The sequence below is a fragment of the Squalius cephalus genome (assembly GCF_949319135.1).
Source record: "Squalius cephalus genome assembly, chromosome: 23".
NCBI lineage: Eukaryota > Metazoa > Chordata > Actinopteri > Cypriniformes > Leuciscidae > Squalius > Squalius cephalus.
In genome coordinates this window covers 10,319,625-10,463,803 of record NC_137144.1, presented here as the reverse complement: position 1 = coordinate 10,463,803, position 144,179 = coordinate 10,319,625, and the positions used below count along the sequence as shown (strand labels likewise).

At 38.8% G+C, this 144,179-nt stretch overlaps 4 protein-coding genes and 1 long non-coding RNA gene across 7 annotated transcripts in view; 3 read left to right on the top strand and 2 right to left on the bottom strand.

Annotated features, from left to right (window-relative positions):
• LOC307151796 (uncharacterized protein) overlaps positions 1-2,721 on the top strand; it is a 4,408-nt gene extending 1,687 nt beyond the window's left edge. Inside the window, exons 5-7 of the mRNA XM_079859964.1 lie at positions 68-525; positions 627-832; positions 933-2,721. Of these exons, the coding sequence (XP_079716090.1) occupies positions 68-525; positions 627-832; positions 933-1,148 (880 nt within the window). The 3' untranslated portion in view covers positions 1,149-2,721. The remainder of the gene's footprint in view (positions 1-67; positions 526-626; positions 833-932) is intronic.
• Positions 2,722-29,517: 26,796 nt separating this feature from the next.
• Positions 29,518-67,510, top strand: LOC307151795 (uncharacterized protein). The gene is made up of 8 exons (XM_079859963.1): positions 29,518-29,549; positions 29,620-29,689; positions 29,845-30,029; positions 65,271-65,425; positions 65,545-65,975; positions 66,067-66,272; positions 66,370-66,529; positions 67,018-67,510. Exons 2-8 carry the CDS (start codon positions 29,656-29,658, stop codon positions 67,107-67,109), a joined length of 1,263 nt encoding a protein of 420 aa, XP_079716089.1. The 5' UTR covers positions 29,518-29,549; positions 29,620-29,655; the 3' UTR covers positions 67,110-67,510.
• LOC307151275 (uncharacterized protein) lies at positions 39,533-49,042 on the bottom strand. The gene is made up of 11 exons (XM_079859229.1): positions 49,014-49,042; positions 48,899-48,946; positions 48,584-48,768; positions 47,597-47,751; positions 46,987-47,444; positions 46,686-46,891; positions 46,354-46,580; positions 42,469-42,884; positions 40,950-41,155; positions 40,682-40,843; positions 39,533-39,657 (listed from the first exon to the last, which is right to left on the bottom strand). Exons 2-11 carry the CDS (start codon positions 48,912-48,914, stop codon positions 39,613-39,615), a joined length of 2,076 nt encoding a protein of 691 aa, XP_079715355.1. The 5' UTR covers positions 48,915-48,946; positions 49,014-49,042; the 3' UTR covers positions 39,533-39,612.
• Positions 67,511-70,575: 3,065 nt separating the features above from the next.
• Positions 70,576-143,825, top strand: abcc8 (ATP-binding cassette, sub-family C (CFTR/MRP), member 8). 3 transcript variants are annotated; one of them, XM_079859955.1, is made up of 40 exons: positions 70,576-71,035; positions 74,586-74,748; positions 77,018-77,159; positions 78,237-78,358; positions 79,302-79,468; positions 80,488-80,730; positions 88,111-88,299; positions 89,822-89,986; positions 90,088-90,243; positions 92,970-93,104; positions 93,279-93,441; positions 102,788-102,828; positions 102,910-103,055; positions 104,886-104,991; positions 105,693-105,809; positions 105,916-105,988; positions 106,446-106,551; positions 111,108-111,140; positions 114,039-114,071; positions 116,193-116,291; positions 119,756-119,840; positions 120,277-120,357; positions 120,434-120,571; positions 122,187-122,312; positions 123,006-123,099; positions 127,871-128,118; positions 130,561-130,727; positions 132,980-133,049; positions 133,168-133,325; positions 134,527-134,619; positions 134,752-134,854; positions 135,779-135,892; positions 135,981-136,101; positions 136,473-136,603; positions 139,171-139,249; positions 139,340-139,448; positions 139,787-139,890; positions 141,749-141,882; positions 143,334-143,396; positions 143,562-143,825. In XM_079859955.1, the coding sequence occupies exons 1-40, from the start codon at positions 71,012-71,014 to the stop codon at positions 143,697-143,699; spliced, it is 4,779 nt and encodes a 1,592-aa protein (XP_079716081.1). In that variant the 5' UTR covers positions 70,576-71,011; the 3' UTR covers positions 143,700-143,825. The 3 variants fall into 3 exon arrangements, with proteins under 3 accessions (XP_079716081.1, XP_079716080.1, XP_079716082.1); XM_079859954.1 differs by having other exon boundaries at positions 70,577-71,035; positions 123,003-123,099; XM_079859956.1 differs by lacking the exon at positions 70,576-71,035 and having other exon boundaries at positions 74,137-74,765; positions 123,003-123,099.
• On the bottom strand, positions 100,790-112,804 carry LOC307151807. Its single transcript, XR_013819932.1, has 3 exons — positions 112,576-112,804; positions 105,683-105,799; positions 100,790-103,067 (listed from the first exon to the last, which is right to left on the bottom strand). It is a non-coding gene; the product is annotated as an uncharacterized lncRNA (long non-coding RNA).
• Positions 143,826-144,179: the final 354 nt, after the last annotated feature.

The window sequence follows — 144,179 nt, the reverse complement described above, 5'->3', positions numbered from 1 at the left end:
ACAAGTGTATATCAAGAATATTTACTGTGCTGTAGCTCACGATTAATCTGAAATCTGTTATCGCCAGATATGAGAAACACAACCACAGTGTGGCTTCCTGCACCAGTGATGTAATTCTTGAAAAGTCTGAGACAGAGAAAAAAAAAGAACAAGGTTCTGTGGAGATGGCTGCCCATGAAAAGGTGGTGAGAGATCTGGAACAGGAACTGAAGAAAAACCTTGAGAAATTTGGAGAAACTGAGGAAATGATTAAACAGAAAAAAAATGAGATGTATAATCATGTCAGAGCGACTTCTAAAAAACCCAAAAGAGTGGGTTTCTTTGAAGCCTTAGCATCAATATTCACTGGAGTCGTTGAAACATACGGAGATGATGACCCTGCAGCAGCTGCGAAAACCCAGGTTCTGTCCAGCGAATTGTCTCAACTCTCCATTGACAAGTCAAGTCTAATGAGCAAGGAGTGGAGCATCCATGTCAAGCTGACGGATATGCAACTGAAGTTGGCAAGCATGAAAATAGAAAATGGTAAGATTCTTTCACTTAAGGAGTTTCCAATGTGCTGGAAACAGTCCCTGATTTACACCATCATAATTAATGTCTGCTTCATATTATTTCTATAATATAAGGTTCAATACCCGACCCTGTCCATCTGAAGGACGTCCAAAAATGCCTTTCTCGAATCCAAGACATTCTGATTCAGCTTCAGAAGTTCTGGGAAACAGTGGGTGTAATGCTGGAGGCTCTCAAAGACGAGACTTTTGCTAATGAACACTTCATCGAGGAGATTGAATTGAAGCAGACCTTCCTGGACTCTATTACTTCAGCACAAGAGGTAACTTAGACATTGAGAAAATGTGCAGGATTACAGAAATTGTTTTCACCTTGATTGTATTCTTTTTTCTGTGATTGATTTTGTACCTCAAATCTTCCAGCAATGGAAGGCCTTCGGTGAATGCTGTCTGAGTGCAAAGAGCATCTTTAGCATGCAGACTAAAGATGCGTATAAGTTCCTGGAGACCAGCCCATCTGCACTGACACCAGAGCAATGGAAAACAGAGTATGAAACTGTCATAGTTGATCTGAACAAAATAAGTCCTGATCCCTTTAATTCCATAGCACCAGCTCCCATTGCTCCCATAGCTCCGTAATGTACAAACTTAAGAAGTCTTTACAGTATAAACAGAGTACATGCCTATAATGATTCAGGCTTACTGCTTTGAATAACACATTTGTTATTTATGCTGTTTTAATAAAACATTTTTAAGTGAGCTAATTTGTAATGGCTTTTCATTGCTCTCATGTCATTTCTCTGTTCCCTCTGTGATGAAATTGATTTTGACTTCAAAAATATAAATGTACACACCTAGGCAAAGTAATGAGAGGAAACAAGAACAAGGGAAACCAGAAATAAATAACCAGTGTCCCACATTACAATCCACATTATTTTGCAACGCTAAAGTAAGCTATTTTCTGTGAATGTGCGAGAGTTACAAATCATTAGCCACAATATATAAATAAATAGAAGAACAACAAAGTACATTTATTTGCACTACAAACTAGTGTATTTTATTATTATGACCATACATTAAATGATGTTTTATTACCAAAGTTCGGGAGGAGCAGGTTCAGATAATTAACCAAATTATGCACAGCTGGAGATTAATCAGTAATCAACTCAATGACAGAGTATAAATTCACAGCAGACCTATCTCTGTTCATTGAAAGTTTGTCAGCATTTGGCTGCGCCCTATCTTCCCGAACCAAGCTCTCCCATCCGATGAAGGAATTTTCCGTCCTTTTGGAATATTTGCCAGAATCCTCGGGTGTTATATTGCGGGCGTCAAGCCAAATAAACGGGTCCTTGCCACCAGGCGAGATACCAGCGATCTTCTTCCGCATTTTTTTCTAAACCAGATCAATTAAGTAACGTTTTTTCCTGCCATGGAGAATGGTCATAAGGCCTGCAAAGCACCACGCTCGCGTTTCGGGCTATGCCGCCCTCTTCACGCGAAAGAACGGGCTTCTCCAGCAGCTCTAGGCCGAAGCCGCAGGCCCTCAAAGAGCAGCGCCGCAGATTCAGTACCGGTCGGCCAGCCTACGCTCTCAACCCCGTTAGCTGAACTCCGCGAGCGCTCCGCTCCGTGGTTAAATTTCGCATCGCATTCAGTTGTTCAGTTATAACGAGGGGAACACGTTTTAAATGGTGTCGGTCCAAATTATTTTCTGTCATTAACGCGCTGCTTTCTTGTGGCTAAAACTCACAAGTACAGCTCGCGGCCTCGTGCATTACGTGCTGAACGCATGCGCTCAGAATCTTTAACCTAACTTATATCGTTAACTATGTCCTGCAATTCATCTGCATAAATCGCGTAGAAACTTAGTTATAGCATAATTTTTTTTATACATGGTTACAAGCAATAGTTTAGTGATCCTTAAATTAAACAAAATTAAACAAACACAAGTGCCTAAACTAAATTCATGCAAAGCGTCGTCTTTGACGTAAGCTGTCTCCTTAGAAACCAGCAACAGATAAACGAACAATTGTTATCTAAATCAGAGTGTACTTTGATGTTGTTAATCATCAAACGTTCAATAATTGATCTTTCAGCCCTGCACAGTTTGGCTCAGCTCTGGATTCCAAACGCAGGCTAAAACCATGGGTTCAGCCTCATCGAATCCTGGCCATTAATTTAAACACAGTTGATCTCCAGTCCTCATGGCAAAAAAAATAAAAAAATAAATAGGACTTTCGGATCTCGTCCACCTCTCAGACAGTCAATATCGTTCTAAGCAAACTGATATCTGTGCTCGGCCACTTAAACAACAGAAATGCATTTCATCTCTAACCTCCTCTTCATCACGTCTTAGATTAACGCACAAAAAGATGACCATCGGCTCTCCAAGCCCCACTCTCCTCCTCCCTTTGCTCATCCACACACTGTAGGAGCTCATTTCCTGGTTTCATGTGAGTCTGGCTATTTTTTCCTCTGCCACAGCAGTGATGTTTCCTCTGCCCTCACAGGTTTTATCTTACTTCGGCTTTTTCTCCATTGCCGCAACAGTGATGTCTCCTCTGCTCCCGCAGGAGCTCTGTTCCCTTAGCTAATCTTGTTTACTGCCACTGCAGTGTCTCCTCTGCTCCCACAGGATTTCTGTTTCTCTTGCTATTTTTCTCCCCTGCCATAGCTGTGATGTCTCCTCTGCTCCTGCAGGAACTGTTTCTCCGGCTAATTCTCCACTGCTTCAGCAGTGATGTCTCCTCTGCTCCCGCAGGATTTCTGTTACTCCGGCTATTTTCTCCACTGCCACAGCAGTGATGTCTCCTCTGCTCCCGCAGGATTTCTGTTACTCCGGCTATTTTCTCCACTGTCACTGCAGTGATGTCTCCTCTGGTCCCACAAGTTTTCTGTTACTCCGGCTATTTTCTCCACTGTTACAGCAGTGATGTCTCCTCTGCTCCCGCAGGTTTTCTGTTACTCCGGCTATTTTCTCCACTGCCACCGCACTGTCTCCTCTGCTCCTGCAGGTTTTCTGTTACTCCGGCTATTTTCTCCACTGCCACAGCAGCGATGTCTCCTCTGCTCCCACAGGAACTCTATTTCTCTGGCTAATTTTCTATACTGCTGTCTCCTCTGCTCCTGCAGGAGCCCTGTTTCTTTAGCTAATCTTGTTTACTGCCACTGCCCTGATGTCTCCTCTGCTCCCGCAGGTACTATTTCTGACTAATTTTCTATACTGCTGTAACAAGGCTGTCTCCTGCTCCCACAAGAGCTCTGTTTCTCTGGCTAATTCTCTACTGCCACAGCAGTAAGGTTTTCCTTCACTCTCATGGGTTTTCTGTTACTGGCTATTTTCTCCCCTGCCGCAGCAGCAATGTCTCCTCTGCTCCTGCAGGAACTGTTTCTCCGGCTAATTCTCTACTGCCACAGCAATGAGGTTCCTTTGCTCCCTCAGGATTTCTGTTACTCTAGCTACTTTCTCCCCTGCCGCAGTAGTGATGTCTCCTATGCTCCCGCAAGCTCTGTTTCTCTGGCTAATTCTCTACTGCCACGGCAGTGAGGTTTCCTTTGCTCCCACAGGATTTGTTACTCCAGTTCATTTTCTCTACTGCTAGCAGGGATGTGTCTGCTCCAGCAGGAGAACTGTTTCTCCGGCTAATCTCATCTTCTGCTACAGCCTTTCTCCATCCAGCGAGCTTCGGTCTCCTAGAGGATGTGCTGTAACATGCATCTAAGTCTTCTCTTCTGTCCAGCGAGCATTGGTCTCCCAGCGGACACTGCATGCATCCATTTCTCTCTTCTCTGTCCAGCGAGCATTGGTCTCCCAGCGGACACTGCATGCATCTATGTTTTCTCTTCTCTGCAAGCATCGGTCTCACAGAGGAGGCAGTCCTTCCGTCCAACCTCATAGACTGCCCAAATAATTCCAAACACGAATTCTTCTCGCCGCTCGGCCACCTAAACCATGCTATACACATAATTCCGCAAGGTCGCCCTTTCATCACGCACCTCCTCGCCCTGAGTTTATGGATAACTTGCTCTAATCAGTGGAATGGCTTAACCTTTTTCTTCGATTACATCTCCTTCCCCCTTGATTTAAGCCATTGACAGCTCCTTCTAATCGACGTCATGGCTTTCTCAGGGGGGAAAGTGGTCAACTAACAGAATCCTGGTCCATCGCGACAAACTAAACTATGCACTGCATCAACAAAGGTCGTTCTTACTCACCCGTGTTAATTGCCACTCCTCAGATGCCTCATCTGGAACTCCGCTTGATTAGTTTGTAATAACTGCCAAACACGTTCCAGGAGCACAATCAAATCGCTGACTCTCTCCCATTACTCTTTCCAGAAATTCGGGACGTTGGTGCCAGAAGCATAAAAAGCTTAATAGAGCTACCTAACCAGCATTCAGTTTTCAATAAATTAGTCTACGGTAAGCCTGCCCCCGCCATAAATCTCAAACATCCCTGCTCATTAAAGGATTCAAGAACTTATCCCACTCGTCCGGATACCAGTCAATCTATTGCAATTGACATACTCACCAAATGTATTCCAACACTCTGTCTCGCATACCATTCCACCAACTCCGTCTGCACACTGGAAGCACGTCTGTCCTAGCTGTCTTCGGTTTTCTCCACCGCTCCAAATTGACTATCACATCTAACGTCGACTCAAATACCTATCCTTCAATCTCAGATTTACAGATTGTAGATATCGAAACCATATTTTCTTCATTAAACAAGTAGTAAACTGATCGAGCAAAAAGGTCACTTCGTTATATTTTCAATCCGCCAACCCCCATCCTACTGTACCACTCTCGTTTGATTTACTGCAGTATAAACGTTCAATGTTCAAATCCCTACTCGGCCCACATCAGAAGCGTTCAAAACCTACATCAGATCCAACCGCTTCCACATCAAAACGCTCACCAAGCCATAATTAAATCATTCATTTCCATCACCTGCTGCGCTCCATCCATTGTCACTCTCAGTACCAGTACCACGTTCCAACCCACTTCCAGTATCATTTGGTTCGCTGCGTTCTAGCTCGATACCATAAACATCTACAATACAGCGTATTTTTTACAAACAATGGCAGGCTCCCCCGTTCGCACACGTAATGGCTCCTCGTTCAAAGGCCGGGCTCTGCCTCCCTTCCGAAGCGCTGATCGAGCCCTCCCGTTCGAATCGCAGTGAGAGTCTGCCCGTCTTAGTCGTCGTGGGGCGGCCGCACTTGTGTCGCTGTGTTGGCTCCCCATTCGTCGGGCCGCGAGGGTTCTGTTCCCGTGTCCCAGCCCCCTTCGAAGCGCCGGTCGAGCCCCCCGACAGAGTCCAGCGGGCGCCCTCCCTTCCGCTGGCGAGGCCTACCCATCCGATGCCGTGAGCATCCAAGTTCCCGTCGGACGCTGTGAGGGCCCTCCCAGTTGAATGGCTAAACTCTTTATCAAATCACGCTCGTAAAAATCTTGCGTCATCGAGTTGACAGTTCAACTGCCGAATGGGCTTATCCGTCCGATGCCGTGAGCATCCAAGTTCCCGTCGGATGTCGCGAGAGCCCTCCCGGTCGAACAGTCAAGCTCATTTTTAGTAAATACCTTCTCATGCCCTGCACTTTTGGGGGGATTAATTCCACATCATTTTACGATTGCTGTCCTGCGCTACCTGGCTTTTATGGGGGGAGTACTCTGGGTTCGGGCCTAACTCCGAGCTCGGAGCCCTCCCCCCGGACAGCACGCCAAATACGCATAAACTTATTGTACTAATTATATGTAGATGTGAACTCGTGAAATTATGTTTTATTAACAAAGTTCGGGAGGAGCAGGTTCAGATAATTAACCAAATTATGCACAGCTGGAGATTAATCAGTAATCAACTCAATGACAGAGTATAAATTCACAGCAGACCTATCTCTGTTCATTGAAAGTTTGTCAGCATCCCTCCTCCACCCCATCTCCTCACTTACAGTTCCATCTACACTTACCAACTGGGGGGAGTACTCTGGGTTCGGGCCTAACTCCGAGCTCGGAGCCCTCCCCCCGGACAGCACGCCAAATACGCATAAACTTATTGTACTAATTATATGTAGATGTGAACTCGTGAAAATAATGTTGTTAGAAATACCAGTTTGGAATTACAAGCAGTGAAAAAAGCTAAAAATAACTGGTATTTTTTAATATTAAAAAATTAATTTAATATTAATATACCAATACAGGTGACACTTTATAATAATGGTCCGTCATTAATAAGTAACTATGCAGTAAGTAATGAAGGACTAATGAGTAGTTCTACATTAACACTTCAGCTACTACTATTAACTAATAAAGAAACAAGCTTAACTAATCAGTAAGTAATATACAATTTAGGAGATTATTCCATATTAGGTAATCAATAATTACTTAAAGGTACAGTATGTAGTTTTTTTGCTTTAAAAATAGCAAAAATCACTATGGGCCCTATTTTAACGATCTGAAACGCAAGTGTCAAAGTGCAAAGTGCAAGTAACTTTGTGGGCGGGTCTTGGCGCAGTTGCTATTTTCCCGGCGGGATAAATGACTCTTGCGCCCGGCGCAAATCTAAAATGGGTTGGCCTGACGTAGCTTCATTATTCATAGGTGTGGTTTGGGCGTAACGTGAAATAAACCAATCAGAGCGTCATCTCACATTCCCTTTAAGAGGAATGAGCGGCCAGGAGCGGTTCACAGCCGAGGAGACCGACATTCTCGTCAGGGACGTTGGGGATGGAGAAACACACCCAAATTAACTTCGGTTAAAAAGGCGTATGATAATTTGGGTAAATGTGTAAGCTAGATGTATGCTTTTATAATAAATTGTCTATCTATCTATCTATCCATCTATCTATCTATCTATCTATCTATCTATCATAATAATGTATGATTTGCAAAAATGAAAACTGCTGCTTCTGTGTAGATGAGAGAATCAAAGTGCGCGTTGTGCACACGCTACATTGATTATGGCCAAGCATGCACCCTTAATATAGCATATGAATAACATGCGCAATGCGCCACTGACTTTAAACTATTTTTTCCTGGTTAGTGGCGCAATTGTTTTCTAAACCTGCAAAATAGCATGAAGGAACGTTTGCGCCGGAACACACCTCCTTTTTTGCGCTGAACCGCCCAGGGAGCGCAAGTTCATTCCCTAGTTTAGCGACGTGCTTCTGTGGAGGGAAAAGCGCGCTTTGCGCGGGTGCAAAATAGGAATGATACATGCGTCGGTGTACAAAGTCAATTGCGCTGGGTGCAAGATAGGGCCCTATATCTATGTTATATATTTTTTTAGTTGTGTACTTACATTATCCCAACTGTTTCCAACAACTTTCAAACCAGGAGAAATTTGTAATTTAATTCGAAGACACGGACCGTTTCTTTATTTCCATTTTGTCGCCATCAATGGCGTCATATCCGCATTCTCCCTGGTTTCCGCTCGTACTGCCATAGTAACCAGAGCCCTCTGGTAGTAACCAAGGCGACAGACGTGGACAACTGTGTAGTTCGTAATGTCTGTCTGCACGCTGTTGTTGTTTCGTTCAAACATTATGGACCATGGCAAGCAGACTTTGGATAAAAAAGGAGAACTAAAACGAGAATCAATATCAGCGCGGTGTTTTGAGATGCCGAGAGCTCCATGTCCGAGACTTCGACTGGTCCTACATGTACTTTATTAAACAGGTGAGCACATTTACATAAAACTAATCAATGTTATATAGTTCAACAATGATAAAATGTTAGAATATGATCTGTATGTTATTCTAATGTTGATCTAGCTTACTGCTAGTCTCATACAGACAAACTAACACATAGAATAACATAAATTTCAACACATTCAAATGCAGTTTAGTGTGATAGTGTAATGTTAGACCAAGTGAAACAGCGCTGCGTTACCTCACAAGTTTAATTTGTCTAATAAACTGACCTGTGAGTAGTAATTCTGCACTTGCGTGTAGTTCGGTAGAATAAAATGTCCATATTCCTTTTATATCCGCGGGACTCGCATTGCGTGTGGAGCTGATAACTGTCACTCATCCATAAACATTATTAGATCGGTCGGCTTGACGTTGACGACAAGATCCATAATTCTTAGCAAATGTTGCTTCATCAAACTACACCTTTGTTATTGTAAGAGGTTAGTGACCCCTAGCGGCGAAAACATATTGTACGTTTAATGAGATTAGCTTCATTAATAACTATTAACTAACTGACAAATTATAAAGAACATTATCGTGTGTCTGAAACGTAATCAGTCATCATTTTTACTATGAAAATAGTCATAAAATACATCACTATTTACTCAAGTGTTACCCAGTCACTATGCAGGAACTACTAGTGATCTGGACCATTATTTTAAAGTGAAAAACATCTTTTTCACTTTAAAATAATGGTCCAGATCACAAGTAGTCCTTGAAGAGTGACTAGGTAACACTTGAGTAAATAGTGATGAATTTTATGACCACGTTGAAGGTAAAAAAAAGATAATTGCTAACGTCTCAGACACGATAATGTTGTGATTAGTAATTAATTAGTAATTCTTTATAAGTTGTCATAGTTACTTATAAGTTCTTAATGATGCCAATCTCATTAAGTAACTATTAATTACCTAATAAGGAACTATCTTAGTCCTAAATTCGATATTACTTACTGATTAGTTAATATTGTTTCCATATTAGTTAATAGTAGTAGCTGAGGTGTTAATGTAGAACTACTCATAAATCCTTCATTACTTCCTGCATAGTTACTTATTAATGACGGACCATTATTCTAAAGTGTTACCCCAATACAATGTTGATATCCACCATAATACATGTGGTAAATGTAGAAAGCCACATGATGGATTCAAGTTCATCACAAGTGTTTTTAATTAGAGACAAATACTAATAAATACTGTCATACACACATATTCAAAGCTTACATTTGTAGCATGCACAAATCTGTTGTATATTCTTTGTGACAGTGTGTATTGTGGCAGGGCACACACAGAAACATTTTTGCAAAAGCAACATCGAAATCAGTTCAGTCTAGAACAGTCTAGCAAAATAAATAATTATAAAACAAATATATACAGCGGGGGAAATAAGTATTGAACACGTCATCATTTTTCTCAGTAAATATATTTCCAAAGGTGCTATTGACATGAAATTTTCAACAGATGTTGGTAACAACCCAAGTAAGCCATACATACAAAGAAACAAACAAAAATAAGTTCAGAAATTAAGTTATGTGTAATAATGTGAAATGACACAGGGAAAAAGTATTGAACACATGAAGAAAGGGAGGCGCAAAAAGGCATGGAAAGCCAAGACAACTGCTGAAAACTTACAGTAATTAAAAAGCAATCCAGCCCCCTGTCAGTGGAAATTAATAACAGCTGGTTCAGTCCCAAATGATGGCCTACAAAAAGGTCTCATTGCCAAGGTGTCACACAAGACACATCTCATGATGGGTAAAAGCAAAGAGCTGTCTCAAGACCTTCGCAACCTAATTGTTGCAAAACATAACGATGGCATTGGTTATAGGCACCATTCTAAGCTTCTGAATTTTCTGAATCACTTTTGGGGCCATAATACGGAAGTGGAAAGACAATAATTTCACCATAAATTTGCCTCGACCAGTGCTCCTCACAAGATTTCTGATAGAGGAGTGAAACAGAACAACATTGACAGATACTCTCTGTGTAAGCCCTCTCCTATCGGCCTTCCAGGCAAGAAGTTGTGGAGGCTTACACAGGGTGCTGGATGGGGTGCAGCAGCTGTGGCGCTTTGGTAGGGAAAGTAATGAAGGATTTACTGGATAGTACTGTCACTAATTTCGTCAGTGACATCCGCGACTTCGGGAAGATCCGTAAATGCGTTGGCTCCCTTAAGTAACTGATCAGTGTGTCTCCTCCACGAAAAATTCCCAGCAGTTTTGACTTTATACGAGACTGGACCCGTCTGAGCCTCCACAGTAGCCGGAACCCATTTCGGACCACCACCATAGTTCCGGGCCAGCACTGGTGAGCCTATCGAAAAGGTTCTGTCCTTGGCTCGCAGGTTCCGTCGCTGTACCTGATTCTTTTGCTGTCGTAAGACAGTTTCTTTGAGTGTTGCAGATTTAAGCATCTCAAAACTTGTCCTGAGCTCTCTATTGAACAACAAAGACGCTGGTGACACTTTGGTAGTTGTGTACGGAGTACTGCGATAGCACAGCAAGAAGCTATGAAGGCGTTGATGAAATGTCCCCTGCCCGAGTGAAGCTTTCAAGGCATGTTTCATGGTTTGGACAAACCTTTCTGCTAACCCATTTGTTGCAGGATGGTAAGGTGATGACATGATATGCTGCACCCCTTTTGCTTGTAGAAATGTGGCCATCTCGTGAGATGTAAATTGGGGGCCATTATCTGAGACAAGCTGCACTGGAGGTCCAAATCTACTGAAAATTTCTCCCAGTTTCTCAATTGTCTTTTCAGCTGTGGTAGATTTCATGTTAGCCACCTCAGGCCACTTACTGTGTGCATCCACGACAACCAGCAGCATTTTGTCCTCGACTGGGCCTGCAAAATCAACATGAATGTGATGCCATGGTTTTTCTGGATATTCCCATGGGTGCAGCAGTGCCAGTTGTGGTATATTACATATGCGCTGGCATGACGTACATGTTCTTGCCTTTTCCTCAATTTGGCCGTCCACTCCTGGCCACCAGAAGTAACGTCTCGGTTACATATGGTAACCCTTGTTTCCTGAGGGAGGGAACGGAGACGTACGTCGTGGTGATCAACGAATAGGAATCTCGCTAGAGAGGCCAATCTACTTCGAGTGAAACTAAACGAGCCAATGCATATTGGCGTGTAATCGTTTGCATCAGCTGTGCAGCCTCGCAGCGCGGGTATTTAACGAGCAGCTGGTGTGATTGCACTTCAGTTTTTTGGTGAGGAGCCGAGCCGGTGAGCTGGCTGCCCTGGCGGGTCACAGCAGATGTGGCGACGGGATGTACGTCTCCGTTCCCTCCCTCAGGGTACGAGGGTTACCATATGTAACCGAGACGTTCCCCATCATCCAGTCACTACGACGTACTTCGTGGTGATCGACGAATAGGAATCCCTACCAAAGCGCCACAGCTGCTGCACCCCATCCAGCGCCCTGTGTAAGCCTCCACAACTTCTTGCCTGGAAGGACGATAGGAGAGGGCTTACACAGAGAGTATCTGTCAATGTTGTTCTGTGATAACCCATACAGTGAGATTATTGGATAACACTGGGAAAGCGTGCCCGATCTGAGGGAGGGGAACCCTGCGGGAGCCACATTCTTAACCTGTTAAGCTTCACCAGTGCGTCGGCGCACTGAAGCGTTTTTTTTTTTATTTAGTTAAAAATTACTATCAGATTTAATGTTATACATTGACAAACTATACATCATTAAAAAGATATAAGACTCAAGTTTCAGTATTTGACCACTATTGTATTCTGAAAAACTTATAGTGACAGTTATGTCTTAATTTGTGTCAGGAGTTATGAAATGAAAAAATGAGTCGATACCTTTAATATGAATTATGACCGTCAGCCGCTTTCATTCATAAAAAACTCCCGTGCTGTCGTCATGACAGCGATACACAAAACAACGTCCCTCAGGGCTTTAGCTCAAAAATGTGCAGATTTGGAGAAATATTGATATATTTTCATAGGTTTTCATCAGATTTCTATAGACAGGAATAATATTTATTGAATTTATGCCCAAATGCGTCGATGTAATCATTATGAGCGCAGGATACTGTGATGTATTGTGTTTTCAATCCATACCAACAGCCTGAGGGCGCTATTATGCACAATAATAGTCCATATATAGAACATGAAGAAGAGGCATGATCATGTGACATTCCAGGAAGTCTCGAACACATTCAAAGCTATCAGAGATCGCTGTAACATGTTTTGAAGACAATAAACATGATTGAAATGATATTTGGTTTACCTGTGTTCTTCGAGTAATGTCAGGTATTTCCATAATAATAGATTATATTTATAATGTAATGCTAATCGATATAGACTTTATCATTGTGCAGAATAAAATATATATATATATTTTATGTCTGATTTTTTTATCTGAAGCGAAATTATATCACAGAAGATTATTTAAAACACTCGACTTGCGTTATAAATTAAGTTTGGAGCACAAACATGGTTTTAATCTCATAAATTGTCGTGTATTGATGGTGTGCTAAGCTAACATGCTAGCTAGCCCTAGGTGCACCTGCCACATATAGCAGTTATCCTTTTATGTTTTTTTTCTAAATATGCTTACTGAAATTCAAGCAGGGCATTTGATCCAGTTTTTAAATGTTAAGTGAGAACTTTGATAAAAGAAATTAGGGATTGAAACCCTATGAATAGCTTGTGAATAGCCAGTCGTTAGTAACTATAATGCAGACAAAAGAAATGCATATTTCGAGCCATAACCAGGCTGGAGAGGTGTGAATGTGTGCAGGGGGAGACTGAGACTGAATGGGGCTCGTTTGCACCACAAAACAATAGAGACAATATACTGAATTGATGTTTAGAAGATGGCAATAAACATCAGTAGCATTTTAAAGTAGCAAATCAAAATAAAGTCATTGACATGGTCTTGAAAAACATTTAACTAAATACAGAGTTTTGGACTTATTATCTTCAGATTTTAAATATAAAATGTTTAGACATGTGGCCTTAGCTGTAGTGCATTTCTAGATTGCTCCAGTGCCAACTTCAATTTTATTTTCATGAGGATGTTTCATAAAAATTAATTTCTAATAACTTTACAAAACTTTGAAGCTATTTATAACAATTTTTTTCATTATGACAATAATTAATTCTACATTTACAATAAACTGCCAGGTGTCAGCTTTCAAATGAGATCATACTTGTGCTTTTAGTACAAAGGGTTCATGAACTGTATCTGTTTAAGTTTGGGTATGTCATTTCTGGGGATTTTTCAAAAGTGGCGTTGCAGCTTAACAGGTTAAGGAGAGTTATGTGGGAATACACATATGGACTAACCCGAGGGTTTACTGCATATGAATAGTGGGTGACTTAGCCCAAGGGAAAGACACGAGCTTCCATTTAGGAGCAGCCATGGAGAATATACACACATGGGATCCCCGTAGGGTCAATCATGTGGGACCCAACCTAGACCCAGTTCTCAAGGATTCAGCGGATAAAGGCCTGGCACCGGACACTCCGCCATGTCCGGGCAGAGGATGTTAACCCTCTGGGGTCTAAACTGTTTTCTGGGCCCTGGAGGTGTTCTGACATGCTCTGACATTTGTGCTTATTTCTGTTACTTGTGACATTTTCATGGCTAAAGTCTAATTACACTGTATTCAGCACAAACTCTGCTACAATAATATATCAGCAGCATGTATGTAAAAGTTTGTAGTTTTGAGATAATGACATTTATGCATGGTTTGTGAAAATACAAAAAAAAAAAATCTCACTGAAATAAGGTCATGAAACCCATACCCATTGAAAATTGTATGACGTAGCCTAGAATATTTGCTCTAAAACTATGTGAAAATCACCCTGACTGCTCATTCAGATAAGACAATATATTGATTTAAAAAATGTACGACGTGTTTTGTGTGAAAAAGCTTTATGCGGGAGCTCATTAATATGTAAGCACCAGCTCTGGTGAGAAATTTTCACACCTGAGAAAGACAAAGACCCTCCCCTAACGGCCCTATTAGGAGCTATCAGGCCCTATCATTCTGAGCAACCTTGCACAAAGAATGAGGAGATTTAAAAAAGAATGGCTTTTAGATTGTTTGATTTATTTACAACACAACATAATCCAAAGATACACAACAAATGACAAAAAAGCACTCATTGAAAACAATGATCCAAAGACAGAGACCTTTGTGCCATTCCTAAAAACATTGTACATACCTTTCATTTCCAAGGTGTTTGATTTTCACCATGTTCATGTACAGAGACTCATGTGCATGTTGAAGTCAGCAGGACTCAGTGGCATCTGGGCCCTGAAAAAAAAAAAAAGTGAACATACTGATATCAAGAGAAAGGCCTGCACAATTTTGGGAATACATTTTAGATTTTTCTGGTTAAAATTGCTTTTTAAAATTCACAGAATACACACACACACACACACACACACACACACACACACACACACAAATGTTTCCAATAATATATAATATAATGAACACCAGGTTTGTTGTGCCTTGTAAGCATAGGCTATGCGCAGTGCTGCATAAAATAATAATAACAATAACCATAGCAGCCTATAAATCTTCCAAAATATTTCAGTAACAACTAAGCTAGAGAAAAATATATTGATTATCATGTTACTTCAAATGTTTCCATTCATTATGATGATATGAAATGAGATAATAGTAAAAACATGAAGCTGTTTGGTGCGTTTTGCTTTTCGAATGTATCAAATATGATGCATTCAAACGCGATTGCGCTCAAATATAAAACATTATGGTTACCATATACATATCTACGTTTGAGCAGATATCCACAAACACAGTAACAGTAAACACGGGTCTAAATATTATAATATTCACCATGTATCTAGCAACAGTTCAACTGCAATGTGAAATTTATGCAACAATAACAAACTAATATGTAAGGATTTCTTACCTTACATCTTTCTTGTCTTCAAATCGTGTTCTTCTTCTTCTGAGGTAATGCCAATGTAAGCTCACTGCGCGTCTTTCAAACTCGACGAAAAGCAGAGACTTGTTAAGTGTTTTGTTGTTTTGACGGAGAGGCAGAACGCACACCCTGTTTATTTTCTTTATTTTACAAAAGCACAATGTTTTGATTTGATTGTAAGTGGACACATACAAAAGTAAAAATATCACAGATTCTTTTTTTATATTTCTTTTTTCTGTATGACCATAAATGACAGAGTATTAAGTTTATAGTGCTACAATGTGAAGAAAATCCAGCAAAACGCGCCTGCGCATTTGCCGACCTCAGAGGGTTAACAGGTTTGACTCTGGAGCAATAAGGATGCACAGTAGGGTGCAGCAAGCCGACAGAGCCGGTACTCACAGTGCTTCTGCCCGTTTAGGGTGAGAACATGGGAGGACACGGGCTCTACACGTAGGCTATAATATCTAGCGAACGTGTTAGGTGTCGCCCAACCCGCAGCTCTACAGATATCTGTTAGCGAGGAGCCACGTGCCAGCGCCCAGGAGGATGCAACGCCTCTCGTGGAGTGTGCATGCAACCTGAGCAGGCAGGGCACACCTTGAGCTTTGTAAGCCAAGGCGATGGCATCCACTATCCAGTGGGCCATCCTCTGCTTGGATACAGCCTTTCAGACAGAGCTGGTCTGAGGTCCTGACGCTTTGAGTTCTGTCCACGTACATATGCAGAGCGCGAACGGGACAGAGCAAAGCCAGGACTGGGTCTGCCTCCTCCAGGGGCAGCACTTGCAGGTTCACTACATGATCTCTAAAGGGAGTGGTAGGAACCTTAGGCACATAGCCAGACCAGGGTCTCAGTACAACATGGTTATCACCCGACCCGAACTCTAGGCATGATTCGTCAACCGAAAATGCTTGCAGGTCCCCTACCCTCTTGATCGAGGCCAGTGCAATCAGCAGCAAAGTCTTCAAGGAGAGAAGTTTTAAGTCTGCTGACTGCAAAGGTTCAAAGGGAGCATCCTGATGTGCTCGAAGCACCAGGGAAAGGTCCCAATAGGGTATGGAGGGGGGGCGAGGAGGATTTAAATGTCTCGCCGCCCTAAGGAACCTGACGACCAGGTCATGCTTTCCAACTGTTTTGCCATCTATGTGGTCATGATATGCTGAAATAGCGGCAGCATGTACTTTGAGGGTGGAGGGAGACAGCCTTCGCTCCAACCCTTGCTGCAAGAAAGAAAGCACTGACCCTATCGAACATCTTCGGGGGTCCTCTCTGCGAGAGGAATACCATTCGATAAACAGGTTCCACTTCAAGGTGTACGCACGTCTCGTAGATGGTGCTCACGCAGAAGTGATGGTGTGAAGTACCTCTGGGGGTAAGTCACCTAGAACCTCCGTGTCCCGGGAACCAGACATGGAGTTTCCAGCGTTCTGGTTGCGGGTTCCATAAGGTGCACCGTCTCTGAGTCAGAAGGTCCTTCCTCAGAGGAATGGGCCAGGGAGGGACTGTCACGAGGAGCATAAGTTCTGGGAACCAGGTCCTGGTGGGCCAATAGGGAGCCACCAGAAGGACCTACTCCTCATCCTCCCTGACTTTGCACAGTGTCTGTGCAAGTGGGCTCACTGGGGGAAAGCACCGGGGCAAGCTGTGTGCCAGTGCGTCCGTGCCGAGTATTCCCTCAGTCAGGGAGTAAAACAGCTGGCAGTGGGCGGTCTCTGAGGAGGCAAACAGGTCTACCTGAGCCTACACGAACTCTCTCCAAATCAGCTGAAGCACCTGGGGGTGGAGTCGCCATTCTCCCGGAAGCACAGCTCGTGATAGCTCGTCGGCCACATGGTTGAGCACACCGGGGACATACATGGCTCGAAGCGACCTCAGATGCTTCTAACTCCAGAGGAGGAGATGGCGGGCAAATTGCGGCATGCGACTGGAGCGTAGACCACCTCGTTGGTTGATGTACGCAGATTTAAGCGGCTCAGAGTGAGACGTACTGCAAGCAAGCCCGTCCGCACCCCTGACACTGCATGCCCGTTGTATGTGACACCCCAGCCGGTGGCAGAGGCATCTGTAAATACCACAGCATGCCTGGACACCTGTTCCAAGGGGACTCCTGCCCGAAGGAACGAGGGGTCTGACCACGGGCTGAAGGTCTGGCGGCACGCCGGTGTTATTGTCACCCGGTGAGTGCCATGATGCCACGCCCATCTTGGGACTCGGCCGTGAAGCCAGTGCTGAAGCGGTCTCATATGGAGCACCCCGATCGGAGTTACCACTGCTGCCGCTGCCATATACCCCAGGAGCCTCTGAAAGAATTTCAGTGGGACCGCCGTCCTGCCTTTGAACGTGTTCAAGCAGTTCAGCACCGACTGAGCGCATTGCTCTGTGAGGCGCGCCGTCTGAACGACCGAATCCAACTCCATACCGAGAAAAGAGATCCTCTGCACGGGGGCGAGTTTGCTCTTTTCCCAGTTGACTTGAAGGCCTGGCTGGCTGAGGTGCCTGAGCATGAGGTCCCTGTGTTCGCATAAATGATCTTGAGAGTGTGCCAGTATGAGCCAGTCGTCGAGATAGTTGAGGATGCGAACGCCCTGTTCTCTCATGGGAACAAGGGCCCCCTCTGTGACTTTCGTGAAGACACGGGGAGACAGGGACAGCTCGAAGGGCAGGACCTTGTATTGATATGCTCGACCCTCGAACGCAAAGCGCAGAAACGGTCTGTGTTGAGGAAGAATCGAGACATGAAAGTACGCGTCCATCAGGTCGATCACTGCAACCAATCTCAGGGACGGATGCATTCGAAAATGCGTCTCTGCGTGAACATTTTGAATGGTAGCTTGTGAAGGCTCCAATTCAAAACTTGCAGATCCAAGATAGGTCGTAACCCACAACCTTTCTTGGGTACAATGAAGTAGGGACTGTAGTGTCCTGACCTCATATCGGCTGGAGGGACCGGCTCTATCACGTCCTTCGCCAGTAGGACCACGATCTCCGCGCGCAAAACATGGGCATCGGTTGCTCTCATTGTAGTGGAGTGGATGGCCCGAAACTTGGGGGGATACTGGGCGAACTGAATCGCAGAGCTGAGCCTGATGGTCCGAATGAGCCAGCGAGACAGACTGGGGAGCACTAACCAGGCTCGCAGAGACTGTACAAGCAGGACCAAAGGGACCGTAGGCATACCCGGAGTGGGGCAGCGAGGTGGAACACAGGGGCTCGGCTCGGGAGGCTCTCTCTGTGAGGCGGCCCGTAGCGGAGTCTGAGTGTGCTGAGCAACACTTACCTGGTTCCACAGGGCAGAGGTGCAGGAGGCAGCTTGGTTGCGTTCTCAAACCGCACACTGTTGCCTGCTGGCGATAGAAGAGGCGGATGAGTGGTGAGGATTCTCTCCTCCCACTGCTCTCCTGGCCCTCTTCAGACCCAGGGATAGAGGAACTGCTCTTTTTTTTTGAGAGAGAGAATTTAGGTATCACTGTGACTCCAGTGGTGGAACACTCAAAAGATTCGTTCCCCAGCCCTCCACCGGGAGAGAGCAGCTCCACCCATCTCTGGGTCACCCATCTCAGGGGTCATTGTTTCACCGACCACTTAAACATCGGCTGAGACGGGCGGTGTCATCCTCCTGCAGCGAACACAGTAGAGCAGGCTGTGCCGGAGTGTTTCTTTTTTTTTTTTGCAGGGGATGACACCCTTGGCGACGAGTAGACTGAGGGGCGGCCCACGAGGCGCTCTGGTGGTACGTCGGGGGAAGCGCTTCAGTCTGCTGCTGACTGCGGAGAACTGCTGGACCAATTCTCAACAGTGTCACCGAAAAGGCCACCTTGTGAGATGGGAGCATCGAGAAAGCGTACTTTGACGACCTCTCGCACCTCTGCAAGGACAGCCAGAGGTGCTTCTGGATCACCAAGGTGGACATCGTCTGGCCAAGGGCCTGCGCTGTGACTTGAACACGCTCAGTTGACAAGCGCAGCTCAAGTTTCAAGTTTGTATTTATTTATATAGCATATTTAAAAACAGCAAACAGGGCTGACCAAAGTGCTGAACAATACACAAGATACAAAACATAACCACATATTCATGACAAAAGCTCACAATGTATTAAAAGCTAAAGAAAAAAAGTAGGTTTTAAGAGAGGATTTAAAAACAGTAAGAGATTGAGCCGCTCTGATGTAAAATGGAAGGCTGTTCCACAGCCTAGGGCCAGCAATCGCAAAGGCTCTGTCTCCTCTATTCTTTAACCGTGATCTGGGGACAGACAAAAGTTTCTGATCACCAGACCTCAGGTTTCGTGTGGGATTATGTGGACAGAGAAGCTCGGACAAATAGCTCGGTGCCAGATTATTTACGGATTTAAAAACAAAGAGAAGAATTTTAAATTCAATTCTAAAATGCACAGGTAGCCAGTGCAGTGATTTTAAAATAGGTGAAACATGATCAAATTTGCGTTTTCTTTTGAGAAACTTTGCAGCAGCATTCTGTACTAATTGGAGACGAGCAATAGAGTGTTTGAGTATGCCATAGTAGAGGGAGTTGCAATAATCCAACCGCGATGTAATGAGCGCATGGACAGCAATCTCTAAGGTTTTCTCAGAAAGAGAGGATCTGATCTTAGAGAGAAGACGTAACTGGAAAATACAAGAACTAATCACCGCATTAATTTGTTTTTCGAATTTGAAGTTCTGATCCCAGAAAACACCTAAGTTTTTAATGCAAGATGAAGTTGGAGAGAGGTGATCCAGATCAATGTTACTGCTATTAAAGTTGTCATGGGGGCCAAAGACTATAACCTCGGTTTTGGATTCATTCAGAAATAAGAAATTTTGAGAAAACCACATTTTTACTTCTTCTAGGCATGCAAAAAGGGATTTCAGAGCAGTATCTTTGTTGCGTTTCAGAGGCAAAAAAGCTCAACTTCGGAGCTCAACTCCGGCTCAGAACTACCCTCGTGCAATAAGAGTACCATGGCCTCGCATGCAGGGCAGAGGTGGCTCGCCAGAGGCACAGCCACCCCACCATCGAGGGTAACGAGAGAGGTGAAAACTTTGGCGTTCCATATTTTGGCACCAAAATAGCTCCATACTGCTAAGTTTTCAATGCACATCCGAGAAAGACCCGGGAAAGCATGGCTGTCAGTTCTGAATCTGATTCAGCATAAGCACACACACTATTACAGTGGGAACTCAGCATCACCCTCATTTCTAGAATGAAACAGGCCCTCTCTCCGATGCAGCAATCGACATCTGCCCTCAGCTGGAGCCCTGAATGAAACGCTAGGTTCCTCCAATTTTGAAGGACCAGCAATCCCATCCAGAAGCTGCACAACTTGTGATGCGCTAGAGAGGGAGTAGCCCTAAGGGGTTGGTTCCCCGAAGGAGAAGCCCTCAGCCCTCAGATCACCCAAGCCATTCTACTGAAGTAGACCTCTCCTGGTGGCCACCAGGGAGGGCACTACAATGGAGAATAGACAAGGAGACCGTGCACCTAGAGCGCCGAGCGAACGCTGGGTTGCCGTGACAATCCGCGCTGTAGCCCGGCAGCTCGACGGCACACGACACGCTGAGGAGCGAGAGACCCGTCGGGTTTTGCCCTTCGGAAGCTCTCGCTGATCTCCACGGTCTCCCAGAGTGTCGAGCAGACCTGCAGCAGTGCTTTTACACACAAGCAGGGGCTGGCCAACAACAGAGGGGACTCAAGCTTTCCGGAGAAAGAAGAGTTGACCGGCGGGCCGACGTGGTCATGTTTCCATGCGAAAACATGAACCACCCACGAACACAGTCTCACATGTTTCTCAGGCATGCGAAACAGTGATTGTGGCCGTCAGTGAGGACAGGAAACGAGCGCAACCAAAAAAACACATGGGTGGAATGTCGCAACTCACACCCATGTAAGCTCTTTCAGGGGAATACTCTCCTTGGTACTGAAGCACGCAGGGGAACGGTCACAGCGGACACAGACAGGAAATATGCAACCTGTCGCGCGCTGTCTCTCTAAATGGCTATTCAGCGCTCTTGGCGCATCGTTACCAGCTGTGAAAACAGCTTTATTGTTTTGCTCAGTAACACAAAAACAAAAGAGAGAGAAAAAGAAAGTCGACCCGCTGCTGTGCTGTATCACCCGCACCAGACACGAGAGATCATCTTAAAGAGCTTGCTCGTTGTTTGATCACTCAGTAGATTAAACAGCATCGAAACGCTCGGCTCCGAAGCAAAAAGCTGAAGTGGAATCGCACCATCTGCTCGTTAAATACCCGCACTGCGAGGCTGCACAGCTGATGCAAATGATTGCACGCCAATATCCATTGGCTCGTTTAGTTTCATTCGAAGTAGATTGGCCTCTCTAGCGAGATTCCTATTCGTCGATCACCACGACGTACCTTTTCCTGTCATGACGATATCCATGACCTTGGACAGGACAGGGTCATTGCATGTGCTCTTACGTACTTGCACAGCTGTTACTGGGGCCCTTTACACCTGGCTAAAGGAGAAAATTTCCGCAACGTGTGCCTCTTTTATCCTGTCAGCGAGAGGCAATCTGGATAGACCGTCCGCATTTCCATGCAATTCCGACTTCCGATATTTGATGTAATAGGTGTGAGCGGATAACAACAAAGCCCATCTTTGCATCCTACTGGCAGCAAGAGAGGGAATGCCATGGTGTGGGCCAAAAATTGCAGTGAGTGGGCGATGATCGGTCAGCAACGTGAACTTCCTTCCAAAGATGTACTTATCAGTACTTTATCAAACTTGCAAACTCCAAACACAATGCTCAACGCTTCTCGCTCGATCTGAGCATAGTTTGCTTCTGCTTTACTCAGACTCCTGGAAGTTAATGCGATCGGCCTCTCTTGACCATTTGGCTTGATGTGGGACAAGACAGCTCCCACACCATATGGAGAAGCGTCACAGGCCAGTTGGATGGGAAGAGCAGGGTCAAAATAAGTGAGGGCATTTGACCTTAAAAGTGCCTCCTTTGCTCTTTTGAATGCCTCCTGGCATTCAGAGGTCCACCTCCAATTTTTCTCATGACAACAATTTGTGCAGAGGTTTCAGCAGCGTAGTGATGTTTGGAATGAAACACCCATAATAATTTAGTAAACCGAGGAAAGACCGCAGCTGGCTTACATTTTCGGGCACTGGAACACAATGGCCTTAACCTTGGATGGAGATGTATGCAAACCAGAGGCATCAATGACATGGCCTAAGTACTCGACTGAAGATATATGGTTGCTGTATATGAACGTTGCAGGTTTTTTTCATATGGGCCATATCCTTTCTCGATGAAGAATGAGACAACACAATGAGCCCAACGAGCAGTTGAAATTTAAAAGGCTGATTTTCGTGCTTCAGGGCAGTGACGAGTACACATGTAGTCCAGTGGTTGTCAAGACACCATAGGCACAACCTTAAGCAATGGCCCTGAACAATGGTTTAATGTCAACGCTGAAATAACCTTCACCACACAACGTAGTTATAGCAACTTTTTGGCAATGTTGTCAAAACGTTGTTTGAAGGTTGGGTATGTTGTGCCAACATTCTGTTTTTGCTGGATTTTATACCCGTATCTACGGGGCGTGGCCAGACATGCAAATTCCACATGCCAGTTTCACTGGCCTTTTCTGAATATGTCAGAGGTGTTTGGGTATCCCAAGAGTGACCCCCTAGTGTCAGTTTCGACACACTGTCTCTGTTCCCTCCATTGGGAAACAAGGGTTACACAAGTAAACGACACATTTTGCTAAACTATATGATGTTTTATTAACAAAGTTTGGGAGGAGCACGTTCAGATAATTAAACCTAATTAAACACCAGTGGAGCTCCTGATAATTTAAATATTTTAAAATGTGTTTATTAGCCACAAAGATTAGTATGTCCGAATTCTTAGCATTCAAGAAACATTACTGAGAAATACCCGGATGGCTTACTATTTCGGCCGAGAACCTTGAGTGTGTCTTCATCTCAAAAGGCCACAGGAGTGAATGGTTTGCAATTCTCATAATACTTCAGCAGTGTGGACAAATTTATTTGGTTTTGCTGGGGCTGCAGATGGGGTTCTGTTGGGTGAACATACTGTGGCTGTGAATGAAAAGAATCTGACAGATGGACAGACCTCCGTGGCTCATGCCTGGACCAGTAGAGGGCCTTATTACAGCCTTTAATTGCAACATCCATAGGTGTTGTTTATAGGTTGAACACTTTGCCTAAAGCAAGGCAGGTGCAATTGTGAAATTCTAAGGTTTGTTGAGATAGATCAACTGTCATCAACAGGCTTGTACAGGCAGTGGCGTGCACAGACCTCCTCCGGGGCAGGGGCGGAAGGACCAAAAAGGGCACTTTTTTTAAAAAACATTTATTTTTAAAATAAATCACCTGTATTTAAAGCAGTACCCGTCTGTCTGTTGTGTTTTGTATATTTTAATGACTTCCTCACAATTATTTGGAATATCTCACTCGATGGAGAGCAGCAGTAGGTCAGAGAGCCTCTCTCGGAAATGATGATAATATAACTAATTATTATTTACTTTACCAAACAAAACAGAGAATCAAGTCTGTAATTATGAGAAATTCATGTTTAGTTATGTTGATGTTATAAATTGTAGGCCTATGTATTCAATAAAGTGTTAGCTATCATGAAATCAGTAACACTTTACAATAAGGTTTCATTAGTTAAATTTATTAACATGAACTAATAATGAACTACACTTCTACACAATTTATTAATCTTAGTTAATATTAATTTCAGCATTTACTAAAACATTATTAAAATCAAAAGTTGTATTTGTTAACATTAGTTAATGCACTGAATGTGACATAACATGAACAAACAATTAAAAGTTGTATTATTATTAACTAAGATTAACAAATACAGTAGCCTAACAAATGTTTAGTTTAGTTTCAGACACAGTAGAGCTAACAAACAACAGCACAGTCTGAAACAGGTGTAGGCTGAAGCTCTTGCTTATAATGCCTACCTTTTTAAAACATCTCATATTTTAATAAAAAATAAAAATAATTATTGTCTTACATCATTATAATGTTGACAAACAAATATAAACAGAATACAAAAACATTAGTATTTCCTATGCAATACCATTGCACAATCCAAATACAACAAAAGCAGCTTGTTCATTTAACATTCTTTAAATGGTTTCATATAGTTTCAGTGCATTATTTTTTAAATAGTTTCTTTAACTTATTAAGTGCCCCACATATTTTTAGTTCCTCGTGACAGCTATTCCATAGATTTACACCTTTAACTGAAATGCAATGATATTTTGCATTGGTCCTATGTTCTTTTTGAATTGTACAAGTTCCCCTTAAGTCATGTTGGCATTCTCTTTCTGTGAACAACCCTTGGATACTTTCTGACAATTGATGATTTTTTACTTTGTACATGATCTGTAATGTTTTTAGTTGTTTTGCATGATTAGTTAATGTTAGTTAATATGAATAATAAACAAATAAACCTCATTGTAAAGTGTACTATGAAATCAAAGATATAAATTCCTTACAATTTAGAGCTGGACATGGACTTTCCCTTGGACATGAAATTTCCTTTCACTAGATGTATTTCCCCAAGCTAATTACACTTGCTATGGCCTGGACAAAAACGAATGACATTGTCAGACTCAGAATGCGGCTGAAATTGAGTTATACTCTTATGATTGTTAAGCATAACGCACATGCTGCCGCGACTTTTACAGTAGCATGGTAGGATAAATGTAACTTTTCCGTATTAGCTTAATGTTACCTGCTGCCCATGCAGTTTGAAGACTCGCGGCGAACTGCTGCGTACATAGCGCTGAAAAAAACTCCGCCTACTGCCACTTCACCTCCGCCAAATACTTCCGCCAAAAAAATAATATTTAATATTTGTTTGTATTATTATTGTTCGTGGCAATGGTGTATAAGTGTATTGTTATTTATTATAATATTTATTTTAATAATAATTATTATTTACATTTATCAGAGAGGGGCACAATACTTTTTGAGACAAAAGGGGCAGGGGCTTGAGAGATTACACTTGAAATATTGTTAAAATTGTAATTGTTGTCGATTTACATGTGAAAACAAAAGACAAACAAACATAGGTTTAGTTTTTAGGTTAATTAAACCCCCCTCCCCTCCCCTCCCCTCCCCTCCCCTCCCCTCCCCTCCCCTCATCCTGTCTACTCATTCACATAAAACAATACTTTGATTTAAGTTTTGTAAGACACTTTTTGTTTAGAAAGACAATATGCGTGGGGGCGTGAATGATCATGAATAATGCTCTGATTCACACCTGAGAAGACAATGACCCGCATAATGAGCCACATAATGAGCCTTTCAGTCAGGTATGTCACTAAGGGCGCTTTCACACGAGCACTTTTGGTACGCACCCGGGTTCGAATGACGCCAGAGTTCGGTTTGTTTGGATGATGTGAACGCTGTCTTCCGAACTCAGGTGCGCACCCGCGAACCGTACTCGAGTCCGCTTAAAAAGGGTGGTCTGGGGTACGGTTCATGTGAACTCCAGTACAGTTCGCTGCTGATATGAACACAATCGATGACGTATAATGTGGTGCGTGCGTGTGTGTGTATGTGTGTATACACTTACCTTGAAGAGAAGCGGGATTGACACACTGCAAGCAGGGAGATGATTTCTGCTACTCTGCCTACTTTTGCAGCAGACAGATGCAAGTGTGCTTCTGTATCTTTTCTTTGAAAACAAAACCAAAGGTTCAAAAAAATAAGAACAAATGTGAAGAGAGCAATTCAGTCCATTTTGACGCCTTTTCATTCATAGCGGTTACCAAGCAACACAATTACGTGCCAGCTGCAGCTTGATGACGCATACGTACTGTGGTTCGGATACAAATAATATAATGTGAACACAGTCCATCGGGGGCAGGGGGAGGGGGGAGCAATTGAACTCAGGTTCGGACAAGGCAATCGAACCGAAGTGTGAAAGCGCCCTAAGTTCAACTTCTAGAAAGAATGTGAGGACAAAAGAAAAAAAATTGTGCAGTTAATTCTCATACTGTATTTTCAGAAAGTTTTGGAATATTTATGCCTTCCCCAAATTTGTCACTAATAAAACACAATAATAAAAAAAATTAATGAGAAGGCTTATATTGCCCTATTATGGTTTTGTTTACATCTACCTTGTAAATATTTTTTTTTGCTATTTTATAAAATAGTTTTCACATGTAAATCGACAACAATTACAATTTTAACAATATTTCAAGTGTAATCTTTCTTTGTAAAAAGCATACATTTTATCATACGTATTTCAAAGTTAAGGATTCATTAGTTTGAATTGGAACACACACTCAAACATCTTAGTTGATAATTGTAACGACGAGGCTGAGGCGGTATTAGAATCCATTTGCGGATGTTTATTAGCAGCAGGTTTTAGAGACAGAAACGTTAAGCCAGGCAATAGGTCAAAATCACAATAGCAGTCCAATCTAGCGACATACACAAGGGTAATCCAAAAGGCAGAGATGAGTAAACAGGCAAGAGGTCCAAAAACAGTCATCAGTCCAAAACAAGCTACCAGAACAGAGGGGTCATCTAACAGGCATAAATCAGAAAATCAGGCAGAATCATACACGAGATAATCAGGCAGAAAACAATGGAAACACTCAGTAAGGCAGATGAACTGGCAATACTTCACAAAGTGCAAACACACAATCTCTTCTTAAATACTGTTCAAACAGGAAATGAAAGTAGAAGCAGAGGGAGCAGTACACAGTCAATACTCCGAAGAGGGCTCCCTCTGCTGACATGGCGTTACAATAATTCAATATACCTACTTTATTTTTGACAAAACATCCCATACTATATATTTAACATATGAGCAGAAATTAGAGAACAAAAGCTTATTTGTAGTCTATTTTACTGTAAAAACGTTATAATCTATCCAAAACTAGTCAAAAAAACCTTTTCGCTGAGTTTTGTTTAGAGTGTGTTTAGACTCTATGTTTAGAGACATGCTCCAGAAAAAACGTTCACAGAGACGGAGAAGCAGAAAGCACACCCTGTTAATTTTCTTTATTTTACAAAAGCACAGTGTTTTGTTTCGATTGTAAGTAGACACATAAAAAAGTAGACATTTAACAGTTTATTTTTTTCACATTTCTTAAGTCTGTATGACCATGAATGCCGGAGTATTTTAAGTCTATTTTGCAGCTATGTGAAAAAAAATCCAGCAAAACGCGGCGGCACATTTGTTGACCCCAGAGGGTTAAGGATGCCTGCTCTCATTACCCTCGACGGTGGGGCGGCGGCGCAGTTGTGCCCGCAAAACGCCGGCACCTGGAGGAATTGTCTAAAGCTCCCTTCCAGGACATGCAAGTTGACTTCATCCCTCATGGCGAGGGCTTAAAGTGTCACTGGCCAGGCTGCCTCCACCCTACACGCAATGGTCATCTTGCAAGTCTATCTGGCCAAAGCATTAAAGATCTGCACGATGGTAGTCCTGACCCAAAGGTAATGCAGGAACTACGTCCGGCAACCGACTATGCCCTTCGAGCTACGAAGGTTATGACGCAGACCTTTGGTCAGGCGATGTCTGATCTGTTGCTAAACCTTGCGTAGATGCAGAGAAAATATGCTTTCTCAATGCCCCCATTGCCCAAGACTGCCTCTACAGTGGTACTGTCGAGAACTCTACATAGCAGTTCTCGGCAGTGAAAAAGCAGACGGATGCCATCAAACAAATCCTGCCTCCGTGAGGGTTCACTTCCAAGGAAGCCAAGGTATCATCGTCGAGGACAGGCTCCTGCGAAGGCTGCACCGAACCCATCACAACCTGAACCAGCAAACAGGGTTCCTAGCAGTCCTATTGCAAACAGGTGGCGCCGTCTGTTCGTCGGCAGACAGTCAAGAACCCTTCTAAGGCTTTGAAGCGGCCCTGAGACGGGCGATCCAGGAAAGGAGAAACAGCAGAACTGTTCGCTCCAGGACTTGGGGTGGGCCTCACTCCCTTTGGAGAGGGGAGTGAATTTTAGGTCAAAAAAAGAGCAATTTCCTTTTGCCCAAATACCTGAAGTTAAGGGCCCTTGTCACTGCGACACCCATACAACCAATGAATGTGAATGTGAATACTTTGCCTCCCCACATTCTGTTGCACCAGGCCTGCACAGAGGTACGAGTTGTGAGTGACGAGTGTGAGTGAGAGTGACGAGTTGCAAAGCAGCACAGCTCCTTTCACCTTCACTGACTTCTGCTGCTGTGTGCCTCCAAACTAAGGAAGGTTCTTTAGTACGCTGTCCTTCACAGCTTTCAAGCCCTGTCGATTTGGGGGTAACAGAATCTGCATTTCTTGCCTGAAAATGAATGCAGGGGTGCAGCCGACCCCCTGGGAGGAATGGGAAGGGACTATTATGCTGGTGGTGGGGAGGATGGAGGTGAGTGTTGACGTCAGCATCTGCGAACACAGACATGTGTAAGTACTGATCTTTTATACTATGAGTATTAGAACACGATTGGTTAGATGAGAAGGTAATAAGTGATTTAACATTTGAGTCTTTCTGGCAGAACTTACGCTAAAGCTTTCATTTATTTGCAAGGTAACGCAAAAAAAATTTTTGCAAAGGAATGCAATTTTTTTCCTCCCATCTAAATTTTTTTCCACCACCACCTCCCTTTAGAGGCTCTTAAGGCATCTTTTCACCCAGATGTATGTAACAATGCAGAGAGGAATATCTGTCACTACTTCTATGTTATTACGACTTTAGACACCTTTGTTTGTCCAATCAATGATTTTGACACCAAATAAGAATGTAAACCCAGGGTTTATGAATGTAAGTTTGTTTGTTTGTTTGTTTGTTTGTTATCTCACATGGGCTTGTTTTGGGTGAAGATATAGTGGCTGTGAATGAAAAGAATTTGACAGATGAGGCTGATGGACAGACCTCAGTGGCTTATGCCTGGACCAGTAGATGGCCTCAATACAGCCTTTAATTGCAAATAAAAAAAACATAGGTTATGGGTTAAACCACTATCCTGCCAACTTTTACTATGGCTGTTTATGTACTCTTGACTTAGCCTAAAGCAAGGCATGTTTGTGCAATTGTGAAATTTTGAGGTTAAATCAAGTCTCATCAACAGGCTTGTACAGGAACCACTGGCAGATAGCAATCAAATTATTTCTAAACAACACCCACTTCTGAATTTTCTCACAGACAGTTAGATCCAACAGTTAGAAATATCAAATGTCCTTTGTTAGTAAATCAAAAAAAAAAAAAAAAAAAAAAAAAAATGTGTCAACTATCCCTTTAAGGATACCTGCTAATCCCCCAAAGATACTCCCTCTGTTATTTGATCAGTTTGTTCCATCTTTGTTCCAAACATGTTTAAGGAGGTGCCATAGAGTATAAATTCCCTATGCTGATATCAACAACTGCATTGCTTAGAGGTTCATTCCTCTTACAGGTATCGTTTACTGACATGCTCCATCCATCATTGTTGTAGTGATTCTTGTCTCATTTATTTATTTTTTCAGGCACTGCAATTTCTTTACAGACTAAGAAGAGTGAAGATGTCTTCCAGAAGAGCAATGCCCGTTAAGAAAGGTGAGTATGAACCTTTTAAGGTCTATGAATTGTTTTTGACCAATACAGTGCAATAAAAATCTCTGTCTTAAAGTATTTACATGCTTAATGTTGTGGTATTTGACAAGCCTGTGCAAAACCATCATGTAGTGAGTATTACATTTGTAATTCTACAGAAGTGATGGAAGAAAATCAACTCAGCTTCTTTCAGGAGCTTCTTCCATCGGCTGAGCGTACGGCTTTGCTCTACCATATCTCCTATCTCTGTTTGGCTAAGTTCCCCAAGTTGGAGAGGGTTCTCAGAGAGTGTGCTCTTGAAACCCAGAATCTCTTTGCCTCCTCTGAGGCTCTTCTGCAGAAGGTAAAGTCAATGTTCTTCTGACTTCTCTCTTATTGAAGTCAAACTAAAGAGTTTTTAAAACTCTCAAAATAAGCTAATATAACCAACAGAAGGAATCGAGGCTATATTTGTAATAAATTTGAATTCAGATACAAAACAAGAATTTTAAGGAGTAGAATTAAATTGCATTGAAATTAATAGAAATGTCAGTGTAGCTTTTAATAATGCATTTAATAAATGTATATATTTCACTGTAATAACTTCAATTTCAGTTCATGCACAATTGAAGAAGAATATTTAATTTCAAGGTCACACAGGCTTTTATGGTTTTTATAGATTTTTGTATTTTTAGGATAAGTAAGGCTGGGTTTCCCGATAACGTTGTCTCTTAGCGCGCTACGAAGACTCTTAAGGTATAACTTAACTGAAGGTATATACCATTTCTATGTGTGTTCCCCGAACCATACCTTAGGAAGCTGCTTAAGAAATACCTTCTTATGTGCGACGTTACCGGGTGCTGTCCGTGGCGATGGTGCTGAATTGGTTGATATTGATGGCTCGAGAATCAATTATTCTCTCGTGCAGGGGCTGTTTATGTGAGAAAGCGGTGTTCTTTATAAAAGAAGCACTTCAGAAATAGTTGAAATTGCATTTATTAGGACTCATGGAATATTATAAAAACTAATCCAAACTGTAATAGCCTATAATAGCCTAGCCTACATATTTTTAAATTGCATCATATATTGCTGCCATAATAACCATTTCAAATTTTTATGTGCTTTCTTCTCTTTCCCATTTTTGTTCACTGAGGTGGAGCTGCGATGAAATATTGTTCTTGGAAATACTTTCCAGCATTTCAGTAATAAAAGTGTACATCTTACGTACACTGTAAAAAAAAATCGTAATTTAACTTTTTGACGATCATTTTCTTTAATTTTAAATTGTACTCAAAACACTGTAAAATAACAAATAATATCTGTAAAATAAAAATTCAGCTGTTATTTTAGGTATTAATGACAAATTCCAGTAATTCACATTTTTTTATACAGAAAATTGATTGTATTTTTCATACAGTATTTTTTCTGTTTTCTTAAATTACATAAAAATGTAAGTAAAATTACAAATATAATCTGTAATTAAACAGTAACAAAACAGTTAAATGATAAAATGGTCAAATGACTGTCAGCCCCCCCAAAAAACTGTAAAACATCCTAAATTAAATAAACTGAAAAACGCTGTTATTTTACAGGTATTTCCTGAATTATCACAATCATATACCTTCATTGTAAAAAAAAAAAAATCGCAAAAAAAGGGTCAAATGACTGGCAGCTGCGGCTGCCAAACAAAAAACATAAAATTAAAGTCAAATATTCTAATTTAAATAAACCAAAAAAACACTTATTTCACAGGTATTTCCTGCATTATTATGATCAAATACCTTAATTGTAAAAAAAATCATACAAAAGGGTCAAATGACTGGCAAATGACTGCGGCTGCCAAACAAAAAACATAAAATGAAAGTAAAATATGCTAATTTAAATAAAGTGTAAAAAACTTTAAAATAAATTTGATGTCACCATGATTGAGATCAGTGTCTGCTTTAGTTGGGCTCATGACCCTTGAGTTTATAACTTTAGTTTTCTCTGGCTGCTTTAACTGTGTATTTGATACACATTTGATATAGCAATAAATGCTGGAGAAACGGTCAGATGATCTTGGTCATTCATTGGTGATGTTATAGTCATCATATGATGATCTGATTCATTGATTTGGCAGTCAAACCTCTGAATATATTAAATTAGATTACATAATATGTAGATGGAGTTAATTATTGTCATAAGTTTTCACATGACCCTTGAAATATTGAGACATCAGTGTTATAACAATCTTAAATAATAAAAAAAAAATATTAAACAGAAAAAGTTTTGAGCTTATTCATTTTTTGTAGTAGTATATAGACATCAAGAATCAACATATGAATCTCAACAATGGTGACAACCAACAAAGCCTTTTTGTGACTTTATAGTAATTCAGATTTTTTTTCATTGTCGCGATTCGTACGCTGATTCTTGATGTCTGAGTGAGTCTATATGATCCTGTCAAAACATTTTCTGTATAATGACTTCATAAAATCTGAGTATCACAGCAGGATCTTCTATAGAAGCTTTGTCATGCAAAATTAACAACTAATATTTAACGACTTAATCAGACTTAATAAACTTATTACACTTCAGGTGGTATCAATGAAGCAGGACACTACATGATGGCTATTATCACAAAAAAGTGACCAACATCATCTGATCTGAGTTTCTCTTGGATTCCTACCATAACAAATATGCATCAGAGACACACAGTTAAAGCAACCAGAGTAAAACTCATGTTAATAGCTAAAAGGTCAAGAGCCCAACTAAAGCAAACACTGATCTCCATCATGGTGATATCAAACTTCATTCTTTTCAATAAAACTTCAACTTCTAAACCTCTGTTAATTCTCAATAAGAATGTTAGTATGAAAGAAATAAAGTCTGGATTGTAATAAGTGAAGATGCTGAGATCCTGATAGATAGTGTTTAATGTTCTGTTGGGGTTTAAAGTGTTTCTGTATGGTGTGTTTCGTGTGTCACCATTGTATTGAAGAGTAGAGCCTGAGCTTCAGTCCAGGATGAGCAGAGAAACACTGATGACATGCTACATGTTACTTTATTTAACAGACAGTAACTGTGTAGACAGTAACTGTATGACGTATAGTCACTGCAAATCATGCATGTAATTAACTGAAAAATCAGAAAAGAAATGTGAAATAACTGTTTTTGTTAAAAAAGGATTAATGAAGATTTCTATAAAAGTATTTTGCACTTATTTAAATTAGGATATTTTACATTAGTTTTACGGTTTTTGTATGGCAGCCATTGCTGACAGTCATTTGAGTGTTTTTTATGGGATTTTTTTTACAGTGAAGGTGTTTGATCGTAATAATTCAGGAAATAGCTGTAAAATAACAGTGTTTTTCTGTAAAACATTTAAGGAAAATTTCTGTAAAAGTTTTTTGCACTTCATTTAAATTAGAATATTTTACTTTATTTTTACGGTTTTTGTTTGGCAGCCGTAGCTGACAGTCATTGACCATTTTTTTAAGATTTAAATTTTTATACATTTAGTTAAATTAACAGAAATTGACTGTAAATTTGCTATTATTAAGTACTTAATTAGAGATTGGTCAAAGTTGTGAAATTGGATCTACAAAAATTTTTATTTGAACTTTGTATTTGAATTTATGTACTTATTGCATTTTTATACATAACTTTATAGTTATTTTACACAGAAAAACTATATATTAAAAGATAATTACTGTAGATAGACAGCATTATTATAAAATAACTTTATAAAACCCTAAATTTACAGTTTAACCGTAAAGTTAAATGTTTTTTTTATGTAATTTGACATCATTTATCCGTTTTTCCAAATTATTTATTTTGTAGAATAACAGTAATAAACCGTGATTATAGGATAAGAAATTACTGGGGTTTTTTTACAGTGTATCTATGTTTTTTAATTTTTTTCTGACAGTATTTTTCTGTTTTTAAACAGACATTTTCTGGCGCCCCTGCTGCCAGAAAATTACTGTTTTTTTACGGTTTGTTTTTTTACAGTGTGATCAAAAAGGATTTAAACAGTGGATTTTGAATCTCTTCTTGTAAACTCAGAGATGTGGATTCAGATGGCAATTAAATTCCCACACGACCTGTTTGTCAAAAAACAGTAAACACATATTAGTTATACAGGTGCTAGTCATAAAATTAGAATATCATCAAAACATCAATTTATTTCAAGAATTCAACTTAACAGGTGAAACTAATATATTACATAGACTCATTACATGCAAAGTGAGATATTTCAAGCCTTTATTTGTTATAATTTTGATGATTATGGCTTACAGCTTATGAAACCCACAAAATCAAAATCTCAGAAAATTTGAATATTACATGAAATCACACAGTAATTACACAGTGATACCATGGTCATTGAACCAGGTTTTGGTTCTTTTGGCAGTGTGGGCAGGTGCAAATCCTGCTGGAAAATGAAGTCAGCATGAAGTGCTCTGAACATGTCCTGGTAGACGGCTGCGTTGACTCTGGATTTAATAAAGCACATGGACCAAAGTCCTCTTTTCTGATGAGAGCAAATTTTGTATCTCATTTGGAAACCAAGGTCCCAGAGTCTGGAGGAAGAATGGAGAGGCACACAATCCAAGATGCTTGAAGTCCAGTGTGAAGTTTCCACAGTCTGTGTTGGTTTGGGGAGCCATGTCATCGGCTGGTGTTGGTCCACTGTGCTGTCCACTCAACGCAGCCGTCTACCAGGACATTTTCAGAGCACTTCATGCTGACTTCATTTTCCAGCAGGATTTGCACCTGCCCACACTGCCAAAAGAACCAAAACCTGGTTCAATGACCATGGCATTACTGTGTAATTACTGTGTGATTTCATGTAATATTCTAATTTTCTGGGATTTTGATTTTGTGGGTTTCACTGTAAGCCATAATTATAACAAATAAAGGCTTGAAATATCTTACTTTGCATGTAATGAGTCTACATAATATATTAGTTGCACCTGTTAAGTTGAATTCTTGAAATAAATCAACTTTTTGATGATATTCTAACTTTATGACCAGCACCTGTATATAACTATATAACTGACCCAGTTAGGTCCAGTCCAACGATTTATTAATTAAATAAAACAAATTCTGATTGGATTCGGTTGGTATAGGCTTTTACCTAAAGCAAAAAGAAGCTTTGTGCCTCTGACAAGTGCTTTCAACCTTTTTTTATCTGAATGGTAAGCAGAAAACACTTGAGTTTTGCCATAGACTTGTCCCACCGCCTAGAACGCAACTGAACGCTTCCATACTTGAAAAACTGCGGAAAACTACTTTTAAACAGGAAATCACAGAATGTTTAGATACATATTTACAGCTGGTCTATTCGCACAGGATAAGTATTACCTGAGGTAATTTTTTCGGACATTTTTGCATAAGGTAAAAGTCGCCGTAATCTATACTGACATTGTCCGTAATGATTGCTGAGATGTTACATACGGACGGGACTAAAACCACTGTGAAGCTCTGGCAATAATCACTTTACCCCACCTCTTCATCTTAAACTAATCCCGACTAATAGAGCTTAAGTGTTACTTGTCAAAAGCATTATAAAATATGAAGTTTACAAAGTTTACTGTGATTGAACTGATGGTTTATCTGAAATCTGTCATGATCAGATATGAGAAACACAACCGCAGTGTGGCTTCCTGCACCAGTGATGTGATTCTTGAAAAGGCTGAGGCTGAAAAAAAATGTGCACAAACTACCAAGGAGATAGAGGCTCTAGAGAAGGTGGTGAGAGATCTTCAGATGGAACTGAGGAAAACCTTAGAGGAAATCGGACAAATTGAGTCAAAGATAAACCGGTGTCAGGCCAGATCTGCTTGTAGAAGAATGTTTGGTTTGAGTTTCCTGGCTGTCATTGTACCATTTGTTGGACACATTCTTAAACCCATTTTTGAAGCTAAACCTGCACAAAACCAGGCTCTTGCTAATGAAAAAGCTCAACTCGTTGCTCAGAGGTCAAACCTGAAAAGCCAGGAGCACAATATCCAAGTCAGGCTGACTGATGTTCAGCTGAAGTTGGCAAACAAGAAGACGGAAAAGGGTGAGATTCTTTCAAGATATCTGTGTGCCAATGTCAACAACCTCTGAGTGATCTCTCATAATCAATGTCTGCTTCATATTGTTTTTCAAGGTTCAATACCTGAAACTGTCCATCTGAGCGATGTCCAAAAGTACCTTTATCAAATCCAACAAACTCTGCTTAAGCATAATATGTTCTGGAAATCAGTGCTAGTATTTCTGGAATCTCTCAAAAGCGAGACCTTTTCTAATGAACACTTCATTGAGGAGAATGAACTGAAGGAAATTGTTCTGATGCATATTGATTTAGCGCAAGAGGTAACTTACACACTGAGGAAACGTTCAGTTGCAGACAGTTAATTTCATTGCATTTTCTATGTTGTGATTCATTTTGTATCTCAAATCTTTCAGCATTGGAAGGCCTTTGGTGAATCGTGTCTGACGGCAAAGAGGGCCTTTAGCTTGCAGAATAAGGATGCGTATAAGTTCCTGGAGTTCAACCCATCCTTATTGTCACCACAGGAATGGAAAAGGCGGTATGACATTGTCATGGCAGATCTTACCAAAATAGGTACTGCCATCGGTGCACATTAGCCAATGATGGCTGCCATTACTTTACAGTACATAGAAGTACAATGGGCATTTATATTTTGGACATTTATAATGTTTTATAAAGCTGAATTCAAATTATCGCTGGTTAGCGCTGTGGTTGCTAGTGGGCGTTCCCACTAGTTTCCTTGTAAAGTTTATGAATGACATATGTCCACATATGTCATTCCATGTTGTAAATATCTTCTTTTTTTTTTTTCAAATCAATTTTCTTTCCACTAAACATTTTGAAATTGGAAAGATTATATAAATGGAATCAGCAAATGTATAATGTAAAAGACAAGCAACCTGAAAAGAAAAACTAATTGTGTAAAAAATATGAGCATACATTTATTTTTAAATAAACATCTTGTCTGTAGTTTGATTTATAGAATTCCTCTGGTACTAAATGATGAATTTATGTAAAAATTGTATAGCCAAAATCATGATGAATATAGTATCATTTTAAATTTTATGTAGTTTGTGTTTGTATTATATGTAACATGCTTTTTCAAATAAATGGATTAAAAAAAATATCTTGGATATTTGTGTGAGAGACTCGACACAGAGGCGAAATAGAATCCAAATGCTGGAGGTTTTATTAATCTCAGCAAACAAATCCAATACACTAGACAGAGACGTAGTCGATAAGCCAGAAAGGGTAAACAGACACAAGTCATCAGTCCAACCAGGCAAACAGAGCAAAAATGGTAATCCAAAATGCAGAAATCCAATAAGGCTAGCACAATGGTCATAACAAGACGACAACGAACAGGCAATGAAAAGCACTCGGTAAGGCATCGATAGACTGGCAATACTTTTCAAGGTAGCAATGGAAATGCATGGCTTAAAATACTGGTGTGAGGCAGTAACCAACGAAGCCCTTGGCTAAGAGAGGGCAGAATTGTACCCGATCAGAAGGGTCTCAGACTGTGGTCGGAGCCTCCAGAGAGGTAATGATGAGTTTTTTTCTTCTTCACCTAGTAATGAAAACTAGCAATTCATACAAAAATCCATACATTTTTCATGCATTTTCTTGTGTTCTTTGGCCATGAGATCATGAGACTGTTCTAGTGCTGCCACCCTGTCCATTGTGTCACTCAGTGCTTTCCCCATATCCGTGCACTCATTTGTCGATTCGACGGCCAGTTCGGGAAAGATTTCTTCTCACAGCGCACGCAGGTCTTCTTTCATCTCTTCTCGATTCTTTCGCATCTCCAAATGCAGGTTTTCAATTTGCGACCTAATGTCTTTAATCACAGCTTCTCTCTCTCTCTCTGTGTGTGTGTGTGTGTTTTGTTCCGTTCTGAGTGCACTCAGTGAAATAGACGAATCATCGTCTTGCATGTTCATCCATTTTTCGTTCACCGCTTTCTGTCTTCGTATTATGCTGGATCGTCGATGTGACTTTTTTGCACAAGCTCGGTTTCATTTCAAAAGTTCCATAGCTACAATCTTTTTGACAAAAATGATAGTTTTACTCGAAAGACTGGTCTATTGAGCAATAATCGCTTATTTATTCGAGGAGCTTCCTTCTCTGCTGCTCACTCCAGGCGGGTAGAAGTGGAAGTCCTTATATTGTACTTTTAATAAACTCTTATCGATTGCATTTGTTTCTGGATCCCGTTGTTATTCCGTGACAGAACTTCAAACCGATTTGCTGACGACCACGTTTTTCGCTTGATATTTGCATAAAGTCGAAACTACCCAACCTTTTGATGCTCTCGGCCACTCTCAACACTTTCTCTGGCCACTGTCAATCCCACAATGCACTGTGAGAGCGTGAAGCTTTTATTCGTCAGCTTCCTGGAGGAATTAATTGAAAAATCTCTCTCTGCTCCGCTCACTCTGTGCCAGTGGACACGAACCATTATAATCCATCCATTCTGCACCGGGAGCATTTTTTGGAGTGACACGCCACAACTATTTGAGGCTGTTCACACTGGATACATCAAATGAAACTTTATAAACTGGAACATTTGTTTTTCTGAACGAGTGTAGGAGCCATTTTCATGCAATTATATATTTGTCCATTGGGTGGCTCTCTGACATTGTATATTAAGGGCATCTGGATAATGAGACAAGAGGTGTGTATTGGTAATTGGGAAGCACACAGTTTTTGACAGGAACGTGCAGGATCGTGGTAATGCATGATCCAATATTGCTGACCGTGCTTATTGGATTATTATGTGTTGGACTGAGCTTAATAATGTTTGCACATGATTCATTGGTAAAGAGTGACGTTCGTATGCTGTGAACTTGAAAGAATGAGACACCACAGGAAGATAATTGGAAGCAATGTTTATCCAATGGACCACAATAAAGAAAGACACTGTTTGCATCTTACATCTGTGTTCATGGAGTTTGTACGTGTCAAATACTTGCTCACTCCTTTTACCAATCCCAGCAGCTTAGTGGAAAGCTGTAACAGAGTGCATGATGATGTTGTATTAAACCGTTCATTGCTATGCATTGCCCCTTTTGCTTTGATGTGTTCATGACCTGTTTGATCTTTATCTTATATTCTTCACCTTTCATATTACATCCACTTCCAGTTATTTGTACAAAACAATGTTTTACACTCATTACACTGCTTTTTTTTTACCATATTATTTTTATGTATTATTGTAATTGTAAACAGACTAGTTTGTAGCGCAAATAGTTTCACCATATACTGCACTTTGTTATTCTTCTAGTTATTTACACATTGTGGTAAAAAAATAAATAATCGAAGACTCGCACATTCACAGAAAATAGCTTACTTCAGCGTTTCCCTTGTTCTTGAGTCCTGTCATTACTTTTTCTATGTGTGTCCATGACCGTACACAAGGTTTTAGAAATTCTGGTCCAAAAACTGAGCTTGCTATAGTGTGTCTGAAAAAATAGCTTTCGCTGATCATCTACATTTTAAGTACATTTTAAGATGGAGGGCAACATTTGGATAGAACCATGTCATTGGGCAGTATCATAAATGATCTGACAAGCAATAAGACATTATATAAATTTCCACAAGTATTTATACACTCATGTTCTCTTGTTCATGCTTTGGTGTTGTCCATGTTATGCTATTAGTGGTGAGTCTTGGTTTCTCATGCTTTCATTTATTGATTTATTATTATACTCTAATTATATGCATTTGGATGATCAACCTCTGTATTACAACCCCAATGAAAATAAATTTCATTATTAGAAATGAAAATCATTAGAAATGAAAAGGTTTTATTAAAACAGCATCAGAAATAACAAATGTTTTATTCAAAGCAGTAAGCCTGAAACATTGTAGGTATGTACAGTTCTCTGTTTATACTGTAAAGACTTCTTAAGTGTGTACATTACGGAGCAATGGGAGCTGGTGCTTCGGGATTGAAGGGATCAGGGGTGCGTTCTCCGATAACGTTGTCTCTTAGCGCGCTACGAAGACTCAAAAGGTACACCTTAACTACAGGTATACCTTTCCTACGTGTGTTCTCCGAACTATACCTTAGGATGTTGCTTAAGGTAAACCTTCTTAAGTTCGACCTTAGCAGGCGCTGTCCATGGTGGATGCGCTGAATAGGTTGATATCGATGCCTCGATGATCGATTGTGCGCTCTTTCCTTCACAGCGGTATAGGTATATTGAGAAAACAATGTTATTTATAAAGAAGCGTTTTAGAAATAGTACAAACTGCATTTATCGGGGCTCATTGAAATATGTACATGCAGAAATAAATATGAGTATGTGTTTATAATTTAGCAAGTGTGCAATCCCAAACCCTCACGGCCATAAGTGTGTTAATTTTCTCCACAACGTATGCTGATTATCCACCAGCCATGTAGTTGACATACACTAACTGGCTCCGCGGACGGCGCCGTCTTTGATTTAAAACAAGTACTCGCTGTCTCGCTGCCATAGCTATAAAGTTTGTGCAACTCATCTTTCTTTATATAGACTCCTAAGCCTTTTCTGTCAAATGGTTCGCCAGCTGATGTGCCTTAGGATAGTAATTAAAAAAGCTAACAACCATTAGTGTATGGAAACTTTATTAATGAAAACACTTCCATACACTGGGTGTAGGCTATAACAACTTAAGTATTTTATGTGTAAAATTTTAAAGTAAAGTAAAAATGTAATTTTAATACTAAATCAAATTTTATATTAAATGTTCATATAAAATTTTCTATGTGTAATTAAACTGCGATGTAAAAAAGCTTTTGAGAGGTGGCCACTAGCGGTATGAACCGTCAGCAGCGATAAGGTATAGCTAAGAGCGCTCCAGACCAACCTTACGAACGTATGACTTACAGAAGGTATACTTAACTAAGAAGGTTTCGGAAACCACGTATTAACGATAAGGTACTTCTTAAGGTACAACTTAAGAACGACGTAGCGTTAAGGTAGTTTCGGAGAACGCACCCCAGGACTTATTTTGTTCAGATCCTCTATGACAGTTTCATACTCTTTTTTCCATTGCTCTGGTGACAGTGCAGATGGGCTGGTCTCCAGGAACTTATACGCATCTTTAGTCTGCATGCTAAAGATGCTCTTTGCATTCAGACAGGATTCACCGAAGGCCTTCCATTGCTGGAAGATTTGAGGTACAAAATCAATCACAGAAAAAAGAATACAATCAAGGTGAAAACAATTTCTGTAATCCTGCAACTGAACATTTTCTCAATGTCTAAGTTACCTCTTGTGCTGTAGTAATAGAGTCCAGAAAGATCTCCTTCAATTCAATCTCCTCGATGAAGTGTTCATTAGCAAAAGTCTCGTCTTTGAGAGCCTCCAACATTACACTCACTGATTCCCAGAACTTCTGAAGCTGAATCAGAATGTTTTGGATTCGGGAAAGGCATTTTTGGACGTCATTCAGATGAACAGGGTCGGGTATTGAACCTTTAGAAATAATATGAAGCAGACATTAATTATGAGAGATCACGCTGAGGCTTCTGGTGTAAATCAGGGAATGTGTTGAGCATTATTGATCTTTTAAGTGCAAGAATCTGGTCCATCTTTAGAGGAATCCTGTTGAAGAATCTTCACTAGAAGAAAAGTGCAGAATGCCACTCCAAATGAGAATTATTGGACGGGACCAGTTTCTTGGGGCAGAAATCAAAGGAAGAAAGGAGCAAATAGTGGAAATCTCCATAGAAGTCACAAAATTATGGAAGAATAAATAGAATTTTCCATTTCAATTCATTCTTCCATAATTTTGTGACTTCAAAAGTCTAATGAAACTGGTATTTTCCAATAATGTGCATTTGGAGTGGCATTATGCCCTTGTCTTGTAGAGAAGATTCTACTGATTGCTGAAATCTCACTAGATTATTGGTCCAGATAGCCTTGTTCTTCTGGGATGTAGTTTCACTTATCTTGTGTAACATTATTTATTGATACTGAAACAAATATCATGTATCAAGTTGAGTTGTTTGCTCATAAAGCGTGCTCTCTCTCTCTCTGATAAATTCCAGAAAGTTCTTAAAAGTCCGATAAGTTTTAGGAAGTGCTACTTATAAACAGTAACGTTTGTTACATTTTTTGAAAGCTAAATCGAATCGATTTATAATTCAGGAAATCTTCATTTGAAAAATAGTCAAAAAACTAGAACCCTAGCCTGCATACACTCCACAACAAACGAAGACCAAATGTGTGACCTTTACAGACTGTCATGAGTTATTGAATAATATGTTAACATGAATAGTGTGTGAACTGCTTAAAATTACTATATATATTAAAAAAAATCACAACATTTGTAAAGGTAACTCATGAATTGAAGTTTAATGACATTTGATAATTAATAATCTGATAATTTAACGATTAACAGATCATTTAAATATTAACAAGCATATTATCACTACTTTTTCATAGCTATTTGAATATATATTAACTAATGATCTGTTAAGCATTATATAATGTTTTTAATCATTTATCAATTTAATCATTGTAAACCAGTCATTTGTAGATTTTTTAAAAAGTGCTTGATCATGCTGATTGAAAGTTTAATAAAATATCAGCATTTCGATTTACATTAAAAAAAATATGTTAATCATTATGTAATGTTGAATAAGTTCATTAAACATTAACAGGCACATTATCTCATATGTCTAGCTATGTGCATATATATTAACTAATGATCTGTAAAACATTACGCAATGATTTTTAATGATTAATTAATGAAAGTTATTATAAAGTGTCACCAAGAATCTTACCATTTTCTATTTTCATGCTTGCCAACTTCAGCTGCATATCAATCATCCTGACATGGATGCTCCACTCCTTGCTCATTAGACTTGACTTGTCAATGGAGAGTTGAGTCAATTCACTGGACAGAACCTGGGTTTTCGCAGCTGCTTCAGGGCCAGTTTTAGCATCATGAATTGATTTAACAATGGGTCCAACAAATGGTACAATGGCAGCAAAGATACCCAGACCATTACTTTTGCTAGAAGACTCTTTGACATGATTATACAGATCTTGATTTTTCTCTGAAATCTTTGCCTCAATTTGTCCAATTTTCTCATTGTTGTTCTTCAGTTGATCCTCGAGATCTCTCACCACCTTCTCCTGGGCCTCTATCTCCTTAGTAGTTTGTGCTTTTTTTTTTCTCTGTCTCAGACTTTTCAAGAATTACATCACTGGTGCAGGAAGCCACACTGTGGTTGTGTTTCTCATATCTGGCAATAACAGATTTCAGATTAATCGTGAGCTAAAGCACAGTAAAAATTCTTGATATACACTGATATACACTTGATTTACATGATGACGTTCTGTTTCATCCAGAGGACTTTTGGCAGTGGCCATATTGAAAGTGTTCCAGATATGGAAAATTTAACAAATCTTACTAAACTTTCTTATGCTAAAACATTTTACCTGTCTACCATCTGTCCCACTTTGTCAAAAATTTCAGTGATCCATACTCTGGCTTTTTCCAGGGACTTAATAGCCAAAATGCTTTTATCCTTTTCAACGGCAACCTTCAGCGCCGGCAGAAGTGTGGAAACTAGGTTTTTACTTGTGGCCGCACACTGAAAGAAGGCAGAAATACTTTCATTGTTTATCCACATTTCATACTTTACATAGGAAACATCTAGTCAAAATAAATCAATCAATGCAATATAGTGTCTCGTGACCAGTTCAAAGATTAGGCTGCAATCTTATTGAAATAAGTTCAGTTCATTTCATAAGTTCGAAACAGCTCACCAAAGCCAACATTCCAGAAAAGTTTGTGGCGGCTATAAACTCCTTCGAACTGTCATTAGTCCATGATGATTATGTAATAGGTGGGTTTGCTCTAGGGGTCTGCTTCTCATTCATTCAATCAGAGTGAAGTGATCTGTATGGTATAACATTTTCAAATAAACTTGAGTAGATTGCTGAATTCCCAATGCTATCTCACAACCAATTCGTACAAATTTCTATGAGTGAGTACGAGGTGGCGAATTCGTATGAATTCGTACAACCTCATTCGTACAACCTCATTCGTTCAAGCTCATTCGTACAAATTTCTGCAATTTGTCTAAACCCCAGTGATGGGTAGGTTTAGGGGCGGGGTCATGGGTAGGTCATTCGTGCTAATTCATACAAATTTGGCTACTCATAAAATATGTACGATTTAGTAAAAATTGTACGAATTTGTACGAATTAGGTCGTATGAATTCGCACAAATCAGCCACCTCGTAAAATATGTACGAATTGCCGTGAGATCGGGTTGTGATTGCAGATTTCTGTGATCAGAAGCTTCCTTAAACATTTTTATTATGTGATTGTTGTGTAATTGAGAGATAGAATGTAACACATATTTAAATATTCATCTAAACACTGCAGATTTTAAAATGATTTAATGTCTGCGATCTCACTCGTTGAAGAGAATGGTGGACTCGTTAGAAATGTTAACCATGACTTTAAACAGATCTTGTGCAATATTTAAAAAAAATGCACTCATCTCTTGGACTGACGGTACACTCTTAAAGATAACGGTTCTTTATTGGCACTTCAATCCATACAACTTGTTCTTTGCACTAAAGGTTCTATTGGTAACAGGTTCTTTGGATTTGTATAATATTCTTCACATTGCTCTTTTAAGAACTCTTCACTGAAAGTTTCTTTGGTTAATCAAAAATGGTTCTTTTAATGGCATTTCTGTGAAAACATACTTTTGGAGTCTTTAAGAGTGTTATTGGATGTGGTGTGCAATAAAAAAATGGATAAAGGTGAGTAAATGCCTGCTCACATTTAGTCTACAACTACAACCATCATGTTCACACAGCGCACACAACGCCTCTGCACTTATGCTGCCTTCACGTGCTATCAGAATTATCATAAATACGAGTTTCCTTGGTAAAAATTGCACATGAACGCCCTCTCAAGTCTTATCTGCTGCCACTGGGACGCTCGGGGAAAATTTTGATACCCAAGTTCCCGAGATTGACGTGCCACAAACTTTAAACATGGCAGAAGGGAGAAAGGTTGCTCCTGTGACTGCTATTCTTAGTCACCATTATTAGTTTTTTCCACAACAGCTACATCGCCTTGTCTCGTCATTTAATAAGTGCTTATTTACCTATATGAATAATTATTTGAAGCATATTGTATATTTTATACACAGTGAAAATAGCATGTATTTGACTGAGATTCCAGAATCGTCAGCAAGCTGACTATCGATATATCATGGTAAAGGTTTATATGGATGTGAATTAATGGGACACTAAATATAATTTTAACTTTAATAAGATGTTCCCAACAAATAGGCAAGAATAAACATGATGTCCTCCATGATTCCTGTTCTTTCCGACAACAAAGCACTTGAACGCAACACACCCGTAAGCCGTAATCAAGACTTCATTTGTGGAAATTATCAAATTTCCAATAGCACTTGAAGGCAGCATTACTCCCGTGGGGACAGGAGAGCTGTCAGTCAATAAATAGGAAATCAAACTAACTTGTGTTACTTGTTTGAAAAATGTACTTGTTGTAAATTCAAAAGTAATGCACTACTTTACTAGTTACTTAGAAAAAATAATCTGATTACCCAACTCGCATTACTTGTAATGCGTTACCCCAACACTGTTGTAGTGTTATGTGCCATGAATGCTAACTGTCATGCTCTCTTGAAGCTAATTAAATCCAGCTGATTATCTAATTGATAATACACAAAGAAAAGGGTGAATGTTTGTTGTAATGTGAGCACTGAATTTAGTAATGTGAGCACTGAATTTAGCATTTAACAATGTGCTGAAACATCTGTAATTCACATGCACCTTGCACTTTTTTCACCGTGCAGTTAATAGCATATATATATATGTTTTATTATTATTTATTTTGCTAGACTGTTTTAGACTGGACTGATTTCGATGTTGCTTTTGCAAAAATGTTTCTGTGTGAGCCCTGCCACAATACACACTGTCACAAAGAGTCAGATCTGTGCATGCTACAAATGTAAGCTTTGAATATGTGTGTATGAAAGTATTTATTAGTCTCTAATTAAAAATACTTGTGATGACCTTGAATCCATCATGCGGCTTTCTACATTTACCACCTATGGTGGATATCAACATATTGTTTTGGTATATTAATATTAAATTCTTTTTTTTAATATAAACCAGTTATTTTTAGCTTTTTACACTGCTTGTGCCAAAACTAGTATTTCTAACAACATTATTTTAACGTATGGTCATATTGGTCCGTATGGTCCATGTCATTGGGCAGTATCATAAATATATATGATAATGATATAAATTATATAAATTTCACATGTATTTCTGGTGTTGTCAGTGTTATGCTGTCTTAGCTTCTCATGATTTAGTTTATGGATTTCTTATTATATTCTAATGTGCATTTGGCTGAACAACCCCTGCATGACAGTATCCAGTTGGAAAGAAAATACGGTTTATATTTTTGAAGTCAAAATCAATTTCATCACAGAGGGAACAGAGAAATGGCATGAAAGAAATGAAATACCATTACAAATTAGCTCACTTAAAAAAGTTTTATTGAAACAGCATCATAAATAATGTGTTATTCAAAGCAGTAAGCCTGAAACATTATAGGCATGTACTCTGTTTATACTGTAAAGACTTCTTAAGTGTGTACATTACGGAGCAATGGGAGCTGGTGCTTCGGGAGCAATGGGAGCTGGTGCTTCGGGATTAAAGGGTTCAGGACTTATTTTATCCAGATCCTCTATGACAGTTTCATACTCTTTTTTCCATTGCTCTGGTGTCAGTGCAGATGGGCTGGTCTCCAGGAACTTATACGCATCTTTAGTCTGCAAGCTAAAGACGCTCTTTGCATTCAGACAGGATTCACCGAAGGCCTTCCATTGCTGAAAGATTTGAGGTACAAAATCAATCACAGAAAAAAGAATACAGTAAAGGTGAAAATAATTTCTTTTATGTAATCCTGCACATTTTCTCAATGTCTAAGTTACCTCTTGTGCTGCAGTAATAGAGTCCAGAAAGATCTGCTTCAATTCAATCTCCTCGATGAAGTGTTCATTAGCAAAAGTCTCGTCTTTGAGAGCCTCCAGCATTACACCCACTGATTCCCAGAACTTCTGAAGCTGAATCAGAATTTTTTGTATTGTGGAAAGGCATTTTTGGACATCCTTCAGATGGACAGGGTTGGGTATTGAACCTTTAGAAATAATATGAAGCAGACATTAATTATGATGATGTAAATCAGGGACTGTTTCGAGCACATTGGAAACTCCTTAAGGGAAAGAATCTTACCATTTTCTATTTTCATGCTTGCCAACTTCAGTTGCATATCTGTCAGCCTGACATGAATGCTCCACTCCTTGTTCATTAGACTTGACTTGTCAATGGAGAGTTGAGTCAATTCGCTGGACAGAACCTGGGTTTTCGCAGCTGCTTCAGGGTCATCATCTCCGTATGTTTCAGTGACTCCAGTGAAAATTGATGCTAAGGCATCAAAGAAACCCACTCTTTGGGGTTTTTTAGAAGTCGCTTTGACATGATTATACATCTCATTTTTTTTCTGTTTAATCATTTCCTCAACATCTTTAAATTTCTTAAGGTTTTTCTCCAGTTGCTCTTCCAGTTCTTTCACCGCCTGTTCATGGGCATCCATCTCCACAGAACCTTGTTCTTTTTTTTTTTCTGTCTCAGTCTTTTCAAGAATTACATCACTGGTGCAGGAAGCCACACTGCCGTTGTGTTTCTCATATCTGGTGATAACAGATTTCAGATTAATCGTGACCACAATAAATATGAATGATATATACATTGAGACGTGTTCCATATATGGTAAATTCAACAAATCTTACTACACTTTCTAATTCTGGAATAAAAAATTTAGCAACATTTTGAAACATTTTACCTGGCTACCATTTGTGTCACTTTGTCAATAATTTCAGTGATCCATACTCTGGCTTTTTCCAGGGACTTAATAGCCAAAATGGTTTTATCCTTTTCAACAGCAACCTTCAGTGCCGGCAGCAGCGTAGAATATAGGTTTTTACTTGTGGCCGCACACTGAAAGAGAGCAGAAATGCTTACATTGTTGATCCACAATGGAGTTTCATACTTTACATAAGAAAACAACTTGTCAAAATCAATAAATCAATCTATGAAATATAAAAGCTCTCTGACAGTTTTGACACCATTGCCTATTGTCTCGTGTCTCGTGACCATTTCAAGTTCAGTTCAAGTGCCAATCAAGAGTGAAATAAGTGCAGTCAAGATGGACTGTTCCCAGAAGGTTAATTTAGGTAGTTTGTGAAACGTTTGTGCTAGCTGGTAAACTCATTCTACCTGTCATTAATCTAATAGTTGAGTTTGCTCTAGAGCTCCGCTGTCCCATTCATTCCTTCACTCATTCAGAATGAAGTGATTTGTTTATTGTATAAAACGCTACAAATAAACTTGAGTAGAGTGCTGAATTACAGATCTGGTGAAAACATATCCACAAAATTCTGTGAGCAGAAGCTTTCTTAACCCCTCTTTTCTCATTATCATTTTTACTGTGGTGTTGTTGTGTAATGTAGAGATAGAGTGTAGCAGACACAGTATTTAAATATTCATCTAAACACCGCAGATTTCTTGCCAGTATATAAAATGATCTTAAATCTTTATCTTAATCTTTAAAATTATTCAAAAAGATCTTGTGCAATATGTATTACAATGCATCCTTACTTATCTCTTAGACAGACACTCTTAAAGATTATTTATTGGCATCTATGTCCTCTTTCTTTTCACAAAAGGTTCAATTGTGTTATATGTATATATACACACACACACACACACACACACACATATATATATATATATATATTACTTAGAAATTGTCAAAGAACATTGGCTTTACCTTCAGCAGAAGAACCTCAGAAGACCCAAAGAGAAGCTGAGTTTCAACAGCACGCTCTCGGAGAACCCTCTCCAACTTGGGGAACTTAGCCAAACAGAGGTAAGAGAGATGGTAGAGCAGAGCTGTCCGCTGAGCAGATGGAAGAAGCTCCTTAACAAACTCAGGGCAACTTGCGACCTCAATTTCTGTAGAATTACAAATGTTAAAGTTACAACTTGATGGTTTTGCGCAGACGTGTGTCAATTATTAACAACATACAAAATGTGAGATGTTTACATTTTATTGGTGAAAAACAGTTCAGAAGTTATTACCCACCTTGGCTCTCTGACATGTTTTGTCTGTAAAGGAAGTACCTGGAAAACACTGAAAAACAACAGCACTATCATGAGATAAGAATCAACAATAAATGAGAGAGGTCAGTAAAAGTTACCTGTAAGATGAATGAACCTCGAGTCTAAGCAATGTAGTTGACTGTGTCAGCATGGGGAATTTATACTCTATGACACCTCCTTAAAATTGTTTGTCCACTTGGGGGTTTGCCTTGCGGGATCTCTGGGGTTGGGCAGAATGAGACTTATTTTCAACATCCCTTTTATCGGGAGCTGTTATCATTCATATCAACTTTCTAAAATGTTGAAATCAAACATTCTTATTTGAAGCAGTGCATTTGCCTTTCCTTAATGGGAGGTTCATTGCACTCTACCTATACTTTTAAAGGAATAATTTACTCTACATTGCATGTAACTCAGTCTGTGTAGGGTACCATCTCAGATGGCTCAAATAAATCAAACCGTTGTATTCCATTTTAAAGGATGCATTATTTGGTTTTCAAATATGAGAAGAGTATGTTTATGATCACATTCATATGATTCACAGTTTTAACAGCAGTTGCTCTTCACAAGCTGCCATTGTCAGACTTTGCCCCAAGAAAGGTTTGTGCATTTGTGGAATTCTTAGGTTTGCAGGTTGTGACTGGTTTCAGTTTCTGTAAGCACACAGTGTTTTGGGAACAAGCATTGTTTTTGCTTGCATATTTCTATATTTACCACATATGATAATTTTTCATTTAAAATGTTTTAATTCTAAAATTAAAACAAATGGTTTATTGCAATATAGGCTAATTATAACTTCCTACTTTCTTTTGCACCCTCTGTTGAAAATAGAACATTTTAAATGTTTTAGCTATGATTGTGTTATTAATCAATGTCAGAAAATTCAGACTGATAAAACATTTCAAAGGATCAAAGTATTTATGTCCTGTTTCAAAGGATGTGTATACAAATCATTTGAAATCAGTTGAAAAGAGCTTTTTTACATCGCAAAATAAAAACATTTAGAAATATGAAAAAAAAAAAAAAACATTAAAAAAGGCAAATGAAAGCATCTGTTTGTGTTTCTGCAACAGTTTTAACAGCATTTGCTCTTCATGAGCTGCCATTGTACTCTTGATTTTGCCCAAAGTTTGTGCATTTGTGAAATTCTTTGGTTTGCAAGCCCATACTGGCCATCAGGAGCCTTGGGGTAATTCCTGGTGGCCTGGCGAATAGTTGTCTGTAAGCAAGCAGTGCTTTGGAGACAAGCATTGTTTTTGCTAGCATATTTTTATATTTAACATATATGTTTTGTTTTGTTTTGTTTTGTTTTGTTTTTGGTAGAAAAAAAGACTGGTAAAATATGTAAAAAATGTAGAATTATAACTTCCTTGCACCCTCTGTTAAAAGTAGAAAATTGCTATTGTTTTAGATACGATTATGTTATGAAATGTTCATTGAAAAAAAAAATATATACAAGGTAAACATGTCACTTGAATGCCTCATGCTGTAGTTTCATGTAAAATGAACTGAGGTATAATTTATAATAATGGCCATTGCTCAGAGGTGTTTATTCCTCGTCGTGCAGAGTTGAGCACCAACACACCTGCCTGGATGTTTTCATTGATCCTAATACCCTTGGTTAGCTGGTTCATAATGTGTTCGATTAGCATAAAAGGGGAACATATTATGCAAAATTCACTTTTACATTGTGTTTGAACATAAACGTGTGCCGGCAGTGTGTGTGCACAACCACCCTATAATGGTAAAAATCCACCCACTCCTCTTTTTTAATCCTCATAAATCATAAGCAGTTTTTCAGAACAAGCCATTTACAGATTCTAGCTTTTTGTGACAGACTATAAACACCGCCCTGGGTGAGCTGTACACATAGACAGTATATAAACTGGACACAGCGACCCCATAGGTTTCAACGGAGACAAGTGAAGTCAATAGGCCCTATGCACAGCTGCACTACTTCCTGAACTTCAGCCAGCTCCTTTGTTTCCTGTCTGCCATTATTGGACAAACTGATTAATCCAGGTGTGTCTGATTATTGTTGTTGGTCAGACACACCTGGATTAATCAGTTTGTCCAATAATGGCAGACAGGAAACAAAGGAGCTGGCTGAAGTTCAGGAAGTAGTGCAGCTGTGCAAAGGGCCTATTAGAAGCTCTCACTTCCTGATGGTTGAGCTCTCACTTCCTGATCAGACTCAAACTAAGCTTGACGACGTATAGATGTGACATGAGCAACCCGTCTGTCTTCTAGTAGCTGTGCCAAGAGAAATCTGAATGATTCCCTTCCGAAACTCGCAGAGACGGAGAGCGTGAGTAGGAAGTGTTCATGAGCTAGGAGCAGGAGAAACTTTTGCTAAGTATTCTGATTAATTATTTTGTCATTTTGCCTCCACGTCCCCCCGATTGCCCGTGAGCTTCTCCTCCTGTCCATACGGTAATCTCTCTACTGTGCGACAGAGAGTCGTGTGGTTATGACGCAATCGTTAGCCTATTTTTACAAAAACTGCTTCTACGGGGCCATAACGTAAGATACAAGGTAATGGAGCCTTTTATACATTTTCGTGTCTTTTTAGAAATAAATAATGGGCAAACGGAGTCTTTAAACGCCTCAGATGTAAAGTTGTCTGTCAAAGTGACGCCAAAATGAATGGGAGTCAATGGAATGCTAACAGCAGGTGATGGTCTGCTAATCAATGGTGGCGCCCGGGGAAGCTTCAATAAATTATGAAACCCTGCCCCCCTGGCTGTACACAGTCCACCATGTTTGTCTCGTCACCAGAGCATTTAACAGCAGCATTCAAGTAAGATATGTATTCTTATTTAGCTACTAAAGTTATTCAATCAACAGCAGTGACAGATTTTCTATTTTTCTTTTGTTGTTTGATTCATTTTAAACGGCATATATAGCAGTAGGTACTGTATATTACGCTGCTTTCACTTTAATACTCAGATCTTATATATATACATGCGATTTCAGGGTTCAGCATCTGAGCCCCGTGGTGCTGGTCCAGCTTGTGCTGAGGCTCAGCGGCGACTTTTTGGGGCTCCCAGATGGAGCTGGCCGATCGTCTTGAGAGGGAAATTAACCTCTCAGACAGTTCGTCCGCTGACGAGGGCGAGCTACAGGTAGATGATGATTTTTTATTGTTATCTCCTAATGCTTCTGCTGGTGCTCTTCCGGACAGACAGGATGTGGGAGATCGAATCATCTTAACCATCCTGCCCTGTGTATGCAGAGCTGGTGGATGTTATGGGGCGCACCACCGACAAACTTCAGTTGCCATGGCGGCGCGCTCGGGGAGAGATCGCTCGCTGCAGGCTTGATGATCGATTTCTCTCTGAACATAGGCCACCAGCTCAGGTGAGCGTTCCATTCCTTCCGGATCTCCATACCGAGGTCCAGAAGGCATGGAAGAACCCTTTCTCTGCCCGTTTTCATCCAAAGAGCGGGGTTAAAAAAAAAGTGTTTTCACTCCGCAGAAAAAAAAAAAAAAAAAAAGAAGTGCAAATGTACTGCAAATAACATATTTCTGTTCTCTTACAGACCACGTTTCCTGTATAGAGTTTGGGGGTAGGCCTTAGTAGGCCTCCTTGACCAGACAGTCCCCATCTTGCAACCGGCAAAGCGCTTGGGCCTCCCTGAGGTGAGCTCCCAGGAATTGGCTGTCGAGCATTTTTTCCCCATATGCGGTCATCAGGTTATAGGCCTCGCCAGGCCTTCCTGAATATGAGCTCCCACATACTGTGGTTATCAGGTCATAGGGCTCACAGGCCTTCCTGAATAAGAGCTCCCACATACTGTGGGTATCAGGTTATAGGCTTCACCAGGCCTTCCTGAATATGAGCTCCCACATACTGTGGTTATCAGGTTATAGGCCTCACTAGGCCTTCCTGAATATGAGCTCCCACATACTGTGGGTATCAGGTCATAGGCCTCACCAGGCCTTCTTGAATATGAGCTCCCACATACTGTGGGTATCAGGTTATAGGCCTCACCCGGCCTTCCTGAATAAGAGCTCCCACATACAGTGGTTATCAGGTCATAGGCCTCACTAGGCCTTCCTGAGTATGAGCTCCCACTCACTGTGGGCACTAGGGTATAGGCCTCACTGGTTGTGCAGGCCTTCCTGAATGTGAGCTCCCACGCATTGTGACTATCAGGTTACAGGCCTCATCTGGCCTTCCTGATCATGGGTTCCCACATGCTGTCGTCGCCAGGTTACAGGCCTCACCGGCCTTCCTGAGTATGAGCTCCCACATACTGTGGTCGCCAGGTTAGAGGATTTCTGGTTCCTGGATTCGGAATGGCTAAGTACACGCACTTCGTTTCGTGTACTTTCTAAAATCCATATTTATGGTAAGGGTTATGCGCTATACGCTGCGTTCCATTTTTTACGTGGCTCAGACTCTGGTTCTTCACCTTGGGTCCCACTCTAGATGCGTCTTGCTGTCGCGACAGACGTCTCCCTCTCGAGCTATCTCCCACATTTGGTGGTTATCAGGCTACAGGCTTCATTAGGCCTTTCTGAAAGTAACCCTCACATGGTGTGGTTGTCAGGTTACAGGCCTTACTTTGCCTTCATGAGTATGAGCTCCCACATGCTGTGGTCGCCAGGTTACAGGCCTCACCGGCCTTCCTGATATGAGCTCCCACCTACTGTGGTCGCCAGGTTACAGGCCTCACCGGCCTTCCTGATATGAGCTCCCGTTTACTGTGATCCAGTGTTCGGATCGAGCACAGGGTAGATCCATGGATCGAGTAGAGAAACTCCCCTCGCTAGCAAGGGTTGGAAAGCACTGTGCTGAGTCATACTCTCCGGGATATCCCGTCTCTGAGATCCGGGCCGAGTGGTTCACTGCCTGCTTCGCAGTCCCTCAGGTTGGATGCCTTACCTAAAGGCAAGTGTCCAGAGGCTCTGTCTTCAGACAGACAGGACATGGCCAGACTGTAGTGTCTTATGTAGTGACACCAGGTCAGGCCTGCCAGATGGTATATCGGGTGGCACATTCCCCTGAATAGTGACTGGCTGGGGTTCCCTCGGGTTCCATAGCCACATTCCCTAGAAGGGACCCCTTCTATTTTTGAATTGTGGTCCAAGGCCTTTGAGCTGGCCCAGGTAGACCTTCTTTTAAACTATGAAGGTTTTCTGTGGTTTCTTTAGCTTGGGCTATGACCGTAGGGAGTGCTGTCACTGACAGCCCTGTGTGACCTGAGGGGACCTTCTAGCGTTCACTGAATTGCTGATTCTGACAGTTGCCACTGCCTTTGGGCATGCACTCCCCTCAGCATGGCAGAGTGAGTATATGTTCCCCAAAGCGTCTATGACGTAGTGTCGAGTTCCCTTCGAAAGGGAACGTATCAGGTTACGACTGTAACCTATGTTCCCTGAGAACAGGGAACGAGACACTACGTCTCCCTGCCATGCCTCGGGACCTGTCACGCCTGAGGCGTTCCCCAAAGCATCTATGACGTAGTGTCTCGTTCCCTGTTCTCAGGGAACATAGGTCACAGTCGTAACCTGAGACGTTTTGTTAGTTTTTGGCAGAGTATCTGAGGCACGAGCTATAAAGGCTCCGCCATCTTCTGGAAAGCGGAGTGGGGAGCAGCAGCTCATTTTTTATGTAAAGATACATGCATGAAAACAGCATGTTTTTCCTTCCACTTTAAAAATTAACATTTACAACATGGTGTAATAAATAATCTGTGTGGTATTTTGAGCTAAAACTTCACATATTCTGGGGACAACTGAGACTCGGACAACTGAGACAATATAGTATAATATATACTATATTGCCAAAAGTATAGGAACACCCCTCCAAATCATTTAATTCAGGTGTTCCAATCATTTCCATGGTCACAGTTGTATAAAATCAAGCACCTAGACATGCAGACGTTTCTACAAACATTTGTGAAAGAATGGGTCGCTCTCAGGTGCTCAGTGAATTCAAGTGTGGTATCGTGATATGTTGCCATCTGTGCAATAAGTCCATTCGTGAAAATTTCCTCACTACTAAATATTCCAGATTCAACTGTTAGTGGTATTATGACAAAGTGGAAGCAATTGGGAACAACAGCAACTTAGCCACAAAGTGGAAGGCCACGTAAAATCACAGAGAGGTGTCAGCGCATGCGAGGCGCACAGTGCACCAACTTTCTGCAGAGTCAATAGCTACAGACCTCTAAACTTTGTGTAGACAATATTGCCGTAAGGGCTTTAGTGAGCAAGGCACTCTGCGTACTCACCATCTAAAATGAGAGAAGTACTAGACTCAACATAGTTGTAACTCAAGGAGGCTCACCGAAAGCCTGTCGACCTGATACTGCAGACTGTGCGGAGCTCTGGAGAGCGAAGTACTCTGCATAATGACCATCTTAACGAGGGGAGTACTAGCCCTAGGGGAATATTCAAAGGTCTGGTATCTGCGGCAAAGTATTTTGTATTTTGTATCCCATATGAGAAGCCATTTCTATTTGTATGTGTACTTATTTCTAGTGGTTTAGTTATATTATGTTGGGTTATGTGTTACGTCACGTGGCTATCTGGAGATAATTGTGAAATTATTACTGTAGTGTCTAATAAGCCCATGAGGGCTGGGCACCAAGGTGTTTGACACTTAAATAAACAAACAAATCAATCAATCAATCAATCATTCAATCAATCAATCAATCAATCACTAGCCAACTCACTAGACTTATCATGGAGGCTTGCAAAGAGCCTTACTACTTGATACAAAAGCACACTGAATTCTGCAGAGTATTTAGTATAACGACCCTCTTGAGCAAGTGTTGTTGCCTCTTCTACCTAAAGAGAGCTCAGCTAGAAAGGGGCTCTAATGAGCAGAGGCCTCAGTAGGATGACTCTGGAACAAGAGAAGGCCTAACTACACCTGACACTAGATAGGCCCACTAAGGAGGCTCCCGGAGAACCATGTCACTAGATATCGATATCCAGGCAGAGCTCAAAGGAGCGTCAACCTCAGCAGAATGACATGAGCCATGTCACTCAATATCACAGAACTCAGGAGAGCGGAGGCCTCAGTATAATGACTTTCAAAATCTCAAAAACCAGAGAAAGCCTAACAACTCTCTACTCTAGAGACAGCAGCCAAGGAGGTTTAAAAAGAGTCTTAGCACCATTAGAAAGTGAAAGCCTTAGTAGGATGACTCTCTAAAACAAGAGAAGGCCTGATTCCTATGGTTAGGACAGCTCTATCAATGGGGCTTCACAGAGAGCCATGATACTTGACACTATCCAAATAGCCAATCCAAGTAGCTATCCAAGCGGAGCTCAGGGAAATGGAGACATCAGCAGAACTACCCTCAACAAACGAGAGAGAGCCTAACAACACTCTACCCTAAGGACCGCAGCCAAGGACACTCATAACAAGCCCAGTGCTAGTGTCTGTAAGGAAAAAGGATAACTCTTTAGAATGAGAGGAGGCCTAACTACACCATTTTACAAAAACACAGCCCCGCCAAGTAGGCTAACTGTGAACCGTACCACTTTGCAACCTCATCTAAGCGGCGTTCTATGGAGTGAAAGCCTCTGTAGAATGACTTTTTTAAATGAGAGGAAGTCTAATCATCCTTTTTACTAAAGAAATATGTATCGAGGAGGCAGACTCAATGCAGGGCAGTCGCAGACTCAATGACGCTCAATGAACTTCAAGGATGAGAGAAGACCCAGTGCTTCTAATGCAGCTATGGAAGCTCACCAGGAGCCCTGCAATATAGTGTCCTTAACTAGGAGGAGTTCTATCGAGAGCAGCAGGATGCCACTCTAAAACAAGAGGAGACCTATTTAACAAACCCTGGTATCTAACCATGCATAGATTTGGGGAGCGGAAGCCTCAGAAGGGCAGCTCACTAAACGAGAGGAGACCTAACAACACTCTTTGTCAAGGAAGCTCACCTGGATCCATTCCTCTTTACACTAAAGTTAAACAGAGCTCTAAAGAGTGAAGTACTCAGCCCTCCAAATCGAAAGGAGCACTGGTGACATTTCAACAATATTGTTTAGTCAAGGTGGCTTGTCGAGAGCCATACAACTCAACTAGTTTTACTGAACTTGTCAAGGAGCCTCATAAAGCCATTCAGCTTGATACAGAGCTGAAAAATTGCTATAGGGAGAAGAGTACTTAGCTGATAACCCTCTAGAACAGGGGTGGGGAACGTCCGGCCCCCGGGCCGTAACCGGCCCGCAAAAGAGTTTGATGCGGCCCGCGAGTCAATTCCTCCCCCCCCAAAAATAAAAAAATTCAGAAACAAAAATCTCAGCAATTACTTTTCCTGTGATAGAAAACACAAAATAGGCAAAGTGGCAAGCAGCACGAGTCCACGAGCCGTGAGAGCAGGGCGTGGCCAGTAGCGCGAGTGTTTAATGAGTCACCTGAGTTCAAGTTCAAGCACCGGTTTCAAGTATCTCACGGATTTACTTCGGGGGCGCGCGCGCCGCACCGGTTTAAAAAAAATAACGCAGTCAGCACCGCCGCACAGTCTTCTGTCAGACCAGATGTTGTCAGGCTATATGTCAGTAAAACTCAGAAAAACTTACTTACGTCGTGCCAGCCGTTTGCTCGCGGCGCGCACTCTTCAATCACGCAAATGCGGCGCGCCCTGTATCACGCAAAATAAACTAACATGTAACGTCGTGTTCTGTCGTCAATTATAGTATTGAAATAACCAAAAGGGAGATTAAAGCTGCGTCAAAACTCTATGTCGGGGCTTTTGTATTCCTTTGTAGGCTACATAAATGTTACACATTTTAGCGTAACCCTACTCAATTTTCATTATTAATATTCTAACATTTTATCAATATTGCGAAGTCATCAAAACTGACTAAATATTTTGTGAACAAAAATGTGAAAAATAGGCCTACATCAAGCCTAAATGATCGTTCATGACATTCTTTTAACTATAAGCAACCCAATTTGTCTAGATCTGTATTATTTGTATAATGAGCTTAAATATTGCTGCACAGTAGTGTGATTTAGTCTGCTTGATTAACATTATTACAATGTATTCCTATTTAACTCTGATATGTAGCCTATATATAAGGTCCTCGAATGTGTTCGAATATTTCACCAGCATCAGCCTTTTCACAGTTTGTATCACTCCGCTTGTCTGTGTTTGCGCAACTTGCATCATTAAGCCAGTAGGTGGTGACAAGTGACTGTCTTTATGAGTGAACAATTGAAATTTAATTGAACTGATTTAATAGTGCCAAAAACATTGATTAACTCAAGAAAGAAACAAATTGCTGAAACCAATCTTTAATAATAAAAAAGTTTACATCTATGTAAAATAATCCTTGAAAGATTTCTCATTTAAGGCCATTCCTGTTTGGAATATGTGATTGTGTATTGTCAACAATAAGCAGAAACATTTTGCATTTCCATTTTGTAGTGTGGATCATTCATTTCAACATTTATCCTCATTCTCATGTTTAAGAATCTGTTATCTTGACAAATAATTTATGCTACTGCCCACTGACATGCTTTTAAAGCTATTGTTATCAAAAAATGTTGGCCTTCAAACACCTTAAAATGCACATATGTAGGTCTGAGAAATCTAAATTTTCAAGGGGGAGCATGCCCCCGAACCCCCCTAGCTACCTCACCTATGAATGTGTGTATCTGTTTGCTAATATGGGCTGGTGTGGCTACAGTGCCAGGACTGAATTTTTTTAACCAGTCTGCCCCCCTGCATATAGGCCTAAAATATACATTATTCTCTGTATCGAATCATGTTATCTTGTTACTCAGCCCCTGATGTTTCGGGCTCAGCCCCTGGTGTTTTTAAAACCTAGAAACGCCCCTGCTCATTACAATGGCCCTTAAAGAATGTTAAAAAATTGTAAATGACCCTTGATAGGAAAAAGGTTCCCCACCCCTGCTCTAGAACATGAAGGGAGTACAAGCTATGCTCAACTGAAACTTATCAAGGAGGCTCACCGAAAAGCCTTCCAGCTTGACTCTAACAATGAAAGGAGCTAAGGTAAGGCCAACCAAAAAGCCTTCCAGCTTGACTCTAACAATGAAAGGAGCTAAGATACTGTAAGGTGTGAGTACTTAAACATAACAACCCTCCAAAACGAGGGAAGTACTACCAATGCTTAACTGAAATGAAGCTTATCAAAGAGGCTCACAGATAGCCACTCACTTGATTCTACAATATACAGAACATTTAGGGAGTGAGTACTCAATTTAACAATCATCCAAATGAGGAATTACCAATGCTCAACTATAACTAAGCTTGTCCAATGCTAGATTCTTATCTGTAACGTGAAACTAGCAAGAACAGAGTCTACTGCCATGATTGCATCGCTACAAGCATTATTCAACTCCCTCGAGAACCGAATGTGCTTGTACAAATGCTGACATGGTTGGAGCTTTTCACTGCGACTGCAACACAAAGCATGCATTCAACTCCCTCGAGAACTGAACATGCTCAGTTCAACACTTGATTCTTATTGCTCTATCGAGAAACAAATGAGAACAGATTATGTTGCAATGAATGCATCATTGTGTGTGCCTTCAACTCCTCAAGAGCTGAACGCGCTCATGCAAACGCTGAATATTAACCTTCAGGTGAGATCAAAGATCCACAAAGCTTCTTACCGGTCTTTTTCAGTAGTCTCTCAAATGCATAAAATGAGCATATTCAGCTTGCTCGAAGAGTCAAACACTCTATGGTGTTTCTGTCTTACTTGCACATACAAACAAACGGCCCCAGAAAACAGGAAGATGATGACGTGTTCCTCATGTGCCCTTTTATACTCATGGTTGCACTGGTAGTGACGTCATAGGCTGTTGCTGACCAATGTAATTGTTGCATTTAGACACATGCTTCAGACACCGGTCATGCTGAGGTATTACCCATTATCTTGTTCAGACACAGTACGAGTTCCGATTCGACAGGGAACTACTTTATTTCACTAACTGCAACACTGCTTCAGTGTTACTTCAACTCTCTATAGATTGGGACCATATGGAAACTGAGCAGTGTTTGTTTAACACTGAGGATTTTGCTGCATACCCGTAAACATGTAACCTGCTTTTTTTGTTCATCAAATAATTAAGTTATTGAGACATTTTCTTGGTCTTTATTTAACTATGAACACACACTAAGAGATGTGATATGTAACACATACGCACTCCAAAGTCGTCTCAGTGTGCAAAACATACCTTATGCTGATGACCAGTGATGCAGGCTTTTTCAGCAGGGATATCTGAATTCTTAGCATTCATGAAACATTACTGAGAAATACCTGGATGGTGAAAACATATCCATTCCTGTGATCAGAATCTTCTTTGACTGCTCTTTTCTTTTTGTCATATTGTTGTGTCATGGAGAGGATAGCACATATTTTTATAGATTTTTTTAAATGTTATAAAATGTGTTCTTAGCCATGAAGAGTAGTATCTCTGATTTTTTTACATTCATGAAATATCACTGAGAAATACCGGGATGGCTTACTATTTATGTCTAAATCCTTTAGTGTATCTATATAAGGCCACTAGAGTGAATGGTTTGCAATTCTCGTCATAATCCAGCACAGTACGTGGCAGTATGGAAAAAAATATTTGGTTTTGCCTATTGTTTGGTCACTTTTACTGAGGCTGTTTGACTTTGCCAAGTGGTTCTTGAATATTGTAGCAAAAATGGCCATTGTATTCTCCGTTTTTAACACATACTCAAGCCAAACCACTTGGAAATGCATGAATAGGTTTTCTTGCACAGCACAAAGCTTAATTTTTAATAAGCTCTAATAATCAACTAAAAAAATGTAACCATTTCTCATAATTTCTCACAGAGGGGCAGCAGATAGTCCCCAATACTGTTGTGGAAGTGGTGTGACGACTGACCAAGGGGGAGCTGGCAGGACGAGGGTACCCGGCGAAGCCACAAGTCCGAGGGTCTCTGGTGGAGCCTAAGGTGAGAGGAGCAAATATGGAGCCGACAGGCCGAAATGGAGCCAAGAGGTTAAAGGCCAGAGTCGCACGCACTCTCGCACGGGCGCTGCAGGTAGATGCACAACCTGCCGCTCTACGTGACAGGGACTCCCCAGAGACAGTGCAGGGCTGTAGACATCCGGCAGCGGTGGGTCTGGTGGACTGGCTGAGCTTCGTGGTGCAGCAACACATGGTAGAAATATGGTAAGAATAGCACAGTCCGTGTAGAGCGATGAGATGGGGAACTCACATTTTATACAGTCTTTATTGCCGTCCAAACACAGCGATGATGAAGGTACCGGGTGGGAGACAATATTTCTTTAGTTTATTAGCCAATCCTCATTTTCCATAGTTATGACTCCCTCGTCCGCTGATGTCGTGGGCTCAGACCCCTGGTCAGACTCACGATGGGGCTCCACTTCCGGGGCTAGGGTAAGTTCTGTCCTCTTCTCCTCTGGCTCTGGCTGACGCGTCATGGCGTATGGTAGCTCAAAGTCTGCGGGGGGCACACACGAATTCTCCACGGTTGAGGGTTGTAATACGGGCTCTGGGTCTGGCTGTGTCCTGGATCGGAATCTGACGTTCTCCAGAGGTCGATAGGGTGGTGAAAGGTTGCCCCGATCCAAAACAATGTCTTCAGGGTCTCATCGCCGAGGGGCCTGGAGATGGCAAGACAACAAAAGTCTTTAACAAAAAATGATGGCTCTCCTGATCCAGGACGATAAATCTCACTCTATAATCCATATTCTTTGTCCAGTATTCTGTAACGTCTAAGTTCAATAAAGATGAGGAATTTAGCACTCAAGGTTTATTAGAATAATCCAAACAGCAAACATACAAAACAGCGTTCAGACACGAACAATACCGAACAAGGAATGCAGGTGAGGGAACAACTTAAGAAGGAACACAAAAGAGGGTAATTAAGCACATACAGCTGACACATATGAACTAAAGCTAACGGTAACCAAGGAACCAAACGAGTGGTGGGAATCTGAACAAAGAAGACATGCCGGAATGACAAATGAAAATCGACTGAAAATCCATGGAAACCAAACTAAACAGAACAGAATGGTGACATAAATAGACTTGACAATCAAAACAATATGTAAGGAATAATTGACGACAGGCCGTTGAATTATTAGAAAAATAATGCACACCCGAGGTGGTAATGCGGTCACGACACGAAGCGGAGTGGCCGTTACACCTCGGTGTGCATTATTTTTCGAATAATTCAACAGCCTAAAGTCAATTATTCCGCTTATACTACAGTTACCACACCTCGAAACATTGTTCAGATTATGTATTTCAAGACGTTTGTAAAGTCTTTGTCATTAAAATGCTCTTGTATGTAGGACTAATTTCTTACGCATCTAATCCCATGCCTCCGTTGCTAATTCCAAAACGTCACTTTAGAGTTAGTAACGAAGGTTTGAGCCACGGATAGCAGACTAATGCTGGGGACACACGACTAGCTCTGACACATTCTCTGACTGTTTTCATCGCAGCAGATTTTAAACACCGACTTTGAACACAGACTGAACGCGTCAAGTGGTATGATCAGTCATAAGTATCAAATTACATTCATAACCGGCCTTAAAGTGTGTCTTTATGCAGTTATTAATGCAGTTATTAGAGAGAGATGTTGCAATAATGAGACAGAAAAGCATGTGCGTCAATATTATTTATTTTTTTTTATTTTTTTCATTATTGACAGATGGCAGTAGACTATAGCCAAATAATGAAACACAAAGCCCTTTTAACAAGTAGGCCTATCAATAATTATTTATTTGTTATATTATCTGCAATAAAAATCCGTGCTGCAGGACTATCCATTTATTTATTCAGTTTAATTTTCTATTGATTATAGATAGGACTATATACTTTATTTATTAAATTAAACTGCATGTTCCTATTGATTGTGAAGCTAGACATTGATAATTGCAGAACAAGCACATGGGGCTAAATTCTTTTTCTTGTTATGAATTGTATCCTATTTTCCGTTATTACGGTTGACTACGCGAAGTGATATGGAACTGTAATGCGGTCAAGACGTGCCTGGAACTACTTTAGCCGTGCGTTTCCCTGAAAATAATGCACACCTTAGAACGTTCGTCAACCAATCAGATTCAAGAATTCAACGGCCCTGTAGTATAAATGGAATTAATGAATGCACATGTATAATTGTATAATGTAGCTTATGTTTTTAATTGCATTTACTTCTGAGACTTTAATTCTACATGATAACAGGTGTTGTGTCAAATTTCGACTGCCGGCCAGAATTCTACTGCCCTCCGCTAAATGAATTTTAATGAGTGTGATCATTTTCCCTTTCCCTTTTCTTTATTTTAATACATTTTTATGTAGTTATTGCATTTGGTGGTCACAAGTTAATTCGCGGATCTTTTATGTTGGATATGCCTGACTAATATTGAGTAGCCTAAATTTTGTATACGATTCCTAAAGGTTTTACATCTACAGCACACATTACAGACATTGATGCACAAACGTGGATATGATCTACATGTCTAAAGTATATCGAATAAATCTGTCAATAACCCCCCCCCCCCCCCCCCCTCCCCATGTTCAAGACAGGGTTACAGCCTTGTTGTGGGGGCTTGAAAATATTTTTCTCTGCAAAAGGATGGCCCAGCAGAAAAAGTTTGGGAACCACTGGCCTAAAGCAAGGCAGGTTTGTGCAGGTATGTGAGGTTTGTAAAGTGGAGATAAATCAAGTGTGTCATCAACAGGCCCATACAGGAACTGCTGGCAGAGAAAAGTCAACATATTATATGTCTAAAAGTACACCCAATCAGTTTTCTGACAGACAGATATACAACATATAGAAAGATCCAATGTTCATTGTCAGTAAATCTACAATTTTTTGCCTTTATTCTTAAACTGTTCCTTTAAGGACGCCTACTAATGGATAGGATGGATGATACTAAGGATACTCCCTCTGTCCTGTCAATCAGTTTTATGTATCTTTCTTCCTAACATTTTTAAGGAGGAACCAGAGAGTATAAATTCCCTATGCTGATACCAACAACTGCACTGCTTAGAGTTGCATTCCTCTTACAGGTAACTTGTACTGACATGCTCCATTCCATCGTTGTTGTAGTGATTCTTGCCATTTTGTTACTGTTTTATTGTTTTTCAGACACATTTGAAATTTGTTATTTCTTTACAGGCTAAGGACAATGAACATGGCTTGCAAAAGACCAGTCCCCGAAGGTGAGTTAAAAGTATAGGAATTGTTTTTGACCAATAAAATGTAATCAAAATCTCTCTAAGTCTTCACAAATGTACATGCAATGTTGTGGTATTTGACACAAGCCTGTGCAAAACCATCATGTAGTAAGTATTACATTTGTAATTCTACAGAAGTGATGGAAGAAAATCAACTCAGCTTCTTTCAGGAGCTTCTTCCATCGGCTGAGCTTACGGCTCTGCTCTACCATCTCTCCTATCTCTGTTTGGCTAAGTTCCCCAAGTTGGAGAGGGTTCTCAGAGAGTGTGCTCTTGAAACCCAGAATGTCTTTGCCTCCTCTGAGGCTCTTCTGCAGAAGGTAAAGTCAATGTTCTTCTGACTTTTCTCTTATTGAAGTCAAACTAAAGAGGCAGATTAAAATAAGACAATACTATTAACAGTAGAAATCGAGGATAGATTTGTATAAGAATTAGAATACAGGTACAAAACAAGAAGAATTTCAAGAAGTAGCATTGAAATGCATTGAAATTAATAGAAATGTTGTGAGTGTAGCTTGTAATAATGCATTTGATTTTTTAATTGAGTTGTGATTTTTTAATACTCATTATTTTGTTTTCTTGCACACAGCAAATGAGGTATTTTTTTGTATAAAACATTAATGTCTGAAATGTACATATTTCACTGTAATTAATAACTTAATTTTCATTTTATGCACCATTGGAGAAGAGCATTTCATTTCAAGGTCACACAGGCTTTCATGAGTTTTATAGATGTTTGTACTTTTGGGATAAGAGAAAAAGATAGCTTTTGGAAATTTTAGATAATTTCTCTCATTTTCAGTAGTTCCAGTAGTAGCTATCAGCAGCAGAAAAACAATGTCCATTGAATTTAATACAGGTCTGATATGCAAAATAAAGTTATTTTTATCTAACTGATAGTTATACAATATTTATGATAAATGTTTGACATTATACATTATTACAGCCACATCCACCTGCATATTTTGGTTTGAAATCAGCAAAATTCATCAAAAGGAGATGACCTTGGTGGACGATTAATTTTGAACATAGAATAACTTAATTATCTATAATGGAACTTAACTATCGAATATAAAATGATTTATTTAAGTTGGCTCAAAAATCTAAGGGGGCACATGCAAGGACATAACATGTAAACATCTTGCTGTCTTTTAGTGTGTGGACACAAGTAACCAAATGGTTTCCACACTCTTCCCTCGACTGAAACTCGCTGTTGAAAATAATGAAAACATTCAAACTACAAGTTCTTTGGAAAAAGCAAGAGAATGGATCGCAGAAATTGTTAACAGAGTGGAAGAGATGGTGGACAGGTAACATCTTAGGAAATGTTTCAAAGTGTTACACATCAAAAGCATTATGATATATGAACATACTGGAAAAAGTTTACTGTGATTGAACTGATGGTTTATCTGAAATCTGTCATTATCAGATATGAGAAACACAACCGCAGTGTGGCTTCCTGCACCAGTGATGTGATTCTTGAAAAGGCTGAGGCTGAAAAAAAATGTGCACAAACTACCAAGGAGATAGAGGCTCTAGAGAAGGTGGTGAGAGATCTTCAGATGGAACTGAGGAAAACCTTAGAGGAAATCGGACAAATTGAGTCAAAGATAAACCGGTGTCAGGCCAGATTTGCTCGTGGAAGAATGTTTGGTTTGAGTTTCCTGGCTGTCATTGTACCATTTGTTGGACACGTTCTTAAATCCATTTTTAAAGCTAAACCTGCACAAAACCAGGCTCTCGCCAATGATAAAGCTCGACTCATTGCTCAGAAGTCAAACCTGAAAAGCCAGGAGCACAATATCCAAGTCAGGCTGACTGATGTTCAGCTGAAGTTGGCAAACAAGAAGACGGAAAAGGGTGAGATTCTTTCAAGATATCTGTGTGCCAATGGTCAAAAACCTCTGAGTGATCTCTCATAATCAATGTCTGCTTCATATTGTTTTTCAAGGTTCAATACCCGAAACTGTCCATCTGAGCTATGTCCAAAAGTACCTTTATCAAATCCAACAAACTCTGCTTAAGCATAATATGTTCTGGAAAACAGTGCTTGTATTTCTGGAATCTCTCAAAAGCGAGACCTTTTCTAATGAACACTTCATTGAGGAGAATGAACTGAAGGAGATTGTTCTGATGCATATTGATTTAGCGCAAGAGGTAACTTACACTGAGTAAACGTTCAGTTGCAGATTATGACAGTTAATTTCTTTGCATTTTCTATGTTGTGATTCATTTTGTACCTCTAATTTTTCAGCATTGGAAGGCCTTTGGTGAATCCTGTCTGACGGCAAAGAGGGCCTTTAGCTTGCAGAATAAGGATGCGTATAAGTTCCTGGAGTTCAACCCATCTTCACTGTCACCAGAGGAATGGAAAAGGCGGTATGACATTGTCATGGCAGATCTTACCAAAATAGGTACTGCCATCGGTGCACATTAGCCCACATTACTTTAATTTACATTACTTTACAGTACATAGAAGTGTCATGATCCTGGCTGTTCCTTCCCTTTTCTCTGTCTCCCCCTTTTGGTCACTCACACACACACACACACACACACACACACACTCGTTCACGCTTTACACGCTTTCATTCAGGCCGCTCCTTTACACTCTCATCATCTCCAGCTGAATCCACTCGCCAATCATTGTCTCTTCATTACTTTCTCACCTGCTCTCTCTTTCACTAATTGGTTTTGCTATTTATAGTTATGATTGTCCTTTGTCTTGTCGCCAGATTATTTCATGTGTTTGTACGATTGTTACTTCAGTACTATTCCTCTTATCCTGTCGTGTCTTGCCTGCAAGCTTCACATGGTCTGACCGTGTCTAGTCTACAAGTATCTAACTGTGTGAATGTTCGCTCACCTCAAGCTACTCTTCTCCACTGAGTTATACTGTGTGCAGGGCATCCGACCGATGGCCACTCATCATTGCCGTCCATACCTGTTTGCTGCAGTGCATCCGTGGGCTCAAGCGACTGGGGCGAGTTCCTCTGACGCGCACTTCGTGCTGTGGGACTTTGAGTTACCTTTGAGTAATATCACCCGATATACGGAAGAATTTATGTTATCTGATTATTGAAGTTTTCTGTTCTTTCCGTTTGAAACTGCCAGCATCTTTAATTAAAGACTGTTGAATGCCATTTCTGCGTTTGGGTCCTTCTCTACACCTCATCACAAGAAGTACATAAAACATACACATTTACATGTTTTAATACAAAACTGCGTCCAAACTGTTGCTGGCTAGCGCTGTGGTCCTTGTAAAGTTTATGAATGACATTCATAGATGTCATTCCATGTTGAGGACATCTTTTTTTTTTTTTTTGGAATCCATTTTCTTTCCACTAAACATTTTGGAGGGAAAATATTATATAATCAGCATATGTATAATATAAAAGAGAAACAACATAAAAAAAAAAAAAATTTGAAAGCATCTTTAGATTTATATAATTGCTGTGGTACTATATGATACATTTATGTAAAAATAGGGTTCCACTTTATTTTGATAGTCCACTTTAGACATTCTACTAACTATTGCCATGTTACAGTAAAATATATGTTGGGGGACCATCAAAATGGTCTAATAATAATCTAATGACAGTTAGTTGACATGTAGTTGCAAAGTTACTTATCGTTAGTAGAATGTCTAAGGGCCTGCTCACATATCGCGCATAAAAACGCGTCGAAAACGCTAGGCGCGCCGCGTTCTCCTTTTTCCAAAGCGCTCGAGGTGGTTGCGCTTCGGAGGCGTCTGTCGTTGCTAAGCTTGGTTCTTGTCACGTGACCTGCGGTGCGCTTGCGGCATTCTGAAAAGTTGAGATGTTTTTATCTCGATGCGGCGCGGACGCGCTTGGAAAAAACGAGCGCGTCGCACCGCGACCGCGTCGCTTCCATTATGAGCGCGCATACCGCGCGGCTACATTTGAAATAACGAACTTGCGCGCGCAAAAGACGCGATATGTGAGCAGGCCCTAAAGTGGACTATCGAAATAAAGTGTTACCAAAAATAGTAAAGCCAAAATCTTGATTAATATTGTATAATTTGAAATGCCTGTGTGTGTGTGTATGTGTATGTGTAAAAACAATAAAAATAAATGGACAAAAAAAAAACAACATATTGAATACATGTTCCTTGAGGTTCACTTATAATGGATATATATTCCAGACAGTGGAAGTGTTCTATGTCACTCTGTTCCAGATCAAATTACCAGTTGGATTTGTTAAATATTACCTTATTGCATTCATCTTCTTCATCTTCAACTTCATTGGTATTTAAATAGTATAGGCTTATGATGAACATTATTCTTGTACAAACATACAACATATTGAATGAAAATGTCTTTGAAACATTGGCGTATTTGTCAAATATTGCATTGATTTCAATTCAGCTGTGATAAAATATGCAAAAATAGCACGATTTTACTTTGAATAAAAAAATTGCAATTGATATGTAAAAGTTGTTTTTATGCATGTTTGGCCCAGGTTTTTGTTGCATTTACACTGTTCCCACTAGGGGTCGCCATGGAGACAGGTGTTGGATTGTTTCGAAGCCTCGACACAATACAGCACATTTGTTTCAACTGTTTCAGTGTTCCATGAAGCCTCGATTGCCCACCACTACTTAGTATGTCATAATTTCAAAGATCCAAAAACATAAACAAAACTTGACTATGAACAGACCTAGCTCCTGGAAACATGGAACCACATTCATACTGCAATACATGGAAACATGAGGGCTATATACACAAAGACTACTGACTAACAAGGAACACCTGAGAACAATCAAACAATTAACCAATGAGAAAACAGAACTAATGATACAAGAACCAATGAGAATATAACACATGAACCAAGGGAAACGCATGACAAGATCGCATGATGGGATAAAGGAATCACATGACAAACCAGGAAACAAAGAAGCCATAAGACGTGAACCATGAACATGAAATAAAACCAAAACTGGACATGACACTAAGTATGTCATAATTATTTGTAATTTATTTATTTTTGTAGTGATACATTAAAAAAAAAAAAAAAATCATAATTAAGACTTACCACATGATTTCATGGGAACCGGCTTTAGATATCACAACATATTCTTCTTCCGGGATTCATTAGGCTGTACGGTCGTTTTGGTTGATGTTATTCAAAGGGACTCTTACAAGTCATGACTCCTGCATGATTATTGCAGCTTTGATATGTCCTATTGCTTCTGCATGTTTCTATAAATGTCTACAGCACTACTGTGCATGGAATTATTAATTATATTGATTCTTTAGACGAGCTGACATGATGAAATAATTGGAACGTTGGCCTACAATAGCCTATTGGTGCTTTAAGCCGGCGCTTGTTCCTGCACTACCAACAATGGCCTGCTGGTTGCAGCAGATAGTAATTGTCTTTTTTTTTTTTTTTTTATGTATGATGATTGCAAACCGTACAGAGATGACATTAATGATATACAACGTTGTATACAATACACAAAATATATCAACAATATGTTCAATGTCATCTGAACAATGTTAACAATGATTTGCTAAAAAATAATAATAATAACAAAGGAAAAATAGGACAAGATAGGGGGAAAAAGACCATGAGGGTAAGATATTATTTTATACATCAGTTAGAGTGTACTTTTTGCACATTCTGTAAACCTATACAGTGACGCATAGAGGGCTATTCTTGTTAATGTTAATTCACGTTTTTACGTGTTTAATTAGGGTTGGAGCTGGAGCAAAACTCTGCAGGACAGCTGCATTTCAGGACCGATGTTGCCCATCCCAGCCTATATAGCCTACCCGATCATTTAAGTCTTTGCTGTTGATTTCCTTTTCCTTATTTAGTGTGCTACCTTTTTTCTCCACCCTTCATGTGTGTATGTAAGATACTAATCCTCTTTAAATATATTCTTTTTATATTTCTGTATCTCTTATTGCAGAACGCTATTTTAAAACAGACCACAGGATCGACAGCCATTCCTTAGTATTTATTTAGTAAAAAGCACATCATTTAGTAGGCTATAAATGTAGAAAATGCAGTTATTCCCCTATGCTTTATAAATCAAGCACAATGTTTTAGAAATACATAATAGGCCTACATTATTTAAAGCATGCTGTTGTTTGCAAAGCAACAAATATGCATTAACAAAACGTTTTTTTTTTTTTTTTTTTTTTATGATTTCTGATATGTTCTATTATGCTTTGTTTTGAGCCATAAAGAGGCGGAATGCTGTGTTGTGATCACGACATCCTCTACTGACGTCCTGATTGGCTTGCTTTCATCTTCAGCACCTGTCGAATTTGCCATTAGGCTATAGCTTACGCGTAGCGAATGATCAGTGGATCACTTTCTTATTGTAGGTCCTTTTTTTGTCTCAACCAAGAAACAAATATGTATTCACCAAGGTGATTACAATTATTAGAAATTATTATTAGATAGGCCTATTATAATTGTATTCTCTTGGTTTATCGTGAAATGCCGCTGCACGCTGTAAAATCAGCTGCATGTCGGTTACAGTATTCTTCTATTGTGTGATTGACTGACCTGTCGCTTTGTTCTGTTGCATCATTGATTGTGATTGATTGCTCGCGTCGCGCGTGTGTACGTGACGAGTGACGACTGGCGACTGGATGAACTGGATTCATCGACCAACTTTCAAATCGATGTTTGGGAATGTGAAACTGTCAGATTCTGTGTGAAGGCTCTTTTCAGCACCTTGGTTAGTTCCTCTGGGGAAACACTCGGACCATATGGCAAAGAAACGGACACATTTCAGATATTTTTTTATTCTTAACATATTCCCGCGTGAGTTAGGCGCTTCTATTTGACGGTGAGGTTTCTGGACTGGATTGAAAATCATCATATGAGGTCGCAGTTTTGGGAACAACTGGAATTTCAGGATGATGATCACGCGCTACAGACCGGTATGCAAATTTCTTTTTTGATTAATAGGAAAAGTGGTTTTAATTAGAAATGTTAATGATAGTAGAGTTTTACCTAGGCCTACATGCTGTAAATTGCCTTCAAACACGAAGTGATGTATTGAATTGTGTAGCCTATATTGAGACAGTTTTTCGACTATTTTCCAGTGAGGGAGTTGTTAGGAAAACAATTAGCTTTTCATTACGCAGCTATATTAAGGAAAGATGCTGTAACTTTTTATGAAAGATTGTCCACATATGAACCTGATTCGCTTTAGACTAAATTTTTGATATCTTTACAATTTTAACACGTTTTTGCTTGTGACAAGATAGGATAGAATTCATTGTCCGTTAGTACACGGAAATGTTGTGCGCATGCGCAGTTGTTTTGGAATTGATCCTCTGCTTTAATGGGATGAAGCCCAAAAAGATAATCATAAAAAAATCGATATACTACAACCAGCTCTCCACAGTAATCATTTCTCTTGGTGTGTTTGTGTCATAAAGAGATATAGTGTTGTGTTTTATTATTTATTTATTTATTTGCAAATGCACAAGGGTGTCTCATCTGTAAAGTCAGTTAATGTGATTGGCCTTAATCTTTGATTTTCATGGTCCAGTATCATTTGGAGTCAAAATAAACAGTTTTTATGCATTCTGATTAGATCTATTCAATTTAAATACATTTTTAATTAAAATCAGTATAAATTAAATGCAGGCATACTGTACTGTACAACAAATAGCCTATCTCTCTGACCTAATAATATAGCCTAATAATTAGCTATTTAAATTATAAATGAGAATGAAATGAAGGAAATTTGCCTAGTTTTCATGAAAGAGTCCTGAAACATGTTTTATTAATATACTTATGACCCCAACTATTTAACTGTATGCTTTTTAAATATGGAGTTAACTATAACCTTTTATTTATCTTTTATATTATTTATATTTGTGGTGAAAAATAAGGAGATCATTTCTTGATCATTTCCAGTGTTATACAGTTACATAGACTCTCTATAACCTGATCATAACTAAGAGCTTTTATCTAGATGATTAGATGAAAGGACACTTTAAATACAGTCCAAATAGAAATTAATGCATATTGAAAGAAATAAACCTTTAGGCCCACCTTTGATTTGACCTGCCATGTATTGCAGATTATAGGCTCATGCTACTCATTTAATCTTCAGAAAATGCTGCTTTTAAGGGAGTTGCATTATGATTCAGTTGTGGTGCATTTTAACTGTTGCTCTGCTGCATCTGCTGGTCCGGCAGGAGAGTGAATTTGTATTTTGCCTTACTGAAATAACTCATCTATAACACACCACACCTGCCTGTTCTTGACACCTTTGAGTAATAGGTCCACGTTATCTTCTCACCACTATGTCATAAGGTTATTATCACACTATGGTAATAGGTGGTTGTTTTAGTTCTGGACCGTAATTAGGGTCACCATTCATATACACTTTAGATCTAATATCAGCATGGGTCAGGTAGCTTGTCTAGACACAAGAAAGGGGTAATTCTTCAAACTGAACCATTGAATTGACACAAATTTTGACACAGCCTTTTTTATTCCCTTTCAAAAGCGAAAAGCCCTGTTAGAGACCTTGTGTGATCCCGGTCAAAAATGACCGGCCTTTTGAAAATTACTTGTAAATCTCTCGTTATGCTATATTATAATCACCAAATATTGGATTCAATCTTTTTGCTTGTTTTCTTTCAATTAGGAAAGAATTTCAATTAGGAAACAATTAATTATTTTGTATTTCTTTTTGGAACGGATTGATCGTAGGCCTCATTGGTCTGAACTCATGCACCTCAGTTTTTGAGTGAAAAAAAGCATTATTTATGGATCATTTTGTCAATATTCAACAAAATATGGATGACATTTGCACTGTTTATTACACTAGTGTGCTTTAATGTTTAACCAGGAAGTTTGTTTTGAAATGCTTTTGTTTTGTACAAAACGGAACAAAGTCACACTTGTGGTGTTCCCGGTCATAAATGACCAACCTACAAAAAAATAGCTTATAAATCTCTCGTTTTTATCATTACATTACATCACAACATTATCACCAAATATTGGATTCAGTCTTTTTGTCAACTTGTTTTCTTTCAATTAGGACAGGTTTTGTATTTATTGTTGAAGCTGATTGATCGTAAGCCTCATTGATCTGAGCCTCATTGACCTGAGGTTAAAGTTTATCTCTGAAAATGAAAGCATGCAATACTCAAAATTGTGTGTGTGTGTGTGTGTGTGTGTGTGTGTGTGTGCATGTTGTAGTTGCTCGTGTGCATGTATCCACACAAGCACAGGTATATTTGCAAGCGCACATTTAAATGTTTTTTTTTTATGTTTTTTTTTTTTCGTTTTGTTTTGCTTTTCCTTTTTTGCTTTCATTTTGCTTTGTATTTATTTATTTTTGTTAGTTTTTTTGTGTTTGTTTTCCTTTGTATTTGTTTTGTTCGTCTTTTCTGTTTTTGTTAGGGTTTTGTATTTGTGTTATGTTTTCATTTTGTTTTATGTTTTTCCTTTTTTGCTTTCATTTTGTTTTGTATTTATTTAGTTTTATTTGCTTTTCTGTTTTTGTTCCGTTTTGTATTTGGTTTGTTCGTCTTTTCTGTGTTTTTGTTTGTCAGTTTTTTACAGTTTTTTTCTTTGTTTCCGTTGTTTTAGTGATTTATCGGCAGTTGTTGAGTTGAATAAAACCTACATACCGATCTTAGATCATTAAATTTCCTTTCCAAATATTGCAAATATTATGTAATATAAATATAATTTACTGTTCTTAAATTGTTATATATTGACATTTTATCAGCCACACTGCTTTCTAGATTTCAGCATCTGCCACAGAACAAACCATAACTGTTTGTCCTCGTTACAAGGCCTTTCGTCCTTCAACCGTCTCATAGGTTCGCTTTGGTTTTTGAATTTCCTGACAATCCGACCAAGCTGTGACTGTGAGTCAGTTCACTGCTCATAATGTTTGATGTCTCATAGCGTGAACCTCACTGTGACATGTGTGCCGGTTTTTCAATGCCGCCTGCTATGCAGTTCTCCCCCTCCCTCCCTTCCTCCCTCTCCCCTCCGTCATGCTGTGTCTCTCGCTCCTTCTCTCTCTCCTCGTCATACTCTCATGCACACACTCCGCCATCCAGCTTTCCTCCCACAAGGTCAACTGTGAGCTTTTGATCACAGGAAGATCCGAGCGCACGCGTGAGTCTGCGCACGCACTGAGATGCTTTTTTGGTTTTTAATGCCATTAAGCTGCGGCGGTGTTTAAAAGCATGCATGTGGGTGGAATCCGATGCAGGCGCCCCCCTGTCGAAATGAAGCTGTTTGGATGTGCTCATCCCATGCCGGACCGGAGCCGTTTTTGCGCTCTACCTGTGCAGTGATTCACTTCAGGATTTCCTCCACCTACAGCAAGGATGTAACGGCTCCTCTGTGGACCGATTATGCTCTGAGAGGATCTCTTTCAGCCTTTAACCCTCTTCTTTGTCCTCTTTCTCCACCTGCCTCTGTCTTTCTTCTGCCGGATCACTTCAGAGACCCGATACCACCATGTCCTTGGCATTCTGCGGCAACGACAACAACTCAGCCGCTTACAATGTGGATGCCGGTGTCCTCAACAACGGCTGCTTCCTGGACGCCCTCACAGTGGTGCCGCACGTCTTCCTGCTCTTCATCACATTTCCTATCCTCTTCATCGGTGAGTGTCAGAGACAGGTGAGAACTAGTGCATGTTTGTGTCACAATACTGAAAGGCTGGAGTGACTAAATATACTTTAACTACATACTCTAACTTTAATATAGATGGATGGATGGATGGATGGATGGATGGATGAGATAGATAAATAGATAGACAGACAGATAGACAGACAGACAGACAGACAGACAGACAGACTTGCAGGTTTATATACAGTCAATCCAAAATGTATTCAGACAGAACTCAGTTTTGGCCATCCTTCTGTTAGACTGTCTCACAGATGAATTAGGTTGTATATTTGTCAGCTGTTAAATTTAAGTACACAATTAGATAATACCAATTTAGGTCAACCGATTACCATGCAATGCTTAATTTTGTTCAGTCTGTGGTGTAAAAAGGTCGCATTGGCAATTAAAGAAAAACACTTAAGCAAAACATGGTATTCATTTTACTGGTATTCCACTGTATGACGAATTTTTGGGTATAATTTGTCACGGTTTACTTTATTTTGCAATCCTCACTTACATAAATGAACTATAGTGTCTTGCACCCACTAGTAAAAAATATATATCTGGTGTCTGAATAATTTTTGTTGTGACTGTATACTTCCTTTTAAAGGTGTACTGCAACATTTAGGGTAGTGTTTTGTTTGTTGAAGGATCAGAGAAACAGACAGGAAATGATTAATGAACTCTTTGAAAATCATTTCTCAACATTGGGCTCATTCATTATGAGATAAACACTGCATAATTGATGTGCACTCAAGTAGTCACTCAAAATGTGATTTGGCGAACCACATTGGGAGACCGGGATAGAGTTAGTCATCCTGGTGTGGGAAATAATTTTAGACAATCAAATGTGACCTTAGGGGTGGAATGTAGAGCCGAAGAGAGTCAGAGAGTCGAGTTACATGAAGGTCGCTGTTCGTTTTGCCATACCAGAAGAGTCAGAGCAACATTCAACAATCCCACTAATGTTAAAATGAGCTAACCTGACACCTACTCTCATACTTTGTATTATTCATTTTACGAATGATTCTGAATCATTTCTGATTTTTGATAAACTTTATTTTGAGTCCTGCCACCTTGCGCCAAGTTTCCGGTGTTCTCAGAAGTGGTAGTCTTAGATGGGTAAACTTCAATAGCGGTGAACGGGAGATGACAGCAAATATATTTCTTTGTGTACCCATTTGCTCTAATAGCAAAAAAAAAAAAAAAAAAAATCCATGATAGCGTTTCCACAACTTTCCAAAAGAGGGAAATATGTCCTAGTTTCCGTCACTCCCTCAGCCGTTGTATAGAAACAAGCAGCAGCATTAATTTGGTTTGGTAATTTACTGTCAAGGTACAATGTATAGTGTTATAAATGTGTATGTTTTGTGTAAATTTGAATAACTGTGGAAACGTGTCATCAGTCTGTGAAAAGGGTTCATTGTTTGGTAAAACAAGTAGCCCTGCCCCCATTCACTCCAAGAGCTGATTGGCTAACACTTTTTGTGCCACAAAAATGAACCATAGTTTTACTACAAAAAAACCCATAGTTTAACCATGGTATTTGTAGTAAAACGGCGGTTATACAAATAGTTATCAATCCACCAAAAAAAAAACATGATTACTACACTTTTACTATAATAAAACCATGGTTAGTTATTTCACCTCTATTGATTGATTTTCACAACTTTAATCCCACTGATGGCTGCAATGTTGCAAAAGAAACAGTGTGTTTCCATAGTCCGATTCCAAAAGAAATCTCTAATGGTTTGTTTCTCTTATGAATCAGTTGGAGCAGTCTGTTTAAAATACTTTTTGAAATAATTAAATGTATTTCTGATTTGTTATCTGTTCTGTTGGAATTTCAACTGAATAAATACAATATAAGTTACCAAAGCAATTGTTAATGGAATTGTTAGTTAATCAGAATCATTAAATTACATACAATTTTATGCATGATATTTCAAAAAAATTCAGCTTCCCCATATCCCTAATGTCCAGTTCTTCTGGATATCTAGGGTAAAATCTGTCCCAGTTATATTGCAACAAATCAGAAAGATTGTTTTTGAGTCATGGAACAAGCTTTTCCCATTGCCACAATGTATATTTGCCCAATGTAAAAAGTTTGCATAAAATCATCGGCCAAATACGAATGTGATGTTCTTTAGTTGAGATGATGATATATGGACAAACGATTTATTCCTCGAGGATAGTTTACATGACTTCCTGACATAGAGAAATATATTGCTGTAAGTCACAGATTTTTAATCATTGAATTGTAGGTTGGGGGAGTCAGAGCTCCAAGGTGCACATCCATCACAGCACTTGGCTGCACTTCCCCGGACACAACCTCCGCTGGATCCTCACCTTCATCCTGCTCTTCGTCGTCGTGTGTGAAATAGCAGAGGGCATCGTGTCCGACGGGTGAGATAAAAGCTCATTAAGCCTGTCAACATGCCCTGGACATAGGCTCAAATTACAGATTTTAATGACAATTAAGTCTGTCTACATTCATCCAGATACATTTGAAAACGGCATTTTCGTTTCAGTCCACACTAGTGTTTTCAAGCGTTTTCCAAAAATGTCTAATTTACACTGAAACGTCGGAAAATCTAAATTCACATTAGCGTAAAACCTCATGAAAGCTCACTGAGATGATACAGACGGAACAGACATCGGAAAGTTCTCATGCTATTGTTCTGGCAGGATCGTTTTATTTAGCAGGAATATCTTCTCACTGATGCGTCCAGGTCACACTCACTCACCATTACATGTTTGGTCTAAAACGCAACTGCTCTCGTATTTTGCCACAGGACAACAATTGTGAGTCAATTTTCTGTCATTGCAGGACTGTGATATAAAGAGTGTGCAAAGTAACATATATTTAGCATATATTTTCTATTTTAATATATTTTAAACCTAATTTATTCCTGTGATGCAAAGCTGAATTTTCAGCATCATTACTCCAGTCTTTTGTGTCTCATGATCCTTCAGAAATCATTCTAATAAGCTGATTTGCTGCTCAAAAAATTGTGTACTATTATTATCAGTGTTCAAAACGTTGTGCTGCTTAAAACCATTACTTTTTTCAGGACTCTTTGAATAGAAAGTTCAAAAGAACAGCACATATTTGAAATAGAATATAACATTATTAATGTCTTGCTGTCACATTTGATCAATCGAATGTGTCCTTGCTGAATAAAAGTATTGATTTCTTAAATAAAAAAAGGCATTAATTATGTATTAAGGAAATTCTAGAGAATAAAGGATAAACCAAATCAACTTGACTATAATGAAAATGTCACACTCCAAAAGATGTGTAAAATATTATTGTTTAATGCAAAAATAACTATAAATACAGTGTGTATAATTAATTTTTTCGTGTAATGTTACATGGACATGACATTAACCTATTCGTACATCAGTCTGGATCATATAGCCTATTTTTTCATGGAATTGGAAATGTTGATCTATATGTAATACGGTCTCTCTCTTTCTCAGGTTTAATCAGTCGGTCCACCTGCACCTCTATATGCCATCATGTTTGGCCTTCATGGCCGCCATCACGTCAATCATCTACTACCACAACATCGAGACCTCCAACTTCCCCAAACTACTGATCAGTATGTGTCCACTTTATACTGTGTTTTGCTTTTTAAGGATTGACTTGGATTATTTGGATGTGGCATGTACATTTAAGAAGTATGTGTACTTTGGAATATGTTTTGAATTGCAACAGCTCCTTTCACACAGATCCCATGTACAGACTTGGTGGGTTCAATGCCATTTTCCAACTAAAATTTCATTTCCAGAATAAAATGGTTTGTCACAATGACTTCAAATAATCTGAACGTCAAGAGATTGAAGTTTCAGCCCTACAATCCCATTCCTCGACTGTAATATTTTTGAGAATGGCAGGACCTCTTAAAAGACTCTAACCTTATCTATCATCCCGTCATTGAACATCTGGAGTGTGAAGCCGTTTTAAAGTGCCCCCTATTATGCTTTTTTCGGATATTACCTTTCATGTAGTGTGTAATACAGCTTTTTGTAAAGGTCTGCAAAGTTTCAAAGATCAAAGGGTAGATACATGGAATTTTTGTCTCCCAAAAGAAAGAACCGATTCGTACTTCCTTCACAAACCTACATTGGTTTGTAACAAATGTGCATAATGCCGGCCTATGGTCTTCATTGGCTGCGAGCAAACTACTCTACATTGACCCTCAAACACTGTAGTTGTAGCTGTGCCCTGAAGAGTTTGGTTCATGTTGTCGACATGTCAAGGAGACGCTGTTATCTGTGCTGCGAAAGCAAATATACTTTCACTTCCAAAGGATGAGAGCTCAAATTAATATGGTAAACCGATCACAGATTGGACCATCTGACCAATCAGAGCAGAGGAAGCTCTCAAAAAGGCGGGGTTTAGAGAGGTGACGCTGCACTGTATATTATGGATGCATGTAAACTTATAGGAGATCTCCAAAACAAAATTAGGAACTGTTAAAATAGCATAAATTATAATAATAATAATTAAGAATTTGTTTTTGTTTTATTTTTCTTTCACAGCTTTGCTTATTTACTGGGTTCTGGCATTTGTCTCGAAAACGATCAAGTTTGCCAAGTACACGGAGCATGGGATCGGCCTGAGACAGCTGCGGTTCGGGATCACTGGGTTACTGAGCCTGCTGTACGGTCTGCTGTTGGCCGTGGAGATCAATGTCATCATGACCAGGGTAATGATTGTGTGTCTGTGATTTGTATTCTTAGTCGTTGATTCTCCATTCTTATTCTTCAGCCTCTGGCTTTCGATTTCTCGCAATATACTCTTATTGCAGTCTCGGATAATACAAAAGTCTGCTTTGTCAGCCTGACAGACTGCAGGGAATTTGGGAAGCTCTGAATGCAATCCGATCTTTAATCTGGGTTTTCAAGTTGTATCTGTCCGAATACAGACTATTTACTCTTCCTCTGGTCTTTCCAACTTTACTTATTTCTGTGGAACACAAAAGGTGATATTTGGTAGAATATTCAAGCTGCATAAATGTTGGCTTAATTATAAATTATAGGCTTAAATATTTCTTATTTATGACAGATGAAAATGCATCTCATAATATCTGCAGTATGATAGTGCAGAGAGCTGTGTTATGATTTTATGAAATGACATAATATGGATAACACATTTCTCCATGAGGATGTTTTTGTGAAATATCTCGGATTTATCACATTGTTTGCAAAGCGAATGCTGCTTTATGCATTGATTCTTCCATTTGTCCTGTTGTCGGCAGACGCAAGTGTGTGGAGGATGTCAGAAAGTGAATGGACTGTATACTGATTCCAGTGTAGACAGCTGTGATTTATAATGGGTTCTATTTGCTTTTGACGCGACACAAAGTTACTGTCTGGTGTAGCTATGGTGCGATAATGTAAAACTATTTGTTGATGTTTTGCTCTGGAGGCAGGCATATGTAAATGTATCCCACAATATCCAAACGAGTCATTTTTGGAGTTTGATTAAATAACTGCTTTGTTAAATAATGAGGGTGTTTTAAGCTATGAAACTTGCAGGATGTATTCATGGTACAAAGGCATTTTATACTGTATGTCAAAAGATCAAGGCAAATTTGATTTGATTTCCCATGTCATGACCCCTTTAATTTCTGTTCTTTAATGTTGAGATGGGAAACATTCCTTTTGAACTGGCATTTTCTTTTGTGTACAATTTTGACAAGGTTTTCTCACGTTTTTTCTACAGCGTTATATGTGTTTCGCATACGCCCCTGAAGTGAAGCCCCCGGAGGATTTACAGGACCTGGGGGTTCGATTCCTGCAGCCGTTTGTAAACCTGCTGTCCAAAAGCACATACTGGTGGATGAACACCTTCATCACTTCAGCACACAGACGCCCCATCGACCTGAAGGTCATTGGCAGGCTTCCAATCTCTATGAGAGCTCTAACAAACTACCTGAGGCTCCGCGAGGCCTTTGAAACCCAGAAGGTACATTTTATGAATCTGCCATATGTTTATTTTATTATATATTTTTACTATTACTATTTTCAGGCAAAATGTCTGTCTTTTTTGTCACAATACATGGATAGGAGACTCTTGGACCAACAAAAGTTTATGGTTCTTACACATTTTGTTCATCATAAAATCGGCAGAAGTAAAAAAAAAAAATAAAAAAAACCTAAACGTAGAAAAAAAAAAAAGAAAAAAAAACGAACTACGCCATGGTCACATGACTTCAGTGTCACAGTCATTAAGCTTCCGACAACTCTTTCGTTCTGTATAACATTTTCCCTTAAGTTTGAGTTATAATAGTTTTCAAAAGCACGATTATAAAGACAACAAGGCTGTGAAGCGAACTAGTGAGTAGAGAGTTTCCCTGTTCCCTGTGATGTTGTTTAATGTCCCAGACATTCTCTGTAGTCCCATCCCAGCTGAAGAAAATCTTTGCTAACATTATGAAAATCTTGGTTATGTGAACATTAAGGGAACATTCCATTTTATTATTTTGCAAACATTATGGGAAAGTAATTTTTTAATCTCTCCAGTCCTGTTTTTGCACGGTAGACCTGGTTAGTTTAATTTTTGGTCTGGAATTTTTTTATGTAAATTTTTCTGCTTTAGTCAACAAACATGCTCCTCTCAAAAAGTACAGGGTAAAGGGTCGGAATAATGCATGGTTTTCTCATCCTTTACCAAATATTCTTTATGAGCGCAACCTGGCATGGGCAAAAGCTTTTCACCAATTGCAATCTTTGAGGTGTGCAAAGCCCTTATATCTTTAGATGTTTCAAAATCGGCAGGTCCTGATAAATTGGAACCTTACTTTTTAAAGCTAGCAGCTGATTTTATTTCCCCACCTCTGACTCATATGTTTAACCTTTCTCTTGTCTTAAATGAAATTTCACTTATAAGGAAATCAGCTTTTGTTCTTCCCCTGTTTAAAGGTGGAGATCCCACACACCCAAATAATTACCGGCCCATTTCCAAGCTGTCAGTCTTGGCCAGATTTTCGATCTGGTTTTAGAAAACAACATAGCACAGCTACGGCAGCCTTAAAAGTATTAAATGATTTTATTGAATCTGTTGATAACATAAAACACTGTGCAGCCTTATTCATCGATCTATCAAAAGCATTTGATACTGTTGATCATACCTTATACAACGACTTGCCAGTATTGGATTATCTAAACATACTATTGGTTGGTTTAATAACTATCTTTCAAACAGAACTCAATGTGTACAGGCAGAAGGTTTTATCTCTGGTTCACACAATGTAACTAAAGGTGTGCCACAGGGGTCAGTCCTAGGACCACTCCTATTTACTCTATATATAAATAATATTGATCAAAATGTTACAATGCTACAAAATTATTACGCTGATGATACAGTTATATATAGTTCAGCATCCACACCCAATCTGGCTCTCTCTCAGTTACAGCTTGCATTTAATATTGTTCAGCGTAACTTATTTGAAATAAAACTAGTTTTAAATGCTGATAAACCAAAACTCAAGTTGTTTTCTAAATCAAAATCAATCCCTCATAATCTTCTGCCTATTACTACGTCCCAAGGTTCGGAGTTTGAGTTTGTGTCTCAGTATAGGTATCTTGGGATTTTAATTGATGACGCTCTCTCATGTTCAGCAACCTGGTGAAATTGGGTTTTCATTTTAGAATCAAATCCTGTCTTTCCTATGAGGAAAAAAAGAGGCTTGTTGCAGCCACTTTTATGTCTGTACTGGACTATGATGGTGTTATATATATGCATGCATCGTCACAGTGTTTACATGCTTTAGACACTGTTTATCATGATGCACTGAGGTTCATAACAAATCTTAAAACCCTCACTCATCATTGTTTGTTGTATACTCAGGTTGGATGGTCTGCTTTGTCCATCCGAAGACAAAAACACTGGCATGTTTTTATTTATAAATCTATACTGGGTCTACTTCCTTCATATCTTTATACATACATCTGCAAAAAGTATGTTTGTAGCTATAGCCTACGGTCCCAGGAATTATTCTTACTGTCGGTTCCAGTGGTACGCACTGAATTGGGGAAAATGGCATTTAAATTTGCTGCTCCCTCTGCCTGGAATAATTTGTGAAGTGCGTTGAAACTTAGGGAGCTGGTTTCATTGGACATTTTCAAAGTAGTTTTAAATGATTTGGAGAATAAAACATCGGGCTGTAGATGTTTATGTATTGAAATTGAAATTTGATTGGATTGTATTGATGGATGTTATCTGTTAAACTCAAACGAGCTGTGTCTGTCAGTCTTGGCCAGGACGCTCTTGTAAAAGAGATTCTTAATGTCAATGTGCTTTTCCTAGTAAAATAAAGGTTAAAATATAATAAAATGTTCTCTGAAAGTTCTAAAACAATAGTAACATTTAAAAACTGTTAGACGAACGTTCCATGAACTGTATAGATAATGTTTTTGTGCTAACGTTTTGGGATTATTAAAGACTAGATAACTTTGAAAAAACTTGAACAAATATGAAGAATCACATGCTGTGCGTAGTATCCATACTGCAGGAATAATGCTGAAGTACTACAGTATTTCAGAAATAGTCATACTTCCTCTAATCGAAGATTCATAAATGAATGATTAAATTATTTCTCTCTCTCTCTCACTCACACACACACACACACACACACACACACACACACACACACACACACACACACACATATTCGGTAGTCTATTCTCTGTGGATTTGGGGATTGCTGCTCTCTCTTTGATGATGATGAGTATGAAGTGAAAAGTCATGTACGTCACAAACCACAGCAAGACAGATGTGGAATACTACTTAAATGAGCGTACGTGTCTTCAAAACACTGAATGACAGAAGATGATCCTTTTGGGCTGTGAACATAGTGACATTTTGACCCTCAGCGGAGTGAAAGACCTCTGTATCTTTGTGCTCATGAGAATAAATAGCATGTGATATGTGCAGTCACGCGTTTGTGCGTTCAGCTCCAGGTAAACGGATATTGTGAGTTTGTAACGTGACAGTTCTCACGTGCGGCACGAGTGCGTTGTGACATCTGTCAAGTGTCATGTGATGCGCTCCATTAGCAAAGGACATGATAAATGCTACATATGATTGATTCCGTCCTCCAGTGCAATAGTTCACGGTTTGCATCAGATCTGGCTCCGTTCTGGTATGTAACGCCCACTTTTCACCATCCAATCAATTCCCAAATGATAAAATCAATTCATGTCCGACATTTTTCAGAAATGCACTTGTATTGATGTAAAAAACAGGTTATAAACAGGGTTTCACATTGACTTAAGGAAATATCACACCTTGTATGCAGTAACTAAGCACAAAGATAACAAACACAAGGAAGTCCCTAATTTCTCAGTAGTTAATTATAATCCATAAGCAGCTGTTTAGTAAGAGGAAAAAAGCTTGACAGCTGCCTATCTAAACAGCATTTTAATTTGTAGTGCCTTCAAAGCAAAGATTGCTATTAAATGTAGGCAGCACCATAATAAATGCCTTCTGTGATACCTAATTTTGTCTAAATTGCAAATTTGCTGATAAAGCATGTGAGGCCCTTGTGTATTGCGACAAACTCACCGCTTGAATTGAATGTCAATGAACGTTTGTAGTGTTTATCAGATCTTAAAAGTATATTTTAAAAACTGTACTTGCAGGTAATAATATATTAATGAAATAAAACTTAAATGTATTTAAAGAGAGTAGACTTTCATGACTGTTTCTTTTTTGTTTTGCCTTAAAGGAGTAGCCTACACTTATTTTGATGCGGTATTAAATTCAGCAGTACACTTGAATAAAGAATATAAGACAATAGAAGTAATTAAGAAATTACAAATAAAGATGCACTGGGTCAAAAAAAAAAAAAGCACTCTTAACAGCTAATTGCATTTAATATAAATTTCAACTATAATATATTTTCATTTAAATTCAATTAGCATGCAGTTAAGTGTCTGAAAACATTGCATTCAGTTTGCACTTAACTATTCTTTTAAAGTAATTATAGTCGATAGATATGTCTATAAATATACTTGTATCTCATTCAATACAATTCAATACTATATATATATAGTGCTATGCATAAGTTTAGACACCCATGCTAAAGTTGACTAAAAAGAGGAATAAAAAATCATCTTTTGGAAATTGAACTTAATGCCTTAATTAAAAAAATAGGAAAAATCCAACCTTTAAAGTCCAACTGAAATCAAAATTGACCCTATTTACTTTGTTAGCGTATATTACTAGTCTTCTGGTGAACAATTAATCCGTGCAAGTTAATACACAGAAAAAAATTGTTTGCCGTCGTAATCTTTAATCAAAGTCTGAAAAGTTACTTCCGGTCTGGAATGGCGTTCCTTCTCTGATGATGTAGGTTTGACGGCTTGGGTTGGGAAACGCTTAACCACTCCCCTCAAACCGTTAGTCTGCTATGAGCGAGAGATGGAGAGGAGGAGCACTAGAGTAAAACCCCGCCCTCTGTTCAATATTCCCTTTCACTGGGAAATACGTCACAACACTGGAGAAAAGTCGTTTGCAACTTCCGGTTCACGCGGATTTTAAGGACACCAATTTTCTTTGTGTATGAATAATGTATCATAAATAAATAAATGTTCTTCCTTAAAATACAGGGTGCATAAGTCTGGACACCCCTATGTTAAATTCCCATAGAGGCAGGCAGATTTTTATTTTTAAAGTCCACATGAAATCAAAATTGACCATATTTACTTTGTTTGCCTAAATTGATCGTTTTGTGGTGAACAATTCATCCATGCAAGTCAATCCACACAAAAAAATTTTTTGGCTTCGTAATCTTTAATCAAAATCTGAAAATGCCCCTCCCCTCTGCATTGGAGGACCTTCTCTGATGACGTAGGTTTGAGGAATTGGTTTGGGCAACGCTTAACCACTCCCCTCAAACCGTTAGTCTGTTATGAGCAGAGATGGAGAGGAGGAGCGCTAGAGTAAAACCCTGCCCTCTGTTCAATATTCCGTTTCACTGGGAAATGCGTCACAACACTGGAGAAAAGTCGTTTGCAACTTCCGGTTCACGAGGACTTTAAAGGCCAGTTACTTCATGGATCCAGGATACTATGCATCCTGCTAAAGTTCCCTTGGCCTTTGGAATTAAAATAGCCCCACATCATCACAAAACCTTCACCATACCTAGAGATTGGCATGGTTTTATTTCAGTTTGCCTAATAGCTGGTTTGATTTGCATTGAGAGATGATCTTATGGAAAGTACTCCATGCCAATCTCTAGGTATGGTGAAGGCTATGTGATGATGTGGGGCTATTTTAATTCCAAAGGCCAAGGGATTTTCCTAATTCCAATTTTTCCTATTTTTTTTAATTAAGGCATTAAGTTCAATTTCCAAAAGATGATTTTTTATTCCTCTTTTTAGTCAACTTTAGCATGGGTGTCTAAACTTATGCATAGCACTGTATATATCATTGTTTAATTTAATAAAAAATTGGTCCGTTTTACCAAGTATTTGTGTGTGATTTCTATGTTTTATGCTTCAAGAAGCCCATAGTTAGCTTAGCAACATGCTAACTCATATCTTGGCATCCAGATCGACAAGAACAATGGCTGTCTATGTAGAACATTGATTAGTCCTGTCTTAGAAGGTTCCCTGTTTTTCTGGACCTTTATGTTGTATTTCTAGTTTCATCTTTCCTGTGATTTAGTTTTATAGTACTTTTGTTTCATTGATTGTATCCACAGGTGTGTTGTTACCTTTGTTTGCTTGTCTGTATATAGCCCTAGTATTTTCCATGTTGTTTGCCAGGTATTCTCTTTCTATAGCTGTTGTGTTGTTGCATTCAGTTCTGTTTACCTGCATTTTTGTTTTGTAGCTTTTGAGTTATTTGTATTCTCTTGCTACTGTAATAAACCTATGCATTTGGATCCATCTCTCCCTCGTTTCTGAATTCGCCTGCGTCACATTCACTAGGTTTTCAGACGGTGTTTGGTGTTTTTAGCCCCCAACGGCACCTTCCAGGCAGCGAGGGGATGGGTAAGTTTAAAGGGGGGGTACAATGGTGTTTCATGTATTCAGAGTTGTTTACAGTGTTAAAGAGATAGATTCTCATGCTAAACATGGGCAAAGTTTTAAAAAAATATTTTGGACGAATAACGGAGAATTTCTATGCTGAAAATCTTACTTCCGGGTTGGTACAAGTTTCGGCTGGTTTTTTTTAGATCGTGGATCTAATGACGTAGATCAGAGTGGAACTCCTTATATGAGCATTTCTCTCGGAAAAGCGCGCCCGCGCGCACGTCGACCAGAGGAGAACGAGACCGCGCACATCAACGCGCTTCAACAGGAAATCATCGGCAGCCAGCGCTGCATAGGATTTGTTCAAGAATGTCTCCAAAAAAGTGTGTATTTGGATGTGAGGGAAAGCTTACCGTGTTCAGTTTTCCAAAGAACCCAGTGTTACAGGAACAGTGGATGCAGTTTGTTTTTCCGGGGCAGCAACGGAGTGTAGGAAGTGCGGTTGTGTGTTCCGGTCGTTTCAGTGATGAATGTTTTATTAACAAGGCTCAGGTCGACGCTGGATTTGCAAATCGTTTGCTATTAAAACGTGGAGCGGTCCCAGTGATAAAAGACCCCATTCATGTAAGTACAACTGGATCAGATTTCTGTCTTTTGCTGGAAATCAAGCACTACCGCTTGACTCTATAGCTCCGCCTCCAGGACCTCGGCTTTTTCCGGAGAGAATCGGAAAGCTGTACTTTTCTTTTCTAAATATAATAAAACTAAACACTTTTTTGAGATATTAAGGATGCACTACTACTCTATAGGTACTCAAGATTAACATGAGATTAGGTGAAACTGTGCATGTTATGTACCCTTTAAGGTTGAGGTTAGGGTTAGCTGCCTGGGAGGAGCCATTGGGGGCTAAAAACACCATCGAGCTTTTCAGACAGAGATATTATGTCTTCCACCTGTGTAGTGCAGTGAATAATTTAGATGCATTCAAGAAAATCTTGATTCTATCCATTTGTATCCGGGTTATTATAATTAACTAAAAGTAAAACTGTTAAAAAAACATTTTTGTTAATTGAGATAAGGCTGAATTAAAATAAAATATAAACATTTTATGAAAAAAAAATGTTGTTTTGATTAACTGAAGCACTAAACTTATAGTTAACTTAACTATACCTTAACTACACATTAAAAATAAATCAAACCTAAATGATAAAATAAAATAAAAAACCTAATAAAAATTACAAAAGGAAAACTAAAATTAAAAAGTAAACTCAACTGTAAATATAAAAACTAACATAAAACATGAATAAAAATGTAATAATGCTAAAATAATGCTGATCTGAGTTTATTTTTCTGTTATCTATAGAGGCCCCACGGCTCTCAGCCGCAGGGGTCCAAGTGGATCTGGACGGCTCTGCGACAGGCTTTCGGAAGACCTCTGCTTCTCAGCATCACCTACCGTTTCTTGGCGGATCTTCTTGGCTTTGCCGGCCCGCTCTGCATCTCAGGCATCGTGCACCATCTCAGTAAAGAGAACCACACCATTCAGCCACCGGTGAGAGCATTTCTATCTTTTAAACCCATCTAAGCCACATTAAAACAACCAAGAATTTGCACAAAATTTTTATCGGTCCGAAAGCAAAAGCATCACTGACATTGAAATTTATGGGGAGGTTTTCAGTATTTGTGTTGTTTACTTACTAGTCAAGAACATGCCGTTTTATTCTCTGAGGTATTTTGAAGGTAAAAATAGAAACCGTTGCAGTGAGGGACTGACTTCAGGTCATGGCTGCGTCTTTTCATGTAACATTTTCATCTTGTGTTACAAAGTGGTTTATCGCAATGCCTTCTGTTGTCAATTATTAAAATGTTGAACAGCCTTCTGTCTGGCTCTCGGATGTCGGCCTGTTTGGACGTCTTTGTATGATGCAATCTACTTAAGAGTTCGTGATGGCAAAACATGTGAGATGAATGAACACAGAAAAACTGCGTAGAAATAGCCAAGGCAATCATGTCCCTGTATTTATTTATCTCTTTATGTATTTATTTATGAATGGATGAGAAAATCTGCCTATATATATATATATATATATATATATATATATATATATATATATATATATATATATATATATATATGGTTACACCTTTAGATCAGGGTCTAATTCTCACTATTAACTAAGACTTTTGCCTCAATAAACTCCTAATGTTTAGGTATTGGGTAGGGATGTAGAATATGGTCATTCTGAATAAGACATTAATATGTGCTTTATAAGTACTAATAAACAGCCAATATCCTAGTATTATGCATGCTAATAAGCAACTAGTTGACCCTAAACTATTTATAATGACAGTTAATGTAGTAGATATTAAGATAAGAATCGTTTTCAACAAAGGTTTTAAGAACAAAATTTTAAATCCTATTTGAGGGGACACACTTCTGAAAGTAATAACTGAACGTCTTGATTTAATTATAAATATGTCATATTCATAGATGGCTTCTAATAGAGAAAACGAAATTGTTACGGTTGAAAAGTTGTCTGAAGACTTATTGTTCTGTCAGCAGTGTTTCTTTTCCATTGGTTTAATTGACTTGTGTGTTGCTGCTCTAATCTTTAATTACATTATTAGTTATAATTATTTTTCTGTATGTTGGTGACAGGATAGTTCCGTAGTAGGAAAAGACAAGTACTAGTATCATTAAAGTTGCAATCCTTAATTTTTTTTCTGTCAAAAATTTACTAAATTTATATAATAAGCAAGTACATCATGAATCCATTTTCCAAGCCATGTTTCTGTCTTATCCTGAATCAATACGGTACAACTATTGGGACTAATTGAGACTGGTACGGGTCGTACCGCTGCGGAGTTGCCCAGTAACTGCGTGACTCGTCATAGACATTAACAGAGAGAAGTAGCTCCGGCTACAATGTTCTTCCGCAAGACGCATGCAGTCCTGTTTATTAACCGCTAGAGCAGCTTAAAAAACTGGTTTAGCGTGTAAAATGTAGAAATGAAAGCTAAATGTACAGGGGATTGTCAAGGCGTGTTAAGCTAATTGGTTTGGTGTGTTGCAGGTGAAGCATCTTGGAATGTATTTCATCTCCTCCCAGGAGTTCCTCGCCAATGCTTACGTCCTCGCCGTGCTCCTGTTCTTCGCCCTGCTCCTCCAGAGAACGTTCCTCCAGGCCTCCTACTTCGTTGCCATCGAGACTGGAATCAATTTGAGAGGAGCCATTCAGGTCAGCACAATGGTCTATCGATCTGTCTGTAAAAAACAGGCAATGAATTCAGAACTTTTGACTGTTCAAGTCATAATAATGATTTTCATTTTTACTTCCAGACTAAGATTTTCAATAAAATAATGCGTCTCTGCACCTCCAACATGTCCATGGGGGGAATGACGGTGGGCCAGATTTGCAATCTCGTCGCAATAGACACTAACCAACTGATGTGGTTCTTCTTCCTGTGTCCCAACCTGTTCGCAATGCCAGTTCAGGTAAGCCTGAGGTTCTAGTATTTTAATTATGGAACTGTATCCGTTCAGAATGCATGATGGGATTGCAACCATACCGTCACCCCACTGCACACCTCCTCTTGTAATTATGGGTTTGAAACCTTCAGCTGTCTTGGCCGAATGTGGTGTTCCATCACATGATTTGTTATCTGTGATGTTATCTGCATTTGACCCACATAGGAAGAGATTTTGTGTGCAACATGTCCAATCCCAGCAAGAGTCAATTCATTTTGAAGTATAATCTGATTTTAACTAGACTATTTTAGAGACTTATTAATCTGTTTCCCTGTATCTAAGGATGATGTATAGGTAGTGCCCTTTTCTTTTATTTAGATCAGAGATTCTGAATATCTAATTTTTTTTTTTCTTTATTCTTTTGTATTTTGCTTTTTGTGTTTTGTTTTACTGTTTTGATTTGTTGTGCTATGCTTTGCTCTTTTTTGTGTTTTTTGTCTTTGCTTTATTTTATAATTGCCCTGTCATTTATAAAATACATTTATATAACGCCTGATTTTGGTCCGTCAATTAATATATTTAATTGTGATTACCATTTAAATGTTTTGTAGACCATAACACTTTAACACATTTGGTTTTTCACTTCATTCAAGTTTAGAGGAGGATTTTTTCTCTCCTTTGTTTAATTATTGGATTTGGCATTTTGTGTAGATTACATTATTAATGCAAATTTAAGCAAGAATGCTCTTTCTTTCATTCACAAACATAAAAAAAAAGGTTCTGTTTTCTCTATCTGTATCAGCATTTACAGGGAATGCAAACAGAACTCAATGCATATATGCATTGAATAATAAAAAGAATTGTAATTCAATAATAAAAAGAACTTCCTCTACACTTTATGGATATAATCTTACATATCGTCACCTTCCTAAAATAATGATTATGTAAAACAAATTTCCAGTAATTTTCAATCGTTTTCACGTTTGTTCCCCCATAAACAAGCTCACTCTTAACTACCTTTGAATGGCATGACATGAGCTGGATACTCATATATTCTGAGCTGAAGAAAACAAAATACAAAAATGTTGCAAACCCTCTCAGTATTCCTCTCACTGCTTCTGCTATCGACTGTTTCTCCTGAGGTTAGACAGACTAAAAATAGATCCTGATATTTCACACTGTGTATGACAGTATTTTTGTCCTTAAAATCCTCATCTTGTAAAATGTATAGTGCCACTTGTTGAAATGTTTTTGTTGTTTTTTTTTGGCTCTTGAATGAAGGTATTAGTGTATATTAGTAATAAAAATACACTCATTTGTGGCAGAGCAAAAATTCAACAACACCAACAATTAGGTCATCAGATTACTCATGAAATAATGAGAGTCCTAGAGAACGTTTGTTGTAAAACAGATTGTGTGTGTGTGTGTATATCGTCGCTGTCGGGCGCTATTGCTATCTCTATTTTGTCATTTAAACATTTTTCCTCTTCAATTATTATTATTGGTCACCCTTTACGTAGGTCTGTGGGTTTTGCAAATATTTAACCAATGAAAAGTATTAAAAAGAGCTTTTGACTAAGCCTTGTAACTCCATTGGCTCCTTAATCTGTCAGTCAAACCTCATAACTCCACACACTTCTATCGTGAATGATAATTCAAACTATAATAAACTTTATAACCTGTAAGTTGATGAAAACGTAATGCGATGCATTTACTGCCTTAGATGCAGCCTATCTAATGACAGACAAAACACGTATGTCCAAAGTTCTCAGTGTTTAATTGTTTAAAAATACAGTGTTTATATATATATATATATATATATATATATATATATATATATATATATATATATATATATATATCCACCCCTTATTTAAGATAGCTTATATATATAAAACACACACATTCGACAAGTCTCACAAGCAGGAAGTATCAAGTAAAACTAGGAAGTCAGTCCCTACGTTGAGCATGGCACGTACACCGCTCTTGGGTTTGCTCCTGGCTGCCTTTGTGCAAACCTTGATTAGTCCCCTAAGGCTCTTTCTTTATTTTTAGTGAACTTTTTTTTTTTTTTTTTTTGATTGCTGCATGTATGTAGTTCAAACCACGTGCTCAGCTTCTCCATAGTGATACTATTAATTATGTAGTATTCATCATATCTTTTCTCCTTTTTCTTATTTTTCACAACACAAAAGTATATGTTTTCCAACAGGGGTCCACAAGGGTGTCTGGGAAAAATTTTAGTCCAATTTTTTTTTTTTTTTAATGTTCAAAGTTAAAATGTTACTTTAATTAAATGTTTATAATGTTAAACTTGTTTATTATGTTTAACTCAATTATTAAGCACTTTTACAGAATTTGATAATGTTAGGTTTTAAATGATATGATTAATTGTTTTGCTTTGTTGACAGCCCTAGTTTTAACAGAAATAAATAAAGTATAAATCTGCATTTTATTTAATGAAAGAAACCTCTGTAAAACTGCCTTGATATTTATGATATTTCAGTGTCAACGTAATACAAAGTAATAATTTTCCAGGTAGGTAAATGTGTCTTTATGCATGAAAATATATAGTTTATTTTATATTTTAGAAAGGGGGATCGTCATACTTGTGGGTTCTTGGCATAAATACTATGAAAACCCCTGACTCTCGTGATTATAAAAATACCTGGCACATCTTTATCACTTGCTGTGACAAAAGTGCTACTGAATGTAAAATTGATATCAGAAGTACATTTTCCTCTTGGTTTCAGATCATAGTGGGAGTCATCCTCCTTTACTACCTCCTGGGAATAAGTGCCTTGATAGGGGCCACGGTCATCACCCTCCTGGCTCCGGTGCAGTACTTTGTGGCCACCAAGTTATCAGATGCACAGAAAAGCACATTGGTGAGCTACTTTGTTTATTTTATTGATAACATGCAGTCAAGTGACTGTACAGATTTTGTTCAAATACAAATGATATTTGTGCAGTAAAGCCAGAGCTTGTCCAAATGATAAGCCTGTCAAATATATAGATTCTAATGTATTGTAACTAATGTATAATTTATGTGACGACCTCAGGAGTATTCCAGCGAGCGGCTGAAGAAGACAAATGAATTGCTGCGGGGTATCAAACTCTTGAAGCTGTATGCCTGGGAACACATCTTCTGCTCAAGTGTGGAGGAGACCCGCGGCAAGGAGCTCACTAGCCTGCAGACCTTTGCCCTGTACACCTCCATATCCAGTAAGACACTTTAGCTTTCACAGTTACCTCACAGAAGAACAATAACACCTGTTTGTCCCTAAATAATGGTTAAGACTGTGTATAATAGCAGCTTGCACTCTTTATCATCAACAATTTTTGTCAGAAACATAAAACTTGATTCTCCCGGCTTGCCAGATTCACACAACATGGTCACTACCTACTGGCATCATTGCAAATGGTGTTGGACAAAATGTAGAAATCTCATTTTAGACAATTACCATGTTTAGTGTAAATTGTAAACATCATAAACTATATATCTCTTAATCAAATATATATATATAAGGAAAGGATCTAGGTGCAGCAGTAAACAGTCCTTTTTAAACAATAGTAAACAATAGTCCAACTGAGGAGGAAGGAGGGAGGCCTATGTGGGGGATGCAGAGAAGGGACATGTCAAGCAGGGCCAGGGCGGAGAAGAAGGTGGGAGGAACCAGGGTGGAGGCTGAGGCAGAAGAAGCCAGGGTGGAACCCCCAGCAGCAGTCGCAGGACGACGGCCCAAGGCGGAGTCGAGGACAGGAGGAGCCATGTAGAAGGCTTGCTCAACTTTTTCAGGGAGACGAGTGACGAGACTGAGCCCATGGTGCTAGAGACCCAGGCAGAGCTGAAGAGCTGATGGGACTAGGCAACATCGAAGGTCCTGGAGGGCAGGGCGGAGCTGCAGAGACTAGCAACTGAGGTGGAGCCGGGGCGGTAGAGGACTGAGGTGAAGGTGGTAGAGGACCGAGGTGGAGCCAGAGGGAAGGAGAAGCCAGATAGAGCCGAAGGGGTGGAGGGACGAAGCGTATCTGAAGGCCCAGAAGTCTGTGGTGCAGGCAAACCAACGACTGACCAAGGTGGAACCGGCAGGAGCCTGGCCAAGCTGTTGGGACGACGGTCCCAGGTGGAGCCTAAGGGGTGAGGTGCCAAGGCGGAGCCGACTGGTCAACTAGCTGAGATGGAGTGAGGGGCAAGGAAGATCTGGAAGATCGATGCGGTCAACACTGGGGCTGAACTGGTGAACTCGAAGCACCAGGCGTAGAGGCGGAGCCAGCATGGGAAGAGCTGAAAGGCTGAGAGGAGACAGGCAGGGCAAGATTGGGCAGTGCAGACAGGAATTTTAAAATCAGTTCTTTAGGATGACACAGGACAGACACATTACTCACGCTTGACAGACACGGAACATGCAAATTTTCACTGAACAACCGTCTTGGCCGACATTGGACTGGCAGATACTTCACATTAATCAGAAACAGGCAGACGATATATGTATATGTATGTATTTATCAAAAATGTTTTATACTGTATAAATATACATTTGAATAAATATTAAAATAATATATAAATATTATAATTCTATAAATATCAATACATATTTTAATAATAATAATATTTTTTAATAATTTTGTGTATATAAAATGTGATGTTATGATATTTAAGTATACAATGTATATTTATATATTTTTTAATAAATATTAAATAATTGTTTATATTTTTTCATTATTTGACAGATTGATTATTTATTGATTATTTATTTTATTACTATTTTAATGCTAAAAAGCCCTTTCGATAAATCATAGATAGATAAATATTCCAAATGATTTTCAACAAGTTGTGAGGGCTCCTCTGGCTCTGAGATCAACATTTTCATATTTCCGCCTCATAGCTGTCAAAGTCACCTCAGTTTGGACTTCGCTCTCACCGTTTCCCATGCCTTGTTGTCATAGTTACAGATTTGATTTAGTCACTCAGTTCTGTTGTGTGTCTAATCATCCTTGTTTGCCTGTGTATTTAAGTTCCCTTTTTTCTGTTAATCACTTTCTGGTATCGTCTATTGTATGGTTGTGTTGGTTTGCTGTTCTCCTTGTATGGATTTACCTGTGGATTTATTAAAAAACTGCTACTTTACTACTTTAATCTTCATGTTAATGTGCGTTAACATAACTCGAGACAGAAGACCCAAGAAGTGATCCACAGTATGCGTTAAAGATTTTTAGATGTTTTCGTTAGTTTTTTGGCTTTTTGAAATTTTTCTTCTTTTTTTTTCACCAAGGACAATCTCTCCTTTTTGTTAATATGCCTTGAACAAGGGACTGTTCCCTCATGGAACACCTGGATCATTTCCTCTTTTTATAACATCTATCAAACTTCCCGGATGACTGCCTCTGCACATTTCTACATGCCGGCCTGAACACTACACCAAAAGAGCATTTGTCCAGGGAGGGCCCTTGGGGGAGTTTTATCGATTAAGTGGAGTGGGTGCTGGTATCCTGTGGATCATCGCTGACCATCGAACCAGCTTATGATGACGCCAGCCCCACTCACAACCCAGTGCCCAGACAGAGACCATCCCGCTACGAGGAGCAAACACAAGAGTCCAACGCAGACCAAGAGCCCGCCTCCGCCGTGATGTTTGAGCCCGTGCCAAGAAGAGCTATTGAGCTGGATTACCCTGGAGCCTGAGCTAACCGCTCATCACTGTCTCCCATCAGTCCCTCAGTACCACCCCAGGATCTCAGTGGTGTGGCAATACCTTGTGCTTGCTGTGAGCCACCTCCTCCTGGGCATGGGGAGTCCGTCACTCCACCTTCAGCCTCAGAATGCTCCAGTTCACCTTGACCCATCGCCTTGGCTCCTTGGCCACTCCTTCCTCCCTTGACTCCAGCAAGGACCATTGGGCATTTGACCTCGCCGGGCTCCCTGGGACCACCAGCTCCACCTGGGTTGGACATCGCACCACCTTCGACATGGACCTGCAGGCCACCTACTGTTGTCCGGCCCTCCACCCCCTACAGCTTAGGCTAGCTCCGCCCTCCCTCAGGCTCCACCTCTGCCCTTCGTTGCTCCAGCTCCACCTCTGCCCTCTGGATACCTGCTTCCATCTTGGGGGGTCGTTGTTGTGGCTTCGTTGCGGCCTCCCAGGTCTTCGGTGTCTCTACGCTACATCGGCTCTTCGGCTGCATGGTGGGCTCCACCTTCTATGTCGCCATCGCCTCTGGTCACACCCAAGGTGCTGTCTGGGTGCCTTCCTCCATGGCTCCTTCCTCCGGCCATGGATCTCAGTTCTGACTGTGGCCTGGGTCATCACCTGCCTGTCCCTGTTCAAGGCTATTCATTGGATCACACCACTAGTACTAGGGGTGTGAACCGACACTGGTCTCACGGTTCGGTTCGGTTCGATTGCGATTATCATGTCATCGATTCAGTTCAATTCGATATCACAATGCATCACGATGCACTGCATCCTCAATTTTAAATTTTACTTCAAAAGTGATGTGTGTGTGTGTGTGTGCATGTGCTCGCCTGTTCGGGAAGTCGCAGTGACAGAAAGAGTGACATTGCAGTTTAAGTTTCAATGGAGTAAAGCTTGTTTATGCCATTAAGAAAAGGAAAATCTGTCAAATAAATTGTATTTTAAAGAAATGTTAATTTAAAAGCAGCACTCATTAATCAGTGTATTATTTTACCATTAAAGATGCGCGCATCAACCGTTGCCGAATCCGCTGTTGAAGGTGACGATCATCCATTTATAATCACGCGTAACAACACAGAATAATTGTAATTTGACCATCGGGTGCGGATTATTGGGGAAAGTTATTGGGGCGGGTGGATGATTTGTTTTTGGCTGCGGATTCGGGTGACGTTGGAGCTCATCCGCTTACTCTAAAGCAGTCAGACTCTGCCAGGCGTTAACAGCTCGGGGTGAAAACGGCTAACGTGGTTTATCAAGTTTGTGGTATTACCTCGTGCATATTCTATTTGAGCGTGACATGAGCGCACACAGCGCGTGTCTTCTGCGGGTCGTGCTTACCAGGTTGTTCATAAAAGACGAAATGTGCCCAGATGTAGGCTTTTAAAGTAGTTGGAGCATTTTTTATTTTCTCACCTTCGCGTCTCACCTCCCTCTGCTACTGTATGCTACCGCGACAAAGCACGTGTGCGACAAATGACGTCAGAAAGCGTCAGTACATTATAATCGGTTATGGTCTACTACTGAACCGATACCGAATCGTCCTCGTCTGCATCGCGATGCATCGTAGAAACGATTCATTTCGACACCCCTAACTAGTACCACCCTCAACTTTCCCTTTGATCCCTCTCCCGGACTCTCATTGTCCACCTGTCCTCCTCCGTCGCAAGACCACACCTTTCCAGGAGGAGGCATAATGTCACATCAGTTTGGACTTTATTTTTGTTCTTACCATTTCCCCTGCCTTGTTTGTTGTTGTACAGATTTGATTTCGACACTCAAGCGTGTCTAATTATCCTTGTTTGCCGGTGTATTTAATTTCCCTTGTTTCTGTTCTTCCCTGTCGGGTCTCGTCTGTTGTATGATTGTGTTGGTTTGCTGTTCTCCTTGTATGGACTTACCTGTGGATTAATTAAAAGACTGCCTACTACCTTCATTTTCGTGTTCGTGTGCGTTAACATAACACAACCCATGACAATAGCTTGCTGGGAAGTCAAAACGCATTATGCATAAAAAGAATCATTTTATTATACTATTCTTATCGAAAACTGTTTAAGAGAAGGGAATAAAAAAAAAATACATCAATGTCTATGCATGGGTGTGTTTTTTTTTTTCAAGCTTGAAATTGCAAGCAAAACATCAACTAACTTTTGAAAGAAAAGAATGCTAAGTTCTTAAGTGGAATATGAATATGACTCTAATCAGTCCCTCAGTACCACCCCAGGATCTCAGTGGTGTGGCAATACCTTGTGCTTGCTGTGAGCCACCTCCTCCTGGGCATGGGGAGTCCGTCACTCCACCTTCAGCCTCAGAATGCTCCAGTTCACCTTGACAGTGCTGCTCTCTAAAGTTGTTTTGATTTATGTCAAGGTTACGCAGTCTTTCAACTATAAGACCTGTTTGTTCTCTGATCTTTTTTTTTTGCGACACTGGCAATAGGAGAAGGACTGTGTTGCTCAGCAGGAGAACATTCTGCATGCAGTGGTGCCAAGAGACACCAGGTTCATGTAACATTCAATTTGAATCAATATTCTTCCCTACTGGTATTTTTGCAGAGGATCACTCAATTTATTTTGCTCTTTTAAAAGATCTACAGATTTAAATTCAACTTCAATGAACAACAGCTAAGTTAAAGAATCACAAATGAACTCAACAAGAATATAGCAGAATATACTAACCTGGAGGCCAATAGAGGACACCAAAAACCCAATTTTCCCATTTTCAGCAGAAAATGGGCAAACCCTGGAAGACGGCAAACAGTTGGGGAAGGAAGTCCCATCAGTGTGATTAAACTGTAGACCCACAGAAGTGCATAGCAGTAAAATAAAATAGCTGATAGCTTGATGCAGCAGAATTCAAAGGAAACAATCACTTTGACAGTATCATCCAACATACCCTGTAAGTACTGTGATCAAAGTTATTTCTTTTATTCTGAAAATTTAGTAGTGGATTGAACTTGGCAATCCATTGTAGACACAAATGAAATTTAGTTCTAATGGCATTTCTGGGTGTCATCAGTCCTTCCCAGCACATAAAGGTCATATAGGTGGCTCATCCCTCACAGCAGAGAAATGGACCATGTCAGCAGGGATGACTCCAGGCCATTCCTTCTATACACACTGCTATACTAGTTTGGTTCGGAGGCAATGAGCAAACTTGCTCAGAGGCGAGAGATGATGATAGCTACTAGTCTCTGGTTAAATGTCAGAGACAGTTCAGTCTCTATAGAGCAAAATTCCCATTCATTTTTTTTCCATAGAAATATTGATTTTGAACAATTCCATAGAAACCACTAGCTCCAGGGTTATTAATAGCCTGAAGTGACCATGTACTCCTATGAAGCATTCACTGAATTCAATGACTCTTCCTAGACTCTAAAGCAGTGTTTCTCAATTGGTGGGCCACAAGATCATTTTGAGTGGGTCGCAGAGTGTGTAGTCAAAGAAATAACAATGACAACAAAACATGTAATTCTACATGTTCTTCTGATGCAAGACTTTTATTTTGAAAGACATGCATGAACGCTGTTGGGTCTTCTGTCGAACGCAGTTTAAGTAAAATGTATTTGGGAAAACCGCTTTGTCCTGATTCAGTATTTGCGGTCAGATGAGATGTGTTCAGGCTATATGTCAGTGTCATTATTCTAAGGTTATTTTCATAACTTGTTAAGAAATAAAAAGTCTCTCACCTTCGCTTTTCTTTTCAATTGTGGTATATCACTTCACTATATATAAAAGCATGCAACGTCATAGTTACATTGTCAATTAGTAAGTCATGAAATTATCAAAATGTATCCCTCGGTTCCACAGACAAGGCTTAAGCCTAGTCCCTGACTAAAATGCATGTTTGAGCTGTTTAAACTATCTTTCTTAAAATATCTTTATCTTAAAATAAAGATATCTTTAATAATATCTACTATCTTTATCTTAAAATATAGTGCCATTGTTTTGTCCTATACCAGTCCTATACCAATAAATTACATTAGTGGTACATCGTGTATTAACTGGAAAGGATTTGCATGTTTATTTTAATCAAGATCAGTGTCAATATATTTTATTAAAAGTTAATGTTAGACTTGTGTATTTACCATAGTAAATGTAGCTTTTGTAACCTTGACCCAAAATACCACTTTTATTTTCACTTTGTGTTATTTTCTATATTTTTGATGATTGTGGTGTGTGTATATAATATAATATAATATAATATAATATAATATTAAAAAATAAATTAATATAATATAATATAATATAATTTAATATAATATAATATAATATAATATTAAAAAATAAATTAAAAAAGATATATATATATATATATATATATATATATATATATATATATATATATATATATATATATATATATATATATATATATTAGATAGATAGATGGATAGATAGATTAGAGAATACAGAAATAGAGAATAGAAAATAGATAGAGAAACTCTTCCGCAGAATACACAATACCAGCTGCGTTTTTTCGCTCTCTAATCTCTCCGACAGTTAGTTGACACACAAACCCTCGTTCCCTCACTCACTCGTTTCAATTGTTCTGGATGAATATTGTTGGAGTTACAGTAAAAAAAAAAAAAAAAATTAGGGCTGTGAAAAGATTAATCGCGATTAATCGCATCCAAAATAAAAGTTTGTGTTTAAATAATATATGTGTTTGTACTGTGTATAATTAAATTTGTATATATAAATACACACACATGCATGTATATATTTAAGAAAAACTGTGTTATTTATATATAATATATATAATATAAATTATATATAAATATATACAGTATATGTATGCAAATATTTCTTAAATATATACATGCATGTGTGTGTATTTATATATACAAAATAATTATACCAAGTACAAACACATATATTATGTAAACACAAACTTTTATTTTGGATGCGATTAATCGTGATTAATCTTTTCACAGGCCTAATAAAAATATATTCAATAGAAAACAGTTATTTTAAATTGTAATAACATTTTGCAATATTACTGTTTTTAAATAAATGCAGGCTTGGTAAACATAAGAGACTTCTTTTGAGTGGTATGTATTTAAACATGTACAGTATAAGAAGTGAAAAAGAGCTTTCAGTAGCTGTCAGAGTCCTAGAGCCGAAAGACACAACTATTTCAGTAATATCTGGATGAAACTGGGTCAAAATCACGTGTAGCTGAATCTGAAGCATCTCAAAGAATAGTACGTGGTGCTGAATCAATGTGGGCCTGAATCAATGTGGGCCTGAATCAATGTGGGCCGGTGCAGGAATGTGTCAACACGTCATTGTGCAGTATGACATGATATACCTTTGAGACTTATAGTTGTCAGCTCTGAGGGATTGTAGGGATTTAAGATAGTCCATAGGGTACTAATTAAGACCTGAACAGACATTCATGAGTTATGAATGCAGTCAAGTCTAATTTAATGGAAAGTGAAGGTGTAAATTTGTGAGAACAATAGCGGGAAACATGCTTAAACCTCTGAGTCATATCGGTTCCTCAAAGTAATGTGTTTGCAGCAAGTAGCACTTACTGATCAGCAATTACTTAATTGCAATTACCTAATCAGATTCTGGTATTTGTTCATTTACTTTCGACCAATTTTGTTAATTAATTATCAAGATTGATTCAATTATGTCAGCAGCCAGCTAGCAAATACTTAAAATATCCCTCAGTAATCAGCAGCTTGAATGTGCACTTTTTGTATGAAGCCAAATGTAGGATTCACTCAACTGTGACACTTCCATCTCAAGCTGTTTAGAAGAGCAAGAGCATTAATGGAATTGCACTTTTCACCATGTAGGTTGGAAGCTGGAATTCGGGCATGATTCTGTGTTCAGGACTCACTCAGAAATTATACATGGACATAATGCACATTTCAATCTGACAGCATGAGATCACCAAAGTTGATCTCCAACATTTATGTAGCATAAATGATACTATATATATTTTACAGATACAGAAACTATATATATATTATTGTGCGGTTTATTTATCAATGACATGTAGGGCCAGATTTACTAAACAGGGCAAATTAGTGTGTGAGCGCAGTTCCAAAACATGCGAGTAGAAGGTTGTTCGCGTGATCTACTGACGCAGCTGGATCATTTCCATAATGACCAACGCAATCTACCAGGAGCAGCTCAAATTAGCGTCTGGTTTAAGACAGGGGTGGTAAATAATGGTGCAAATACCAGTAAAAGACGAGCGCAAACCTTAGTAAATCACCTTGCGTGATTCAGTGAAATACTCTCCTACCATACATTTTGTGTCTGAAAGGGAAACTCCTACAAATGCATATGCAATAAACTCAGCCGCAAAAATAACCATCTACGCCTTTTCAGCGCTAATTTTTAGTAAATCCTGACAGTAGTTTTTTAACGCCAAAAGAGGGTTTTTTGTTAGTAAATCTGGCCGTTAATGTCATGTAACAATTAACATGTAATTTAGCTATCAGAGCTGTAAGAGCAGATGCATGAGCTGATCAAGTGTAGAAAATCCTCTGAGCTTTGGGTCCAAGATAATGGAGAAATAAATCATGCTTACGGGTGTCTGGCGAGCCATGTATCTCAGCTACAACACTGATAGATCATTGTCAATGTTCGTATGTTCTTTATTGAAATCGCATGCTCACCTGGGCGCTGGAGAAATTATGTACTGTACATCTCAATATGTCTTTACTACATAGATGTATCTGACTCAATCTATATTCTACCGGGAAATTACTAGGTACTAGTAAATCAAGTTACAGCACATGGATAGAAAAAGGCGAAGATAGACAGATCAGTGTGTTCACTGACATTTGTATACCTATCTGCATCTTTTTTTTTTGCAAATGAATGAGCAACAGTGTTTTTTGTTTGTCTTCACAGTATTTATGAACACTGCTATTCCCATTGCAGCGGTTCTCGTTGTAAGTATACAGCATTCAGTCTGATATCTGTTCATATTGAAAGTGTAAACACGGCAGATGAAAAGATCCCGCTTGTTTCAGACGTTCGTGGCTCATGTGCATCTGTCGGATGATGCGGACCTGTCCCCCGCCGTGGCCTTCGCCTCCCTCTCGCTCTTCCATATCCTGGTCACTCCTCTCTTCCTGCTGTCCAGTGTGGTGCGCTCCACCGTCAAAGCCCTGGTCAGGTCAGTTGCACGCTATTGATACAGGGTGAGATAAATAAAATGTAAAATTACATGAAAATTAAATTAAAAGCCGCCACAGTAGGTTTTGAAAAAAGATCCTTTAATCCTGTAAACTCTTTAGATTTTTTTTAAATAATAGTTAAAAAAAAAATTTAACCGTTTATTGACAACATAAAAAAAAGGTTTGCATATGTGTTTTTTTTCCAGTTGTTGAGTATCATATTTGATACATCAGGCTTTTATGATTTATAAAGTATGGTATAGTGAGAATACGTAGCCAGCTCACTCTCGAGGAGGAAAAAACACCTCAATTTTATTAAAATATGCAATTTGGTGCTGTCTCTGATATCTATGTGGCTGAAATTCTTATAGCTTGTCATGTAAATCAATGAGATCTTTAAAACAGTATACAGATTACTTGCATAAAATGCATATAAATATCAGTTGTCACTCTATATCTCCCAATAACAATACTATATGTCTTAGTAGGATGATATTTAAATGCTTAGTTTTATGATCAAATCTCTGTAGTTTCAAAACATTTAGAATAATACAATACAATGATGAGATGAACAAATAAACATTCCTCAAAAATCGTATGTATCATATTTGATACTCATATTTCACCATTATTATTATTTTAAAATTGTGTATGGATAATCAAGTAAACCTAAGTTGCTTCATCTTGAAATATTACTAACAATTTGACATTTATTCTTATGTTTACTTGATAAAAATCGGTAAAGATTTCACAGCAAAAAGACACATGAACCATAAGTTTTAGCAAATTATGCTAATAGGCCTTTTACTTGCTAAAAAATGATAAACTATATATCAGTCAGATAACAGAAGGCATGCATTAGATTGTGTACACCAGGTTTTTGAGCAGTTTTGATCATGTTGATCATTTAGAAGCCTTAGAAATGTGTGTGTCAAGTAGGCTTTATAGGGTTTAACATTCAAATTATTATTTATATTCCCCTTTTTTATAACAGACTCTTTCTGCTGAACCAATTATAGTACAATTTACTGCTTAATTTCTGTGCGGTGTTGTGCGATAGCAAATCTGATATACAGCCCATGACATAGGTTCAGGTTTTACAGGTTTTAATTAACCACCCAGGGATATAATGAATCGTTTCTGTGTGATTCTGGTGTCAATGTGTGTAAATCACTTCAGATCGGCCGTGCGCTGTGTGCGTTTTCCTTTCTCATCGCCGATAGACTCTCCTTTGAAGATGGAAATGTGTGTCTGTCTGTGTGCCTCAGTTTCAATTTCATCAACCCAATGATGTGGAACATATGTTAGAGAGTGCAAGCTGTATATTTAGTGTACAAATCATAAATCAGTGCTGTCTGGATAAATAGGCCATATGTGCCACCGGTCTCAATATATGGCTTGGCACCAGAGGGAAAATGACTGCCCGCTAGTGAACAACATTTTTTTTACGATAGCGCATCAGCTGTTTCCAATTTCTTTTCTACTTTATCTACTTGCAACAATACATTCTAGTCTAGAAAATGAAATGCATCTGTCTGAGGTCTCCAAGTCTCAGGATTTATTTCCTGCATGTTGGATCGTGGTGATAATATTTCAGAGTGGAATTGACTGGCACACAGTAGGCAGTGCAGATTTTCTCACAAAAAAAAATGATTCCCTTTTAGTAAATAGAACTGTTAGTTAAACAGAAGTATACGCTTTGGAAGGGTTATTTTCTAGGAAGGGTGATAGTCATCTCAGAATGTCACTTATTTCTTAATATGTGAACAAATAATTGCCAAACAAGAATTTTGACAGTTGATGTGACTGTATTGTTTTCTTTTGGCCAGTGTTCAGAAGCTCAGCGAGTTTTTCTCCTGTGATGAGATTGGAAGTGAACAGGAGCCCAGAGCAACTATCCTACTCAATTCAACCAATCACAAGTATCAAGCCCTGGTAAGTCAAGGCAGTTCACCATAAAAGCACCATGATACAAAAGCTTGTGTAATAAATAGATAAAGATTAGTTGGTTGGTTTGGTTAATGAAAATGTGACTGAAATTTGTTGCATTCTTGATGTGAATAATATAAATAAATGATTATTAAATAAATAATAAATTAAATTATTTGTAATTAAATAAAATATTTACCAATAAATAAATGTATGTTTTTATTTAATAAATAAATTAAAATGAATAGATAAATAGGTAGGTAGATAGATCCATAGACAGATCCATAGATAGATAGATAGATAGATAGATAGATAGATAGATAGATAGATAGATAGATAGATAGATAGATAGATAGATAGATAGATAGATAGATAGATAGATAGATAGATAGATAGATAGATAGATCCATAGATAGATGGATAGTTGGATAGATAGATCCATAGATGGATGGATGGATGGATGGATGGATCCATAGATAGATGCATAGAAATCCATTATTTTGATTGAAAGTAAACTATTTTTCTTGTTATGAATAGGCCTTGAAGCTTATGCTGCCACGCTTTCAGTAATCCAGCCATATGACTGACTATACATTATTTATGTTTGTAATATCACAATCCTGGTAGGCCTGGAGAGGTTATCAGTGTTGAAGAGGATGTTCATGCTGAGCCTTATTAGATGTGTTGTTTTTCTCACCTCTGTAAAGCCTCTGAAGGTGGTGAACCGTAAGCACCCAGTCAGAGAGGACTGGAACAGCTTTGCCCTTCAGAGCGAGCAAGAGGACGAGCCGCTGGCTGTGGAGGATGAAGATACCTGCATCAAGGTGAGAGATGGGTTATTTCTGCACTCGGGCAGTAAACAAGAATTTCAACTGTGAAGAGCCCTTTGAGAATAGGAATAACTGTCAGTCTCCATTACGTCCATTCTAGATAACAAGTGGATATTTCAGCTGGACTGATGGAACCGCAACGTTGTCCAATGTGGATATTAAGATTCCTTTTGGTAAGTCCTGTCAAAAATAAATCTACATGTGCTGACAATGTTGAGCCATGACACTCGTGTGGCTTCGAATCTGGCTTGTGCTATCACCTGATCTACTAACTCTACTGAATCTACTGAAAATTCGACATTCTAAACTCATATGGAACATTATAGAAGACATTTTGAATAATGTGCAGGCGGCTCTTTTACAAGAAAAAAATTGATGATTGCTTAAGCTCCAAAAGGACATGAAGTATCATAAAAGTAGTCCATATGACTACAATATACAATATATTCCAAGGTTTCTAAAGCCAAGTGATACTTTTTTGTGTGGAAACGAATGAAATTTAAACCATTTTTTTTGTGTGTAAAACTATCCCCTTCACCACATAATCTTCAGTTTCAGTTTGACACACAGATGTGTTTTGTTGCTCCATGAAATCCATGTTTCTTGATTCTTGATTCATTCTCTCTGCAGGCCAGTTAACTATGATAGTGGGCCAGGTGGGTTGTGGGAAATCATCCCTGCTGCTGGCTGCGCTCGGCGAGATGCAGAAGATCTCTGGCACAGTTAAATGGAACAGGTGAGAACTTCTGGAGACTAAAGGCCCATTCACACCAAGGACGATACCTATAAAGATAACTATAAAGTTGTAATAATCATTCTAATTCTATGATAATAGAGAAGTCCACACCGCAAGTACAATGACACAGAGAAACATATGCATTTGCTTAATGTATACTAAAAAATTCTTAAAAAAAAAAGGTTCTTAGGAGATCTCTTATGAACCTTTTTATCATTATTATTATTTAATTAGTTTTTTTATATTTTTATGTATTTCTATTTCTTTATTTTTATTTTAGTTTGTCATTTTAGAACTATTTTAAGTTTTTCATCTAGTGTTTAGATTTTATTTTAGTTTAGCTTTATTTAAATTAACAACACAATTTTAATGCATTTGCTATTTAAACAACGTGGCGCAGGACGTGAAAATGATAACTGCGTCAGGCTGCATTGTGCCGAGTGTATGATAGGACCCCGAGTGTCACAATATAATTATCACTAAGGTTTATTTCCTTCCCCTGTGTCTTTCCTGGTTTAACATTGGGTTGGGATGTGGCAGATTGAATAAAAGATGGGAATTGAAAAGCTCTAATCGATGACCGAACTGGTCACCCTAATTTCCTTCCCCTGGTTGAAGTGATTGGTGTGTTCACTGGATGGAATCCCATTTGCGATGAGAGCTCTTTGAGTCAGTGCGCACACGGAGAGCACTGTGTGCTGAGAATACAATGTAATGAGTAATGCCTTTCATTTACAGCTTGAAATTGCTTTAATGGTGCTGTGGATGTTTTGGGGATTGGTAATTCCTGGAGTCGTTCTTATATAAAGAAATTTTTTTGATAAGGGTCTGTTTAGTGCAGTTCTGTTTTGTACGCTTATATAACTCTATTATCCTCAATCTCTAGGTAATATAAAAGTTTTCTATCGTGCTACCAGCTCTTGTTAACTTTTCAAAGAAGATCTGAACTCATGTGGCTGTTCAGTTCCAGGCTTTTGTAAGACACAGAAAGAGAGAAAGGAAAAATTGGACTGCCGCTGGTATTGATTCCCAATTTTGAGAGCCAAAATTTTTATCGGGATCAGTGGACCCACAAAGAATCAATTTTGGGTGTGATGATTTATGCGAGTCATCATGAAGAATCACATTTCCTTGACATTTTGACAATGTACTATGAAAACAAGCTCTTATAGAATTCAAAACTTCCTAGCCAGGCAAGAAAAAAGGAGCATTTTTTGGAAATAAGATTCAAAAAGGGGCCTAATTTATTAATAATAATAATAATAATAATAATAATAATAAACAATCTTAAGAAAAACAATTCTTTAAAAAAAAGGTTCTTAGGAGATCTCTTATAAACCTTTTTATCATTGTTATTATTTGTTAATTAGTTTTTTTTTTTTTTTACATTTTTTTTTTTTAATAATTTTATTTTAAGTTTTATGTATTTCTATTTAGCTTTATTTTTATTTTAGTTTGTCATTTTAGAACTATTTTAAGTTTTTCATCTAGTATTGTTGATGTATATAATCTATACATCTAGCAACATCTTACCTTTTGGGATTTAAGTGTGAGGCTAGCCTTGCGTCGAGAGATTATTTACAGGATTTAAATACTACTTACATTTTAATACCATTCTTAGGAACTCTTTTGGGGAATGCAAAGTATAAAAGTTAGTTAAATTATAAAAGAGTAGTTTTAAAGAATTACATTCTTAAGATTGTTTCTGTTACATTTTAAGCAGTGCAAGAACTTGGTGAATCCGACCTCTGAACTTTAAGCTTATACAGATGCATCACATGACCCTAAGTATCAAACATTGATGCAACTGGCCAATCACACACAAGCTGCACTTTTCACCACTGTGATCCCAGTGAAACAATCCCGGATCACCTTAAAAAGGTCTTGAATCAAAGGTCACTGAAAAAAAAGGCCAAAATATGTTACTGCATCCTACAATGCCTCAAATGCCAGTAGATCAAGGGTAACAAGGCCATTTCAGAAATACATTAACATTAGAGCGCCAGAAATGCGTCACACACCTGACCTTGGGTCAAACAGAGGCTGCGATGTACCCATCCACCACCATATCAAGCCCTCTTCACAAACGAGTCACCTGTTCTTTAGCCTGTGCTGTCCTACAGGCTATTCATGATTACAATGTTGATTTGGGGCTTGTGTTTTGATGTTCGCACACCCTTTTATGAGACACATCCTGGGTCAAGCACAACACAGATGGGCGTTTGTTCAAGTGCCAGTCCTCCCTGGCAACAACCAAGTAATTGAGCCCAAATCAAAGGGCCTACTTAAGATAACAATGGGATTAGACAGACAACGTGGAACCACTTAAAGTATTTTAGATTAAAATATGAAATATAAATAACCCTGTAGAATAGATGCATCAATAGGATAGAAGCAGTCAGTGAAATGAAAGGGGTCCGTCAGTGAAAGGTTGCCCCTTTGACCCCAAACAAGTACTCTTTAAATGAGTTAAACCTAAATAATGACATCTATTGTAATGGCAAAGACATTTGAAAGGAACTCTAGAGCCCCTTGAGTACCGAGGCTTGTTAATGAGTACACAATGCATTGGCCAAGCATTTTTCTACATGCACAATGACAAATAAGATTAATTATCCACGTGCGATATTTGAGAACGCTATGAGAATCATCTCCGATATTCAAATGGTTTACATGGTACGTGTGCCCAGTATGGCTAGGCTAGCTGAGGGTGAAGCTTATGTTTTCTAAAGATAGACTACAAAGCCTTAAGGCACAAAATATCTCCTTGAACAGTCGTCAACTCTTCGAGTCTTGAAAAGCCCATGTTTATACAAACAGTAAAATGACTGCGTTGACTGGGTGTTGTCTAATTGTTGTCTAAAGGAAATGGTTTTTACGTGTTAATGTTCATGTTGGGTTCGACATCTTTTGGCTGATGATCAGAGACTAACAGGCGCTGTGACAAGAAAAGCTCTCTTTTATCTGAATCGTTTATCACACAAATGTCCACATAAATTACTCTCAAAGCTTCTAATCTCAACATGTCATGTCCTAAACATCAGAAATAAGACTTCGCGGAAAGTAATAGATAAGCTAAATAGTCTTTGATCGCTGACATTTGTTGTCTGTAAATATTTACTGTTTTTATTTGTATTTTTAGTAAACTATTTTGCTTTGTATTAAAGAGATCACAGACAGATTACTCTACACGCTAATAATTATGTTTTTTTAACAGCTAAAGAACACACGATTGCAGAATTTTCTGTATTGTTTAAGCTTGTTTCTCATAAACAAGGCCACAAGAGTATCAACATCTCTTTTTATCTCGATCATTTATCAAACAACTGTTATCTGCACAAATAATGACTTTAAAACAGCTATAAATGTCAACATGTCCTATACACAAGTCTGTGACACAATGTAGTGATCATTATTTTAGAAGTAAATCAACAAGCAAATTTCTTTTTAATTACATTTTTTCCCGATTTTTTTTCGTAAACACGATTATATAATGTTTAATATTTAATGCAATATTTAAATATAAAAAAATACGATTTTTTTTTCATAAATAATTCAAGGTTCTATAATTTTCTGTATTATTAAAGTTTGTAAAATTATGATATTGACAGTTGAAAGTGAAACTACTCTTAAAAAAAAAAAAAAAAAACAGATGAAGGGGTCGGGGGTCATTTGGGGGGTTTTATGAATGCACTGACAGGAGCCCCTTGAAAGTTTTACTTAGGGCCCCCAGAAGTCTTGGACTGGCACCGTTTGGCACCTCTACAAATCCTATGTCATGATTTAAAAAATTTCAGTAATTATATATTGCCACACAGTGGCTAATTACATCTCAGTATGGTGTGTAAAAAATCACTTTCCTGGACCCGCGTACGTCATCTGCTTTCTTCAGTTGTCCATCATGTGGATTGACAGTTTACAATACATTAGCATTAAAACAATGACTAAGAAGATATAAAGAAGGTGAAAATATTCAAAACACGTTGCAGTAAGACTTCAGCCTCTTAAATTGACATGTTGAGTCCTAGATTAACTACAAAGCCAACATGGGAAAACATTAAAGAGTACTCTATATTATGGCTTTAAATGTGCCTTAGTATTTTCTTTCTTTCTTTTTCTTTTTTCCAGTTTTGAAAGGACAGAGCATAAGAGCTACAAATGCAGCGGATGCCTTCAGGAAGCAGAAAAGCTCTTATTTATATTACTGTTGACTTTTCAAGGACATTTGTTTTGTTTGTTTAACCACAGAGCTATAGCAGTGGCACTTTACGGATTTTATTTTGCACGCCATTGTATCTTGCCTTTCAGAATCCTTGCAATATTAATACGCCATGTTTATCATTCACTGGAATCTCTTAGAAATGTAAAATAGCAATTAAATCATAAGATAAATGATTTATTACTGATTTTAGCTCTGATTTCATGTTCACAGTCCTTGACTGTTTTTTTAAGTGATTATTTTTCAGCACAGTTTATCACAATCTATTCACATCACCATCTTTGTCATGTTCATTTCTCTTCCTTTAGTTATAAATTTTCTGTGTATTATTTTGCAGACTGCCCACTCTGGATGGAGATGGAAGTGAAAGGTAGGTTCTGTTTCATTACAAAGCTGCAAAACACAAGCACAACCATTTATCCCATCCCACAGAGTGCCCGTTAATTACTGTGTACACACGATGAGGGTGTGTGGATGTGTCCCGTCATGCTGTGCAGCGCTGATCCTTTTCTCTGTGGTTTGTTGGCTTGGCAAAATCCCTCGGCTTTGCTCTTCTGTTCTCTGTACTTCCTCAGTTACTTTGAGGTTTATTCACTTATGAGGTTCCAAATAGGTTAGGAATACTGCCTTGCTGCATATATAAAAATGACTGAAAATGATTGTCTGCATGTGCAGCTGAATTTACGGAGCTCTTAAAGGGACATGGTGTTGGGACAAAAATTATATGGAAGGAAAAATTGCATTTCAATGCTTTTGCACGCAAAACTTTTGTGCTGCTAGAGAAACATGGTGCTCTCTTCAAAAGTTTTGCGATCCCTGGAGAAACGTTGTTGGTTTTTTGTGAGTGAATGCAAAACTGATGATGAAAAAAATATAAGGTGGGAGGAAGAACTATATTTCAGTGCATTTGCGAGCGAAATCAGTGTTTTTTTGGGGGGAATGAACAAAACAATGCAAAAGTTTTGCAAATTAATGCAAAGTTTATTGGGGAATGCAACAATTTTGCGTGAGAACACACATTTTTGCGAGCGAAAGCAATGTTTCTTGTGGGAACGCAGAACTTTTACAAAACAAGCAAAAGTTTTTCAAAATAATGCAAAGTTTCTCGGGGAATGCAAATATTTTGCAAGAGAACAATTTTTTGTGAGTAAATACAAAGTTCCCTTTCAGTCGGTCACGTTCAAATTACGTCTCAGGGAATGAGGATTACGTAACCAAGACGTTTCTTGGGGAATTCACAACTTTTGAGAGAGAACACAAATTTTTGCAAGCAAATGCACAAATCTTAGGGAGCGCAAAACTCTTGTTCGATATAACATCTTTGCAAGCAAAAGTAATGTGTCTTGGGGGAACTTTGTACAAAACAAAGCAAAAGATTTGCAAATGAATGCAAAATTATTGGGGGCTGCAAAACTTTTGCGAGAACACATTTTTGCCAGCGAAAGTTTCTTGGGGAACGTGAAAAATGCAAAAGCATTGAAATTTGTACCTCCATCTTGTATTTTTTCCATAATTATGTCCCCTTCTATTAATGCTCAGTTCATTCTAATGTTAGCATATTAGCTAATCTAACAAGTCGATAGCTGTGTATCAAAACCTCAAGCTATTAATATATGTCAGTCTAGTCAGGCTGCTCACTAGGTTTTGAGACGGTTGTTGTTTTGACCACTTTTTATATGGTAAGCGGAGCAAGGACAGAAAATGATGAGAAAACCAGATTGGGAAATGACACCAGCTGGATATGTGTGGCTTGTATGTGCGCTACATGTTAGCTTTTACACTTTTATGTTAGCATTTACACTTACCGCTAAGCCATGGCTCCAACAGAGACAGCTGTAGTTTTAATGGTTCTCTTATCTACTGTAATGGGCGGACTCATTTGGTTTGTCTGTTAAATACGCAAACTCTGTAGGGAATAGCTATTAAAAAGCATTTTCCTTTAAAGTCGACAGTTGGTGCTGGTGATTAAATGTGCTAGCGTCCCCCTGGTCATCAATAAAACAACACGCGCTGTCACAGTGTGTGAATGTGGGTGTGTGAGAGTGTGTAGGTGTCTGTCCTTTACTTGGCAATTGAGCTGGAATGGCAAGCCAAGAATAGACGTCTCTTATTACTGTTGGCAGCACTCAGTATGTCATACATTACAAAGCCAAGGTGTATTATTACCGGACATGAGACATCTGTTATTTCATTTAATTCACTGAAATGAAAAAGAAATTTTGATACTTCAAAAAACACCACATGGTTTATATATTAAAAAAGGGTTATTTCCTAACTACAAGCCTTCTTTATGGCCAGTCTTTCCAATAAAGCTTGACAACCAATTACAATCCATTCTTGTCACAGCTCAAATAGAAAATGGTAATGTTTGGAATGGAATACTAGCATTATGCATACTGTGCAGAATACACTCTGTATATGTTTACGATTTAAAAATGTATGTGAAACAGTATGCATTATGCAATAGAAAGCATTTTAAACTGTCTTTAAAGAAGTTTTGCGAGTGAACGCGAAGTTTCTCGGGGGAACGCAAAACATTTCATCTCATTTTTTCCCCCCACCACCATGTCCCTTTAGGGGCTCCGTATATTCATGATGTTGGTCCACCAGTAAATAAACATTGAAATGCTGCTGGGTTGGTTTTCATGTTAGAACTAAATTTTGTATTCAGTTTTGTGTAAAAATGACAACTTTTGGTAAGACTGTATTTTAAAAAAAAGACTTGTTAAAAATGAGTTGATTTTGCTGATCAATTAATTTTATTTGAAATAGAAGGTTAAGCAATAAGCACAGTTAAAACAGTTTCACAGTATTTCATGCAGTACACTTTGTTATAACACTTTTTACACAAAATTAGTGTGCTATTTCAAACATAGCCTTGAATCGTTTTCAGATATCATTATGCACCTCTCTATATAAATACTCCTATAAAACATGGTATTTTTCTGCTTTCTATATGTTCTCAAGGACAACATGACATTACAAGCCCTGTCTTTCTCCCTGTACTCATCCCTATATAAATGTTCATTGGGTCAGCTGCACTGCATTGCGATTCCCCCATACATGATTACACTGCACTTCATCAGCCTCCTATTACATGGCATCAGCAGCAGTGCTTCATGTCTAATGTGAAGCCCGGTGGTGCTGAGAGACATGTACGGCAGAGGTCACTGTGATCTGCTCGGCAATGATTGTGTGCGTAAATGTCTTTTTATGATACTTTAGGGGAGTCTCTTAAAGTGGTATTTATGTATTTGTGTTTTTTTAGCCCCACAGGTGCAGCTGCAGAGGAGGATATCAGGTGTGTAAACAAGTGCACACACACACACACACACACACACTCGGTTTCACTGTGTTGGTCGGGACTATTCTATTCCCTAACCATAAATCTACCCATTACAGAAAACAGTCTGTTTTTTACATAAAAAAGTAGTATATTAATTAATACATTTACCTTATGTAGGTGATTTCAGGTTTTACTATCTTTGTGGAGACATTTGGTCCCCACAATTTAATATAAACCTGTATACACGCACACACACACACACGCTATATGCCACTTGAGACTATATACTTCGTATGTAATATTTATGCGAACATCAAAAAACGAAGCAATCAGAAAGGTTCATGTTTTACCTTAGGACATGGATACTACATCTAACTGTTTGTTAGAGCACACGGTACATTTTAAAGGAACCGTTCACAAATGATCATTTTAACTCATGTCGTTCCAAACTTATATACTGACATGTAAGGAAAAAATGTATATCATGGCCACTAATTAACAGTTCGACTTCCTAATACGTCAGCCCGTTTCACTAATTCTATCCCTCATTTTAAAGGTAGGGTAGGCAATTTCTGAGAGGCTAGCAATAGCAAGCTAGCATTGAAAGCATAAGATCCCACCCTCCCTTCAGAGTGTTTACAAAGCTACGCCTCCTTCAATACACAAACGCGCACAATTAACGCACGTTAACGTTATCGCTCACGTTAAATGACCTCATGTCTCAAAGCATGTAACATTACAATAATTATGAACATAACTTACAGAGCTCTTACTTGTACGACCTGACTTCTGCAGATTCATTTTGACGTTGATAGTGTTGAGATCGAAACGCAAAATTCAGAGTTAATTAGTTCTCTTGTTTTACAATTTGTGGCCACATTGTAATAATAAATTGTTCCCATGTTTTAGTTTAATCAAAACAAGGGAACAAACTAGTACAACGTGGCCACGATTTACTAAAATTAAAAAATTTATAAGGAAAGACAAGTACTTTGTTTAGGCTTGGCTTGTAGGGAATTCCAAACCTGCGTATATTCAAACGCACATAACTATAGAACCCATTCTAAATGCGCATGTGAACGCCATCAGCGTTTCTCACAGGTTCGCGTTTAAAGTCTGTGTAGAGAGAATGGTGTCGTCTTAGCGGCCCCTAATTTAATAACAAATGATCGTTGCGACGGAAGCAAATCAATCAAAACTAACTTTAGATGGAAAATAACTTAACTCTGCTATAAAGCCAAAACAATCTCTGTTACCTTAAATTATACGCTTATCTCTGTAAAGCTGCTTTGAAACAATCTACATTGTTAAAAGCGCTATATCAATGAAGATGAAGATGACTACTAAATTGAACGGATTAATAAGTCGTGGAAAAGAATTCTTAATAAGTGGCCACAATTCAACTAAAACGAGAGAATGAATTCATTTGTGGCGATGTCCGCACGCCGTGTGCGGGGCTCTGCATTTAATATGTTATTATTTTTTGGAACAAAATTTGCACTAACAAGCCAAATTTTACAGTATTTTATTGTTATTAACGAAAACTGAAATAAAAATAAATTAAAGCAAGAAATGTATATAAAAATCACAAAAGTACATGACAAAATTACTAAAACTTAAAATAAATCTAAAATGAAATTATAAAAGTAAAAGCTAATTCAAAATATTAATAAATACTGACACTAAATATAACATACTTTAATAGTATATAAATAACACTAAAATAACCTAATAATCACCACACCAAACAACAATTCATAGTGACCAGCAATAAGGGGGAAAAAAACATAAATCCCATAAAAGTTACTACTTTTGTGCCATATTTAAGCTTTGTGTAAGTAGAAGATGACATTTAAGATGTTATTTACTAAATAAATAAGGTGCCTATGGTGCAGGTTGAGCTTGACTTGAGATCTAGAGTTCATGCCATGGGTTTATAAACAACAGCATTCGGGTTTGGAACAACATGAGGTAAATTATGACAGAATTATAATTTTTTTGGTGACCTTTAAATTATAATTCTTAGTGTAGATTAAAAAAAAAAAAAAAAAGCTTGAACAAGCCTTTCTTTTATATTTAAGAGCAACATTGGTGTTGTGAAGGAGATCACTGATGTTATGGCAACCCCTCTGACAGGAAAAGAGGTGCTGTGGCATACGCTTCCCAGAAGCCCTGGCTCCTAAACACCACACTAGCGGAGAACATCACTTTTGAGATGCCTCTAATAAAGCAAAGGTAAATGAACTTCATGTACTTTCTGCCCACACAATAATATTACAAAAACGCCACCATATGTCGACTGGGTACAACATTTGTGCCAAATGTGCCTTCCGTACCCATTAACCCGTGTCTAGCACCCTGTCGCCATGGTGATGTACAAAAGTCAAGTGTTTACCATTCTTTTTTTGTCTCGTTTATATTACCCAGTGTCCATTTGTCAATAGAAATGCGTCCTCTTTCTCCGTCTGACATGCAATCATTCTCGCCTCTTTAAATTTTAGTATAAATATTAACAGTCATGAGACAGACGTAGCCCTGAGTAAGTGTTGCTCTGTAAGTCGACGCTTCTCATGATCTCTGTTGTATATTCACCTTCCCTGGAGCCTCAACAGCTGGCTGAGGTGTCTGTACTCAAAGTACACGAGGACACAATCTATGTTTACAGTCCGCTTATATTGTTGAGGCGCGGTCCCATTAGCAAAATTTCAGTGAAATTGTCTAGTGAAAAAGTAAACTGTTGATAATGTAGTGGTGTATGAAGCTCTGTTCACACATAAGCAGCATTCTGTTGGTCAATGCACAAATTTGCATGACAAATTAAACACAATGTGAAAACTGCGTGGGGAAAAGGTTTCCCGATTATGCAGCTTCCTATTAAAAATACAGTATTTTGCCAGGAATTTTTTTGCGAGTAATGTTTAATGTAACCACACTTTGGTTAAAGCAACACTATGTAACATTTTTTACCTTAAAATAATGTTTCCAAAATCGTTTCAGTGGTTCATCAAGTCGTAACAGGGTGAAAGGGACTTATGCCTCCGCTTTGCGGTCCTTTATCTGCTATAACCACACTATGTAAGACTGCCAGATCGGGTCGTGTTTCTGTAGTTCTAATGAGACATAAGAAAACTACAAATCTGACTTGCTTTACGGCAAGTGTTATAATAGTCATTATTTTGTTTTTTCTTCGTTTCTGATGTCGCAATACATCATACTTTCATAAAATCATGCATCATACTCTACCTTGTCTGTGGACATCGTTCATGCCAAAGCCGGTGCTGGATAAACAGTGGGCGTGCATGCGACAGTAGGCTAAATGATTATACAGAGGTAATGGACAATTCCGCTTCCAACCTGTAGGGGGACCGCAGAGGAAAAGTTCCATAGTGTTGCTTTAAGGTTTCTTACACTAATTCAATTTTTCATGACCATTTTTCCACTTTCCAATTAAACTGGCTGTTTCTGTCATACCTTTAATACTTTTATATGTAAATGTTCTCTGTTATGATAGGCTAATCATTTTATTGTAAGTTTTGTCCTTACCAAGCACAAGCCCTGAAAAGTGAAGCCAAAACGTCTCGATCGCCCCCCGGTGACTGGTCCTAGTATAGGTCATAAGCCCCTCCTCCCCGTGTTATTCAACGGGACGTGAGACCAACTAAACAATTAAATTACACTTCAAATATCTTTTTTCCAAAGGTGGTTTCTTTCATTTGCTGTCGTTTTTATCATGCTGATGTAAGTTCAAGTGTCTGTTTCAAAAATAAGTTGGGTTTTAGTTAGTTACGCGATGCGGTGGTGTAACGTTATGATTGACAGCTGTGATTGACAGGTTCTCTGAGCGAAGTAGTCACTGAAGCACCAACGGACATTTTTTTCGGGATCTTCGGAGGACTGAGGAGATTGTATTTACTTTATTTTAATAAGCCTCTTGTCGTACTGCAATCAATTTTCAAAAAAGTGTGCAGAATCCACTCTCCCGACGAGAGTGAGGGCGGAGCGTTGATTTCGCGGCTTTAGTTCCTGCTCACGACTGCGCAGGTCTGGTCCCGAGATCGCTACTGCGCAGACTCAAGTTCCCAATATGTCAGCGCCATATCGGGACACTGGCGGCTTCAGTTTTCATCAATGGAAGAGAGCGAAGGGGCGTCGTCCATCTTTTTTTACAGTCTATGGTCCTAACTAACTGCGATCACGTTGAGCTAAAGGATATTTTGCCAGTCTATTGGGTAGCTCCGCCCACAAAGAAATCTAATTAGTCGACAGTCCCATATAATACTGCTGTAAATTAGGGTAATTTTACACGACAACGATATGCTTAAAACTGAGACGTTTCTCCTTTGAGTTTTCCTCGTACAGATTGTCAAAACGATACCTATTTAAACGGATTAGTAAAAACGACTAAAAACCTTGTATTCTGCTGCCAGGCCATTAGATGGCGATGAAACACTATAGATTGAACACGTGATACGCATGTGCATGACGTCATCGTCTTCAGAGAATCACGTTTTTATTGTTTACACGGAGAACATTTTCAAAAACTTGCACTTTGAAACCCGTTTTCAAAAGTTTGCGTTTTCAGGCACCCAAAACGCTGTTGTCGTGTAAACGAATGGCCAAAACGCATAGAAAGTTTTACTTTTTTTGTGTGTGTGTTGAAAACGGTGTGGTGTAAACAGCCCCTCAAACATCACAAATTGACTGTTTGGTTTTCATTGTGTTGTGTACAGTTTCACATTATTGTGGACAGGCATTCTTGAAGTCTTGTAGAAATGGAGGTAGCGACTTTTCTTTCGTATTGTGACGTAAAGATGAGAGAAACTGATTATCGCAAAAGGAAAACGTAGGGTGGAGACTTTTTCAATCCATCGGTTACTGATTGGATTTTGAGATGAGTGTTGCATTGAAAATGGTTGCAGATCTTAATGTGACCTTGCAGTCTATTGTAAGAAAGGGGTGGGTTAAAGAAGGCTAAATGATTGGAGGAATCTGGCATACGTCACCAGAGAGAATTCTGATGTTTGACCGGAAGATCCAGCTATGACATTTTAATTTAAAAAAAAGTCTAATCTTTTACACAGAATCAATAACATGCATTTAGAAAAGTGTTTTTTTTATTTCATGCTGACTTTTATATGTAAAGGATCTCTGTTATGATTGGCTAATCTCTATGTACTATCAAATTTTACACTATTATCATCTTATTCTAAATTTTGACAGTCTATTGAGTATCTTCACCCACAAAGAAATCTCATTGGTCAACTGTCCCATTTAGTATTTCTATATACTAAACATTACAAATGTTCTGACTGCCGGTGATTGTGTCATGTAAATTTTTACATTGTGGGCAGGCAATTTATCAAAAACTTGCGCATTGTTCGGACACCGAGATTTCAATAAATGACCCGAGGGAAATTTGGAGGGAAATTTATGGTCTAGTCCCAAATGGCATTCTTAGGTGGCTTTTATTTATTTATTTTTTTTATTTTTTTTTGCATTTGTCTGTAATTTTAATATCGGTTCAAATGCTTTAAGCACTATTATATCAATGACAGAGTCCATGCAGAGAATCAGTAATTTATTATTAACCACGAATTTTATTTCAACATCAATATTTAAAAAAGTAATAAAGATAGATTACCACGGAGTGTTAAGTGTCTAGCCAGCTGTGCTTCTGTCTCATCTTTTGTTGTGTCCAGGTATAAGGCAGTAATTGAAGCATGTTCTCTCCAGCCGGACATCGACATCCTGCCTCAGGGGGACCAGACAGAGATCGGAGAGCGGGTCAGTGTGCCGCCTATGTGACTCTTGTGACGCATTTCGTTACCAGCCATCTGGAATGAACTGCATATGGTTGAGTTTCAGTTGATGTGTCATATTGAATTCCACTAATAAACGTACATATTTAGTTTGAGACATTCTCGTGATTTAGTAGCTAGGTAGCCGTTAAAAGACCGCTGCCTCGTTGTTCACTCTCGCTCATTCAGGTTTTTAGCTCAGGTCACATTTAAGGCAGCTTGATGTTGTAAATGGCTTTCAGGTTGTAACTAAAAGCCTCATTTAAAGAGTGTCGGCCAAGTCAACATGATCAATCCACATGCCATTTGTTTGTGTAATGGTTACCTTAACAATTTCTACTACCTTCCTCCTACTTTTTGAGGATTTTAATCAGTACAGCCTTGCTGTTAACTTTCCTCTTCCTATTCGTTCTTCTTTCCAGGGCATTATTCTTTCTGGAGGCCAGAGGCAGCGAATCAGTGTGGCTCGAGCTCTTTATCAAACCACCAATGTGGTGTTTTTGGTAAGTTGAGAACCATCTACACACAAAAAGTAAGAAGTGAGACTTCAATTCATTTTTTTATTTTTTTTTATCATAGGATGATCCTTTCTCAGCACTGGATATTCACCTGAGTGATCATCTGATGCAGGAGGGTATTCTTAAACTACTGAGAGAGGAGAAGAGAACGGTGGTGCTCGTGACACACAAACTGCAGTATCTCCCTCACGCAGACTGGGTACTTCATATGCAAATGCACTTATACAAACTTCTTCCCCTATTAAACAGTTGGTCATACTTTTGATGGGTAGATCTGGTTTAAAAATGCTCTTAGGCAGAACAGCAGACCTTGACCTCTGACTCTTCTCTGTTTTTTTTTGGAAAAAGAAGAGTGAAAATGCAAAGACATTATTGAATGGGTGAGCTCTGAGATGTCGAAGCCTAATTTAAAAGTCAAATCTCACAAAGCTTGAGTTATACTTATGAATTATTCACCTTCATTCATCATCTGCCATCTACCCGCTGAACCTATAGAAATTATTTCAGAGGACCCTCTTAACGTATTTTATTTATAGTCCAATGCAAGAGTCTGTTGTAAAGGATTGATTAATTAATTTAGTTTCTGTCACGTTTTCAACTGCAAATCCTACTGAAACAATTCATTATACATTGAATTGAGCAAAATAGACCATCTGGTCTGCAGAAAGAAAAAAAAATCAAATTAAATCCCCATTTGGCCACTGTTTGTAGAATCAAACTGCTGACCAAACCAAAGCCATTCAATCAAAATAAGGTCACTCCAGGTTTAGAATAAGCAAATAATTATCTTCTTTTACCTATCCTGATATTGTTTTTCACAGACAAGAAATGTTCCACATTCAGACACTGGTTTGAGGGGGGGAAACGATACCTTATAATATTCAACACAAGCACAAATGCACTACTCAGTCTCTGAAATACTTCTTCCAATGCATCAAACACCTCCTCAGTAGCAGTGGGCGGAAACAATACTTTAAAAAAAGTAACATTACATTTTAGCGTTAATTTGAATAAAAGTAACTAGATATTTTAAAAATGTACTACATCTTTTTATTGAAAGGAACATGATTCAATTAATGCATTTTTTTTTTTTTAGAATGAAAGCACTGTGATTGACTTTTGCAATTATTTATTTAACTGAAAACATTTTTTTTTTTTTTTAAAGGAAAATTGCAGTTTCGGTACAAGTTTAGCTAAATGGACATTTGTGGCATAATGTTGATTACCACAAAAAATGGCTGAATTTTTGTAGGATTTAAAATAAAATCTTGTGATCATTCTTTTGAAACAGTGGGTTATTTAATGATTACAAATGTGCCCTATTCATTTCCATTGTTTTGCTTTTGTTTCCAGCAAAACATCCTTAATACAAGATAAATTTACTTTAGAAGGTACATTTTGGATATTGAGACTTAAGAGAATATATACCTAACCAGAGAAAGCTTACAGGCACTGTGCATTTTCATGAAACTCATGAAATTTTTACAGTTCTCAAGCCAATTTGATGTCATCCTAAACCTTGTTTTTATTAGAAATGAATGAGGCCCCTTGTCTCTCTGACCCTGGCTCTGGGTGATGAATTGCTTTGTTAAAGTGTTCCTCCTCCTGGCACTCAATAAACCACCAGCAGTCAAGAGTTTTTAAACTCCCTGTTATTTAGACATAGCTGACAGATAGAAAGGGACAGGCTTGCCTTTAAATATTGGCTTTACTTCTCATGGGACATTCAAAACGTAAACCTTCTTTTTTTATGTGGTGTCAGGGGCTTGTCAGGAGAATGAAGTAATAATTGAATGTTTGTTGTTTATTTGTAGATAATTGCGATGAAAGACGGCAGCATACAAGCAGAAGGAACGTTGAAGGACATCCAAAACTCTCAGCCTGAGCTCTTTGAGCAGTGGAAGAGCCTGATGCACAGACAAGACAAAGAATTTGAGAAGGTAGTCTGCAAAAAAATAATGAGATACTAGAAGAAGCGATTTAAAGGGCAAGTTCATTTGTTTAGCTTTGTGAAGCCAAATACTCACTTGACCTTTTTGTTGACATTTGTTTGAATTGAAAACCAATCTCTAGGTTTATACTAAAAAAACAGCTTGGCAATCAAGAAGACATGACACGGTGGATACACTAAGTGGGACTTAGACTTAGACAAAAAAGTGACTGTTATAAACTCAAGTCTCTGAACAAGTGTTTATATGCCATCTAGTGGCCAACACAACTGTCAAATAACTGTCTAAAATGTCTTTACGTGTCCAAAAATACATTTGATCTACACAACTGTGTGTTAAAGATCAAACAGCAATGAAGTACCTAAAGGAACTGTGTTGGGCCCCTTCCAGTTCTTCTTTCACATGATATATCATGCAGTATTTGGTCCAAACTATCAGGAGATATTCTCAGATGACCCGTTCCATATAGACTTAGATCTGTCAACATTTGCAGGAGGATGTTCTTGCAGAACAGGTCACTGTTATCCAGTGTCCTTTTTTAAGAGACCCAAATACTCAGGGAATTAATTGGAAAAGAATAAAGTTAACTTTTGATTTAGGCTGCGTAACTAGCCAAATATGCTAAACAGAATACCCTGTTCTCCATATTTGTTTAGGCATTATGTTTCTGTTGTGTTCCAGGAGACAGTAGATGAGAATATGACGGTGCTGGAAAGAAAAAACTTGAGGCGAGCCATGTACTCCAGAGAGGCTATAAAAACTGAAGAGGAAGTAGAAGGTAAGATTAGATAAACATGTAGCAAAACACTAATACACTAATATATGTTTTAGCAGTGTTTATATCACATGCTCATCTGGTACAATATTTTTTGTTTATTTTTCTTGCAACCTATCTGCAAAAAAGGGCAATTGGTTAGGCATTGTTAACCATGTAAGCCCCTGGTAGGAATCCTCATAAATCTTCAATAAACATCTGGGTGACACGAGGGTAGTACCCACTTGTTCCTCTTTGTAGTCATTTGCTGACTGCAGCATTGAAAAAAAAAGTTAAATTATCTGATTGTAGCACTCTCTGCTTTTGAAGACTTGTGTGATTGTTTTCTCAAGTCCACCTGGAAAGGATCTCCTGGGGTGGCATCTTGAACTTACTCAGGCTCCTGAGATAGTATAGTCATTGCTGTGCATTCCTGACCAAGCTGTTGATGTGAATGGTCTATGCCAAGATGTTTGGATGCCCACCCTCACCATCTGTCAGGAAGTCCAGGGTCCACTGACAGATGGCTGAGGTCCCTGGGGCCTCATTTATAACCGTTGCGTACGCACAAAACAGGCCCTGAAAGAGGCGTACGGGAAAATTTGCGCACCTGCACGCAAACTCTGACCCATGCGTACGAATATTTTGGAGACGGAGCAGTTTGGTGACACCATATGAGTCCTAATCATAAATACAATGCATGTTCACAATAACAGTTTAAATAAATAAAAAGAATGATTTAAACTATGTTTTACTTCTGATATAAACATTTCGATTAAATCTGCCATTCTCATTAATGGAGTTAAACACTTAAATTACATGAAATCATAACTGAGAAGTTACAAAAAGAATATATGTTCAATAAATATAAATATTTGTAGTGGATGCAATGCTTTTGAACACTTTTACTGTGGCATGTTGTGTTTTAACGATTTAACTACAGAGAGAATTGCTTATCATGATAACAGCAGATTGTATAAGAAAATATTTCTGTGCAAATAATGCACAACAAGGCCTATCTGTTTCCATAAAAAATTAAAATCAGTTAAAAATACTATTTAGCCAGTGGAAAAGATTGAGAAAAACGAATATGCATATGCAAATGATATGCAGATGATGATATGCATAGTAAAACTAGGCGTTGTAAGCTCCATATATGGTTATTTCGGGGAGGAGATGTATGTGCGCACAATATTTCGCTGACTGGGATTTATAAAGGGAATTTTGCGCAGGTTCTGGCGTACGTACGGTTTTATAAGTCTGAATATTTTTTGGCGTACGGCATTTTTGGCTTTCGGGCGCACATACATTTTTAGTAAGGATCCTACGCACAGTTTTATTAATGAGACCCCTGGTCTTGGAATTTAGCGTTGTAATGAAGCTGTAATTAAGAAATAAGATCCTCACATAATTCTCCTTCCCAGTGGGACAGAGCAACATACCTTCCTGCAGACTCCAGTGGCAACCCTGCTCCAATAAACCTGTAATTTTCATATAATCCTAATTATCTGTTTCAGGTATTTTTGATTAGGGTTGGAGCTTAACTCTGCAGGATGGTAGCCATCCTGGAGCAGAGTTGGTTACCCAGGTACAGAAAATAGGACCACAGCTGTTTAGTTATGGTGTTTTTGTTGTTCTCAGCACCAGGATAACTTGTTGACATTTTAAAATGTGATCGTATCGTGTTTGGTAACTGGGGTATATCCTTAGCTCTGGTTGGTTTCTAGATGTTCACCTTCTCGAAGCAACTCCTCCTCACTATGTTTAGAAACATGGGCGTATGAGTAACAAAGAGACATATTTTATATTAAAAAGAATGTGTATCAATATATTGGATCTGTGCATTAGCTCTCAAAGGGCCTAATAAACCTGCTACTGTCTGTGTCATTAATGTTAATCTAACAACAAAAGACAAGGAGAAAAATCATTCACTGCTCTTGACTGAATAGCTTTTGTAGTTTTAATAAATATTAGTGTGTTTTTAATTCATACAATGCAGTGCTCTTTGACAGTACAGTGTCCCCATCACTATACTTGGGCGTTAGGACCCACAAGGTGAACACCCCCTAGTGGCCTCACTAACACCTCTTCCAGCAGCAACCTAGTTTTCCCAGGAGGTCTCCCATCCAGGTACTAGATGCAATTCTTCATACAATGTAACAAGTACATTAGGTGTTATGGGAAGTGTTCCTGGTTCCAGTTGACCTAATTTATGCAGCTTAACAATACTTTGTGCATGCTAGGTTAAAGAGATGTGTTTTTGGTCTAGATTTAAACTGACAGAATGTTTGCTTCCTGAACAAGGCCAGGAAGACAGTTCAGATTTGGGTGCTAAATAGGAAAATTATCTACTGCCTTCATATGATTTTGATATTCTAGGTACTATCAACTGGCCAGAATTTTGAGATCACAATAGACGTGAAGGACTATATGTTAAGAGCTCGCTCAAGAACTGGGCAGCTAAACCATTTAGTACTTTGTAAATAATTAGCAAGATTTTAAAATGTATGCAATTTTTAATAGGGAGCAAATGCAGTGTTGACAGAATGGGGCTAATATGGTCATACTTCCTGGTTCTGGTAAGAACTCGAGCTGCTGCGTTTTGTACCAGCTGGAGTTTGTTTATTAAGCGTGCAGGGCAACCACCCAGTAGAGCATTACAATAATCTAGCCTTGAGGTCATAAACGCATGAAATAACTTTTCTGCATTTGTCATTGAGAGCATGTAATAATTTGGATAGATTTTTAAGATGGAAAAATGTGGATTTACAGATGCTAGAAATGTGGCTTTCAAATGAAAGATTGGTATTACAGAGTATACCCAGGTTCCTAACTGATGACGAAAACTTGACAGAGCAGCCATCAAGTGTTAGACAGTATTCTGGGTTATTACAGTACATGCAGAGGATTTTGGTCTAATAATTAAAACTTCTGTTTTTTCAGAATTAAGTGGTAGGAAATTACTAGTCATCCAATTGTCTGCATGACCCACTGAGACAGATTTGGCAGAAGTTTCCATGCTGCCAGATGGTCTACAAAGGGAAGCGGTCCCAAAAAACTGGTCTCTGGTGTATTTAGAGTAGTCAGCTCGGCGCCCTGAATAGGATAACTGGCAGGGAACAGCCAAACTGGCTTCTCTAAAACCCTCCTTGGAGGGGGCGAGTCTCCGAGTGCCGCAATGTCTCTGGTCAGACACTGAGACCTGAACTCGCTGGAAACTGCTGCGCCCCAAAGCATCAAGGGTGGCAGGGTTGGCAGAACGGTCCCCTGCGAGCACAGAGGAGAAGTGGGTACTGTATGATGAGGTGTAAATCACTTCCTCCAGAGGGGCCTGCCTTCAAATGCCTGAAACCACTGGTATCAGTCAGGACCACTTAGCCGAAGTGAAGGCCACTAGAAGGCTTTGGCTGAAAGTGCCACCCCGACCCCCTGCACCCTGTATAAGGATCTTATACGCATCTGGGGCTGCTCCCATCCAAAAGCCCCTGAGACCTGAGTTCGGCAAGGGAGGTACCTCTTGCTTCTTCGCCTCCTGAAACCTCTCGATGACTGAGGTGACAGCGTAGACGAATTGAAAGCGGGGCTTCCAGAAGAAATGCTTTTTCCTTCTCCTTAAAACCAGAAAGATTTAACCAGAAATGCCTCTCCGTGACCACCAGGGCTGCCATAGAATGACAGATGGCACTGGTCGTCTCCTTGGTGGCCCGGAGAGACAAATCCGTGGCCTGGCGCAGTTTTTTAATAGCATCTGGGCCCACCCCCCTCGCCTTCATCAAGGTCTCTTAGCAGGTCGGCCTTGTATGCCTGCAAGATGGACATAGTATGCAGGCATGCAACGGCCTGACCTACTGCAGTATAAGCTTTACCCACCAAGGCCAAAGTTGTTCTATATTTCTACACCCCCTCGCCTTCATAATTGATTATTCTCTAGATGGCAGACAAGTGCCAGTAATGTGGCAGTTGGCCAAATGTCAATATGCTCTAGTACTGGAGCTATATTGTTAGGTTAGCCTTCTCACTACAATGACTGACAAAATAATAGACCCCGTGCTTTGCCTGAAAAAGTAAATGTCTTCCTCATATGTTGTATTCTCAGTGCATGGTAATTTTACTATTATAGACCTCCTTGCTGGCTATCATAATACACTTGATTTGTTTGCTAAGCATTGTTGATTTTAATTGTAGCGTGGTAGAGTGAGCAGAAGTATTTAACATCTGCTGACGGAGCAGACCATGCTGGAATGACTGAATAATGAATGTGGGAATGGTTCTGTCTCTTCAGCACTGAGATTGTGCTGAGTGCTAATGCGTGTAAATGCTCTTCTACTGACCTAAACATTATATATATACACACGCACAGCATTACTGCTCTGCCACTCAAGGGTATTCTTGGCTTGGTGCAAGTGTTTGGCTGGGCTTTACAGTTGTTATTCTCATGTTTATTCCTTATTTCAGTATCTCTCCCTTCTTTTTCTATCCACCTACACTTGTGTTCTTAAAATGCCAGTGTGACGCTTCTTTTTAAATTTAGAGCAAGTGGGGTGTGCTCTCCACATTTAAGTTTGCACATGTTCAAAAGGTTGAATTGTGTTCTTGGGACAAGGATATTTTATATAGATGGGACAAGTTGACATGTTTTGTATGTTACACAACCAGTCCGTCCATCCATCCATCCATCCAGTCTCTGTTCATGTCTATGTTTCTATATATATATCTGTTCATGTCTATGTTTCTATCTATCTATCTATCTATCTATCTATCTATCTATCTATCTGTTTTCTTTTCATATCTATAGAAGAGTCTGTGGAGAGCGATGATGAAGATAACCTGTCTCAAGTGATGAGGCAAAGAGCGACCATTCCCTGGAGATCCTGTGGGACGTACCTGAGCTCTGCAGGCCTCCTCCTGCTTCTCCTGCTCCTGCTATCCCAGCTCATCAAACACTCCCTTTTGGTGGCCATCGACTACTGGCTCGCTCACTGGACTTCCAAAGTCATCGCAGCCAAAATTGATGCAGCTGCACACAACTGCTCCCTAGTGCAGGTAAAGTTAGACGGTTATACATACATGTGAACTTGATACACTTTCTGAAAAAGTGGCTAAAACTGTTGCATTGTGGGTGGTTGGCTAAACTCTGCATATGGATGCCCTCTTGAATGATTTAGCCATCAATTTACATAATTTATGGTTTGCACCTGCTGAAGAGGCAGTTCACCGACCTCGGATAGCTTAGATGTATGATTTCATTGGTTGCTTGGGTTGATTTTTAAAATGATCCATGATAAATATTGTTGATTGAATATTGATATTTTATATTTACAGGAGGCACATCAATGTTGAATGGAACATAGGAAAAAACAAGAGAAGGTGTTAAGAGCCAGATACAAACACTTCATTTTATTAATAGACCACCCTGCCTCTGAGGAAGTGCATGTTGTGGAGAGCTCAGCCTTAAGCTAGTATGTGCTGTGACAGCTCAGATAACACAGTGAGACTAGAATCCAGTTGTTCAGAGTTAGAGGCAAGGTAGTTTATTTAGTAAACCTCACCTTGAGTCAGTCAGATTGTTAAAATTTTGCTACTTTGCAGAACCCAGGGGTCTCATTTATAAAACTGTGCGTAGGATCCTTACTAAAAGTGTAGTGCTCCCGAAAGCCAAAAATGGCGTATGGCAAAAAAACATTCAGACCTATAAATCCTTGCGTACCCCAGAACCTGTGCAAAATTCCCTTTATAAATCCCAGTCAGCGGAAGATTTTGCGCACATGCGTCTCCACCCCATCTCTTCCCTGAAATAACCATATATGGAGCTTACAACGCCTAGTTTTACTATGCATATCCTCATCTACATATCATTTGCATATGCATATTCATCCATATTCATATGAGATACGGATGTGCCTTCACATTACATTACTAAAAATCATTTAGCAGCCTACCTTTGTCTTGTTTTTGAATAAATACATCAAATAGTATAAAATACATATCAATCTTTTCCACTGGCCAAATAGTATTTTTAATGGAAACAGATAGGCCTAATTATGCATTATTGATCATTATATTCACGAAAATATTATTTCTCCTATTATCATGCGCTAAGCAATCCTCGGTGTGGTTAAAACATTGAAACACAGGAAAAGTGTTCAAAAGCATTGCATCCACTACAAATATTTTTATTTATTAGAATATAAAAAATGTTGTAACTTCTCGGTAATTTAAGTGTAATTTAAGTGCTTAACTCCATTAATGAGAATGGCATATTTATTCTAAATGTGTACTGTATATCAGATGTAAAACATAGTGTAAACCATTCTTTTATTTATTTAAACTGTTATTGTGAACATGCACTGCATTTATGATTAGGACTCCTCTGTGCGTACGTAATGGTTATAAAATGAGGCCACAGATCTCCATCTTTCTTATAGACGCACAGGTCCAGCTCAAATGTTTTGTTTAAATATCCTCTCCACACACAGCTGCTCTGTGCAATAAGTGCAAAAAAATCTAATTTTATCCACTCCGCATGCTCCTCTTTAGCAGAGACACTACAAGACATCTTATCAACATATTTTCCGCATTTTCACAAACCAGTTTTTTCCGATCAATACTGCTCAATTACTGCTCAGATAATTGCTCAACGCATTTTAAGCAGCCGTCTTTGCCGTCACACAGAATGTAAAGTAGACTTTACCCCTGATTTAGACTTCCACTAATTAGTTATGTTTTTGAGTTGGTTCACATTATTGATGTTCTCTGCTGGAGTTCTATGGTAATGAATAGCCTTTTAGCCACCTTGATTGCCAGATTGATTTTCTTTCACTTTGTTATTTTTTCAGGGTTTACGATTAGCATTTGGAGGGTTGCAGTACATACATTAGAATTAGTCAGAAAAACCTCAGTCTTCCTGTGTGATTGAAATGATTTGCCTGCTAGAAGTGTTATGGATTTTTTGCAGAGTCACTTAAGTACACTTAAGGCTCGTTCACCCCACAGACGATAACTCTAACGATAACTATAAAGTTTTAATAATCATAATAATTCTATGAAAGCGTGGAAGAGATAACGACATGAGAAACCATATTGTTGGACGTTAGCTGATAAACGATAAAAACATTGACAGCCAATCAGAATCCACCTGAATTTAAATAGCTTGAGCATTTAAAGTGTCAGATGACAAAACTGCAGCATGTGCAAAACATTATTATCTGTTGCTGTGGCCGTTAATATAGTTATTGTTATAGCTATCGTTCTGCAACAATACTGTGACAGGCTGCAACAATAATATTGGCAAATAAATGCTTAAAATAGGCAGCTATTGCACTGTTATGAAAGTATAACCATGACAACATGTGTTAGAGTGAGATCAGCATGATAGAATTGCTTGCCAACCCTTCCTGTGCATAGAAATATTCAATCTTTCAACTCATGAACTATGTACCAAGTGAGTTGGTGTTTTTTTAAGTGTCGCCATTGTTCTCCCCACAGGTCGTTGGTTTCAGTCACTCGTCACACCTGCTGGTGTTCAGTTTGCTGTGCTGTCTGGGTATCGTGTTGTGTCTGGCCACATCAGTGGCCGTGGAGTGGACAGGCTTGCGGGTGGCCAAAGAACTGCACCACAGTCTACTCAGTAATATTATTCTCGCCCCAATGAGGTACATCTTAAACCTTCATATCATCAAGTGTTTATGTGGAATATTATGGAATGTTGTGTATAATTTGTTATGCGTGTGTGTGGGTATGTATTAAATACAAGGTGGGCGGCCAGTGTTTGCATAGGAGAGAGAGAGTTTATGTATGTGAACATGTCTTGTTTTATTGCTCTTTGCCTGTGTAAATATATTTTGTGTGGAATGCCAAAAGAGATATTTAGCTAAATGTCCTAAGTTGCTCTTTAACATACTGTACAGTGGAAGTGGATGGGAACTGCAGCTCGCAAACTCCTATAGAACAAAAAAGTATAATTTCATTTTCATTTCACAGAAGACAAAATACTCTTTGGGTGAACTAAACTCAGCAAAAAAAAGAAACGTCCTTTTTTCAGGATACTGTATTTGAAAGATAATTTTGTATAATCCAAATAAGCTTTACAGATCTTTATTGGAAAGTGTTTAATGTTTTTCATGCTCGTTTAAAAAACCATAAACGATTTTTGCTCACGCACCTGTAGAACAGTCCCTTAGACACTAACCGTTTACAGGCAGTAGACAAAGTCACAATTCCAATAATTTAGGACATTTAAAGAGACCTTTCTATTGAAAAACACTAGGAGAAAGATGCTCAGGGTTCCTGATCACCTGCATGAACTTGCCATAGTCCTATTGTGCTGAACCCTACCTATTCACAAGACGTAAAATAAGTCTTTGATGTCCCAAGAGTGTGTATGTGAAGTTTTAGCTCAAAATACCCCACAGATATTTTTATATAGCATGTTAAAATTGTCAATTTTTGAGGGTGAGCAAAAAACGCACCACTTTGTGTCTGTCCCTTTAAATACAAATGAGCTGCTGCTCCTGGCACAGAGGACGGAGCTTCAACAGCTTGTGTCCTTTTACCTCACACAGACATGCACTGAAATTTTCAAAAACTTTTAGCCTTTTATGTTCAAACTGGAATCAGACAATAATGGAGAGATTCAAGAAGAGGTGACAACATGTAGAAGCAACAGGACGTTTCTGAATGGTTAGTTGATGAATTTATGTAGCTTATGTGTAGTTATCTTCTAGTCATTGATTAGCATTTTCTGTCTTGATAATCTATAAATCGTGTTCAGGGGGCGGGATTTATGTAAATTTTAGGGTTTGTGATGTCAACCCAGGAGGAATGTCCTGTAGTCCCAACCAGCTGTTTGTTATAGTCCTTAAAAAGCGATTTCTTGAAAAGCCATTATCTCCCTTTGCTTTGAACTTTTAGCATTGTAGCTTTGCAGATGTTGTATACATCTCAAACAGCAAAATTACACACTAACTAAAGTTAAAAAAGTAAAATCATAATCAACCACCCCTTTAAGGCTTAATACAATTTAAACGGATGAGTTATAAAAAAATTCACCCCCTTCACAGTTGTCATGAAGGGCAAAATTAGCTACAGACCAAAACCACTTTTTGTACCAGGCTGTAAACTTTCTTTTTTTTTTTTTTTTTTTTTTGTAAAGTTGGGCATATTAACCCCTGGGATTGACTCTCTTTTGGAGCCTGTCTCTAGCGGCCAGTCGATTAATTTCAGTTTAAGTCACTTCCGTGTTGGTTTCAAGAGAGACCAGAAGGTTCCCACTTGCTTAGACACTTCTCTGAAGTAGGAGCTAATTTAGTTCTTCCAAAAGGCGTTCCTATAACTAAATTCGTTCTGAGTTCCTGCAGTGTGAAAACGCCAAAAAGTGGGTGCTTCCGCCAGTAGTTTTAGGAACTATGAAAACGCTCCTTCTGTGTGAAAGCCCCTTAAGACGCCTAAGACAGTGCTACAGGGAGACAAGGACAGCTGATCGTCCTTGCAGTGCCAAACCACGTGTAACCATATGTCCCAGATGTGTTCGAGAACTTGCAAGAGTGGAGTAACATTTCACAGCATAAACTGGCAAATCTGGCTCAGTTCATTAAGATGAGATGCACTGTAGGACTGAAAGCAGCTTCTGGCCACAACAGATACTGACTGCTCTGTTCAGGGACTCATTGTTCCATTTGTGTTCGTCAAATGCTTTTGAAATCTGTTCCATTTGTCTCAGTTGTTGAATCTTTTTATGAAATATTTACACATAATAAGACATTTGCTGAGGGGAAAAAGCATTTGAAAGTGAGAGGATGTTTTTTTTTTTTTTTTGCAGAGTAGCCTTTATTTCTTTGAGTCAAGTGATTTAACCTTTGAAATAGATTGAAATTTTCCTCAAATTGTTCCCTCTTTCTTTTTCCAGGCTCTTTGAAACGACTCCTTTAGGAAGCATATTAAACCGTTTCTCTTCCGATACCAATACGATAGATCAGGTAGGATGTTACGATACCCAAATCATAAAATGTTTGTGTGTTGCAGTATTACTCACTTGGTGATTATCAAACACAGCATTTAGTATTAGATTTTTATTTCTATCTATTTATGTTTCAGCACATTCCCGCTACCCTGGAGTGTTTGAGTCGCTCCACGCTGCTGTGTGTGTCAGCTCTGGGTGTGATCTCATACGTCACGCCGGTTTTCCTCATTGTACTAGCACCACTGGCCATCACCTGCTACTTCATCCAGAAATACTTCAGAGTCGCTTCAAAGTAACCAATCCGATTAATTTATCACTTATCTGAAGACATTTACATCTCCATGGCAACCACAGTATTGCATATACTTCTCCATTACTACATCGCAACTTTTTGTCCAGATTTGTTTTATGTTGTATAGTAAGAAATATGCCTTTATAGCTACAAATTTATTCTCGATACTAAGAGATACTTCACCCAAAAATGAAAATTCTCTAATCATTTACTCACCCTCCCACAACCCAGACGAATGATTTACTTTCTTCAGATGAACACAAACAAAGATTTTTTGAATTATAATCCATCTGTGTGTCTATATGATGCAAGTCAATGGACTCTCAAAAGTTGACGGTCAAAACAGCACAAACAACCATCATGACGGTACTACCTACAACCCCAGTGGTTTCTGAAACGAAACAACTAAAATATGAATACTCTATACTTTTTTACAACAGTTAGCTAGAAGTAATGGTTTGTAGTATGTATATATATATAGAATATATAACAATAGCAAGTTAGCTTTGAAAGCATAAGATCCCACCCTCACTTCAGAGCGTCTTCAAAACACATGAACACACACAGCCAGAGCAGAGTCTGCATTAACTCATGTCTCAAAAAATGTAACATTACAATAATAATGAGCATAAACAACTCAGAGAGCTCTGACACTGTGTCTACAGCAGATGCGACAATTGTCGAGACCAATGGACCGTTGCAAATCAGTTTGTTCTTAGCTCAGGTGCTTGAACCATAGAAATATATACATAGATGCCTCATTATTAGACGTTTCTATGGGCTGCTATACATAATCTATACATATTGGAATGTTCAAAGCAGGGTCCCTCAACACTCGAGAGCAAGTTGACTGTGCATCTACAACCATAGTTAGATGCATGTATGAATATCTATATCTGCAATAGACTCCAGCTGACGTTTTTGCGAAGGCGTCAGCTAACATGATTATTTATTTTATTCGTTATTTTACACGTCAAATCATTTTTTTTAACACTCATCTATTGTTTCACTCCATATAGACTTAAGAGGTCTTTTTTTCCCCTAAAAAATGTTTGTATTTATCTGAACAACGTGTCCTTTCCCAATGCCATCACCAAAAGACATGTCCTTTGGTTATAGCATGAGGGTGAGTAGATGATGAGAGAATTTTATTTTTTATTGAGATGTTTAGAGTAAGTGACCAGTGTGCTTGTATTTCCAGAGATCTCCAGCAGCTTGAAGACAGCACACAGCTTCCTCTGCTTTCACACTTCTCTGAGACAGTAGAGGGGCTCACAACCATCAGAGCCTTCAGGTGGGCAAAATGATGGGTTTGAGTGCTTTATTTGCTCATCTGTTGACCGTGGCAGTCACTCTGGATGGGAGCATCTGCTAAAAAAGACATACAAATGTATTAAACATATTCTTCTTGTATTTTCCCTCTTAGGTATGAGCCTAGATTCAGACAGAGACTTCTAGAGTTCACAGATGCCAATAACATGGCCTCTCTCTTCCTCACAGCGGCGAACCGCTGGCTGGAGGTTCGAATGGTGAGTTTATAAGCCACTCAAGTCAGTTACTATAGGGGCTTTCACACTGGAGTAACCTTTTCATAGTTCCTAGAACTATTGGCGGAAGTACCCGTTTTTTGGCGTTTGCACCGCAGGAACTAGGAACGATTTTAGTTCTAGGAACTCCTTTTGGAGGAACTACTTTACTTTAGCTCCTACTTCAGAGTAGTGTCTAAACCAGCACTATAGGAACTACCAGTGACTTTAGTGAACGCTGATTGGCCGAACGCACGCAAAACACCAACACATGCCATTTTTAAAAAATCTGTGTAAACACACAGATTATTTCCTATACATTTACTTCACAAACTAACTCTACGAACATTGAAAACAGTGATAGATCAGCCTTTTAACCCTTAGGCTTAGAAGAAAATCCAACGCAACTTTGAGGGGACCAAGAGAAACATGATTATGTATTTCTCCTCAGCTAGCAACACTGGACATCAACCACACGGCATACGCTAATACATTTTCATATACTGTCTACTTTCTATGTACAACAGTTCTATCTAATAACATATTAGACAGGACTGTTAGACAGATCGTAAACTAATGAACACAGAGAATACGAGCACTGTGTGCTCAGGCTCTGGCTGGCTTTCTCAGCGCCGTCAAAATAAGTCACATCAACAAGCGCTGCTTACGTCACTTCAGAGTTCCTACTGGCGGTGCGAAAGCAACCAGGAAAATGTCCCTAAGGGAACCATTAGTTCTCGGGGAACCACCCTGGTGGCTAGTTCCTAGAACTACCCTGTGCGAAAGCCCCTTATATGTGACATCTGTAGAGTTGGTTCTGTTTGTTTCAGTTAAACAATTTTTTATTTGATTAAATACTAGCAAAAATAGATGTTACTTCTTGAACGACTCAACAGTAATGGTTATACTATTGTATCTCTTGTGCAGGAGTACATTGGGGCTTTTATTGTCCTAACAGCAGCTGTGGCCTCCATCACAAACTCCCAATACAATCATCTGTCCACTGGGCTGGTGGGGCTGGGACTCACATACGCCCTCATGGCAAGACCACACACACATACATCTAACTTTCTACATGCTGATCTTCAGCAATATTGGACAACTTCTGTTACTGTATTTTATCTCTCAGGTGTCCAACTACCTGAACTGGATGGTGCGTAATCTGGCAGACATGGAGGTGCAGCTGGGAGCTGTGAAGAGAATAAAAGCTCTGCTGAGGACAGAACCTGAAAACTACGAGGGTCTGCTGTGTGAGTATCAGTAAACGCATGAAGGTTTTCTGTTAGAGCGGTGTCGTGTTAGCGGCCCCTAGGTAAATAATTAATGATCTTTGCTACGTAAGTGAATCAATCAAAACTAACTTTAGCTGGATAATAACTTTATTCTAGAGCTGCTGTAAAGCCAAAACAATCTGTTACTTTAATTTCCTAGTATCACTGTAAAGCTGCTTTGAAACAATCCATATTGTTAAAAGCGCTATATAAATAAAGGTGACTTGACTTGATTTAAACATTGGATATAGTAGATCTGTCTACTTCTTTTCCTGTGTTCTCACATTCTGTCCATCTTTCTCTGTATATCGTACGCCTCTTATCTCTTTGGTTAAATGTTTCTCTCTCAGCCGCGTCTCAGCTTCCAGAAGGTTGGCCTCAGCGGGGTGAGATTCAGATCCAGAATCTGAGCGTGAGGTACGACAGCACCCTGAAGCCTGTCCTCAAACAGGTCAATGCTCACATCAGCCCAGGACAAAAGGTACAATTATACATATATTTAAGAAAGTACATTTTCTTAAGAAAGTTAAATAATGATATTCAACTTATTTAAATATAAAGAGGGTATGCACAGTAGGCGGAGTCACTGCGGTCACACCCACTGAGTGGCAAAATGACTGAGTGGCAGTGATGGTGTTAAGCGCGAATGCCTCAAAAGAGCTGTGCGATTGACTATACAAATAGATTCAACAAGAAATGAGCTATCTTTTTACAGGTTGCTGAAAGCTACAGAATCCCTAAAACCCCAGATCACTGCCATTCGCAGAAACAACTGGAATCCAGGCAGCGCAACATGGATTTGCGGTCACCGTTTTTTTATGTTGAATGTTGAATTGTTAGGTAAAAATCATACCCTAGGCCAAATATTGACAACTCATCAATTAAATATTTACCATCTTGTATTTTGTATAACTGTAAAGTATTTGTCAGTGTTCAGTGAAAAAATGAGCCTTGTGTTCTACAAAGGGGCTATGGTTGGATGGTGAACTTGATTTTACATGTTCCTGGTTCAATATCTTTGTTAATCCTGGAACAACATTCCAAACAACCAATCAGATTTGAGGGACAAGTTTACAGTTTATGTCAAGTTTAGGCTTAGAACAAGAGTTAGGGGCTTCTACACCATTCTTATTCATCTATCGTAGGGTTAAGTTATGAGTAGGGTTATGTTTAGGGGTAGGGATAGAGTTAGGACTATGTTTTCTAACAGGAATGTTCTTCCAGGATCAACAAAAGATGTTGATCCAGAAACATGACTTACTTGGCAACATAACTGCGACCATGGCTGGATAATGTAGGACAAACCAAGTTTACCTAACAAAGCAAGTATAGATAGATACTGCACGGAACTCCATATAAGGGGCTTTCGCACCGGGTTGTTCTAGGAACTAGCCACCAGGGTTGTTCCCCGAGAACTAATGGTTCCCATAGGAACGTTTTCCTGGTTGCATTTGCACCGCCAGTAGGAACTCTGAAGTGACGTAAGCAGCGCTGTTGTAGTGACTTTTATTTTGACGGCGCTGAGAATCCCAGAGCCAGAACCTGATCACAGTGCTCGCCTTCTCCGTGTTCATTGGTTTATGATCTGTCTAACAGTCCTGTCTAATATGTTATTAGATAGAACTGTTACATAGAAAGTAGACAGTATATGAAAAGGTATTAGCGTATGCCGTGTGGTTGATGTCCAGTGTTGCTAGCTGAGCAGAAATACATAATCATGTTTTGCTTGGTCCCCTCAAAGTTGCATTGGATTTTCTCCTTAGTGATAGATGGGCCTCTTAACCTTTACACTGTTTTCCATGTTCGTAGAGTTAGTGTCTGGAGTAAATATATAGGCTGTAATCTGTGTGTTTACAAAGCTTTTTTTTTAAATGGCGGGTGTTGGTGTTTCGCGTGCGTTTGGCCAATCAGCGTTCACTAATGTCACGGGTAGTTCCTATAGTGCTGGTTTAGAGCCGACTCTGAAGTAGGAGCTAAATTAGTTCCTCCAAAGGAGTTCCTAGAACTAAAATCGTTCCTAGTTCCTGCGGTGCGAATACGCCAAAATCCAGGTACTTCCGCCAATAGTTCTATGAAAGGTTCCTCCAGTGCGAAAGCCTCTATGGTCTGCCTAGCGGCGACAGCTGAGTTTCTACAAAATATATTGGAACAACCAGAATTTCCATTTATGTCCTCATCAAGTTGTCAAGTCACCTTCATTTATATAGCGCTTTTAACAATATAGATTGTTTCAAAGCAGCTTTACAGTGATAATTGGAAATTAAAGTAACAGAGATTGTTTTGGCTTTACAGCAGCTCTAGAATAAAGTTATTGTCCAGCTAAAGTTAGTTTTGATTGATTTACTTCGGTTGCAAAGATTATTAGTTATTTACCCTTAATGCACTCTGGCCTGCTCATTTGCACAATAACGGTGCCTGGTGGCTCGAGAACGCAAACCTTGAAATGGGTTCCAAGGTGCCAGCGTTGACTTTCACGCGTCAGTTTCAAGCATCATGTCTTGAAGTACGACCAAGCGTCAAGTCAGATGTATGACTTGATGTGCGCTTTAGATTACACATCATTACCAAGCAGCTTTACAGAAAGTCACAATTTTATGTTTAATGCCTTAGTGCTTTAACAAGTTTTAGGGCTGGGATATAGATACAGATATAGATCTACCTATATTGTATTTATAGTGTTGTCTAGCAGGTAAAGCATTCACAGGCTTTGCTTGTATTTCCCGGGGGTCAAAATCAGGTACATAAAAATGACAGAAAAGCTGAGATCTGGCCTCGTGTCAGTGTCCATGGACCACCTCTTTGGTGAGTTGTGAGGATCACTTTCGAGTCCAACTCCCTCGAGTCGAGTCGAGTCAAACTACAGTTTCCCCTATTAAAGCCAGTTATGTTGCAAGATGTTTTGCCACTCAGTCTGACTGAGGGGGCGTGTCCTGGAGGGAAAGTGACGTCAATGCATACCCTCTATATACACACACACAGGCAATTATTTTGATTACATATTGTTAAAGGTTACCCATAAACCCTTTACTTTGTGTTGATCTGTTACAGCTTGGAATCTGTGGTAGAACAGGAAGTGGCAAGTCATCTTTCTCATTGGCCTTTTTCCGGATGGTGGACACGTTTGAGGGTGACTCTTTTTTATCAAGGCCAAGCTAATTTCATTCAATTTACAGAGTATAATATGTGGCATGGATATTAAGTCTCTATACTCCAACAGGGCGAATAATCATTGATGACATCGATATAGCAAAGATGCCTCTACAGACGCTGAGGTCGCGCTTCTCTATTATTCTACAAGATCCCTTCTTATTCAGCGGAACCATCCGGTGCGTCTCTTGAAACCAATACTGCATGAGTGAATAAAATTGTCTCAATATCCTAGACATTTTATTCATTTACAATACAAAAGCTAATATACTTTTGTTCAATATTATCAGTTTGAATTTGACACTTGAGTTGTGATTTCACAGGCCAAAATCCCCCAGATTTACATTATGAATGGATGACATACAAGCATGAATGAGCATGCTGTTTTCTCTCTGAATCTACTATAGCTTTTCTCCCGTTTCGGTGTTTTTAAAAGTATGGCTGTAGAGATGAAGGATTTCTGGGGCAAACTGAATTGATAGAGAAGTTCTATATGATCTGATTTTCTTGTGTTCAGTTTTAATCTAGATCCAGAGATGAAGGCCACAGACAGCATGTTGTGGGAGGCGTTAGAAATAGCACAACTCAAACCAGTAGTTAAAACCCTGCCTGGAGGACTAGGTAAGACACCTAAACATGATAAAACATGATTAGAGACTGATAGAAATCACGTTAAAGGGATAGTTCGGCCTAAGATTAAAACTCTGTCATAATCGAATCACTCTCATATCATTCCAAACCTACAGTATAATTTTTTTCCTTCTGTGGAACATTGAAGATGATATTTGAAATATATGAAAAATGTCACTATAAGGAAAGTCTATATGGGGATCAGTGTTCGTATGGGTTTGGAATGATATAATGGCGAGTAAATGATGACAACTTTAACCCCGTCATATTTTTTTAATGGAACAGTTTATTGAATGTTTAGAAAGTCTAGACAAACACATATTATAGCCACTTTAAATGCTCAAACTCTTTAAAGGTGCCGTAGAATGGATTATTTTATTATTTTATAATGTTTCCTGGGGTGCCCTTATAATGTTAGTATGTTTTTTAGATCAAAATTTGTTATAATTTAGAAATAAAAGGCATATTTCCTAGCCTGATTTCATTCCCTGGTTTGAACACTCTGTTTGAGGGGGCGTGTCTGCTGTGAGACTTCAGTGTTGTTGCCCTCTGCTGTGATTGGCTGACATGCTTGCATATGAAATATCTGGCATTACATGTAGAGCTATCTGGAAAACTTTTACTATTACAGCTTTTATACGTTTTTACTATTACAGCTATCGGGATTAACGAATCATGAGAAGTTTTTTTAAGTATTTAGATTATTCCAGCATTGAGCAGATGACAGCCTGTTGATCGCGTGAATGAAGATCTTATCACTGCAACGCGATTTACTGATGCATAAACAGTGTTGAACGACTTTGAGAGAAAGATTATCTGTCTGAACTTGAACAATTACACATCAGAAATTCACATAACCCACTGGTTCTTCAGAGGCTCGGATGAAGGAGCTAAAAAAATATTTTTGTGTTCATTTGTACATCCAAACACTGAGCAACTGCCATCGTTCGCTCGTTTGCAAGCCACGATGTCTCTCGAGGAAAAAACAATATCGCGCTGGATCTAGATAACACAGTGTAAATTATCGTTAATAAAATCACTACTTACCGCTTGCGGGAATATAACGTTAGTTGAAATTGCCCCCTTCGTCCGTTTGAGACGCCGAGAGAAGCCTGGGTGCTTGATATTGTTCCAGGTTAGAAAAACAGTCCGTGGTGAAATGGACAGAGCAAACTAACAACTTCGAATTAAACCGTAGCGGTATCCGATTATAGATAGATTATAGATAGATCTGCCATTTTCCCTATGATCCTCCTCCTGCTTGTTTCTTCACCTGCAGAACTTCTGATGATTCGGCTGCGCAGTTTCGCCTGGCATTGAACATGGGCTGGCATATGCAAATTTTTGGAGGCGTACATATTAATGATCCCAACTGTTGCGTCACAGTCGGTGTTATGTGGAGATTCGCCTGTTTTTCAGGGGTGTTTTTCAAAAACGAGATTTAAATAAGAAAGAGAAAACTATGGTGTTTGAGACTCACTGTATGTCATGTCCATGTACTGAACTCTTGTTATTTAACTATGCCAAGATAAATTCAATTTCACATTCTAGGGCACCTTTAAAGTCTTTTGGAATCTGATTGGCTCTCAATGTTTTTATTGTTCATTAACTGGTCAGAAAATCATCCTGGAAGTGATTCTAACGATAATTTTCCTCTGTGTTGTTATCTTTATGGTTGCGGTGTGGACTTCCCTATTCTCATAGAATTAGAACGATTATTAAAACTTTATATTTATATAGTTATAGCTACCATCCTTGGTGTGGACAGGCCTTTTTAGGGTTAAGATTTAATTTAAGATCTTAACTAAATCTAAATATATGATTGATGATACTCTTTCCTTGCTTTCAGATGCTATAATAACCGAAGGTGGGGAGAACTTCAGCCAGGGGCAACGTCAGCTGTTCTGTCTGGCGCGCGCATTTGTGCGGAAGAGCAGTATTCTGATTATGGACGAGGCCACTGCTTCCATAGACATGGCTACGGTGTGTGTGTGTGTGCTTAGAAGTACAATAGAGAGTAAGAGAGTCTAAGAGGTAGAAGGAAACCCCCCAGGGGTCACGACCTCGATTCACTTCACACTATTCTCAAACACCCTTCTCCTCCGACTGCTCCTCCGCCTTCATCTCTCCGGAGTAAATGAACCGTGGCTGTGCTAAATGCACTGGCTGGGTTTCATAGAGGAATGGACACACAGTGATAGATTCAAAATGAAAGGAAAGCATCCGTGTGAAAAGTACTGGTGTTTCTGATATAAAGAATTCAAAATAAAAATGCCATGCCAGCTTGAATGGAAGCCAGAGGTTTTCAAAGTCAAATTACATACACAGATTCTTAATAACGCTATGGAAGATATTCAGTCAAGAGCAGTGAATGATTTTCTTTTTTTTTGTGGTTTGATTAACATTAATGACTGGCTTATATGAGGCTGCTGTCACTTTAAGAGCTTATGCATGGATCCAATGAAATGAAAATTTCGCTCAACTGTTTAATTTCACTTTAGATATAACCAGACATTTTGACACATAAGCCGTGAAAGTGAACTGAATTCAGCACATGTACCGAATTAAGTTCTCTCTCGCGGTTTATTGTAACTTATTAAAAAGTGCGTCCCGCTCTTTCTTCTCATTCGCCCATGTTCCTTTGCTGCTCTATCGTGTTTAGGCAGTCCTGCGCTGCATTGAAATATTTACATACAGATAAACTACATAGAAAAATCTCTATTGTCATGTCGCCCAGCTCTACAGCCCCACACTTTGAAAACCCCTGATGTAAGCTATCATTAAACACTAATATATAAAGTAATATACATGTTAATTTTTTTATTAAATCCTTCACTTAAATTGTTATAACAATAATATAATTTGTTAATACAAACTACTAAATTAGAGAAATGCATTTAAAAAGAATATATTATTAGGTTAAAAAGTTAGAAATTATATATACATTTGTATGTAATTATTATATATAATAATAATATAACATACAATTTATATCATTTCTAACTTTATAATATATGTAAATTATATTTAATTTAGCCATTTTCCTGCATTTTTTCTAATAATAAATTACATATAAAATACAAATTTGAATTATTAAAATAATATAATATGATATAATGCCCTTTTTAATAGATTAGGTTAAAAAGTCTGTCTGTAATTATATATATATATATATATATATATATATATATATATATATATATATATATATATATATATATAACAATAGATTAGGTAAAATGTTTGAAATTATAAATTTTCATTTTTATTATAGAAATGATATGTATAAATATATAATACATATAAATATATATATATAATATATAATTAATATATAGAATAAATAGAATAAAATGCTCTTTTTAAATAGGTTAAGTTTATAGTTTATTTTATTAAATATTATATTATATTAATTATGCTTTTTTTTTTAATAGGAGAGCATTCTACAGAAAGTTGTGATGACTGCCTTCGCCGACAGAACTGTGGTCACCATCGCCGTAAGTTGCCCATTATGTTGCTTTCAGATTTTAATATTTGAAGCTGTAGTTAAAGCCCAACAGCATGACGACGATTCAATGCTTTTAATGATTAAGAGGCATTTCAGTCAGATCAAATAAGCTCTCAGCCATTTAACATCATTCTGTGTGTGTGTTTTTCCACAGCATCGTGTGCACACCATCCTGAATGCAGACCTGGTGATTGTGATGAAGAGAGGAGTCATTCTGGAGTTTGATAAACCTGAGGTTCTCCTGAATCAAGAGGACAGTGTGTTCGCGTCGTTCGTGCGAGCCGACAAATGAGCCCGGAGACCCTCTACTGAAAGTGCACTTGTACCATGAATTATAAATTATTTATAACTGTATTTATCATAATCACATTTGTAAATAAAATCTTAAAACATTTATTAATAAAAAATATTTAAACAACCTGTATGCCCTTTTTTATCTTTCCGTTTTCATTATTTTTTTTATTATATAAAAAAATACAGATTTTTATATAGATTATATATTAATGATATATTATATATTATAATTTAAACAAATATTTATAGTTCAACTTGTATAGTTAACAACCTTACATTACTGAAGTATATATCTTAGTCAGGATTGTGGCTTATTTAATTTATGACCGGAATGAAAACAAGGCAACATATTGATTGTTCAGCTAACAAAACTTACTTCTGAAAAAGCTTTAAGTAGACAAATACTGTTTTAAAAGTTGTGACTTGTGAAAATTATGTGATCTAGGACCTAGTATGTACTTCATATCCCCAATAAAAC

Coding starts and splice junctions, on each gene's coding strand:
- LOC307151795 (XM_079859963.1), top strand. CDS start 29,656: ATGTCTTCCAGAAGAGCAATGCCCGTTAAGAAAG. Junction 29,690..29,844: donor AGCAATGCCCGTTAAGAAAG/GTGAGTATGAAC, acceptor GTAATTCTACAG/AAGTGATGGAAGAAAATCAA. Junction 66,273..66,369: donor ATATTGATTTAGCGCAAGAG/GTAACTTACACT, acceptor CTAATTTTTCAG/CATTGGAAGGCCTTTGGTGA.
- LOC307151275 (XM_079859229.1), bottom strand. Junction 41,156..42,468: donor AAGCATGAAAATAGAAAATG/GTAAGATTCTTG, acceptor TTATTTCTAAAG/GTTCAATACCCGACCCTGTT. Junction 40,844..40,949: donor CTATTACTACAGCACAAGAG/GTAACTTAGACA, acceptor CAAATCTTCCAG/CAATGGAAGGCCTTCGGTGA.
- abcc8 (XM_079859954.1), top strand. CDS start 71,012: ATGATGATCACGCGCTACAGACCG. Junction 128,119..130,560: donor ACAACTGCTCCCTAGTGCAG/GTAAAGTTAGAC, acceptor TTCTCCCCACAG/GTCGTTGGTTTCAGTCACTC. Junction 134,620..134,751: donor ACAACCATCAGAGCCTTCAG/GTGGGCAAAATG, acceptor TTTCCCTCTTAG/GTATGAGCCTAGATTCAGAC.